This window comes from Phocoena sinus, chromosome 3, assembly GCF_008692025.1.
Source record: "Phocoena sinus isolate mPhoSin1 chromosome 3, mPhoSin1.pri, whole genome shotgun sequence".
Classification (NCBI taxonomy): domain Eukaryota; kingdom Metazoa; phylum Chordata; class Mammalia; order Artiodactyla; family Phocoenidae; genus Phocoena; species Phocoena sinus.
Window position 1 is genome coordinate 72,833,196 of NC_045765.1, and position 144,179 is coordinate 72,977,374.

The 144,179-nt window shown below is 36.8% G+C and overlaps 3 pseudogenes; 2 read left to right on the forward strand and 1 right to left on the reverse strand.

The window, feature by feature from the left end:
- Positions 1-44,217: 44,217 nt before the first annotated feature.
- Positions 44,218-45,087, reverse strand: LOC116751563 (annotated as a pseudogene).
- Positions 45,088-72,602: 27,515 nt separating this feature from the next.
- LOC116751049 lies at positions 72,603-74,781 on the forward strand (annotated as a pseudogene).
- Positions 74,782-82,035: 7,254 nt separating this feature from the next.
- Positions 82,036-82,294, forward strand: LOC116750441 (annotated as a pseudogene).
- Positions 82,295-144,179: the final 61,885 nt, after the last annotated feature.

Consider the following 144,179-nt stretch of genomic DNA (forward strand, 5'->3'; position numbering starts at 1 on the left):
GGGCTATTTAAATATCTGTAGAAAAGCATTATCTGTAAAAGTAAAAATGATAAGCAGCTCCATTTTAAAGAGAGAAGACTACCAATCATGCTTAGCGATTCTTACCTATTTTGAATCATGTGAGGAGCCTGGTGCTTTGTGTATCAGTTATATGATGAGGGATAATATACCTATTCACTATATAATTCACAACAGTGGGTGCCCATTCTCATTAAACTCTCTCATACTCATTAAACTCTGTGCTGGAATCCCTAAGACATTCTAGGCTCCCTTGAATAACTGTGCAGCTACAAAAATCAAACCTAGTTTGCCACAGATCTCTACCCAAACCTATATTTAAACTGTAACTCTGGGTAGTTGAGAGAATTGGACTTCCACAGGCTGTGCCCAGGACAGTTAACCCTCATAGACTTCCTTCCTCCTGCTCCATCCCTATCCGGAGATAGAGCTGCCTACAAGCGTTCTGGGTCTTCCACACTCTAATAGCGATGTTTAAGTGGAATAATTGGTCCACTCCAGTTCTTTAAGGAGATATATAGGCTTCTGTCCCAGCTATAAAGAATTTTGGGGAGATATACCCAAGTTCACAGACATAGAACTGTAGGGTACCAATGATTCAACAGTGTCTTGCAACATACCTTTACTTCCCTAAGCTTACAAAACTAAAGAACTCACAGATTGGGGTAGTTCAAGATGGTGGCATAGGAAGAGCCTGAACCTACCTCCTCCTATGGACACATCAAATATACAGCTACATATGGATCAATTCCCTCTCAAAAGAACTTGAGAACTAGATGAACAACATGTTCCACAACAAAGGATTAAAAAATCACATCGAGAGCAGTAGGAGGGACAAAAAACACTCTCACCCAAAACCCTCAGCCCCAGCATGGTGTCACACACTACGGAGGTATCTCACCAAATGAGTGCTTTTCCCAGAGGAAAGAGGGGTTGGAGACCCACATTAGGAACCCTGGCCCCTGGGATCTACACTGGAGAGACAAGCTCTCAAAATGTTGAGTTTAGAAAACCAAAGTACTGCTGTCCAAAAGTTCCAAAGTGCTATAGGAAACTGAGACTCCTTCAAGGGCTTACATGTGGTCTCATTCACACCAAGACTCAAAGAATCATAGCAATATGAAAAGTGCCAAGACTATGTAGGAAAGAGAGGCATTTGCAAATCTAAAATCATTGGCTGGAGGGGAGAGAGCCACTGGAAATTCTCCCCTCTGTTCCGCATAGACTAAGGGATTGGCAGATACCACTGTCACATTCCCCCCTAACCTGCTAGCATAGGAGGGTGAGCTCAGACATGGGGATGAGTAATTTCAACACTATCTTGCCATCTTGCTGAAGCCAGAAAGCACTGGTAGTTGCAGCACTCCTCCATTCCCTGGCTGGGGCAGGTGGACACAAATGGTCATGGCATTCTCCTGTTCCCTAGCTAATGTCTGCAAGTATGAGCAGTTACAACAGCACCCTACCCACTGACTGGAGCTGGGAAACATTAGTGCTCATGGCATTATTCCTCTCCCAGACTAAAGCAGAGTTGACATTCCCCTGTCCCCTGACTAAGGCCGGTGATTGCAAGCAATCTCAGCATTCTCCAGCTCCTGGCCTCAAGCTGATGCACATGCACAGACAAGGCACTCTCTTGCTGCATTTCTGAAGCCCACAGGCACAAGTCATATTCCTTTTGTTTTTCTGAAGCAAGAGAGCAAGCCCTTCCCCCTAAAGTCTCCAGGTGCCTAGCTAAAGCCAGCAGCCATTCTTAATCCACACAAAGGATATCCCTTGATCATCTGGCACTGGCGTCCAAGGATGTTGGTGTTCCTGAGTTCCACGGGATTTTAGAAGTCAGAAAGAGTTCTTCACAGGCCACCTCCGCCAGCACACTGCACAGACAGCAGACTGAAACACAACCCCAATCTTCCTGGGATAAAGACTTATTTACTTGATCTGGAATTTCATCGGGAGAGGCAGACTTCAGATTTCTCACACATCTAGAGGCTAAAGAGGCACTCCGGGGAACATAAGCAGGGAGACAACATCCTTGAGCACTGCCTTGGCCTCACTACATCTTGACAAAACTCCTCAAAAAGGAGATTATATACTTACCAAAAGCCCCAGTTTTGGTAAATGTCACCCAGGACACCTCCAGATTTCCTGGTCTGGAGGCCAGAGGAGAATAATACTTTAGACCCACAGGGCTTGGTATAGCTGCATACATCAAAAGCTGCTGTCTGAAGATCTGGCTTCCAGTGAGCCTGAAACTATGGGCTAAATGAGATTCCTTCCTTGGAACACTGACAGGTCTTGGCACACTCTCAACCACAGAGGCATATCAAGAACATATCAAGTGATACAGATAGGCACACAGATTTGAGAGACAACCAAGAGGTAGGTCAGGTTAAACAAGAAGGATTATCACCTATACAAGGCCACTCCTTAAAGACTGAGAGAGGTAGCAGTTTTGCCTAATACATAGAAACAAACACAGAGAGACAAGCAAAATTAGGAAATAGAAAAAAATATGTTCCAAACACAAGAATAAAACAAAACATCAGAAAAAGTCCTTAATGATATTGAAATAAGTCATCTACCTAGTAAAAAATTCAAAGTAATGGTCATAAACATGCTCAATGAACTCGGGAGAAGAATGGAGAATTTCAACAGAGAGTTAGAACACACAAGAAAGAACCAATCAGAGCTGAATAATACAAAACTAAAATGAAAAATTCACTAGAGGGAATTAATAATAGATTAGATGGTATAGGGTAGTGGGAATCACCCAATTAGAACAGGAAAAAAGAGAATTTAAAAATGAGGATAGTTTAAAGGACCTTTGGGACATCAAGCATACTAACATTTACATTATAGAAGTCCAGAAAGAAAAGAAAGAGAGAAAGTGGCAGAAACTTATTTGAAGAAATAATGACTGAACACCTTCCAGACCTGGGGAAGGAAACAGACATTCAGGTCCAGGAAGCACAGGGAACCCCAAACAAGGTGAATTCAAGGAGATCCATACCAAGTCACACTTAAAATGCCAAGAGAAAAATAAAGAGAATTTTAAAGGCAGCAAGAGAAAAACAATTACTTACATATAAGGGACCCCACCCATAAGATTATTAGTGGATTTTTCAGGAGAAATTTTCAGGCCAGAAGGGAGTGGCATGATACATTCAAAGTGCTGAAAAGGAAAAAAATCTTACAACCAAGAATATCATTCAGAAATAAAGGAGAAAGAGATTTTCTGAGTCAAGCAAAAATTAAAGGAGTTCTTCACCACTAAACCAGCCTTACAAGAAATGTGAAAGGAACTTCTTTAAGTGGAAAAGAAAAAGTCATAACTAGAATTAAGAAAATACATGAAAGAAAAATGTCTCATTGGTATCAGCAAATATATAATAAAAGTAGTAAATCAAACACTTATAAAGTTAATATAAAGATTAAACAACAAAAGCAGTAAAATTCACTTCAACTACAATAAGTAGTTAAGGGACACATGAAATATAAACATGTAAAATATGACAAACAAACTGTGGGGGGATGGGTTAAAATGCAGTATTTTTAGAATGTGTTCAAACTTAAGTAACTATCAACTTAAAATTGACTGATTTATACAAATACTTTTATAAATAAATATTGTGGTAACCTCAAACTAAAACCCTATAATAGATACATAAAATAAAGAAATCCAAACATAACACACAAAAAAGTCATAAAAACACAAGGGAAGAGAACAAGACAAGAAGAACAGAGAAAAACTACAATAACCTGAAACAATGAACAAAATGTCATTAAGTACATACCTATTAATAATTACTCTAAATGTAAATTGACTACATGCTCCAGTCAAAGGACACACAGTAGCTGAATAAATAAAAAAAACAAGACCTATTTATATGCTGACTACTAGAGACTCATTTCGGTTCTAAAGACACAAACAGGTTGAAAAGTGAAAGAATGGAGAAAAATTTCCATTCAAATGGAAATAAAAAGCTATATTAGCAATACTTAAATAAAACAGACTTTAAAACAAAGACTGCAATAAAAGACAAAGAAGGTCTTTATATAATCATAAAGGTGTCAATTCCCAAAGAGAATAACATTTGTAAATATGTATGCACCAAACATAGGAGCAAATACATATATAAAGCAAATATTAACAGATATCAAGGGAGAAACTGACAGTAAAACAATATTAGAAGACTTTAATACCCCATTTATATCAATGGACAGATCATCCAGACAGAAAATCAGTAAGAAAACATTGGCCTTAAATGTCACATTACATCAGATGTACTTAATAGATATATACAAAACACTTCATCCCCAAACTGCAGAGTATACATTCTTGAATCAAGAGCATGTGGAATATTCTTCCGTATAGGTCACATGTTATGCCATAAAACATGTTTCAATACATTTAATAAGATTGAAATCACTTCCAAGCATGACACTATGAAACGATAAATTAAGAGAAAAATTGTGAAAAATAAAAAACAGATGTAGTCTGAAAAACATGCTACTAAAGAATCAATGGGTCAATGAAGAAATCAAAAAGGAAATCAAAGAAATATACCTTGACATAATGAAAGTGGAAACACAACTTTCTAAAATCTATTAAACACAGCAAAAGCAATTCAAAGATGGAAGTTCATAGTGACACAGGCCTACCTCAAAAAGCAAGAAAAATATCAGATATACCTTTCAAATTTACACCTCAATGAACTAAAAAAAGAAGAACAAACAGTATTCAAAGTAGTAGAAGGAAAAATAAAAATCAGAGAAGAAATGGGTATAATAGAGACAAAAAAATAGAAAAATCAATGAAACTAAGAGATAAAACTTTAGCCAGACTCATCAAGAAAAAAAGACAGCACCCAGATATAATGCATCAGAATAAAGAAAGGAAAGAAAGAAATCATAAAGATCACATAAGAAATAAATGAAAAAGAAATAAAGGAAACATTAGCAAAGATCATTAAAACTAGAAGCTGATTCTCTGCAAATTTAAACCAAATTGATAAACCATTAGTCAGACTCAACAGAAAAAAAAGGGAGAAGATTCAAATCAATACAATTACAAATGAAAAAGGAGAAGTAAAAACTAACACCTCAGAAATACAGAGGATCATGAGAGACTACCCAAGCAACTATATGTCAATAAAATGGACAACCTGGAAGAAATGGACAAATTGTTAGAAAAGTACAAGCTTCAAAGACCAAACCAGGAAGAAACAGAAAATATGAACAGACCAATCACAAACACTGAAGTTGAAACTGTGATTTAAATTCTTCCAACAAACAAAAGTCCAGGGCCAGATGGCTTCACAGGTGAATTCTACCAAACACTTAGAGAAGAGCTAACACCCATCCTTCTCAAGCTCTTCCAAAATATAGCAGGGGGAGGAACACTCCCAAACTCATTCTACGAGGCCACCATCACCCGGATACCAAAACCAGATAAAGATGTCACAAAGAAAGAAAACTACAGGCCAATATCTCTGATGAACACAGATGCAAAAATCCTCAACAAAATAGTAGCAAACAGAATACAACAGCACACTAAAAGGATCGTACACAGTGATCAAGTGGGATTTATCCCAGGAATGCAAGGATTCTTCAATATAAGCAAATCAATCAATGTGATACACCATATTGACAAATTAAAGGATAAAAACCATATGATAATCTCAATAGATGCAGAAGAAGCTTTCAACAAAATTTAACACCCATTTATGATAAAAACTCTCCAGAAAGTGGGAATAGAGGGAACCTACCTCAACATAATTAAGGTCATATATGACAAACCCACAGCCAACATCATTCTCAATGGTGAAAAACTGAAAGCATTTTCTCTAAAATCAGGATGAAAACAAGGGTGCTCATTCTAATCACTAATATTCAACATAGTTTTGGAAGTTTTAGCCACAGCAATCAGAGAAGAAAAAGAAATAGAAGGAATCCAAATAGGAAAAGAAGAAGTAAAACTGTCACTGTTTGCAGATGACATGATACTATACATAGAAAAGCCTAAAGATGCCACCAGAAAACTATTAGAGCTCATCAATGAATCTGGTAAAGTAGCAGAATACAAAATTAATGCACAGATATCTCTTGCATTCCTATATACTAACAACAAAATATTAGAAACAGAAATGTCAGAAACACTCCCATTTACCATTGCAACAAAAAAATAAAATTCCTAGGAATAAACCTACCTAAGGAGGCAAAAGATCTGTATGCAGAAAACCGTAAGACACTGATCAAAGAAATCAAGGACAATACAAACAGATGGAGAGATATACCACATTCTTGGATTGGAAGAATCAATACTGTGAAAATGACTATACTACCCAAAGCAAACTACAGATTCAATGCAATCCCTATCAAATTACCAATGGCATTTTTCACAGAACTAGAACATAAAATGTTACAATTTGTATGGAAACACAAAAGATACTGATAAGCCAAAGCCATCTTGCAAAAGAAAAATAGAGCTGGAGGAATCAGGCTCCCTGATTTCAGACTATATTACAAAGTTACAGTAATCAAGACAGTATGGTACTGGCGCAAAAAGAGAAACATACATCAAAGGAACAGGATAGAAAGCCCAGAGATAAACTCATGCACATATGGTCACCTTATCTTTGACAAAGGAGGCAAGAATACACAATGGAGAAAAGACTGTCCCTTCAGTAAGTGGTGCTGGGAAAATTGGACAGCTACATGTAAAAGAATGAAATTAGAACACTCCCTAACACCATACACAAAAATAAACTCGAAATGGATTAAAGACCTAAATATAAGGCCAGACACTATCAAACGCTTAGAGGAAAACATAGGCAGAACACTCTATGACATAAATCACAGCAAGATCCTTTTGACCCACCTCCTAGAGTAATGGAAATATAAACAAAAATAAACAAATGGGACGTAATGAAACTCAAAAGCTTTTGCACAGCAATGGAAACTGTAAACACAACAAAAAAGGTAATCTTCAGAATAGGAAAAAAAAATATTTGCAAACAAATCAACTGACAGAGGATTAATCTCCAAAACATACAAGCAGCTCATGCAGCTCAGTATCAAAAAACAAACAAATAAACAAACAACACAATCAAAAAATGGGCAGAAGACCTAAATAGACATTTCTTCAAAGAAGACATATGGATGGCCAACAAACACATGAAAAGATGCTCCACATCACTAATTATCAGAGAACTACAAATCAAAACCACAATGTGGTATCACCTCAAACTGGTCAGAATGACCATCATCAAAAAATCTAGAAACAATAAATGCTGGAGAGGGTGTGGAGGAAAGGGAACCCTCCTGTACTGTAGGTAGGAATGTAAATTGATACAGCCACTATGGAGAACAGTATGGAGGTTCCTTAGAAAACTACAAATAGAACTATCATGACCAACAATCTCACTACTGGGCATATACCCTGAGAAAACCATAATTCAAAAAGAGACATATACCCCAATGTTCACTGCAGCACTACTTCCTACAGCCAGGACACGGAAGCAACTTAAATGTCCATCAATAGATGAATGGATAAAGAAGATGTGGCACATATATACAATGGAATATTAATCAGCCATAAAAAGAAACAAAATTGAGTTATTTGTAGTGGGGTGGATGGACCTAGAGACTGTCATACAGAGTGAAGTAAGTCAGAAAGAGAAAAAAAAATACCATATGCTAATGCATATATTTGGAATCTAAAACAAACCTAGTGGCAGGGCAGGAATAAAGATGCAGAGGTAGAGAATGGACCTGAGGGCACAGGGGGACAGGGGAAGCTGGGACCAAATTAGAGAGTAGCATTGACATATATACACTACCAAACATAAAATAGATAGCTAGTGGGAAGCTGCTGCATAGCACAGGGAGATCAGTTCAGTACACTGTGATGACCTAGATGGGTGGGATAGGGAGGGTAGGAGGGAGGCTCCAGAGGGAGTGGACATGGGGGTATATGTATACATTCAGCTGATTCACTTCATTGTACAGCAGAGACTAGCACAACACTGTAAAGCAATTACACTCCAATAAAGATGTAAAAAATAAATAAAATAAAATCTATTAAACACAGCAAAAGCAATTCAAAAATGGAATTTCATAGTGACACAGGCCTACCTCAAAAAGCAAGAAAAATCTCAGATATACATTTCAAATTTACCTCAATGAACTAAAAAAGGAAAACAAACATTACTCAAAGTTAGCGGAAGGAAGGAAAAATAAATATCAGAGAAGAAATAAGTGAAATAGAGACAAAAATGTAGAAAGATCAATGAAACTAAGAGATAAATCTTTAGCCAGACTCATCAAGAAAAAAATAAAGCACCCAGATAAAATGCATCAGAATAAAAGAGAAGTTACAACTGATATCACAGAAATACAAAGGATTATAAGAGACTACTATGTACGGTTATACAGCAACAGATTAGAAATCCTAGAAGAAATGGATAAATTCCTAGAAACCTATAACCTACACAGACTGAATCATGAAGGAATAGAAAACCTGAACAGACTGATTACTAGTGAGGTGACTGAATCAGTAATCAAATACCTCCCAACAAATAAAAGGCCAAGACCAGACAAATTTATTGCTATATTCTACCAAACGTTTAAAGAAGAAGTAATACCAATCTTTCTCAAACTCTTTCATAAAATAGAAGAGGAGGAAACACTTCCAAACTCACCTTATGAGGTCAGCTTTACCCTGATATCAAAACAGTCAAAGACACCACGAGAAAAGAAAATTACAAGCCAATATCCCTCATGAACATAGATGTAAAAATCCTTAGCAAACTGAATACAACAATACATTAAAAGAATCATAAATCTTGATTGGGAATTTTTCCTGTGATGCAAGGATAGTTCAATATCCACAAATCAATGTGATACATCACACTAACAAAACAAAGGCTAAAAATAATATGATAATCTCAATACATGCAGAAAAAGCATTTGGCAAAATTCAACTTCCATTTAGAATAAGATGTCTCAACAAAGTGGGTATAAAAGGAACATACCTCAACATAATAAAGGCCATATATGATAAGCCCACAGCTAATGTCATACTCTATGATGAGAAGTTAGAAGCTTTTCATCTCCCCACTCGTACTCAACATAATACTGGAAGTACTAGCTAGACCAATTAGGCAAGAAAAAGGAAAAAAAAAAGCATCAAAATTGGAATGAAAGACATAAAACTGTCATTATTTGCATATGAAATGATATTATACATAGAAAACCCTAAAGACTTCATCAAAAAACTGTTAGGGGCTTCCCTGGTGGCGCAGTGGTTGAGAGTCCGCCTGCCGGTGCAGGGGATGTGGGTTCGTGCCCTGGTCCGGGAAGATCCCACATGCCGCGGAGCGGCTGGGTCCGTGAGCCATGGCCACTGAGTCTGTGCGTCCGGAGCCTGTGCTCCGCAACGGGAGAGGCCACAACAGTGAGAGGCCCGCATACCGCGGGGAAAAAAAAAAAAAAAAAAAAGTAAGTAGGAAGGGAAGAAAATCTTTTGGCAGTTTCTCTATTAAGGTAATGAGCCATGCTCCACAGAGTATAAGGGCATTGCGATTTCTACCCTCTTTAAACTGATCCTCTGAAGGGACGATTTCTACTGTTGTCATTAAAAGTTTCCACATCTGCTGTTTTCAAAACACTGCTGGACTGGGTTTACTAAAGAATAAGCAAAGGGGTAAGGTTTCCATTCTCTTCTTTCAATCTTGCTTTGGATCCTACTGAAATACACTCCCTATCTGTCTATGGAATCCTAAATGAGCCCACCTCTTTCTGGTTAGGTTAATAAAAGTAGTGTAACTCTATTTAAAACTTCTAATCTCATATCCGAGGAAAAGCTCAATAACATTTATGCTCCCGTTTATAAATATTTACTTTTCTACTAAGTTAAAAACAAGGAGGATTATAAAGGGTAAAAGTCTTTTTACTTGGTTGCAAACCACTGCTTTCAAAAGGTTATTGCCTCTTAGGCCATGCCCTCCGTTCAGCCAGTGTTCAAACACTCTTTTGAATGATATGTGGTTGGCTTCTCTGGAATGTACTTTGAGAGCTGAGACCCACAAAATTTCCTGTCGTAGGTTATCTGGATCTAGTTCAAACTCTTCCATTCATAGCCGTTCACATATAGCCCTCACTGATGGAGCTGTTTGTTCAGTGAGTGGGCCACTTCAGTTAGATACTTGCAATATAACTCATCTGAGCTATTTTTAATGATTTCTGCTGCCGAGGGAAACCTCTCACATCCCGGACTCAAATACCAGCAGTGGAACCTGCATCACAGCTACCTCCTGTGCCATATCTCTCCATTCTCCTTCCTTGGTTCTACTCGAGCTGGACCAGTTCTAAGTAGATTTTCAAAGGAGTTGCATCCTAATTTCCCCTTCTTTTAGATGCTCCCCAAATGTTTTTAACTAGTTTTCCTAATGTTCTATTTTTCCCACTTGGCTTCAAGGAGAAGAAAGAACCACTTTCCCTTCTCCTGAGTGGAGGAAAATCTCTCAGCAATAATCCTATCCCGTCCCCAAGACTCAAGAATGTTCCCTCAGCTTCTTTTCCCTGCAAGTCAAGCCCCTGTCTCCTCTACACCGATAGAAGTGCTAGGGTAGTGCTTCCCTCCAGGAGTGCCTTTCTGCTGCTCCTTAAGAACTTACACAGAAGTCTTTAAACCTAGTTTCTGACTGCTTTGACTCCATTAGAGTGAAGGAAGACTTATTTTCAGATGTGGGTCTGGCAGCCAATTCTAGGCATGTAGAAGAGCTCCTAAAAGCCTGTTACTTACATCTAAGAAGAACGTGTCTTCCCTCACCCCTTGATTAACCTCTCCAGTGATAAGAGTAGCTGTGTCTCCCCTCACCATGCTGGCAAAGCAGGATAGAACAATTCCTAGCTACTCTGATTTTAAATTAGCATATGCATCAATGCACACAATGCATACACTATTTTATTCCACTTAATTAAAACTCCATTAACTGTATTTCAAGATTATTAAAAATCTTGTGCTTTAATGCCCCTGGAAGAAAGAGCTACAAGGATCATTATGACGCAGAACACCAAGCTTGGGTCTAGAGATCACACAGAGAATCCTGGCAATAAGCCTCTGCCTGTGAAGTTGGCCATTCTGTTGTTTTTATTTTTCAAAACTGCAGGTGACAAAGATCTGTTTGAAACTGATTAGACTAACTCCTCATCCCTATTAAAACCTAAGAAAGAATCTAGTTTTAGGTGCCACTATTTGTCTAAGATGGCTCAAACAGAGCCATTCGATGCTTATTTTGTGGCACTTTGTAATAAAACAATCTTAGTCGTAGGAACAAATTGAAATGATTCTTAGCAAAATATCAAGGGTTTATTTTTCCTTCAATCAGTAGAATAAAAGCCAAAAAATGAAAGTATTTTCATTTTTAAGTAATACTAAATTGTGTTGTATAAAAAAATAACAAAAATATAGGAATTACAAAGATGAGTTATCTTGAGAGGAGACTGATTGCATTCACACTAGTGGAAAGAGAGGACTACACCCCTCTCACTCCTGGGAACCCAAGCCACCCCTCTCCACGTCTTCCCTGCAAACTGACACACATTGTTTTAGTTGTGTATTTCATAAGGATGCTACAATTAAGGGCATCAATTCTAGCACAGTCATGTAACTGTATTGACTCACATAATGGTGTATAGATAGGTTCTGGGCATCTCTGATAAAGCCTAGAGCTGGAAGAAGAGGGAGCTTCCTACAAATCCTGCACCTGCACATTCAGCCATGCACACACTCCAACAGAAAATGTGCGCACACGTTCACCAGCACACCTGTGCGTGGGAGTGCGTCCTGTCCCTCCCATAGTCTTTGTAAATGCCGAGGTGGCTTTTTTCTCCCAAACCTGTCCACCCTTGTCTTATGGGTATAACAGGGCACATGCACAGCCAGTTAAGGAGAAGAATTACATTTTAGAAGCTTTGCCTGATCCTTACAGATCCAATGCATATGCTGTAACAGTGGATTTAAAAAGGGTTTCCTTTGGAAAAATATTTATTTAGATTTTCTGCCCAGTTTTAGATTGGGGAGGTTATAAATTAGGAGCTCAGGATTAACATACACACACTACTACTTATAAAATAGATCACCAACAAGGACCTACTGTATAGTACAGGGAACTCTGCTCAATATTCTGTAATAACCTATATGGGAAATGAATCTGAAAAAGGATGAATATAGGTATACATATATGTATAACTGAATCACTATGCTGTATACCTGAAACTAACAGCATTGTAAATCAACTATACTGCAATAAAATTTTTTAAAAAATAATGAAAAGGGTTTTCATATATGGGACCTTTCACATAAATATACACTAAAATTTACCAGGTACCTGAGTTCATGATTCCTCAGCCTCGTAAGTGAGCTGTAGTGTGTGACTGTTCAGACTTTGCAATAGCATGCAAACTTTTTTTTTTTTTCTGTGATGGGAAGTTCCTTTCTGTAATTGTCACAGATATAACTTACACAGAGCCTTAACAAAGTCTATGCTTAAGGAACCTTGAGTCTGCAGGATAGGAGAAAGGAAATTGTCCTCAGTTTCCTTCAAGAAATAGGAATACCTTGAGTTTTCTGAGGAAGGAGATTTTTCATACCAAAGATGAGGATGAGAAATATATAAGGGGGAACCAGGGAAAATAGGTCACAGGAGACTGAAATAAAACTGTGAGGTTGTGAGAGCAGGAATATTTCACGCCTTCCAAGGGCCTAAACTCTCCATGCTCCTTCACCACTCCTGACCTCTTTTTGAAGCACATGGGAGTGAGTGAGTTAGGCTGCAACTGGTAATTGTACTCCTTGGTTTAGCTTTGAGATGCTGATATGACTGTTCAATTAAAAATAACAACGAAACACACTTCAAATATCTTTCTGGGTTAGCAGTGTGTGTTCTCTTAAGGGAGGCTGAGCAAGAGATAACATCTGTCTCTAGTCACCTAGCTAGGGCCCATTCCCACAGTGTCTGTCCCCCTCATGTGTACTCCCAGCTGAACAAACCAGAGCAGCAGATGGTTCCCCAAGCAGGAGAGACCACAGGCCAGTGGTCTCTGTCTTCCTCTCAGAGCTCACCCAGACACCCAGCTCTGGGAAAGACAGGACTGGTCCCAACACATCGATCCTTCACAAAATTAACAAATAGATCATTGAGGAAAGATTTGGAAAAAATTATGTATTCTTTATAAAGCCACTAAACGTAGTAGATAAACCAACCAGGATATGCCATTCAGCATGTAACAAGTCTGATAAAGAAGAGCAACCCTTCTCTCTGCTTCTTCCATCTTTCTATCTGCTGGTTCTTTTTCCAGCATGTGCAAGGTGCATGGCTCCCCAGTTCTGGGATTCCTGGGTATGTTTCTCTACTTGGCTCTCATTTTCTTGTCCTCCTGGCTCTTCCATGTTTCTTGAAATAATCATCCATACTCCCCATCTCTTCTTCCTTTAGTCTCTCTCTCTTCAATCCCTTCCCTTTTCTCTACTCACTCTTCTGGCTTAGGCCATCACAGACCTCCATATTATCAAATCCAATAAACTAGGGGGGGAGGGGGACTTTATTTTTGTAATTGGTCCACTATCAAAATTCACCAAGGCCTGAGTTTCCCAGACTTTTTTTCACCTTTATGAATATATGATGCCAGTAACCTTTGTGTTTGCTGTGTTCACAGTGGGACCCCAGAATTAAGTCCTTGGCCTGTGCTCTTTGCTCTGTGGTTTCATCCAGGCTAAGGGTTTCCACTATACCACCCACGTGATGAATCTAAGCTCTAACGTGCACATTCTGTCATTGTCAGATTCACCCATCTGGGATGTCCTAAAGGATCATATATCAACCTGTCCATGTTCTTATTTGTCATCTTTCATCCAAAATCTTCCTTTCTTTTATGTTATTGTACAGTCTCTGGTTTAGTCCTTAATCCCCAATATTGTCCATAAATATTTTAATGAATGAATTCATAACGTTTAAGAAGAATCAGTAATGGCTCATAAAAATTAATCATATGAACTAAAGTAATTTACGTGCTCACCCAAAACAATCAAGTTAACTGAGTGTATAGACATAACTCTTAAAGATTCAAAACATAAAATCACTAACACGTCTCCTTCTATGAAGCATTTTGTGGCTCCTCTACCACCCTGCCTCCAACAATCTGTAGAAAGCCAGAGAAAAAATGATGATCTGTGTGTCCTACCATAATACTTCACAAATAAAAATTGTAGAACTGATCACATTATAACCAGGTTATTTAGGTGTACGTCTTACTATAATTTGAGTTTCCTAAAGGCTAACATATCTAATTTTGTCTTATCTGTGACTGACATAGCTGGCACTTGATATTTTTGGACAAATAATAAAGTCCAGTAGACTTATCTTCAGTGTAGGATGTTCTTCTCACTTTAATTTGTATGTAAGATTCTATTTGATGATGAACTATTTGGTTTTAAATCTTTTAATTAATATTTACTAAGCCACCCACTGTGCTTAAAATACAAAGATAGGTAAATAGTAACAGTACCAGTTTAAAGACAACTCCTTTGTTGATGGACTGTAGGCTACTAAATATTGAAATAAATGTAGTACAACTCAATTTGAGACACAAGGATACAAATCTCAACTACTTCAGGAGCTTTTTCAATTGCCCACCTCAGACTCTGATGGACAATTCCAGGCAGTTTCTCTTTTACAACCCTCCAAGAGTCATTGCCAAAGGGTGACACTGTTACCAATTGGAGGGTGCTCTCTCAGGTGAATTAGAGTCAAAACACATCAAAACAGAACAAAAAAGAGAATCTCCATAATGTACTATTTTCATCTGCTATATATATATATATATATATGTTATTTTATAGGAATATTCCAAGAATGCATGGTCACCCAAAATAAGTTTTAAACTTACTATAATTATCAGAGCATTTTTACTTAATAAGACTATTTCTATAGATCATATCTTAATCCCTAAATCAGTTTTGTGAATTTTGACCATGATAATGGCAACTGTTTATGAAATGGATCATATTACCCTTAGTCTACCGTAATCATTTCATGATCAAATGGCACACCTTAAGAACCCTGCCTACATGATTTCTATTTTATGTTATCTAAAGAAAACCAAGTTAATTATATGGCAACTTAAAAACTTAGTTAGCAATCTGTGATTCCTACAGCTAAAATACCAAACTGACAATTTATTTAGTGAGGGAGTTCAAATGATTTCATACTCTGAAAAGTTTTATTTATTTAAAATTTCTGTTTCATTTGTTGTGGTCAATAACCTGAAAATTGTTTCTGAATGATCGAATAATTTCATAATCTTAAATATAATATTTTATAAAGTGATAAAAATACACTCTAGGAGCTTAAAGAAAGCCAATATTTTGATTAGTAAATAAAGCTAAAATTTTATTATTACAAAAATATAGCTGTCAGATTATTAAAAATATAACTTCAGAATCTATCAGCCAAGAGGGTGATTATTTACTGATAGAAATTTAGTTTTCAATATTTGCTGCCTGGAATAGACATAGGTCAAACTCCCCTGGATTTAAAAAGCAAAAGCAAGCCTTCCACAGAAACAGCAACTCAAGAGCAATGTGAAAGGTACAAACATGGTTTTATAAGAACTCTCTTGGCATCCAGAAAGAACTTCTCTTGGATATTCACATAGCTCTACAACATTGTGTAGCTGAGTCACTCGCTGACTTTTAGTGTGAGTTGCTCTACAAAATAAAAACATAAAAAGTCATTATTTGCAATACCTCAAATCCAAAATATGTCACATATATTCAGATTATTAATCTCAATTCCATTTGTGAAAAGAAGAGGAAAAATTATTTTCATGGCTGAAAAATGTTTAAGCATACTTGATTACTTAAATAAACCTTATGGAGGTCAAACTTACTGAACAAATTTACTCAATGTTGTATGGAAATATGGGCACATAACAATCTTCTGAGCATTAAAGTCAGAAGCTATGGGTCCTGATTTCAGTAGTATGAAATGTAAATGTACATGGTAAATGTGGTACAAGCTGACTTTATTTTAGCTTTCCATGTAAACATTAAGCAGCTCATGACTACACCATAACACAGTATGCATAAACAGTATATTTCATGGCACGGGCTGCCAGATTTTCATTTCCTACTGTCTAGACAGCCAGTCTAAACACTGTATTCTGATGTCTACATGGAGTATAATTCTCCAAAGACTTCTTAAAGCTCCTGGTAGAAACTATACTAGACACTCCCATTTTATTGCTTTTCTACGGTACACTTTGTATTCAGAAAAACAAATTACAGGATTCCTTAGGAGTAGGGGGGAAAAAAAAGATTCAATCATTCTTTAACTTATAAAATCAATAAGGCCTTAACAACCAATCACCCACTCTCAGTCCACAATCCTCCTAATGGCTTTTAAACTGTGTTCAGCAGTCATGCTGAGCAGTTTTTAGAAGAGAAAATATTGCATTGTCATGAAATACACAGTGTATAAAATGTTTCCTGAGAGAAAAACCCCTGGAATTAAAATGAATGTTCTCTATAGATTATTATAATCTTCAATGTACTGACAAGCCTAAAATAATGTTTTGTAAAAATAGAATAAAATAACCTTGTCTTCAGTTTTAACTCCACATGGAACAGTCAGTTATAATCAATTTTAAACCAAAACTAGAAGAAATGGTTTACATCTGAGGTTGACCAAAGTACCACCAGAGACAGTCAGCCAAATTCATGCAGGGCTCCCAAGGAAGTGCTTAATATCAGAATATAACTTAATAATCAGGCACAGAAACCAACCTGGGATCAAAAGTCACAGAAAGACAATGGGTCAGAAAGAATTAGAATCAGGCCATAGACACTGTCCAAAAACATTCAGAAGAGAATAACAAGACACTGAAACAATGTGAGCAATAGTTTGACATCAGGAGAACTTCTAAAGTTGTATTAGAGTAGATTACATGGAAATTATTAGTTTGTGTTGGCCTTCCTGCAAAATTATGATCTTTTTACATGCAGCAATTTTTTTTTCCCCTAAACCCTTATTATAAACCAGAGTTCTTGAAACTTAACAACATCCTCAGAAAAAAGATATTGAATGAAAGGAGGCACGAATGAGAGGGAGAAGCACCAAAACGGTGCCTGATGATACCTGGTTCAGCTCACTTGTAAACGTCTAGAGTTTACAACTAAACCTTAGCCTGCACCCTAGAAAGAGAGGTAGGTTTGTAGTAGTGTAGAGCAGAAATGAAACAGAAAATCATCAACTTAGAGCACACAGATCCTGATGTAGGTTTTGACAAGTAGAATTAGAAGGACAAAGAACATGTTGCTGGGATTATGGTACATAGTGTAATCCAGCTCTTTACAATGTTGCACAGGCTAAGCCCCTATGCACACTCCCGAGTGGAAGCTGCAGCAGTCTGTCATTGTTTGTGTGATTTCATCCTGCATTCTCTCTGTCAAATACAAGCATGATATTATGCATTTTAAATGTTTAAAATATTTTAATAGTATAGTAATTAAAAATTCACTTGGCTTTAAGAATTCAGCATCATGTATTGCCCCAGGCCCAGAGAACCAAACTTTTTAAAATCTTAGAATTTTTTATATCAGAGGATCAGTGATGAAAATTTGTGTATTATTTATAAAAAGCAATAAGCTGTTAAAAAGTGTCCCTGTGTAACTTTATTTAAACAGACTTCACTGCAATATAAGTTACATAAGTAAAATGCATCAGTTTTAAGTATACAACTAAATGGATTTGGTCAAAGGTATAAATCTATGTAATCAAGAAATACTGTCTAGTATTCAGTGTATATATTTTGTTAAACTCATCCCAAAGTATTTTATATTTGGGGATGCTATTATAAATGCAATTGTTTTCTTAATTTCATTTTTAGATTTTCCATTGTCAGTGTATAGAAATAAAATTATTTCAATCATTTATGTATTAAGACCTGTTTTGTTGCCCAGAATATAGCCTATCGTGTTAAATATGTTCCATGAGTGCTTGAAAAGAATATATGTCCTGCTGTTGATGAATGAAATGCTAAACATTTATCAATCAAGTCATGTTAACTGACAGTGTTGCTCAGGTATTCTTTTATCACTAATTGTTGCATTGCTTTTCTATCAATTTCTAAAACAGGAATGGTGAATCTCCAATAGTAATTGTTCATTTGTCCTTTTCTCCTTTCACTTCATGTATTCTCAAACAACTATTACTAGGTATCTATTTATCTATGATTTTTATGAATGATTAAACTCACTCTTTTATCATTATGAAATATCTCTATCTCTGGTAATATCCCTTCCCATGAAATCTACTTTGTCTTACATTAATACAGCAATTCCAGTTTTCTTAAGATTAGTGTTCACATGGTTTATCTTTCTCCATCCTTTTAATTCATCTGTGTTTTTATATTTAAATGAATTTTTGTTGAAAGTACATAGTTACGTCTAGACTTTTACCAACTTTTATGCTTTGCTGCCTTTTAATTACAGTTTGTATCATTTACATTTACAATATTACTTAATATGGCTGGTTTAAATCTACCACCTTGCTGTTGGTTTACTGTATATCATATTTGTTCTTTGTTCCTTTTTCCCCCTCTTTTCTGCTCTTTTTGGATTACTTGAGTGTTGTTTAGCATTATATTTAATGTCCACTTTTGGCTTATTAGCTAAACTTCTTCCTTTAATGTTTTTAGTAGTTTCTCTAGGATTTATAATAGACATTTTTCCACTTCTCATGGTTGGAGGGAAAGAATATGTTTACTATCTGGACTATGGTGATGGTTTCATGGTATATATGTTTATGTCTAAAAAATTATCAAACTGTATACCTTAAAATGTTTCATCTATTTCATGTCAATTACACCTCACTAAATCTGTCTGAAGAACAGAAGAGAAAGAACATTAGGGTAATTAGCACTTGTAGTCTAATAGGGTTATAAGCCCATTGCATGGTAAGAAGTGTTGTACTAGACAAAATCCTGCCTTGTGTAATAATACCTATATTACTAAGTAATATTCCTGAGTTTCTCTTCTGTCTGGGAGATTGGAACATATATTTAAGATCCAAGCTAAATATCAGAAACATCACAAGTAACTTCTGAGCCATTAGTGCCTCTAGCTATCATAACTATAGGGGAAACTGGGGGGAAAAATGACCATAATTTCACAATCTAAAGGAACCAAAAAATTAAACATTCATCTGTGAGTAGTCCATTCCCAAATGTGCTTTCTTATCTACATTAGATTCATCAGCTCCATTCTTCTGTTATTTTGCCTCAATTATGCTTCAGAACATAAGTTGGCAATTTTTTTTTCTGTGAAGGGCACAGAGTAAATATTTTAGAATTTACAGATCACATACATTCTATTTCATATTTTTATTTATTTTTTTTAATAAGGCTTGAAAAATGTGAAAACAATTCTTACCTCGGCTGAATAGAAACAAGCCACAGTCTGCAAATCCCTGCTTTAGAATAAACTGTTTATTTACGTTCTTTGGGAACTCATCAATTGCTATGGACATTAAGTACTGCAAAGGCAGACATACAATATTGGGTACAGTAATATACACTCAGCATGTTTCCTTCTTACATCTCACCCAAATACATGAGGTAAATATTCAAAATCCTTAGCATCTCTTCAGTTGGCAGAGAGTGAAAATTGACACGTTAACATTTTAGAGGCTTACTTGAATTCTAGGCTCCGCTTTTAAGTATTTGTAAGTTAATGGAAACCTTGAGAAACCTTGAACTAAGCTAAAAAAAAGTCAGCCATTGTATATGTACATATACATGTGCATTGTACATATACATGTACATTGTACATATTTGTAAGCTAAATGGAAACATTAGATTTGCATAGTTTTCTTGTAAATTAAAATCCATTACTTTGTCAATATAAATGAGGTACAGTAAGCCCTCTTTTTTTTCGGAAGCTACATGAGTTTTTAAAATTTACATTAAGAGTGTATTTGTAAAGGCTAACAAATATATGTAAAACATTTACTCCTATAGTGCACAAGTAGTTTTAAAACTGTCTCACCCAACCTCATCTTATTTGGGTAAATGTGTCAGCGTTATTATTCATACATTCAGCAGATGTTTATTGACCATCTAACTTGTCTACTTAGAAGAGACTGGAAAACAAGATAGGCATGGTTCTTACCATGATGGAGTCTTTTTTTTTTTTTGTAAGACTGAGGTGATTAAAAAGATATAAATAACCAAAATAATTACAGACTATGAAAAGTGAAGGAAATAAACATGACAACCTTGCATAGATAGAGGAACCTCCAATATGAAAACAAAGAGGTAAAGCTGGAAGAAAAGGCAAACTTTGAAGACATAACCCTAACCCCAAGACTGAGAAAAGCCAGTGAAACGACATCAAATGGAAATATTTTAGTGTGTTTAAGGAATCATTAAGAGGTCAATTGTCTGACATAGGTGACCAGGAACAAGGGCATGAAATAAGGCTGTGGTAATTGGGAATAAGTCTCACATTGCTACTTGGAGACAAGACTAGAGGAGGAAATAGTGGAAGGACTAGTAAATTGGAAGGACTAGTAAAGACCCAATATGCCCCCTTCCCCTTAGGGGAGTTATTCCTCAGATGAGAGACAACAGTGGTTTAGAATATGTTAGTGGCAGAGGGATGAAAAGGAGTGAATGGACATATAGACATGGAGCAAAGGAAAGATTGATACCCTAGTCCATTTGCATATCTGTAGCAATGATCCAACAGAGAGAGAGAGAAACTAATGAGGCAAAAAAAAGAAGAAATAAAGATTCAAAGTGCTTTAGAATTTAAATTACACTATCTTATTCAGCATATGATTTTAGAATAATGAAAATGAGGGGAAAATTGTTTAAACTCATGAAAAATTTAGAAGTGGTGTTTAAAACTTAAACCATAAACTCAGCCTATTCATCAAATATAAGTATTTGCCATGTGCCAGGCCATATGCCAGATACTGAGAATACAAATATAGAGATACATGATCTTGACATCTCTGAGCTTATATTTCTGACATTACTTAGTTATCTTCAGTGAAACTATTTACTATTTTTCCTGTATGTTTTCTATTGTATATTAACCAAGTGAAGAAATAAGATGCTTTACAACCGTGCAAAGACGCTTCCTCTTCTTCCTCTTTCTCTTTCTTTCCTTTCCTTTCCTGAATTATTCACTTGTCCAACTGTTAAGGCATATCTGTAGTTGGGGTGGGGTTGCTGTGTTGGTCCAGCACAAGATGTTGGAATTAGAGCAGGATGACAAAGACATCTACCTAAGAGTGAGGGTGGAGCTGGGCAGCTTGACATGGGAAGTCAGGGCTGGAGGAGGCAGAGGAGGGTACCCATGCACTGGGGCAGTCCAGTGCAGAGAGTCAGATCTCAAGCAGGATGAAGACAGAGTCCACACTTGAGAGTAGCTGCATACAGGGTTTTGAAGCCCAAGTGTAGAAGGTGAAGTGACAGAGGTAACCACACAGGGAATAGCCCTGTGTGTGGAATCAGAGCCCAAGCAGAATATGGACGGCATCCATTCCAGGGTCAGCCTAGTTGGGGGTGTCTAAAAAGGGTAAGGAAGGATTCCACATTTGGGGGCAGCCAGATGTAGAGATTCAGAGCCCAAATGGGGCAAGGCAGTCTGGTATGAGGTTTCAGAGCCTGAGAGGAGTAGTGAAAGCATCTTCATAAGGCAATACAGCCTAATGCAGTGAGGGCCAAAGCCATGGGAAACTGGCCAAAGCCATGGGAAACTAGCCAAAGCCTAGTTCAAATAGGGTTCAAAGGGGATGAAATGACCATGGAGATGGGAGACTCATTATATACATGGGAACTGACTGACTAAAGGGTAATGGGAGCCAAGATTCTCACTCTTAGAGAAGAAATGGAAAGAGAAAAAAACTAGAACAAACACTGAGGTGTTGAATTAGAAGTAGAAACACCACTGTGAACTCATGCCATACAATCTTTATAGATAGACATGGAATACATATAAAAGTACATATAATTTGCCCCAAGCAAACTGTAGCACAAGAAAGGGAGTGCTTACAAAGTGCATGCACCCATACCCACACATCCACACACCCACACCCACACATATACACACACTAGCTTTGTCTACTGAAAGAACCTGAAAGTAGGAACACCGTACACATCTAGCATACCAATTGTGGCTTTTGAATGTATTCTCCTCTAAAAGGAACTAGGGTTCCTTGGAGACATGGCTAATTCCACTGCTGGACCAGGGAAAGTATGAAATGAACTTGGAAATCCACTGCTGTGCCAGAAAGCAAACAAGCGCTTCAAGAAAGACACAGTCATGCCAGAAGGACACAGAGCCAATTTCAAGGGGTTTCCACCAGCCAGTTCAACAACCACAAGACTATCACTTAAAAAATTAAGCATGGGATTATACACCACTTAACATGTCATAAATCTATACAGATATAAACACAAATGTATAAACTTAAAGTGTGAAAAGGAAAGAGATATTTACATAGTTTCAAAGTACCTCCCCACAAAACTCATACTGTTGTAAAAGGAGGAAAGAGACCCTTTATAACAGAGAAACCAGGCAAATATCCCCTTAATCAATAATCAAGTGTTATTATTTTAAGTAATAGGGCAAATCAAAATTATGCACCATCTGGTAGGTTGAAATAATAAGAGCAAAGCATCACCCCTTGTGATATTCCTCCCATCAGTACATAATCTGAATCCAGTCATAAGGAAACATCACAAAAACAAAAATTGAAGGACATTCTAAAAAAGAACAAATAAACTGGCCTGTAATCTTCAAAAGGGTCGAAGTCACCAAAGCCAGAGAAATGGTAAGAAACTATTCCAGATTGAAGGAAACTAAAGAAACATTACAACTAAATGCACTACGTGATTCTAAACTGGATCTTTTTTTTTTGCCATGTGTTTTTATTGAAATAACTGATGAAATTTGAATGGGATTTGTGGGTTGGGTGGAAATAATGAATCAATGTAGACTTCCCCGATTTTGGTGGTAATAGTGTGGTTTTATAGGAGTATGCTGGGATGGCAGAGCATCAGAACAGTAGTTACTTTCAAATGGTTCAGGAAGCAAATATCCTTGTACAACACTTACAACTTTTCTGTAAGTTTGAGCATATTTCAAAATTAAAAAAAAAATAGTACCAAACGCAGTGCTGGGGTTTTGATTTCAAATCATGATCCCAACACTGTACCTATACTATTTAAATTTTTTTAAGTAAAAACTGAAACAGCCTATTTTGATTTATTCATTTATTCATTTATCTTTATTTTACCTATTAATGCAGTAATTTAACACCTACTCTGTGTGGCACAGTGTGGGATGGACGTTCAGACATTTTATATACATTTTTCATTTAGTAATTATAATATCCCTGCAAGTTATGAACTATTATTATAATTTGTACATGGAAATAATACTCAGAGAGTTAATTTGACTAATGCCACATACAATATAGGACAGCCTGAGTTTAAGTCCAAGCCTTATATATGCCACTCAACAGTTAACACTTGACTCAGTTAAAGACATTTAAAGACAAATCATTTATCCTTTTGATTAAATAGCCAATTAACTAATAATTGTGGTGCTATATAAACAGACCTTAAAACCATAGAAACGTTAATCTTCTTTACTCAGTATTACTGCTTCAGCAGTAACTCCCAGCAAAGAAATGTGACCAGGAAAAAACATGGAAGAAGCTGAAATGCTTATTATTATGTGAAAGTGTACAATCTGAAAAGTCTACATAGTTTATGATACCAACTGGATGACACTGTGGAAAATGCAACAATATGGAGACAGTAAAAATGATCAGTGGTTGCCAAGGGTTAGTGGGGAGGGAAGAATGAATAGATGGGGAAAAGAGGATTTTTAGAGTGGTGAAACTACTCTGTACGATACTGTCATCAGAGATACATGTTATTATTCATTTGTCCAAACTCATAAGATGTACAACACCAAGAGTGAACTGTAATGTAAATGATGGCCTTTGGGTGATAACAATTTGTCAAATGTGGGTTCATCGATTACACTAAAATGTACCACTCTGGTGAGAGATGTTGATATTGGGGGAGGCTACACATGGGGGTGGGCAGAGGGTATATGAGAAATCTCTGTACCTTCCATTCACTTTTACTGTGATCCTAAAACTTCTCTAAAATTAAGTCTCTTAAAAAAACTGTGGGGCTTCCCTGGTGGCGCAGTGGTTGGGAGTCCGCTTGCCGATGCGGGGGACACGGGTTCGTGTCCCGGTCCGGGAAGATCCCACATGCCGCAGAGCGGCTGGGCCCGTGAGCCATGGCCGCTGAGCTTGCGCGTCCGGAGCCTGTGCTCCGCAATGGGAGAGGCCACAGCAGTGAGAGGCCCTCGTACCGCAAAAAAAAAAAAAAAAAAAAACCTGTGATCAGAAACCCAACACAGAACTTCTGTAAGGTCACCCAAACACTGTTAAATCCTGATACTTTGGCCTCATATCTGCTGCTAGCTGCTAAGTCCCCAAAATTCTGAAAACACTACCAATATGAACCAGGCAAAGACACCGACAAAGATAAAGAGAAGATTCCCAACCAACTTCCCAGGAAAATTAGGAAAGGATCAGGGTGATACTGTGAGCTGAAGGAGATTCAGCTACAACAAATAAATGTCCTTAACGACTTTTTGCCTCTCCTCGGAGAAAGAAGTCATTGTGATACCAACTTTTTTCAGGAGATAAAACGGATTGATTGCCACTGAAAACACCAAGAATATAAGAATGACTACAATTCCCAGGCAGTATATGCAGCAATATGACTGAACTAGGGCTCACAGACAGAAGGAATAGATGGAGGGCCTGGGGATGAGGGTGAAGTGCTATGTGGGGCTGTGAACAGATCGCTCCCTTGTTACCCACTGACATTCAGTAAGCTGGCAAGAGAGTTCACGGTGCTATCGTTGTTTAAATTCTTGGGGAAGCTGAAAAGAGACAAAGAATGGTACCAGAGACAAGGGCTACGGCCAGTGACTGTAAGTTTCTGGCTCCAGTTCAGTAATTCAACAAAAGGCAAATCCATCTTGTTTCTTGCAGACAATATCAGAGGGTAAGAGAAAACTCTGCCACTGCAGGTATGCCTACACACACATACAGCCTAAATGTTAGCTGGGGCATTTCAGGCCCTCAAAATCAAGGTAAGATTATTGTGAAACCCTGTGCAGAAAAATTTAAGCCTCATCAAATTTCTGCTAAGCTGTAAGAATAACCCCTATCCCCAATTTCTATGGTTATACACGTGTTTCTCTTTCACATTATGGTTTTTCATTCACCTTAAATATGAGTGTCCTCAAAAAGGATAAATTTTAGTAAACTTTACTAGCAAAGATAAAACATGGAGAAAGTGGCCTTACAGCCACCTGCCCTCTAAACATATAGACCCCCTCTCTCATCTCTCTCTTCCCTACACCCTTCTCCCACTCAGGATTCAAAACAAAAATTCTTATCACCTGGAGCATAGATTCATGCCCTTCCCCATAAATGCAGGTATTATCTGACACTCAGGCTCACAACGACTCAAATTCTGTCTCAGTGAGCTTACCAAGAAATCACTCTCAAATAAATAGTGTGCACCGTAGGGGGAATTATTGTAAGTAGAATGTTCTCCATCTTATTACCTATAATACATATAGATATAAAGTCACATGTACTTCGTGCAAGTCTGAAAATCTTTACATGTATGACAACTAACAGGAACTTTTTTGGAAAACCAATTGATCTCACAAAGGGCTGAGCAGAGTCAAGAAAGAAGTTTAACTCATGATTTCTGTCTCCAGTGAGCTTACTGACATGTTAGAGTGACAAAAGTGGCCTCAAGTTTGGTGGGCTGCTCTTCACACTGTATCTGTTCATTTTGGAAGCTAAATTTACTCAGCCTTTTATTTCCAGAAATACTGTAGACTAAATAATCCAAGAACGTTCTCTTTGGACAACACCAATCAATATTGGTGTTGACACCAATATTGGTGTCACCAATATTGGTTGTCAACACCAATATTGACAACACATTATCAATATTGTTAATGCCTGGCTGAGTGCATGGGATATTAAAGGAAAACGTATAATAGCTATGATGTTCAAACACTCTATGTGACATTCAAGTGTTTATAAAATATGGTTCCAATTTGTCTTAGTGACGACCACTAAATAGAATTAGTGTCATGTTAGAGGGTGACCACCATTACCTTGGAATCATGCTTTCGTTAGATTTTTCTAGAATAACACTACTGGCCTCTCTCTGCCCTGTTTCTAGACTCTGCTCCCGATTGGTAAGTTTGGAGAAGGAACTGAGTAAACCCTGAATGCAACTAAGAGCCCCTCTGTTTCTCCACGCTCCTCAGTCGGCTTGGTGCAAATAGCCTGTCCCAGAAAAGACCTGAAATTATCCAGTCATGCAATGGTTTGAACATGTTTATGAGAGAAGTAAAGCATTAGGTGTCCATCTAATGCTTTTAGTGCCCATCTAAAATTATATTCTCCAGTTGGCTTCATATGTATAAAGTGGATAATGTTACACCTCTCTCCCTGTCTTTTTTATTGATGTGTTCGAAACTCTGAGAATCAGAGTAGAATATGAAGACAAGCTTATTGCTCTCTCCAAAATACCAGCATGATATAATGTAGATTCACGAAAAGAAAAAAAAAAATTTACTGTGACTGTCATCACTGAGCTGATGTCTGGTTTTAAGTATCCCAGAATTTTCGAAGTCTACAGGCTCAGTAAAATATATTTTATTTACAAACCAGGCCTAGCTTCATACGCTCTCTAATCACAAACTACTCCTCTAGTGGATATTTGCCATGTTTAGTCATCCAGGGTACTTAGAAGATCCATTTTGTGTTTAGAGAATTTCCTAAATTCTAAGTTTTCGGGTTAGTAGGCTCCTCTTTGGTGAACCAATACCATCAGCCTCTAAGCCTGGTTCTTTAACTCTCCTGAAATGCTGTAACCTTTGCACTATCCTTTAATTGAATCCTTTACTACTTGAACTACAGTAGATTCTGTTAAACACAGCAAGAACCAGAATAAATTCTAACTTTTTCTAGGTAGAGTGGGCCAGAACTACCCTATCCCTGCCAGCTATAGCAGTCTTCATTAACCTGTGGCTTTGCCCCTTATAATATCATTAAATTCAAGAGAGAAGCTTTTAACTAAAGCTCAATATATGTTAGATGTTATTTTTACTTTTCAAGTCTTAGAAGAATTTCCCATCTTCAAAAAGTTCTGCTAAATACATCGAACTCTCAAGTTTGTTTCTTATTTGAACTCTGAAAACACAAACTGCCTATACGATGCAATTGCCCTTGCTGAATATAAATTGCTTTTCCAAGGGAACAGAGGGAGCTGATCTTTACTGAGTATGCACTATGGGTTATAAACTGAGATAAATGCTTTATATACATTATGCCATTTGATTTTCCCATTTTAACTCCAAAAATGAGTTTTCTATTTTTATTTTATAGATGAAGCAAGGCTCACAGAAATTATTTAATTTTTCACACAGCCAGGACTCACACACAAGTCTGTGGAATTTCAGCTATTTTCATTCCTATACCGCACAATACAGATCTCATTTTTTAGATCCATCTTATAAAATATTGAGTACTATGTCAGATGCAATATGTTATATTTCAGGCAAAGCCTCAGGGCAAGATAGTTCCCATGGAAACATGGGACAGCAGAAAAAGAAAAACTCTGAAGCTTGAATGAGCTCACACATTGGAATAGGATAGTCCTGGTTGGTAGGTCCTTAGCAGCTGGCTCCTAGGTGTACCGCCTGACACATAACAGCCTCATTCACAGAGCAGAAAATGGTTTGCATTATTCTAATGATGGCCACTAGAGCAATTTTTTCATTGGCTAGCAGCAAGAAACCAGAATTATAGCCAGCCATAAATAAGCCATAAATGGACCATGAGGTCACTTCTTCTTATTCATTAAACTATTATTAGGTACTGAGGATAGAGAATAATTGATGTTTGGGATTCTGACCATCAGTAGCAGAGATCAGCCAATGAGTCTTAAAATCACAGCAGAATAAAATTTCTAAAATAAGGGGAGATGTGGAGAATCAGAGTGGAAAACAAGTTGTAACATAGAGGTAGGAATTTAGGTACAATATAGGCAAGAATTAGGGATGATGGAACAAGTACTTGCTTGTAGCTACTACTGAATGGTAAGATTCAGTAGTCACCATCAACATCAGGCTCTACAGCTAGATATACACCTTATGGGAATTTCAGTAATGACCCCTTTACTTAGTTCCATGGTCTTAGATTTTAACAGAATTCCAGAGTCTCAGATTCAAGAAGAGGACATATGGTTCTCTGTAGTGTGTTTCATAACTTTCCACTAAACTCACTATAAAAACATAGTACTGAATAACTTACTGTTCAATTCTGCTTCCAACTCTTAATGTACCTCCTAAGGCCAAGATTGTTCTTAAACAATATATCATAATATTATCTTATCAAACTACTGAATTTGGTCTTTTTTCTTGGTGGGGGAGAGTGAATATTTTATTTTAAACCTTTTGAATATAGGTTTCATATTTGGAAGTGGTCAGTTATCAGCATAACGATTGGTTATCATTGGATAGAAGAGTAATCTTTTTGAAGACAACCTTTGTGCTTTTTAAAATAAACTTGGACCTACTATATTGATGTTGTGTGTGAAATTTGAGAAGACTGTAGAGCTCCTTATGGGTAATATGTATGCTGCTAATGGATTTTCACATACTTTTAGATTTTCTAAGTAGCTATTAAATTTCCACACAGATAGAGGTGTCAAAATCTGGGAATCAAATTGAATGCTCAATCATCATCACATCAAATAGTTAAGATTTCTCTTAATTTATTCTTATCATCCCACCCTCAATATGCAGACACCCCTTATGTAGACAATGCCCAATCACTGATTTTATATTGGTCCCTTTTTTCTCTCTACTCCTTTCTGTAGTGTATAGTGATTTCTCCAAAAATTACCAACACAGATCCCACGTCTAAGACACATGCGTCTTTCCTCGGTACACACAATACTCTAATTTTACGTTGTACTGAATTATAAAAGTGATAATAATAGTGAGAAATTCAATAACATGCAAAGAGAAATTATTTAGACCAGGGATCAGCAAACTTTGTTTATAGAGGTTCAGAAAAATAAACATATTAGGCTTTGCAAGCCATACGGTCACTGTCACAACTACTCAACTTTGTTGCTGTAGCTCAAAAGCAGCCACATACAATAAAGAAACAAGTGTGGCCATGTTCCAATAAAAAGTTGTCAAGCACATTTAGTCTGTGGGCCATAGTTTGCTGATCTCTGATTTAGACACCATCTACAAGAACATTGCAGTTTATTTAACTGTAAAAACTAAAATTACAGGTTGTTTTGACTAGGGATGAAAGAATGAAATCAAAAGTGCCAATTATTCCACATTTAAAGACTACTAAACATAATCGAGCCAGACACAATCCCTGAGGGTCTAACAAGGGTCAATAAAATCTGCACTACTACAATTATCCACATCTTCCTCTCTCATGGCTCCCTGCCACCACTTTACACTCCACTCCCTGACAAACTTAAGAGGAGGGGAAATAAAAAAAAAAATGGAGATATAACATAAATGTAAAAGCTTTCTCCTTTATGGGAAATATGTCAGTGGTGAGAAAGAAAAAGTGTCCCTCTGGATAAAGTAAGGAAGCATTTCCCATCTCCTCAAGTCAAGTTTCATGGTAGGAAGGTCTAGCTTAACCCCTCACAAAGATTTGAGGTACTAAGAAGAAAGGAAAATGATCACTTCACCCCTGGCTGGGTAACTCATGTGCTGTAGAATCCTGAGTTCTAACCTGTACCACAGTTAGAGGGAGGTTGATCGTAAGGAGGTAGTTCTTAAGAGCACTTGACATATAACCATTGCAATTTGAGGCAGGATATAAACATTGAGCTCAGTATCCATTTCTAGTCTATAAATTTATAGCACCTGAAACTTCTTGGCAATGCCTGGGTTAAAAAAAATGAATAAAAGTATGAAAAAGTACAATCTTCCTCCCCATCTCAATCTTAGTTATTGGAAGCCTTCCCTCAAAACCTGCAGAAAAGGAACTTGGAACTTTTGTAAAAGGATCACAAACATCAGAAGAGGTGGCAAGCACTAGAAAACACCCAAGTCTATTGAGTAGACAATTTACGCAAGAATAAGCTGGAGACACGTACCTCCAGTGAGACTGAAGGAGAATCAACCAATTCTCTCTGAAAAGTTCCTCAGTAATCAAAGGGAATTGGATGAAATGGAACACTATTTCCAAAGAAACTTGCAAACTTCCCACACAAAAACAATCACGGGGGGGCTTCCCTGGTGGTCCAGTGGTTAAGAATCCACCTGCCAATGCAGCAGACCAGGGTTCAATCCCTGGTCAGGGAACTAAGATCTCACATGTCACGGGGCAACTAAGCCCACGCACTGCAACTACTGGGTCCACGCACCACAACTACTGAGCCCACGCGCCACAACTACTTGAGCCCACGTGCTCTGGAGCCTACGTGCCACAACTAGAGGAGCCCGTATGCTACAAAGTGAAGCCCAGCACAGCCAAAATAAAAAACACACACAAAAAAAACAAACAATCACATTGGTGGAGGTAGAATCCACCGCACAAGATGAACTCTGACAAATTGACACCTCCCCGTGATCAATACAAATTTTCTTATATTAAGAACAATATTCTCTCATGTCTGTGTGACTCCAAATCTGGTAATAGCTGAAAGATATGAGAGATGTGTTTATCATAGGTGTCCATGCTTTCCCCCTTTACTCCAAGCAGAGATACAACTCAAGCCTATGATCAGGAGGAAAAGGAAGATAAATTTAAATTCAGTTCAAGACTAAACTCTCATAATGACTTAGACTTTTATTACTTAAAGAAGAAATGAAAATTCTTCTGTTAAGGGATATGAAAGGACATACTTTTTATGTCATGCTTGGAAACAAAACAATTAATATTTCATATTTATTCCTAATAGACCAACTCAGTATAAAATTCACAGAATCACGGTCATTTCATTCAGAATATTCAAAACAATTATAAGATGATCTACAGAATACTTGTTTCATAACAAGAAAAAATTCAGCTATAGTTAAGCTTAATATATATAATAGACATATATATTTTACCTAGACCACCAACACATAACATGGATCCCAATTATGTACATTGCTTTAGTGTGTTCCTTCAAGAAAGGAAGAAAATTGTGAATGTATTTCTGTTCCACCTATTTATCATGATTTCTAGAATATCCAGGATAAATTCCCCTGAAAATATTTCATTTACATAAGTCACCTAAAACTCAAGTAAGAGTCAAGGAGCAGTCTTTGAGATCTGGACATGCTTGAAGTAGCATTGCGTTCTCAAACTATAAAAGTAGCTTAGGGCTTCCCTGGTAGCGCAGTGGTTGAGAGTCCGCCTGCCGATGCAGGGGACACGGGTTCGTGCCCCGGTCCGGGAAGATCCCACATGCCGCGGAGCGGCTGGGCCTGTGCCTCCGGAGCCTGTGCTCCGCAACGGGAGAGGCCGCAACAGTGAGAGGCCCGTGTACCGCAAAAAAAAAAAAAAAAAAGTAGCTTATTCTGTGACTATATAACTAAGGCAATAATACCATCATCATGTACCAAGGTGATGAGTATACCATAGCCATTGGTTATTCACTATTTGGTAGTTCACAATGAAGTTTCAATTACTATGGGATCAGTTACTCAATATGAGGGCAGTAAAGAAACCAGACCTTTTAAGTACCATGTGAGTATTAAGTACCTTGTCTCATAAAATCCTTTAACCAAACAGTTCTGCTTTTAAGAGCAATGTTAATTCCAAACACTGCAATTTATTGCCCTTAGAACATGACATAAAAGTTATATATGGTACCCAGCAAGGAAATGAAAGATTTTTATAACACAATTTAATTCTTTCTATTAGTCAAGGGAACCATTTTAACATAAAGTATCATCCTGAAGGCATCTAGGAAAAAACAATCCTATGTTAAAAACTGAGAGGTACATAAACACAAAAATACAACCTTATTTTTCAACATACCTCAATATTGTATGACTCTATGACAAGTATGGGTATTCTAGAGATTTGAGCAAAGATATAAGACTGAGTTCTAAGGTAAGAGAAAAGGACAATAATATATTGAGTAATCTGATAGATGAATGTCTTCTGAATACTTAGCATAGATATATAGAACACAAAGCAAGAAACAAAAAAGCAAACAACTTTAGCTACAAATGTAGATGCCATGTGATACAAAAACATAGTGATGATAATATATGGCCATTAGCATGAAGCTTTCAATAAATGCGATGGGTTAAACTTCTGTTTATTTCTGTTCCCTTCTATATTTAAAGGATCTAAAGTTACGTAGACAAAACAACAAGAAAGAAGTTGACAAAATGACAGCAGGTTAAAGATATCAAAAAATGATAGCAGAGTAAAGTTTTAGAAAACAGGAAGCAGAATAGCTAGAGATAGCTGGCAAACTCATATACATAAAAACATCTTAAGATTTTTTCCCCAATTCCACCCAACACAGGACTACTTATCATCCATCCTGGCAGACACTTAGAAAGTCAACCTCTGAAAGTTAGATCTAGGAATTTTCTGGACTTGGGGATACTGGGCACAACTGAGTATGAGGCAGCTATACTAAAATATGATAATTCATTGTAAATCTAGATTGTAAAGAGGAAGTGTTCCAATTCCCTATGCAACTCCTAAAACAGATTTATCTCCCAGGCTGGAAAATGAAAGATTTCCAAAATATCTGAGTGACCCATAATAGAATTAAAAAATTAAAAGTAGTGTGATTATGTTAGGACCTGGCATGAGAAATTGTACCTCGCCCACTGTGACCCTCCCTATACTGTTGATGGCAATACTGACTATGTGATTTGATTTGTTCAGTAAGAAGTAACCAGAGGTAGCACTTCCCAAAGAAGTAGTTAAAGCCATTTCTTGATTGAGCATATTTCTTTTTCCTTTGTTGTGAGATCTGGCAGACTAGGTACCACAGTAAAGACAACATTGAGCACAGCCACCCAAGAGCAGCTTTGGACAAGTGACAGGAGTGAAAAAATAAGGATATGACTTGCAAAAACAAAAATTAAAATAAAAACAAACCAAAAAAAAAATCCAAAAACACAGAGCCACACCAACTCACAGTACAATGATATTTCAGAATCCAATGAAAAAATGTAAGGTATAAAAATTTCCAGAGAGTAAAAAAGGGAAAGAGGTGACTGCTAAATATTATGCTAATAATCAGTTTTGTGAAAGGCATCTGATTATTCAACTAACTGGAACATTGAAAGCTAGAAGACAGGGAATCCATGCTTTGAAAATCTTGGTGGGAAATTATTTCCAAACTTGATGTCTATACCCAGTCAAATTATCCATAAAATGTGATAGAGAGATACATTTTCAGATAGTATCTCAGAAAAACTCCATTCTTCGGCTATTGAATAAAGCTTGTGCTGTTCCAGTCTCAGAATTGGTTTTTGTCACTGGCTCCTCTGAACCATGGAAAGCTTCTAGAAGATGCATTCCACCAAAATAATATAATAAACCAAGAAAGAAAGACATGGTATTGTATAATAAAGAATTTGACCTTTATCTCTGGTTCCTGAAAGGGAGACTAAATCCTTGGAATTTCTCAAGTCATAGGAATGTCTTTGTTAATCATGAACCCTTAGATCACACCTCAGTTTATGTTAATGAGATGAGTGCTGGGGGCTGGTCAATAAAAAGGCCAACCATGTAATCAGAGGGTTTGGGTTTTGAGACAGCCCAAACTCCCAGGAGGGAAAGAGTACTGGAAAGTGAATTCAATCATGTGGCCAGTGATTCAATCAATTATGCCTACATAATGAAACCAAAAAAACCACTGTACACCAATGCTCACTGGAATTTCCTGGTTGGTGAACACCTTGATGTGCTTGGAGGGTGATGCACACTGATTCCATGGGGAGAAGGCATGAAAGCTCTGGGTTTGGGACTCTCCCAGACCTCGCCCATTTTATCCTCTATAACTAAAATTTAATAGTAAAAAAAACAAACAACAAAAAAAAGCACTTTCCTGAGTTCTCTGAGTCATTCTAGCAAATCATTGAAGCTACTGAATTTGTAGACGGTTGGTCAAAGTTGCGAGTGGCCTGGGGACCCCCAAAGTGCAACTGTTGTCTGAAGTGAGGACAACTGGGAACCACGTCCTTTAACTTTGGGGGTCTGTGTTAACTTTGAGTGATTATCAGAATTGTATTATAGTACAACATGTGGTGTCATAATGGCACCACGGCTGTTGCCCCAGAATCATACCCCTGCCCCTCCCTTGAGTGGAAACCAATTACTCTTATCTAAGATTCAGGAGGAAGCTGCAAAGAGAATAAAATAAAAATTGGTTAAAACCAACAAGGCCCAAGATGGCAGAAGATTTGACTTCCAGTAATCTTTGAGCCTCATTAGATGCTCACTGTAATACACTGCCCTGCCAGATGACACACCCACCAGTACCACAACAGCTGACAATTGCCACGACAACAATTGGGAAATCCCATACAAGGACTAAAAAGGAAAGTTGCATCAGTTCTACGTTCAAACCACGTCCCTGTTCTCAGATAACTCATGAATATTCCTCCCACTCTTTCCAATTCCCTCCCTTTTACTTTGACCCTCCTATATATTTGGTGTCTCCACCCGAATTGTGTTGAGAAGTTGATTTGTGAACTCACTTCCCACTTCTCCATTCTTCAGCCATTGAATAAAGCTTGTGCCGTTCCAGTCTCAGCATCAGTTTTTGTCACTGGCTGCATGAATCTGATTGGAAAGAGAGGCTCCCTGGCCGAGACAAAGGGTCTTGGCCCAGGCTAGAACCTCAGTGCAGGTCTAGTCAACCAATTTGGTAACAAGAATACAAAGAATTCAGAAAATACAAGAGACAACATAAGAATTCCAAGGTTGCTTATATGAGGAAACTCCAGGGTTGGCAGCTTGAAAAAGGTTTAAAGAGAAACCATCGCAGAGCATAGGATGAAGGAGGGCTCCAAGAAAAACCAAACTGATAGATGACCTGATGGTTTGGATTATATATAGAGGATATTCTTGATTCCTTGATAAATTTTGATTGAATTGGTGAAAGTTACATTAGAAAAAAATTAGCAAATAATAAAGGGCAATTATTTACTCCAGGTAAATCCTAAAATTATAGAGAATAAAAATCTTATTGTGTGTCTCAGCTCTAAATGATAAAGGCATTAAATTTAATCATCTCCCAATCTGTTTTAGAAATATGGGGAGTAAAGCTTTGAAATGAGAGAAATAAGTGCCCATCTTCCACCTCTTTATTAGTAAATCAATACGTATTGTCCAAAATTAAAAATTCTATAGTATAAAGCACATTATTTTGAAATATGAAGGTAAAAACCATAAATACTAAGTAAAAGAGCTGAAAACACCACCTCTGGGAAATGAGTCCCAGAACTGTGCTAGAGTGATTTAGAGCCTAGATCTCTGTAAAGATCCAAAATTCACTGTGATTCAGAATTCAAAACTTAGAAATTTTCCATTTAGAGAAGCAACAAGGTACAAAAATAATAAATATTATGTTACACATCCAAAGGAGTTTTGGGCAGCATCCTATAACCATATATATTCAAACTTCTGAAATAAAACATTTGAATGTTCACAGTTCATGGATTACAAAAAAAAAAAAAAGGTTATAAATAGCTTCCTGATTCTTTAAGCAAGGTTTAGGTATGGAATTAGTTTTTAAACATCTTGCATTTTTCTAAGTTTTTTGAAAATCGGAATTGTAGAGAGGAATTTCTTACCTGTTTGGCTGAAACTTTTATTTTTAAAATCATGTATCAATACATCCTATCATTTGCTAACAATTCAGATCTTGAAAAACAAATAGGCAAAGAGTAAATAATGATACAATTAGAAAAAATGAAAATGGTGTGGCTACTCATTTTCAGATAAACATGCAGGCTTATAAAATAGGGTTGGTGAAGAAATAAAAGGAAAGGCAAAGAAAAGGCTTGAGTTTTGTGTCCTTGATGCTAAAGGAGCCAGACAAAGCGTCAGCGCATTTAGTGAGTATAAAGGATAGACAGATTAAAAAATTTGAGTGTGTAAAGGTACATTTTTAGAATAATATAATAAGTTCTATTTATCTTCAAAGAAAATATTACAATAAGTTAATTGCATTATATATATTAAACTTATAAAAGATTCCAATGATCAATATGTACAGACCACTTGAACTTGACAGTGGTTGAGAGGAACCTGGCTTCAAAGAATATTTCTTTAATGATTTTAGTGTTCCTACATTAGGATAGCATAGTGTACAGGAACGGGTTAACCTAGCAGGCCAGAGTTGCTCAAACCCTGCACACTCTCAAGAAAGGCTTTCTTTTCCCCCCAGGACTGGCCCTTAACTGGCTCATAACTGCTGAACTTTGGAAGATTTTGCCTGAGAACAGTGTTTTTGTATGCTTGTAGCTTCGGGCTATTCTGTACAAATTTGACCAAAGTGTTTTATGGTAAACACCTATTTTTCTTTGAGGTTCTGGAGTCTGAGTAGCAGACCAGCTGCATATATAAGTCACAGGCAATGAATGGCTGCCTACCTGCCTGACCACTAATAAGAAAAAGCTGGGTACCAAGGCTCAGGTGAGCTTCCCTGGTTGGCAACACTTCCCACATGTTGCCATACATCATTGATGGGATATACAACACCGATGGGATGATTAAGTGATCCTGTGAGACTTCACTTGGAGGATACCTAGAAGTTTATACCTGGTTTCTCCCAGACCTTCCCCCATGTGCTTTTTCCCTTTGCTGATTTTCATCTGTATCCTTTCACTGTCATAAACTGTAACTATGAATACAAGAGCTTCCGAATCCCTTGCGTTCATCAAGTGAATCATTTAGTCTGAGGGTGGTCTTGGGGGTCCCCAACACTTGGGGTGTTAGATTATCCTAAATAACAAAAATTTGGCCATGCTTAAGTGTGTGTTTGATTCCAGAAAACTAGGTTAATATGACCTCTTTTTTTTGTTAAAGTTGCCAGCTACTGTTTCTCTTACTATAAATCTCTTTTAACTTTAGATATATTTTGCTGTTGCCTTACATACTAATAGCCTACTTGGAGTCTAAAGCGCTGTCAGTAGAGTAGGAGTCATCCATGAGCTTTACCTCTAAGCAGATCCATTACCTCACCAATCTTCCAGATAAAATTGATTCCCGAGTTTTGCTATGATTCCTGATAAGTAATATGTACCATACAGGAAAAACTATTAAGCCTTCCAGCTGGGTTCGAGCAGAATCTCATTTTTGCTACAAGGTGAAATTAGTAGCAACCAGTACCAAGAACAAATACACATTTCTTTTATCCAACTCACAGTGCTGTTTAGAAGACTGACGAAAATGAAGTATATGAGAAGGGCTTTGTAAACTCAATAATGTTGTTAGTTATTATCATTACTATGTGTCTATGGATTAAAGCAGTTGCCAACTTGTTCAACTGATTTCTTTCACTCACATTTGACTCCCTCTTTAGCGCCATAATGAAGAAAGGATCATCTGAGATTTGTGTCTGGATGACGTCCCAGTGACAAGGAAAAGGATTTTCAGAGTAATATCCTGCTTAACAAGGTAGCACGGGTTTCCACCTTGTGCTAACAAGGTCTGCAACGAGGTTTCCCAGAGTCAGGGTCAATAAATTCCTCCTAAGCTGTGTGTTATCCGATGGTTGGAATGGCCCATGTTCTCAAAGGAATTTCTAATTTGAAGAGTAGTTAGAAAAAGATTCTGACTAATGAGCCTATGTTTTCAAGGTTGAGCCCAGAGTGTGGGGAGACTAAATTTTTATGTGTAAACAAAGCTGCATCTGTGTGATCATTAATTGAAACCCTTCTCTAATACATAACAGATGGTTTATATTTTTTGTCTTTGAGCAGTTGTTTCTCCCAAGCATGCCCTGGCCCTTGCTGTGTTGTCTGGTCCTTCAACATCTTGTTACAGTAACAAGAAGCAAGCCTGCAGGGAGAGCATCCAGTCTTTCCTTCCTGCTGAGCTTTCAAAACCAGCTTCTATGAAAATGTATGTTACATGTAGAAAAAGATTATCGTAAACTGAAAATCATGCCTTGAAAATAATATTCTAAGTGAAATCAGTTTTATTTTCCTAGATAAAAATAATAAATTGTAATTTGGAAAGGAAAACAATTCTAAGTTCTCTACAAAGCACCTACCTACTCCTTTCTTTTTTTTTTTTTTTTTTTTTTTTGCTTTACGCGGGCCTCTCACTGTTGTGGCCTCTCCCGTTGCGGAGCACAGGCTCTGGACGCGCAGGCTCAGCGGCCATGGCTCACGGGCCCAGCCGCTCCGCGGCATGTGTGATCTTCCCGGACCGGGGCGTGAACCCGTGTCCCCTGCATCGGCAGGCGGACTCTCAACCACTGTGCCACCAGGGAAGCCCCTCCTTTCTTTCTTTACCTTGTATCTCACATATAGAAGCCTCTTAGCATTAAGGGGAGTAGAGTTCAGCCCACCTTCCTCAGCAGGACATAGAAAGGTATCTCTTATAAAGACAGATAAGAAAGTGCTGGCATGAGTAAAATGGAGCAACATAGCATTTGTCTGATCTTCCTCCTCTTCCCCGTATATCTTCTCCTTTCCTCTTCCTCTCCTCTATTTGCATCCCGCAGGACTTAATTTAAAAAATGAAAGGTATTATTGTGGGAGACACAGAGACTATTACCAATGCAAATTCAGTGAAGAAATATGATCACGGATTGTTTACATGACCTAGGACTATCCTATTAACATGAAGAGTAGCCTAAGAAAAGCAAAACAAAATCAACTTTTTCAACATGATTATACAAAGGTGAAAATCGAACGCTAAAAGCAATGTTACTGATTTTATTTTCCTCTGCCAATACTCTGTCATAAATTTAAAATCTTATTTTACTTCCAGAACAAATTCCATGTGTCAATTTGCACCCTATTTCTTCATTCAACAGTAGTGTTTTGTGTTGTGTCTACTACATGCCAGACACTCTTCTATGCACTTCTATGCACAGCATTTAACAAAACAGACAACACTCTGTCATGGTAGAATCTGTGTTCTAAGGGAAAGATTAGACAACACACAAAAGGAATAAACAGCTTAGATAGTTTACTTGAAAGTAACAAGTACTTTGCAAAGAAAGAAAGCAGGTTGATGTACTGGAGACAAGAAGTGAAAGAGCAACAGGACCTGCGTCGAAGAAGTAAGGAAGCTCAGCTCACGGTGGGCTTTGCCAAGGAATCCTTATGACTCTGGCTTTTACTGTGAATCAAAGGAGACATCCATTGGGCTATTAAACAGGTGAGTAACGTTATCTCAACTAAGAATTTTTATAAGATCACTGTGACATGAAATTACAAGAATGAAAATTATTTATAACCACAAGTCGTTTTTCCTTTTAGAAGCCTCAGGATCTAAATTCTTTATGGTGTTAAGTTGAATGTCACGGAATGGATCAGCAGACTGGATTCACAAAAACTGGAGGCAAAAGTTTTGGTCCAAAACTAAAGAAGGCTGAGGCAAACAAGTCATTTAGAAAAGTGTCCCTGCAGTACCAAGAAATTGCTTGAGGAAATAAAACACCAGTGGAATCATTTCATCTCTGCTTTCTTCCTAAAAGAGTCTCCTGTATATTTTATTCCTCTCACCTCACACATCCCCCTGGTGGCTGTTGTTCATCCAGGCTTCATAGTCTGAACACATCTGTTATCAAGAACATTCTGTGGGGGGCTTCCCTGGTGGCGCAGTGGTTGAAAGTCCGCCTGCTGATGCAGCGGACGCAGGTTCGTGCCCCAATCCAGGAGGATCCCACATGCTGCGGAGCGGCTGGGCCCGTGAGCCATGGCCGCTGAGCCTGCGTGTCCAGAGCCTGTGCTCCGCAACGGGAGAGGCCACAACAGTGAAAGGCCCGCATACCGCAAAAAAAAAAAAAAAGAACATTCTGTGGTCATGCCACCTTAGAAACACATTATCCCCTCTTCTCTGCTTCAGAACAACTTAATTCATATATTGCAGTTTTCTTTGATGCAGCCATTTTTCTAAAATGCTGTTTTAGAGACTTCTTTTGCTTCTATTCCACAAGTGTTTTGAAGTACTTATTGTGCCTTAACCTCTTCATAGATACTCTTTAAAATAGGGGATCTTAAGAAGGCACAATCTCAATTGCTAATATCTAGGATAAAGACATGCAGCATGCTTTTCTACCCTTCCTAAAAATGTTATACAAAATAAAACTATTTTATTAATCAATTAAAAAAGCTTTTATGTACTGCTTAATAAATCTACATGCAATCACTGTCCCAGAGTTTTAGACTTAAAAATGATGCACTCCTAGCTTTTTAAAAGCTCACAGTCCAGTGAAGTACAAAGACAATAAACAGACAAATGTGGATCAGAGAGATACAGTGAGAGATGGGAACACATAGGATTAGTACAAGTTCCACGAGACATCAGACAGCTTAAAGAGTCTTTGGATTAAATTGTGTCCCTCTCCAAAATTTATAGATTCAGTTCTAACCTCAAATGTGACTGTAGTTGGAGATAAGGCTTTTAAGGATGTAATTAAGGTTAAATGAGGTCATAAAGGTGGAACACAAATATGATAGGAGTGGTGTCCTTATAAAAATATGAAGACACCAGGCACGTGTGCACAGAGAAAAGACCATGTGAGGACACAGAGAGAATGCATGTCTGCAAGCCAAGGAAAGAAGCCTTAGCAGAAACCTAATGTGCCAGCACCTTGACCTCAGACCTCCAGCCTCCCGAACTGTGAGAAAATAAGTTTTTCTTCTTTAAGATACAGTTTGTGGTATTTTGTTATGACAGCCGGAGCTGACTAAGACAAGGAGATCACAGACAGCCAGGACTTCAGTAAATAAAACTAGAGCATAGGATGTGGGGAGACATTTGCAGAATGAGGACTGGCTAGGCTTAACTCTGGTAAGATTGGCAGTTGTCAAATCATGAAGATAGTCTCTAAGTTTGGGCTGAAGCCTTAGAGAGAAGTCAAACCAAAACAAGTTTAGGAAAAGAGTACTAGTTAGTTGCAACTGGTTATGGATTGCATGCTTGTGTCTCTCCAAAATTCATATGTTGAAACTCTAACTCTCAGTGGCCTATTAGGAGGTGGGGGACTTTAGGAGGTAATTAGGTTTAGATGAGGTCATGAGGGTGAAACCCCATGATGGGATTAGTGTCCTCTAAGAAGAGGAAAAAGAGACTAGAACTTGCTCTCCCAGCCCTGGGAGGAGACAACTAGAAGGCAGCTGTATGCTAGGCAGGAAGGGGGCCCTCACCCAGCACCAGATCTGCTGGCATTTCCATCTTGAATTTCCAGCTTCCAGAACTGTGAGAAATAAAAGTGTCTTTTAAGGCCTCTCAATGTGTGGTATTTTTGTTATAGCAGCCCCAAAATGCTATTGTTATGTGACTGAGACACAACTATTTATAAACATAATGTAAAAAAAAAAAAGTAGGCTTATTTTAGATAATTCAGTTCTATAACCTGTGCCCAAATAGACAAGATAATCAATTCCAGTGGCGTTTAACACTATATAATAAATGTAGACTTTCATTTATGAAGCAGGAAAGATACTTCAACTCTTTGAACTTCAATTTCTTCATCTACACTAGTTATCACAAAAGTGTCATTCTTTATTATCTCCATAACAACTAAGCAAATAAATGTATCTGTATACAATGAACAGTATGATTAATATTTTGAAGAACCTGCATAAAGATACAGAAATAAACAACACTCAGACAAGACAGAAACATTAGAGTCATCTGGCTCAACTCTCTCATTTTACAGACAAAAATGAAGTTGATGTAAAATAAAAGGTTAAAGGACCTGCTTAAATGTTGTGAGGCAGCACAGTGATTAGAACTTAAGGGGGCTTATGCTTCCCGTGTATGTGATCTGCTTATGGACTCCATAAATGAAAACACATTGCAACAATTCTTATAATTCTTACTGCTAAATACTAAATTATTGCATTTTAGAGACAATATTTTAGAAACTGTGTAATCTGACTCTATGTCACAGATGTGAGAATTGAGACCTATAATATTTAACTGATGGGAGTAATCTCCTTATAAGTATAGAGCTAGAACTGAGGTATATTGCCTAACAGCCCTGTTGGCTAATACAATGCCTGGCACCCAAACTAGTGGTATAGTAAGGACACGGTGGTTAGAATAGACAATTGTAGGATGAGTTGTGTGTAGAAAAATTAAGAAAAATTAACTACAATTTGGTCTGTTTTTAATTATCACCACGTACCATTAATCCTAAACAATTTCAGTGATTAAAATATATTACCCTGAAAGAAATCTTATTTGTCAACATCCTAAATAATGTTGAAAATAACATTTAGTTTTTTATAATGTCTATTTAAGCTTCAAAATTGCACATATTTATTATTTATCCTTTAATAGGCATCATGTTCTACATAGAAGGAATTTTGGAGAATTCCCAGTTATACACCTACAGAAGGAGTTTCTGATGCACATGGAATCATTTTATGTAGCAAAAGCACTTGAGACTATGTTCAGCTATTAAGATGGTAAAAATGCATCTTGGTTAACAACTCACCTATAAAGATAATTTGAGTATATTCCTTCCTGCTTTTATTTGGCTTTCATTATGTAGCATATATATTATACATAATATATATACATAATAAGTGAGGCTGGGAAAGGAAATTCAACAAAAAGTTCATCAAGCATTTTGGGGGATAGAATATTTTACTATAAAATATTGAAAAAAATACTTGAAAGCATTCATAAAAAATGGTACCTAGTTTTTTCTTCTCTGTGTTTACCACAATGGCTTAGTATAGAAACCACAAGGGCTTATCTAAGCTGAGCATGGTGAAAGAAATGCCATGACTAGCAACTTGTCTTCTCCCTTGCATTCTCCATACTCCATCAAAGGATAACCTGACATAACACACACACAACAGCCCCACCACATGCCTGCTGTGTATGAATGTTTGTGTGTGTATATATATGTATATATATATGCATATATATATGACAGTTTTTCATACCACTTGAAAAATATTTCCAGTTTGACTTCAGGATCAATAACTTACTTTAAAACTTGTTTTAAAATTAACCCACTTATTAAAAATCCCTAAGTTTGAATCTAAACAGCCCAGCAGTCTTATGTTAATACAGATTCACCCAAATTTTAACTATCTGTGTCAATGGACATCCCAAAGTCTATTCACAATGGATTATACAGACTGGCTCTTTATAGTAGGAGTTTTTAATTTAGACTTTTGTAAAAGTCCATAAATGCTCTAACACTGTATATAAAATGTTATGTATGTGCAAATCTTTCTGAGAGGCAATCCATAGCTTTCACCAAATTCTCAGAGGCTGGCAATCTAGATGAGTTGAGAAGTCAAAACTACATAAGAACCATTTACTCCTAGATTCAGAGTAAGGAAAGTTTCATTCATTAAATCTAGGTGTTAGACACATAGGACTTGAAGTATTTCTCTAGTTGTCTGTTCAAAGTAGTTCATAAGCAAGTTTCTACAGAATGAATTTCTTAAAGACAAAGGCAATACATCAAATTTTCTTTAAATCAAAACCTATCAGTGTTTCAGGGTAAGAGCTTTTTTTGTTTGTTTTACTGTATTAAAATAGAGTTTATTTCATATGTGTATTTTTCCCTCCACACCATTTCCATTTGTCTGACCACCACTAATACTATGTCCTATCATAACATTCCATACATACTTAAAACCAAGCAAAGGGTGGAGTTCCATCTTTAAAAACTAAACAGGTATTTTGGACAATGCATTCTTGGCAATGGAACCTGGATAACATTTATCAGACACGGTAGGGAAAGTTCTCACTCCATATTATAAGAAGGACAGCCAGATATCAACTGTTACAGAAATGAAATAAGACAGAAAATTTTAACAAACTGTTTAAACTATTTTCTTAAAGAGACTTCCTCCACTGCCAGAGATCTTGAACAGCCTCCTGGTCAGTCATCCAGAAACAATTCTTCACATAATTGATGAATTTGGCTTCCACTTTGGGAAGGGAACCACCTTTTTCTATACTTGCTTGCATTTTTGATTTAATGTCTTCTACAGAGCTCGGTCCTTTTGGTGTTTTAGGAGTTTTTTCCTGTTTTTTTGAAGGATTCTTGACCTTTCGATCTTCGTGTTGATGGTTTGGAGTCTTTTCCATTCTGGTTTGGTTTTTGCGCATTTTTGGCTGGAGTATCTCGTATAGATTTCTTTACTGTAGCTTTTTCTTCAGCTTCCTTATCATCAACGTCATCATCATCATCATCTTCGTCATCATCTTCATCTTAATCAGCAGCAAGTTTTACTTTTTTCTGTGGAAACTTTCTACCACTTCCAGGGGCAGAACGCTTTCCAGATATACTTAGGAGTTTCACATCCTCCTCCTCTTCATCTTCTGATTCTGCATCTTCCTCCATAGCTACTAAGTGCTGTCCACTAATATTCACAGGCCCTGAACCATACTTCAACTGTAAGACCAAAGGTGACGTTATGTCAAAGCCCCCAAGGGAAAAAAATTGGCTGCACATTTTCAAAGTTGCTAGTGTCACTTTAATTGGACTGCTTTCATAATTCACCACCTCTGCTTCGACAACATGCAATTCATCCTTTGCGCCAGCCCCTAAACTGACCGTTCTTAAAGATAACTGGTGCTCACTTTCATCATTATCCACCTTAAAGTGAGAATCTTTGTTGGCCTTTAGTTCACAACTGAAAAGATAGTTCTGGGGCCTCAGGGGGCTCATGTCCATGTCCATCGAATCCTCCATGGGTTGGTGGCATGCACTTAGGTGGAAGAGAAGGTGGACGGAGATAAAAGACTACCATTCCAGGGAACAGTTGCGGCAGGACGGAATCACACCAGGGTGAGGAGCTGTTTATTACGTAGAGTTAATTAGACAGGCAGACAGATGCAAGTGCAAAAGATTTGTACTAAATTAAGTCCTGATCTGTATGTTAACCTCTTAAGAAAACAAAAGACAAGTGAAAAAGCTTTGACTATTTTATCACTGCAAGAGCTGTCATTAACCCCTGAGACACTGAGTGTGGCTTTTGAGATCATTGTGAAGACTCCATTTCAACCCAGGGTAGAATTTGTGTTCTACAGGCAGTGCTGACTGAGAGTCAGTTCAAACTCTTCAAATTAAAGATATGTTTTTTTCATAATTAATAAAAATTAGAACCATTCTTCCTCTTGTTTGAGTAAATATGCTACTGTTATTTACTTAGTACCTGGACAATTTCATTTGGTTTCTCTGAATGACTGGAAGTCAAAATAAAAGAAAGAAGGAAAGAAGGAAGACTATCACATGATGTTTTGATTAAGGGAAACAAAATTAAATACCCTACACAATACAATCACCCTTACTGTTCTATATTTAATCTAATCAGCATAAGTCAATTTACCAATGACTAGGTTCATACCAATTAGAGAAATATAAAAAGGTTTCCCAAATGTCAAAATCACTTAAGTTATTATAAATCTCAAATCCACAACTTAAGGACCTTCCAATTCAATAGAGAGAGGAGTTAACAGCATCCTACACAGGAAAATCTCTGGTTTAAACAAGGGAAATAATGCAAAAGTGAATAAGGCATCATCTCTTCCCCTTAAAAGATTATGTTCTAGTGAGAAAAAGCAACAGGCAAGATAAAAGTTTGGGTTTTTTTTCAACATGGACAAAATGCAAATAATACAATATTCAATCTATCACTCAGATTTAACAGAGGTTAACTTCTTTCCATATGTAAATTTTTAAGAAATAAGATGTTAGATATTTTTAAGTCTCCCCCTCCACCCTCTGCTTCCTAAAACTCAATGCTTTCCCACCAAATCATCATCCTGAAGTTGTGTATATCCTTCTATAAATACCTATAGCAATATATAGTATTGCTTTCTGCAGATTTAAATGTACAATGAAAAGCATAGCTCTATTTATTTTCTAGAGAAAGCATTCTAGCCTTCTGTTGCAGCCATTATCATTTACCTGTTATCAAAATTTCAGTATTTGTTAAAATTTTCTATTTTAGAAAATGAGTTCTTTATTGTCTGAATAATTGATATGGATAAAAGTTAATCCACATAGAGAAAAATGATTAAATAGTGAAAAAGATCGATTAGGATATTACCTTTACAAATCAAACTAAAATTATAAAAATTATAAATTTTAGGTTGTGATTATGATTCTTTAGAGTAATTATGTTGTGATTATGTTTTAGAGTAATTATGGTTCAAATGTTTCCAGGATGTATTTTTCTGACAAATTTTATGATAAGGTAAATCTACACTCATCATTTTGCATTTGAATTTATCCTCTTTATGATTTTGTTATTGACTTTTTATCAAATTTTCAATGTCTTCCTTAATCTATTGATACGCAAATCATTCTCTGTTGAAACTCAGTTATATCAATACCCATGCAGATATTCTTTTTCAATTGTTAATTGCCCCATCTCTGCTATAATTTTATCAGTTTTGTTTGTAATTTACACTTAGTACCACTTTCATTAATTTTCTAAAATTTTTCAATTTACAATTAGTTCCCATTGTTTTTTCTGTTCTACACAAAGTATTACTACGCCGAATTATGAGGAAATGAATCAATGCAGGTTATGACAGAATATATGATTGAAATTACTTACTTTATAATCAAATTCATCATTAAATAATTTCACAAAATTTTAAGTTATCAAATACCAAGACAGCCAAATGCTCCCCTCAGCTTGACTAAATTTTAGACAAATTTCTTCCTGACCATAGGTCCCCTGACCTTCCTTTTATTAGAGCATTTACTTTTAAAAGCTTCCATAGCAAATATTTACTCTACCACCTCTGTAATGTATACACCTCCTTCAAAAGTCTCTAGCCAGCTTTAAGACTGGGAAAAGTCTTTTGCAAGTACCTAGAAACCATCTCTTTAAAATGTAATCATCCAGGAAGATAACACCTCTATCTAACAGTCTTTGGGGGGAGGGTAGGAGCCTAATCTCAAGGGACACCTTGCTCCAGTTTGTAAAACTCCTGCTACCATGAAGATACCAGAAAGTACAGCTTACCTATGGTCAAGGCCAATTAGCAAACTCAGGTGGCCTGTATTCTCCACACCCCACTCCAGCTCTTAAAAAGTCTCCAGCCCTCAATGGAGTTAAGTTCAAACTCTCCCCTACTGTAACAGTTTTGAACAAAGCCTTCCTTACCTGTTTAACTTGTGTGGTCCAATTTTTCTCTGACAGTGTTTTTTCTATTTCATTCTCTTAATTGCTAGAACTCATATACATAATGAATACTCAACTAACTACAAATTTCTCTATTTCAGTATTAGGCAATTTGGGAGGGTCCCACTGTTTTATTTTTTTGTTTTTCTTTTTTACAAGGCAGTCAAGAAACTTTGAAATGAGCAAGGCCTCTTTATTAACATATTTACTGCTTAACTTTAGTGGATATGGTGCATTTTGATCATTCAAATTGCAATGTTGGATTTTTTAGAGCAAGGGCCCTGCTTTACATTTTTGTTCTCCATAATGCCTAACACAATACTGACTGTGTAAAATGTATCTCAAAAATGTGGTGATGTTATATGATTATGGCCATTTGATTCCTAAATTTCTATCTCTGAAAAATAGCTAAAATGTAATCACAAGTTATATTAAATTCAGTGTATTTACTTGTGTTTCAGACAACACAGCGGCACAAGAAGTGAAAAAACCTAAATGGCCAATTGCAGAGAACTTAAATGCCCAATTGTAGAGAACTGTTCAGTAAATCATAATAACAAATATATATTCAGTGGGATAACCTGCAATATGTATGTCAATATATTTGATTGGAGAAATGGTAATTACAGACCTGGGGTAGGAAATACACAAGATGAGAATGTGTTATCTTATTACAACTGAAAAAAGAAGCCACCAATGAATTTAGGTCTTATTCAAATGGCACAGAGCCAAGATAAAGGGGCCAAAGATGGAACAACTTGAGTACACAAATAATACGTTAATTAATGCAAATGATCCAACACACTAGTATTAAAACAAACTTATTAGCTCATAGTGATTTTTCTAAAAATGATAAGGAAAGACAAAAATCCAAAACTCCAACTAATTTTACAAAGAGTAAACAGCACCAACTCCTTATTCTGAAAATTGACATGTAAAAGGAAATAATTAAACATTTATCCTGACTTTCTTGCACAAATTATTTCAGTGTAACCAAATCAACTTAGTTTATAAAAGAAAATGATTATTGGGCTTCCCTGGTGGGACAGTGGTTGAGAGTCCGCTTGCCAATGCAAGGGACACGGGTTCATGCCCCGGTCCGGGAAGATCCCACATGCTGCGGAGCGGCTGGGCCCACGAGCCATGGCCGCTGAGCCTGCGCGTCCGAAGCCTGTGCTCCGCAACGGGAGAGGCCACAGCAGTGAGAGGCCCGCGTACCGCAAAAAAAAAAAAGAAAATGATTCTCTACAGATAAATTCCAACCAATAAATGTGCAATGATCAAAGTTTTAAAATCATAATTTTATAACCATTAATGAAATAATTGATCCAGGCAATGTTTATCAATAGATTATACTAGTACATCATACCAATAGATGTTAGCTGGGATCAAGACACCAACCACCTGAACCCAATGATGAATCTTAGTTATAACAAGCAGGCATTGCACGTTGGATGACTACACACAATATGAAGTTTAAAACACCACCACTGAAGTATTTTGCCACAGAGAAAAATGTCTAACCTAAATGTAGTTAAGACTCTAGCTGAATTATATTACAATAAATACAAAGGATAGGAAAAGTTAACTTACACCACAAAGAATCAAACAAACAAACCCAGAATGTAAATGTTCTGCAAGACAACTATATTAATTTTCTATGGCTGGTGTAACAAGCTATAAAAAATAAAATAAAATAAAATAAATAAAAATTAGTGGCTTAAAACAGCACAAAATTCTTACCTTACAGTTCCGTAGAAGTCCCACACAGGTCCCACCAGGATAAAATCTAAGTATGGTCAGAGCTGAATTTCTCTTTGGAGGCTCGGTGGAGAATCCATTTCTTTGTCTCTTTCAGCTCACAGAAGTCATCCACATTCCTTGGTTTGTGATCCCCTGCCTCTATCTTCAAAGCAAGCAATATTCCATCTCTCTCGCCACCACATTTCCCTCTGAAACCCCTCTCCCGTCTTTCTTCCATCTTAAGTACCCTTGTGATTACATTGGTCACACCTGGATGACCTAGGTAACTCTTCCCACCTCAATGTACTTAACTTAATCACATCAGCAAATACCCTTTTTCCCTGTGAGGTAACATTCACAGGTTCTGGGGATTAGGGTGTGATCATCTCTGGGGGCCATTATTCTGTCTACCTCAACAACTGACTCATTTGCTTTATCGGATCAATGGCATTAAAATAACATGACAGTGGAAATTGTTCTAAGTATATTTAAGAGACATAATAAAATATTATGTATGGTCCTTTTAAATACTAATTCAAATTTTAAAAGATAATTTTGGTAGGTGTGTTGGTTGCATTGTGCTAATATGAGAAAATGTCCCTATATTTTAGAAATATATACTTTATATATAATACAGATACCGAAGTATATAGGAGATTATACAATGTCTAGATTGGCTTCAAAAATACCTCAACAACAAGCCCCTCCACCCCAAAAAAGTGAGAGGTTGATACCCTGATCTCCATAAGGTAAAGGTAAGGTAAATTCCTCAGTATCATACTGTGAGCAAATAATAAATTGAGGTTTAAATCCATATCTGTCAGGTTTTGAATCCAATTGTTCTTTGAAATGCCGTGCTAACACTACTCCTTTTTCCCCAGGCTTAGCACAAACAGGCTTATGTATAGATCGAACAGAAAGAGTTCAAGTCACTTGTTCCAGCTGTTTGTTGATCTGGAAAACTGGGTCGCTTCACTTTGAACCCCACTTGTGCTACGGCTCTCATAAGCTTTAACAAAATTGCCATCCACTTGAGAAATAACTATTATTTAAATGAGATTGCCAAACTTGCTCCTTTTTATTCTAGAGCAACTGCACTCCTGGGATTATTCACAATTCCCTCAGCCCTGCTTAATCTCTGCGGCTGCATTCTATACAGCTGTAGATGCTAAGAGAAATGGACAGCAAAAGCCCTCTGCGCCCTACAAGGCATCACACCTGGTTCCCTAAAGGTCTTTTTGGATGCAGAGCATCTAGGTCAATTTCATTTGTCATCATGTTGCTCAAAAGAAAAAATGGCGTCCAGTCCATTTTACATAATCATAAGAGAAAGGATGGACACTGCATGAAAAAGAAATGTTAATTACAGAAAGAAAGCAGATTGCTTCTACTTATTTCAATGAAGCTGACCATCCTGCCTTACAAAAGCAGCTCCTATCCCCAGATTTCCATGACATGGCCCCTCCACATATCAATACCTTTTAAAAATTGAGTCTATCAACATAAAGCAATCATCAAGCCCTATCCATTAAAAGCTAAAATTTAATAGGTGGATGAAAAAAATTAATAGCAGTGGTGTACTCTGATTTAAAGATCTATTACAGAATTTATTTGAAGTGTTCTTGATCTCTTAAAATATAATAAATTCATGCCATTTGAAATCCAAATTTTCAATGAGCCTGATGTCTTTCACACTGATTGTACAACAGGAGACCATTTCCATAGCAATGAACACATTTAGCACACTCACAAATTTCTAACCTATTAGTCTCTAAGCTCTCTTTTTTCTTTTCTTGGCATCACAACATTTCCTGAATCCACCCACCTCCTTTGCAACCCTCCTACCAGAATTCCAGTCTCATCATTTCTCACTAGGGCTATCAAATTAGATCCCTGACCTGTCCACCTGCTTCCAGTCTTACCCTCCTTCAAATCACCTTCCACAGTAAAACCAGAGTGGTTTTCCAAAAAGCAAAACTGCCCATAAACTTTTCATTAACCAACAGATATGATCTCAGTGATTTAGCATGACATCTACGGTCCTTTATGATGTTAGCTTTGCCAACTTTTCAATTTCACCTACTACTCCTCAGCTTGTACTCTGCATTGCAATTATCCAAAACCCCTTCTATTTTCCTGAGAAAACTAGGTTGTCTAAAGTCTCATAAATTACTCCTTTCTGCCCACTTTTGCAGCTTTCTCCCTACCCATAGACACAAAAACTGATCTGTTTCCACTTAGCAATGCCCCTTGGGATTCTCTCTAGACACCACTACATTCTGTTTGTTCTCCCAAATCCACCACTGTTAATGAGACTGAAATAGGTCTTTGATTCTCATCCTACTTTGCTTCTCTATTCTACCTTCTTTCTTCAAATGAGACCCTGCCTTATTCACAGATTCTGTCAAAGTTAAAGTGTGATCTAGTTAAAAGAGAGAAACATTCCCCAAAGAAAACTGTTATTGCCTGTCCCAAGAATTCTCATCCCTTTCCACCATCATTGTAAGCTACAGGAACTCCTACAACACATTAAGTCTCGACCCAGATATCATCTCCTCTGGAGCAAAACCCTTGATTCTCTGCCTCCAAAGCACTGTTTTTATACTTTTATAATTTAGGTATGTGTTTTCCTGTCTGTCCTTGCTAGACTGTGAACACCTAGAGGTCGAAGGCCCTCTTTTATACTTGCAGAGAGTGGAACATAAGTGGTGCTTTCCAAGTATTTCTGGAATTAACTTGAAAAAAATTATGACCATCTTTTGCTCACCATTCTCATTCTCCTCTTCACCTCAAGTCCTGTGTTAGTAGTACCTTTGGTTCCAACATGAAGAACTATATTTAAATGAAAAGATATATTGAAGAAATCTCTCTGGACTGAGAGGAAGTCAGAGATTGGACAGTATTTGTTTTATAAATGACAATAAAGAGATGATTTCAGTAACTTCTATCATCATAAAAAAAATTACATTAGCATAAACGAAGTTTCCCCCTCTATGTCTCATATATGACAGAAGCTGTCCAAAATGTGGGTATTACCAATATGGAAATGTAAGAAGCATTACATTGAACTACACACAGTTAACTCAATCCTATAAATGCATAGCCCTGAACTGACGCATTACAGTATTTGCACAAGAGGTTTTTGTTGTTGTGTTGTTGTTGCATGTTCAAACCTTGCCTCCTTAAAATGTATATTCTGGTAATGTGAGAAACAAATATTTACACAATCAGTTAGCAATTTTTAAATTGCTAGACTCCAGCTGAAGAATGTTTTTCATCTGTGGCATCTGTAAATTAGAGCCTGATTCTTTACCAAAACGAAAACACTTGGGAAAGAAACATGTAAGAGCACACACCACGAAAGCTGAAAGTTTCTCCCATTGCAGAGCACAGGCTCCGGACATGCAGGCCCAGCGGCCATGGCTCACGGGCCCAGCCGCTCCGCGGCATGAGGGATCTTCCCGGACCGGGGCACAAACTGGACTCTCAACCACTGCGCCACCACGGAAGCCCAGCTGAAAGTTTTAAAGGGCTACTAATAACATCTTCACCACTTTGTTTCTAGTCATTCTATATCCCAAACAAAGCAACAGAAAAGTTATCAACATTCTGTCAAATAAAGCAGCGGTCCAACCTTTTTGGCACTCGGGACCAGTTTCATGGAAGACAATTTTTCCATGGACAGGTGATGGGGGGATGGTTCAGGCGGTGATGTGAGCGATGGGGAGCGGCAGATGAAGCTTCACTCGCCTGCCACTCACCCCTCCTCCTGTGTGGCCAGGATCCTAACAGGCCGGTCCACAGCCCTAGGGTTGGGGACCCCTGAAATAAAGGGCTTAACTTTGAATTCAAACATTGGTTTGAAATTTAGTATAATTAACAAGACTTTTAAATTCCCAAAAGCCAAGCCAATAGCCTAACTTGTTAAAGTTTCCTTAGATTAAATGATCTCTCCTTTTCTTTCAGACCTCTCACTGTTGTGGCCTCTCCCGTTGCAGAGCACAGGCTCCCGACGGGCAGGCTCAGCGGCCATGGCTCACGGGCCCAGCCACTCCTGCAGCATGTGGGATCTTCCCGGACCTGGGCACTAACCTGTGTCCCCTGCATCGGCAGGTGGACTCTCAACCACTGTGCCACCAGGGAAGCCCTGATCTCTCCCTTTTATTCACTGATATGCTTTTTCCACTCTAAGTAAAATTGTTATCTACCTCTGGAACTCTTGGGAAACACGTGCTGTATACTCTCAAATTGACAATAATGGGTTTTGATCTTCTGATGAAACAGGCCAAGTGAAAGTGCGCTCTGGAAGCCAAATGCTCCCATATGTGAGGATCACCTATACTGGGGTTATAGAGGTAGATTAGACCCAGACAGATGGAAGCATCTCTTTTCACACTCCTGACATTTTTCTGCTCTGGCAGTTTTACTCATGCTGTTATTTCTACCAATTCCATTTCTGTGATTTCTGGGTTCTTAAGTCTCATCCATTCTACAAAATGCATCGTACATGTCACTTTCATGGGTATGCCACTCCCAGAAATGTTTCACACCTTTCACAGGACTGGAATCTAAATTTAGTAGATATGATCAAAGTATTCATGGTCAAAATTATACTTAAAATACCTCAGGAGGGCACCACTTTAGAGAATAAGATCATCTTTCATAAGTCTTCTCCCATGGGAACTCTTGAGCTGAGCATGAGTGTAGGGGTTTCTAGAACCCCTGCCCAATACAGGAGTCACTAGTCACATGTGATTACTGAGCACTTAAAATGAGGTGAGTGGTACAGGTTGAAATGATAATGTCTTGCATACATTTGATTCAATGAAATAAATTATTAAACTTAATTGTACCACTTCCAGTTTCCAGCCTGGCATGGAAGGAGCTCAGAAGTCACAAATCTGTCCCAACAAGTAAAAATCTGTTCAACTAAAATATCAGCAACTCTTCTTAGATTTGTCAGATAAGTGAGTTCACAGAACAAACCACTGCCTTCCAAATTGGAGAGACAAACAGGCAAATATAGAGAATCACACCTATTTGAACGGAAACCCCTGAGCAGTAACCTTTGCAGGAATCAGCACCGGATAGGAAAACCTAAACTGTAATTGATGAAATGTTGAAGCTCACTGTGGATAAACCTGAGTTAAAAGCTTCAGGGGCAACAGTCATGGGGAGGCCCTCACACTTTGAGTTTGACCTTCCAGAGTTGACCAGGCTCTCACAGTGAATATCTGAGAAAAATTTTCTCATGCTTCCAGCAAGGAGAGGGGGAAAAGGAACCATTTTAAAATACTCCAGAGCATTCTGTTCTTATAAGCGCTGTCCTTAGGAGAGATTATTCTACCAGAACCTAACCTACTAGGGTTTTATTAGAACCTAACCTACCTGGAAGGAAGGAAATAGCCAATTCCAGAACGCTCTAGCTTTCCACATATGGGTAAAAGGAAATATCCAACTCCTTGCTCCTTTTAGTCATCCTGTCCCACCTAAAGTAGTGTGTGTGTGTGTTGGGGGTGGGGGAGGGTGGTATAGAGAAGTACTGATGAAGTTCACAGTCCAGAAGCACAGGCTTATCAAAAACGTAAGACCTAATCAGAATGTTTTCCCTACACCCACATCTTACCACTAAATACCAAAGGCCAATTACCCTTTTACTCAGTACATTATGTCCACCTTTCCACAAAAGTTACAAGGCACATTAAGAGGCAAAAACAGTTTAAAAAGACTGAACAAACATGAGAACCAGAGTCAAATATGGCAAGACTGTTTTAATTATCAAACCAGAAATTTTTAAAAATATATTATTAATATGCTAAGGGTTTTAATGGAAAAAGTAGTTAATGTGCAAGATAAATGATGTAATAAGAGAGATGGGAATTCTAAGAAAGAACAAAAATGAAATGCTGGAGAGCAAAAAACAGAGTGGAGCCATGAAGGATACTTTTGATGGCTAAAGAGAGAATCTCTGAGTTTCTGGATGAAACATTAGAAACTTCCAAAACTGAAAAACATTAATTATCATTTTTTTTAAAAGTATAAATTCATGGTTTAGAATGGCTATTATCAAAATAACAAATGCTGGGAAGGATGTGGAGAAAAGAGAACCCTTGTGTACTGTTGGTAGGAATGTAAAACCTGCATCGGTAAAACCAGTGTAGTTCTGAGGATCTAACGTATAGCATGGTGACTACAGTTAAAAATATTTTATAATATACTTGAAATTTGCCAAGAGAGATCTTAAAATTTCTCCCCTATCACACAAAACAGGATAATTATGAGAAGTGATGAAGGTGTTAACTAGCCCTATTTTGGTTACTATTTCACAATATATACTTGTATCAAATCATCATGTTGTAAATCTTAAACTTAACAAGATAATGTATGTCAATACAAGATAATGTATGTCAATTATATCTCAGTAAAGCTGGGTAAAATGTTACATTTAATATTTAAAAAATAAAAAGGTATTCCAAGATTCAGAACATGGACAACACTAAAACCGGGCAAGAATGTGGAGGAACAAACCTCTCAATACTGTTGGTGGGAATGCAAAATTGTACAATCTCTTTGGAAGACAGTGTGTTAGTTTCTTACAAAACTAAACATACTTTTATCATAAGATTTTTGTGTGTCACTGGATTTTTTTAAATACATATATTATTTATATTTTAACAGCCCATATTAAGATTGTATTATTCCACAAAAAAACAATAATTTTTGTGTAATAATTGGAGGAAAAAAATTTTGCCACTGTGTTCTGGAAGTCCTTTGTAAAAGCTAGTAACCTGTTTGAAAGCAGAACAGTTATAAGTGTAAACATATATACATTTGATATGTTAGTGGGTTGATTAATATTCTTATTAAAATAATATTTGTTCATTTAATATTTCAGTGTATAAATTAATTGAATTGAACTGTATCTGATAACAGTGAAGTAACTTGTTAGAAACATACTTATAATCAAAAACAAGTAGAAAACAGCTACCAAGGGAACTAGGACTTGAGGGGGCTAAAATTCTGGAGAAAACAAAATCTCACTGAAGTGAGCTTGGCATAGAAGTAAACTATACTTTTCCGACAAGGCATGTGCCAATTCTTAAGTTACATACAGCAGAGAAGCTAAGAAACCAAGAGGAAAGCATCTACTAGAAGGATTAGAACATGAGATAAGCTTCTGGCAGCCTTATGGGGTTGGAGAACCAAAAGTTGAGTTCAGGGCTACTAATCAACCAGGAATTCTGGGGCAATAATTTCTGAGAGAAAGAAAGTACACTAAGATAAACAAACAGAGCCTATTGTGTTGCTAAGGCATTCACTGATTTATAAGCAGCTTTGTGGTCAAGAGGCTAAGAAGGTAAGGAGAATGCTGGCTAAGAACGGAACTTTGGGAAGTTTCATGCAGCAGGGTTAACACAAATTAGAAATTAGAGCCTGTCAAGGGAGAGTGACCTCGGCATACACCCAAAACTTCCACATAGGACTCTGGAAATGTTACAGCTTAGGCATAAGAAGAGACCTGAACACAGATCTACCCTAACAAAAGGCTTGACCCTAACTGCACAAGTTCAATCGCAAGCTGAACTAAAGTAACTTACCTCTACTCTAGCTACATGTCAGAAAGCAACTGGAACTCCATTCTGATAAGAAATAACATTGTCAAGTGTTTCTAACAATCTCTGCAAAGTTTCATAAACAATGTCTGGCATTCAGTCATAGATTACCAGCTATATAAAGTAAAAAACCAAATGAATGAAAACCAAGGGGAAAAAGTAAGATCCAAAGGTGATCCAGGCATTAGATCTTCTTACACATGGATTTTAAAATAATGGTGATTGGGCTTCCCTGGTGGTGCAGTGGTTGAGAGTCTGCCTGCCGATGCAGGAGACACAAGTTGGTGCCCCGGTCCAGGAAGATCCCACATGCTGCAGAGTGGCTGGGCCCGTGAGCCATGGCCACTGAGCCTGCGCGTCCAGAGCCTGTGCTCCGCAACAGGAGAGGCCACAACAGTGAGAGGCCCGCGTACCGCAAAAAACAAATAAAATAAAATAATAGTGATTAATATATTTTTAAAAGATGAAAAGACTGAAATTTAACCCAAAAACTGTCTATTTTTAAACAGAACTACATAGAAATTAAAAAACTAAAAATATTATACCTAAAGATAACATACTGAAAAATGTGTTAATAGAAGATTAAACACCATAGAAGAGAGGTGACAGAGAAGACGAGTAAATAAAAAATATTCAGATTGATGCATGGAGAGTAGTAAAGGATAGAAAATATATGACATAGCTGAGAGACATGGGGTAATAAAAATGTCTAACTTGAGACCCAGTAGGAGAGGAGTGGTGGGGTGGAGAAAGAAGAAATATTCGGAGATACAGGTTACAAATTTTTTTAAGTGATAAAATATGTAAATCACAGATATGAAACTCTCTAGAAACAAAGCAGGATAAATATAAAGAAAACAACACCTAGGCACAGCACAGCAAAACTTTTCAAATCCAAATGCCATGAGAGAATCTTAAAAATGCCAGAAAAAAACTTACATCCTACTGTCAAAGGAATAACAAATAAGACTGACAGTTCTTTTTTTCAACAGAAACAATGGAAGCCAGAGACAATTAAATGACATTTTTAAAGTGCTAAAAGAAAATAATTGTCAGCTTAGGATTCTGTATCTAGCAAAATTAGATGAAGTAAAGATGTTTTCAGGTAAAAAAATATATATATTAGAATTTGTCACTAACAGATTAACACTAAAAGAAATACTTAAAGGAGACTTTTATGCAGAAGGAAAATATTCCAGCTAAAAACAAACAAAAAAATTGCAGGAAGTAATGAACAGTATATAAAGCACATCCTTGTCTAAAATGATGGTCATAATGATAATGATAATGGTAATGCTGATGATATTGATTTGGGGAATTTAAGGTGTAAAATTATAATAATTCATGTCAACAGTAACACAAAAGGATAGTGTGCTAAAAGGAGACAAAATGGCACATTGTACAGGAAGTGGTAAAAGTACTAATTCGTCTTAGATTCTATTAAGCCAAGAATTCAAACTGTAATCTCCTGGGTAATCATTAAAGATGTGCTTATTTTACAAAAAAAAAGCTAATAAAGGGCAAAAATGGAATGATTAAAAACAACAACTCAAAGGTAAGAAAGAAAAAAAAAAAAAAACAAGAGCACAGAACATTAAGGAATGCAGGGGGAAATTTTTAGATGGTAGATGTATACCCAAATATAAGAGTACTTTTTTCATTTAAGGGCTAAGGTTTCCAATTATTTGGCAGTCCCTGCTAAAGCTGAACATAAGGATATTCTACAAACTAGTAATTATTCTCATAGTCATAGTCACACATAGCCCACAGAAATGTATATATGTACCCTTGTCAAAAGACACAAAAATGAAGCTTTATAACAGCATTATTTGCAATAGCTGAAAACTGGAAACAATCCAAATAGTCATCAACAATGAAATAGATAAACTGTATAAAAATCTTAAATGAATTACTATGCTATGCAGATAAAATGAACAAGCCACTGCTAGAGGAATCACATAGCTGAATCTCATAAATAAAATGCTAACTAAAAAAAAGACATAAAAGAGTATATAATGTATAATTATACTTACTTCAAAAAAAGAGTTGAAACTAATATAAGGTGTTTAAAATCAGAATAATGGTTAATTTGTGGAGGAAGGAATGGTATTAATGGGGAAAGTTACCAGGAATTTTTTGGTGTGCTGGTAATGCTCGTTCTTGATCTGGGTGGTGGTCATGTGGGGATCCCTTTATGAAAATCTGTTGATCCCTTTATGAAAATACATATGATTTATGTTCTTTTCTGAATGATGTTATACTTGAATATATGAATTCATCTTTCAATGTAAATAGGTAATTAGAGGCTCTCAATGTAAAGCCAATTTCAATATGTGGAATTTTAGAAGTTAAAATGAATTTAAAACTTTTAGCCAATATGTGAACCTCCTTATTCCTAAAATATTATTTTCTTACTTGTCATCAAAACAATAAAAAAATTAGTCAGGTCTAGTTTTCTAACATGGATGTTTTCCACCAAAATAAATGTGTAAATAACTTTCTTTTCATCTATTCTTTTAGCAAATATTCATTATGCTTTCTGTGGGAAACTTTAGGAGCTTCACAGAATACAAAAATGTAGATAGCATAAAGACACTCCAGTTTATATGAAATGGACATGAGAGAAAAATGTGCTCCCAGGTTTTCTGTTCCAGTCTAGTTTAATATCTTATCAAACATCTCCTCCAAGGATGATACATCATGTCAGTCTAGGAACTTATATTCAAAGGGGTCAGCAAATTTTATGTTAGCTGTTCTTGAGTTATAAAATCACTTTTGGAGGTGTAAAAAAAGTATAAAATTCAAAATTTATTTTCTATGTTTTAAATGAATTTACTGAACCAAATCTATTATGTCTTCCTGCTAATAACATTTGAGAAGAAGAAATAAAACAAATTCATATGGTGAAGAGCTCACATGTCAGGAGAACAATCCAGAACATTCTTCATGAACTGCTTGGCCAGATTTCATCTCAGACTTCAGGGGCTGGTTCACATTTGAGTTCAATTCTAACACCTGGATGACTATTTAATGGCAGCCTGCAGGGTCTCCTGAGAGGTTGGAAGAAGTGAGGCTGCACTTCTATTGCACCGTCTTTCACAGCAGATGTTAAATCCAAAATGTCCTAGGGAAACATTAAGGTCACTTGTTCCACAGTTGGTAAAGAGAAAAGGTGTACGTTCCATCTCTTTCCAAAGCTCAAGTTCAACTTTTAACCCTTGCTAAGTATTAAAGTACAGCTATATCTGCTTTCAAATCCCTCCAATCATATAATGTGCCTCTTTATAGAGTGAGGAAAGCACTATGGGTTTGTAGAAGAGAAAATGTGCTGGCTTGAAACCTAAAATCTCTTTGGAATTGATTTGAAATGCTTACCAAATGATTCCTGAAGTGAACTCAAATCTGGAAATGGGTATTTATGAAAATTTGAGGATTCATTTAGAAAAGAGGATCTGTTACATTTAGAAAAGCATATGCTCTCACATCCTACACTGTACTCTGCAAAAGTTATTACATTTCATACCTTGAAGTTACTATCTTATTTTCAATAAGTCAATTGAACAACATTGCTTGAAGGTCCATTCTGTGCTGCCTCCTGGCTGTTGTATCATTTAAGAAGCTCACAAAATTTGTGGAAGTTATAAAACAATAAAGGCATTAAAGCATCTTAATACCAGTACAATCGATATAGAACCAAATGCTAGACAATAATCACCAAGGGAACCTTGGTTAAGGTAAATTCTTGGCAAGATAAAGAGAACACCAAAAGATCAAAAAATAAAAATGTATCTGTAGTATTTGGGAGATAGTGATATAAAAGGCTGTTGGGAGTGAAAGTTATATGTTTGGGAACTAAGTTGTAAAGTATAATGAAAGCATTAAGGTACAAGGGATGGCAAACCTTGAATGCCGGAATAAGCATCATGGACTCACTCTGCACTCATTCCTTTGGACAAGGCTGGCAGCAAAGTATTACACAGACTACCAAGAGATGAAAGAAGCTGAAAATGGATGAGCCAGCTGGAGTTGTTGACTTGATTCAGGCATGCAGTCTAGAATACTATTAATAAGAATGAAGAATAGAGACCTGTGGAAACTTTAAGACAAACTGTACAGCAACTGAAAGGAAAGACAGGGATCACAGCCAAATTTACTAAAAATGCATAATTGCCCTTCATTTCTGTTCAATAATATGAATATAATTCATAATATCACAAAGGGTAATTTTTAATTCTAATGATTAATTCAAAGCATTTAACTGAGAAGACTTAGCTGTTCATGTAATTCTGCCTCTATGACTGGACATTCTAAATTACACAGATCAGTAGGAAATCTCAACAGCGATAAGAAAGCAGAGAGAAACTAAATGTCTTAACTTCAGTTCTTTCACAGAGATAAATGATTTTTAAAGGCACCCATTGAAATTTTAGAATGTTCTGATAAACAATAAAAAATAACAAATAATATTTATGCTGTACTTACCATGTGTCTATCACATGGTAAGCATTTGCATAAATCGTTTCATCTATTCTTCAAAAAATCCATTTGGGATAAAATCTGTAATTATCTCCATATTATAGGATACACAATTGACACTAAGAGAGGAAACTACCATAGTCATAGAGTTGCTAAGTGGCAAAACCTGAAGAGACAGAAATGGGTCTGCCTATTGACAAACTCTGCCCTTAACTATAGACATGGTCCTGAAACAATCTTTTGTTGCACTCCTTGCTTGGTAGACTTCAAAGACCACATGACAGGATTTAAGATACCTGAGTATTAAACTCTTGTCTTTACTACTGTTTCTGTGACTTTGGGCAAGTCAATTCATCTTGATGGCTCACAATCTCCCCGTATATAAAATGAAGAGATTGGGGGAACTCAGATTCCTTTAAGCAATAAAATTATATGATTAAATGATATTTACCATATAATTAAGTTTTCAGAACTGCAAAGATTTATAAATTGTTCTTATTCTAATTTTGGTATTCAGATCAATAATGATTCCTTGTTTCCATTTAGTCAGAGAGTTAAGGATACTTGCTGCTTGATGGCAACCTCAATTTTAATTACTCAGCTTTGTAGTTGTAGAAAAGTACTTATTTGTTTTTGAAGCATATTATTTTGCCCTGCTCATTTTGTCTGTTGTATTTTTATTCTGGATGGCATTATGTAGAAGAGCTTAGCATCTTTACTTCAGCATTAATACTCAATCATGAGTTATCAGTGAAGCTTCTGATATTACAACAGTAAACCCATTTAGTGCATATATACATTTAGAAAGAACACATTTAGCCTGGATTACACTTGCACTCTACAATTAAGATTCAATTCCTTCCAGAAAATTATAACTATGAGAAAAGTGCATGGTGAGGTTGGAAAAAGAGTTTAAATTATGGTTTTTAGTTTTAAAATCACAGATATGCATACATACACACATATATAAAAGATATTTTTGCTACTCCACTTCTGGTAGTAATCTGAGTCACAACTTGCACTTGTTTGAGTTTGGCAGTAACTGTTTTCTTAAAATGTTAAGCATAAGCTCTCTGGATATATTCCAAAAGCTAATAGCAAATATACTTAGATAAATTACTAAGATTTAAGCAAATCTCATGGGATTCTGTTAGTTATAATAAAAGTAAGAACTAATATATTTTACATGTACTGATTTTTCTTTTAAGAAGAAAACAAATGTAACAACATAAAAACATACATCTGGTTCAGGTTTTTCCAAAATATCAGGAATAACAATATTTGATTCTTTCCAAAATATGAGTATCCAACTGGTCTCATTATGATACCCTACAACACTTGTATATCTTCTTCTATTACCTATAAGTTGATAGAAAGAATTTTTTTTAACCTCCTTTGAAACATGGGAAGCAAAGTGACATCAAGTTGAACATACATTTCACTGGCACTAATTCAACTCTGTGTGTTTCAAAAAGTTACTAGCAAGCTAAAAATATCTATTTCAATAGTTGGAACAACTCATCTCTCTTTACCTAAGCTTAGGCATGAGAGGGGGGACCCAAATTTTCTGTTTTTCCTGAGTCTTCATCCCACTGTGTGTCTCAGTAGGAGCACCTCACTGGGTTTAATGTATTGTGCATGTATAAAGGTATATATTGTACAACATGTGTTCAAAGAGTAGCCTAATGACTTCAACATAGTGTCAACCAAAAGAAACAAAGAAACAAACACAGTAATCTGATCCCCAGGTGAAGAAATAACTAGCTTTGTTGGAGTCACTAAAACTCTTTGTATCTCCAATGTAGTGCTCTCCCAAGGAGGTTTCAGTGGTAAGCTTGCTAATATGCCATTTTTTGGTTTTGTCTACTGGACTTTAGAATAAAATTTGTACTAATGTGTAACTCACCTAGATTGTGTTCTTCAATTAGGCATGCATTTCAATTGCCACTTTATATAGCAATCTGAGCACACATTGCTGTTGATTTTTTCCCCCATTCTTTGCTACAATCCCATACAACTAAAATAATCTTTCTGATAAATTCCGAAGATAATATGTATAGATCTGAAGACATGAATTCTCCAGGGTACAGGTGCCAGATTATCTAGTCCATTTGGTTGGAGGAATATGAAATGTGGATTAGATCCTGAGGTGAAGACCACAGACTCTGTGGTTGCCTGTGAATTCCCAGCCTGTTCATGCCAGAAGACATCTTATGTGTACAGAAAATTAAAGAACTAGTCTCTCTCCTGCATTCAGTCCTTTGGAAGGCTTTGGGGAGACCCACTGGGTGTCAGGAGCTCTGATGGGCAAAATTTCCACCAGATCAAGTAGTTGAGAAAGAGTGGACTCTCCTCTTGCTTTTACCCAGAGACCCGGACAACAAAAATCTCCATGTCTCTCCACCACATTCACAACCAACCCACCCCTAGCCTTTGCTTCTATGTAACTGAAAATTAACCAAATGGACATTAAGACTCTTCCAAGTAACTCATGACTGAAGATGAAATCAAAACAAACTGCAGATTACTTAAAATTAACACAAATAAACCTATTTCATATCAAAACATAAGAACACTTTGCCCTATGTATTTATTAAGAACTTTGTTCTATGTATTTATTAAGAACTTTGGAACTCAGCAACTGGAGCCAATGGGTACCTCTAAAGACAAACATCCAGAAGAGAGGTCAAAGGTGAAGATTTTCATAGTCCTGAATCTGGAACATTTTAACCCCTCTTGGACTCCAAAGGAATTCTAAAACAAAGTTTGCTCTCTCTAGAGATGCTGACCAAAAGAGCTTTGAACATGGGGATACCAGGCAAAGCTGATGGAGAAGGTGGAGTGCACTATGGAAGAAGATTAGGTCTCTGCCTATCGAATGGTAGTCACCAAACAAGACAAGAAAAATAAATTACATACAATATGTTATATATTATAATACATATGTGAATTTTACATTTTATATTTTTTACTAATATGGTTAGAGCATCAACATGCTAAATAATATTTCAATACAGTCATCTTTGGCATTGTGCTGACTCTTAGTCATACAAAATTAGACTTTACATATAGTGTTCATTTTGTCAGTATAAAGGTATTTTTGTTGAGAGAAAATATAACTTTTTAATTTAGCAATTTATTAGCTAGATCTGTAATTTTTAAATATTTAGATTTTGAAATGTGGGCCTCTGTTTGTATTTTTGTAGCAGGCCTTGCAAATATGAGTGGCAGGCTTGTTTTTCTTATGTTATTTTTCAATCAAAATGTATTCAGAGAAAAGAAAAATACATGTGCTTTACACATGTATTTAAACTGAAGTAAGAACATTACCAGAACACAACTCAGGATGTAAAGCCAGTAACAGATATAATAATGAAAAGAGTAGAAATCAGTACTTCATCTTTATTTTTATTTAAATATCTATTTTTAGAGTTTGTTCATATTGATGAGCTTTATCCTCTAGTTATGAATGCAGGAGGAATATTTTTAACTTAAACATGTATTTCTTCAAAAGAGAATTTATATGAATGAAACTTAATATTGGCAAATGGGCTTTATTCAATATAGATTTCTAAAATGAGATAGTAATGTTATGTATTACTCATAAAAACAATTTTACATCTACAAATAGTGTTTAAAGAAGCTGTTGTTATAATTGCACAGTAATTTTACTGTAATTGTGATATTGGTAACTTTTTAGGAAGCTGCAGGCACACTATAAAACTGTGTAATGCCCTCTGTGAAAATGTGTGTGGTAGATCCCCTTGATGTATAATTAAATGTGTCCATAAAAATAAAATCATAAAAACCTTCCTCTCCTTTAAAATCAGAACAGGCCCATATGTCAGAAGTACAATGCTTTTCTAAGCCACGTGTGGAAATAACATCTGCCCCACAAATTGTTTAACATTTCTTAAGACATCAGAAATTGCCTATGGTAAGGAGTTCAGTACACCAGCACCCATATCCACAGAGAATATTTCAAAAGGTGTAGTGACCAAGCAAATATTATATATGTTCAACAATTCTACTCCTAGAAACTTCAACTAAACTCATAATTTAGGGATGAGACAAATTCAAATCAATTTGTGTATAATTCAACTATTAATGGATATATTAAAAAAAAGACTTTGGTTTCATCATCACTCACTTGAGAAGAAAGAATGTGGCTCAGAATTAAGTGACATGATGAATATCAAATGTTAGTTCAGGAATTTGCCTAATCACAGATTCCTTTGTGGAACACAAATATTACCTTAGGATTTTGCCCATAATTGGATGGTAATTTTTTAATAGCTACTTCATTAAAAATACTCTTTTCTTTAAAATGTTTTAGTCAAACTGGAAGCTGCATTGTTCAACTAACTGTAGTATCTCTGTAATAGCATAAGGTCGAGAGAATACAGCACGCCTGGTGCACCTAAACAGTAACTTTCTGTTTCTGTATTTATAGAGAGAAAGTCTCTTCAGTAGCTCCTTGCTGAAAAACAATTTGGAAGATAAATAATGGTTACTTGTTTTGGGAGAGATGGCTTTCCAGCAATATATTTATATGACATTCTAGAAAATGAATGTGACCAATTTATAATTATATACATGTAGCAATTGGAAAGAACTATGAGTAAAGCCACATACAGGGACATATCTCATATTGAAATAGTGAAAAGCAACATGAGGTCCAATGTGAACACATCATACTTCTGGAGAAGCTGATTTAATTTGAATTAACTCTTAATATCTAAAAAGTGTTTGTTCTCTTCCCAACCAGTTTCCTAGAGGCCGCAAAATGATGAGTGCTATGCTCATGTAAATGTGCACACAGTTAATTCTGTCTTCACTAAGTTCATTCTTATATTCCTGTAAATTGCTGGTAGTGTCTTTATTCTTGGTATATTTTAGTTAAGGGAATAACATAGAGTTTTATGTGTGCCATTGTTGCAGGTTATAGCACTGTATGTTTAAAAAAAAAGAAAAAGACAGTGAATATACTTGGATACTTGGATATAAGTGAACAAATATTTAAACACAGAATGAAAACATCCTTGATTTGAATCTATTTTTTAATGTAACACAAATAAAATGGACAAATATCACATACAAATGATAGCTCAGGCCACACTCATGATTCTGCCTGAGAATAGCCTGTGCCTCTGGCACGAAAGATGCAACTACACAGTGAAAGGGCTCATGGCTGTTAGATTAATTACTCTTGCCACAGATAACCTGCGAGACCCAGGAAGAGAGTGAAGCCAGGACAGGACACCACAGTCAATCCTGTGAGCCTTTCTGTGAGAGGAAAATATTGGCAAGAATTATAGAAATTGTTCAAAATAACTGGGGTTGATAGAAAAAGAAAACCAAGTGAGCTGAGACAATGTAGTATGGTTGAAAGGAAGTATTTGTATGGGGTGAGGAGCATGTATGTGTGTGTTTGGGTCTGTGTCTCTGTTTATGGGCATGGTATGTGAGTCTGTCAGATGTGTATTTTCTGTGAATTTTCTACCTTACTGTTAAATACACATTGGGAATTTGTGGCCATTATGCTTTTGGTAATACCAAATTAGTCTTAATGTTTAAGCACATATTTTTGAAGTCATTCATTATGACTACATGCTACCTGGAAATGAATTTCTTTCAAAAGTATTTATAAAGAAAACAGTCAACAAAATCACACATGCTTTCTTCACACATCTGGAACAAATTTTTTCCTTTCAATTTGTTCCATTTCAATTAAAAAAAAAAACTAAACTAAAAGTACTGCGTTCAGGATTTTCTTTTTTAGGGTTCGCATTTTCTTAGAATGGACATGAATATTCTTCAATTAAAGTTCATGCAATTAAAGTATGTGCAAAAAAAAAGACCTGAATCAATGCATTTCCAAAGTGAAACTAAAGGAAGAAAAAGAAATGGAATTTTGTGTTCTTATGCAATTTGGAAGGCAGGAACTGGATCAGAGTAGCCTAACAGAGAAAGAGATCAGAAAGGCATTCTGGGAAGAAATGGAGACAGACCATGTTGCTGGGCACTGTGTAGAAACTGAGCTAACATAAGGAAGTGCCTGGGGACAGCAGAGGCAAAAAGGAATACAGAGAAAGTAAAATGTCTCATACAATTTTTAAGTCGATATATAAATTTCTCCCCCATTTCCTCTGTGAAACAAGTAACACTTACACACCACTCTGATGCTTTTAGAGTGAACTCACTGGGGGAAACTTAAACTGGTCCTAAATTTGAAATATGAGTTTGTAGAGGATGAAAGGCAGAAAAAGGACAAGCAAATAGCAAATATTTAGAATACATATGTTCTACAATGTCCTTTCCAGGTTTATTGTGGTATAATTGACTTAACATATTATGTAAGTTTAAGGTATACAATGACATGATTCATACATGCATATATATATATATATATCTCAAAATGTTACCACAATAAGGTTAGTTAGCACACCCTTCAACTCACAAGACTTCCATTTTGTGATTTCAATTGTTATGGTGGGAACATTTAAGTTTGACTCTCGTAGCAACTTTCAAAGATGTTACCAGAAAACTACTAGAGCTCATCAATAAATTTGGTAAAGTTGCAGCATACAAAATTAATAAAGAAATCTCTTGCATTCCCATACACTAACAACAAAAGATCAGAAAGAGTAATTAAGGAAACAATCCCAGTAACCACTGTATCAAAAAGAATAAAATACCTAGGAATAAACCTACCTAAGGAGACAAAAGACCTGTACTCAAAAAACTATAAAATACTGATGAAGGAAATCAAAGATGACACAAACAGATGGAGAGAAATACCATGTTATTGGATTAGAAGAATCAATATTGTCAAAATGACTATACTACCAAAAGTAATCTACAGATTCAATGTAATCCCTATCAAATTACCAATGATATTTTTCATAGAACTAGAACAAATAACTTAAAAATTTGTATGGAAACACAAAAGAACCTGAATAGCCAAAGCAATCTTGAGAAAGAAAAATGGAGCTGGAGGAGTCAGGCACCCTGGCTTCAGACTATACTATAAAGCTACAATCATCAAAACAGTATGGTACTGGCACAAAAAGAGATATATAAATCAATGGACCAGGATAGAAAGCCCAGAAATAAAACCATGCACTTATGGTCAATTAATCTATGAAAAAAGAGGCAAGAATGTACAATGGAGAAAAGATAGTCTCTTCAATAAGTGGTGCTGGGAAAACTGTCCAGCTATATGTAAAAGAATGAAATTAGAACACTCCCTGACACCATACACAAAAATAAACTCAAAATGCATTAAAGACCTAAATGAAACACCAGATACTATAAAACTCCTAGAGGAAAACACAGGCAGAACACTCTTTGACATAAATCACAGCAATACTTTTTTGGATCCCTCTCCTAGAGTAATAGAAACAAAACCAAAAATAAACAAATGGGACCAAATTAAACTTAAAAGCTTTTCCACAACAAAGAAAACCATAAACAAAATAAAAGACAACCCACAGAATGGGAGAAAATATTTGCAAATGATGCTATTGACAAGGGATTAAATTTCAAAATATACAAACAGTTCATACAGCTTAATAAAATTTTTTTAAAAATCAAAAAATTGGCAGAAGACTTAAATAGACAAAGAAGACATACAGATGGCCAACAGGCACATGAAAGGATGCTTAATGTCACTAATTATTAGAGAAATGCAAACTTCTTTATTCATTTTATCTATAGATGTACACCTTAGGTTGTTCCCATCTCTTGGCTATTGTAAATAATGCTGCTATGAATATGGGAGGAAAGATATCTTTTGAGTTAGAGTTTTTATTTTCTTCATATATATTCTCAGAAGTGGAATTGCTGGATAATATGACAATTATATTTTTAATTTTTTGAGGATCATCCATATTGTTTTGCAGTGGCTATACCAATCTATAATCCCACCAAACCCTTTTCTCCTCATCCATACCAGCACTTGTTATCTCTTTTATTTTTTATGATGGCTGTTCTAACAAGTGTGAGGTGATGTCCTATTGTGCTTTTAATATGCATTTCCTTACTTACTAGTAATGTTAAGCATTTTTCCATGTGCCTGCTGGCCTTCCTTATATCTTCTTTGGAGAAATGTCTATTCAGGTTCTTTGCCCATTTTTTAATTGTTTGGTTTATTTGCTACTGATTTGTATGAGTTCTTTATATATTTGGGGTATTATTCTCTAATCAGATATATGGTTTACATATAATTTTTTCCCATTCCATAGGTTGTCTTTTCACTTTGTTGATGATTTGCTGTGCAGAAGCTTTCTAGTTTGAAAACTTCTAGGGAAGTTTTCAACTATAATCTCTTCAAATATTTTCTCAGTCACTTTCTTTTACTCTTCTTCTCCTGGGACCCCTATAATTCGAATGTTGGTGTGTTTAATGTTGTCCCAGAAGTCTCTGAGACTGTCCTCAGTTCTTTTCATTCTTTTTTCTTTATCCTTCTCTGCAGTAGTTATTTCCACTATTTTATCTTCTAGGTCATTTATCCGTTCTTCTGCCTCAGTTATTCTGCTATTGATCCCATCTAGAGTATTTTTAATTTCATTTATTGTGTTGTTCATCATTGCTTGTTTCATCTTTAGTTCTTCTATGTCCTTGTTAAATGTTTCTTGCATTTTGTCTATTCTATTTCCAAGATTTTGGATCATCTTTACTATCATTATTCTGAATTCTTTTTCAGGTAGACTGCCTATTTCCTCTTCATTTGTTAGGTCTGGTGGGTTTTTATCTTGCTCCTTCATCTGCTATGTGTTTTTCTTTATTCTTATTTTGCTTATCTTACTGTGTTTGGGGTCTCCTTTTTGCAGGTTGAAGGTTCGTAGTTCCTGTTTTTTTTTGGTGTCTGTCCCCAGTGGCTAAACTTGGTTCAGTGGGTTGTGTAGGCTTCCTGGTGGAGGGGACTAGTGCCTGTCTTCTGGTGGATGAAGCTGGATCTTGTCTTTCTGGTGGGCAGGTCCACGTCTGGTGGTGTGTTTTGGGGTGTCTGTGGCCTTATTATGATTTTAGGCAGCCTCTCTGCTAATGGGTGGGGTTGTGGTCCTGTCTTGCTAGTTGTCTGGCATAGTGTGTCCAGCACTGTAGCTTGCTGGTCATTGAGTGAAGCTGGGTGTTGGTGTTGAGATGGAGATATCTGGGAGATTTTTGCCATTTGATATTACACAGAGCTGGGAGGTCTCTTGTGGACCAGTGTCCTGAAGTTGGCTCTCCCACATCAGAGGCACAGCACTGACTCCTGGCTGCAGCACCAAGAGCCTTTCATCCACACAGCTCAGAATAAAAGAGAGAAAAAGAAGAAAGAAAGAAAAGAAAGAAAGAAAGAAAGAAAGAAAGAAAGAAAGAAAGAAAGAAAGAAGATAAAATAAAGTTATTAAAATAAAAAATAATTATTAAGAAAAAAATGTTTTTTAAGTTAAAAAATAAAACAAATAAAATGGACAGACAGGACCCTAGGATAAATGGTGAAAGCAAAGCTATATATACAAAATCTCACACATCAAGTTGATTGTGGAGATTTAATCCACTGCTCCTGAGGCTGCTGGGAGAGATTTCCCTTCTCTTCTTTGTTTGCACAGCTCCAGGGCCTCAGCTTTGGATTTGGCCCTGCTTCTGCGTGTAGGTCGCCTGAGGGTGCCTGTTCTTCGCTCAGACAGGACGGGGTTAAAGGAGCAGCTGATTCGGGGGCTCTGGCTCACTCAGGCCGGGGGCAGGGAGGGGTGCAGATGTGGGGCGAGCCTGCAGCAGCAGAGGCCAGCATGACGTTACACCAGCCTGAGGCGCACCGTGCGTTCTTCTGGGGAAGTTGTCCCTGGATCCCGGGACCCTGGCAGTGGTGGGCTGCACAGGCTCCTCGGAAGGGAGGTGTATAGAGTGACCTGTGCCCACACACAGGCTTCTTGGTGGTGGCAGCAGCAGCCTTAGCATCCCATGCCCATCTTTGGGGTCCACGCTGTTAGCCACTGCTCGCGCCCGTCTCTCAAGCTCCTTTAAGCAGTGCTCTTAATCCCCTCTCCTTGCGCACCAGGAAACAAAGAGGGAAGAAAAAGTCTCTTGCTTCTTGGCAGATCCAGACTTTTCCCCGGACTCCCTGCCGGCTAGCCGTGGTGCACTAACCCCCTAAAGGCTGTGTTCATGCCACCAGTCCTCTCCCTGCAGTCCAACCAAAGCCCAAGCCTCAGCTCTCAGCCCCTGCCCGCCCCGGCAGGTGAGCAGACAAGCCTCTTGGGCTGGTGAGTGCCGGTCAGCACCGATCCTCTGTGTGGGAATCTCCCCGCTTTGCCCTCTGCACCTCTGTTGCTGTGTTCTCCTCCGCGGCTCCGAAGCTTTCCTCCTCCATCACCCGCAGTCTCCGCCCACGAAGGGGCTTCCTAGTGTGTGGAAACCTTTCCTCCTTCACAGCTGCCTCCCACTGGTGCAGGTCCTGTCCCTATCCTTTTGTCTCTGTTTATTCTTTTTTCTTTTGCCCTACCCAGGTACATGGGGAGTTTCTTGCCTTTTGGGAGGTCTGAGGTCTTCTGCCAGTGTTCAGTAGGTGTTCTGTAGGAGTTGTTCCACGTGTAGATGTATTTCTGATGTATCTGTGGGGAGGAAGGTGATCTCCGCGTCTTACTCTTCCGCCATCTTCCCCTTCTCGGCTACTGATTTTTGTATGTTATTTTGTATCCTGAAAATCTACTGAATTCATTGATTAGATCTAACAGTTTTTTTGTTGAGTCTTCAGGATTTTTTATCTATAAAATCATGCCGTCTGCAAATAGAGACTATTCTATTTCTTTCTTTCCAATTCTGATACTTTTTTTATTTTTTTCTTGCCTGATTGCTTTAGCTAGGACTTCCAATATTATGTTGAATAAGAGTGGTGAGAGTGGTTTCCCTACCTTAGTGGAAAAATTTTCAACCTTTCACCACTGAGTATGACGTTAACTGTGGGCCTGTTATAGACAGCTTTTATTGTGTTAAGATATGTCCTTTCTATGCCTAACTTGTTAAGAGTTTTTATCGCAACTAGATGTTGAATTTTATCAAATGCTTTCCCTGTATCTATTAAGATGATCATATAATTTTTGTATCAAGTTCAATATCAGGTCAGAGGAGATTGGACATAGACATAGAATGAGATCATTTGTAGTATTTACTCCACATAGAAATATCAGCTGGAGAATGGATAAATAACTTGTGGTGTAGTCATATGCTACAATAATATACAGTACTATATGAATAAATCATGCCTTAACATCAAAGTGGATGAATCTCAGGAACAGAATGGTGAGAGAAAAAAAGCAAGTTAGAAGATACAATATGGGCAGTGTGCAGCTGCGCTGGCTTGAGGGAGTCTGTGGTGGTTGAGCTGGAGACGCATCCCCCTGCCTGGAGCTGCGATAAGCACCCCAGCCGTGCCCCAGGACCTGCAGCTGCCCCCGAGTCAGAGGGCCCAGTCTGCTGTTCAGAGAGCAAAGAAGACAAAAACTCAAGGAGTATCTGTTAAAAACTTTTTTCATACAAACAGGAAAATCAGATATTGTCCAGTGGTAGAGACCAGAGAGTGAAGACATCTGAAGGCCAGATCGAAGAAGAGACAAAAGTTCTGAAACTTAAGGCAAAAATGGTTGATAAAGAGAATGTCGGTAGACTTACAGGGATCAAGAATAATATAACAATGGAAAAAAACTGTATTCCTTTAAAAGCTTCTAATGAATTAACCAATTCAACTATAGCAATTGATACACCTAATTTTGAGGATAATAATCGAACTCTGCCATTGTTACCAATTAAAGATGACCCCCAAGGTCAACATATGATGTTAAGCCAAGCATGTCACCTTAAAAACAACAGTAAAAAGAAACAAATGACTACAGAAAACCAAAGCAAGGTGCTAACATGCCCAAATGCCCAAGAAACCTGTGCTTGGATCTTATCATAGCCAAACTGTTCAGTCTAAGATTAATTCCTTTAGAAAACCTCTACAAGTCAAAGATGAGAATTCTGCAACAATGAAGAAACTTTCAGCTACTGTCTCTAAAGCCACAAAGTCTCAGCCTGTACATGCCAGCAGTGTACCAGTGAAAAGTGATAGAGCCTCACATATGACGACTGCCACTAAATTTGTGAGCACTACATCTCAGAGCAGTCAACTTGTACAACCTTCTATTAGCAGTCACCACAGTAATAACCAGGATGCCATGAAACAAGGCATCAGTCTGCCAGTGTTATAGTTTGGAAAGGGCCTCGAGAGAAAGAATTATTACAGTTAAATACACTTTCGTCTATTATCAAAACCAGTTCTTCTCAGGACATAAAAAGAAATAAGACACTATCAAGAAGCATGACATCTGAAATGGTAGCCAGACCTGCTTTGTCTTCTAATACTAAACTGATAGAAAAGTCAAAAAGCATTGACCACCACAGACATACCATGGTGAAAGCAGCTATTGATAGTAGATGGACTCAGCCCAGAGAAACTGCAGAGGAGAGAAAGGCTCGTCTGAGTGAGTGGAAAGCTGGCAAAGGAAGAGTGATGAAAAGGCCTCCGAGCTCAGTGGTTACCCAGCCTGAGCCCGAAGCACAAAATGAAAAACTAGTTGGGTCCTTCTGGACTACCATGGCAGAAGAAGATGAACAACGATTGTTTACTGAAAAGGTAAACAAGACATTTTCTGAATGCCTACACCTGATTAATGAGGGATGTCCAAAAGAAGAAGTATTGGTTACACTGAATGACCTGATTAAAAATATTCCAGATGCCAAAAAACATGTTAACTATTGGATATGCCTTGTGCATATTGAACCACTTACAAGTCTATTGAAAATATTTTCGCAATCTATGAGAAAGCCATTCTGGCAGGAGATCAGCCTACTGAAGATATGCGACATGCCATTGTTGACATTCTGACAATGAAGAGTCAGGAAAAAGTTAAATTTGGAGAAAATATTTAGGAGGCTTGTGCAACCAAGGAACAAATCCAAGAAAACACCATTGATAATATAAGTGTTAATCTGGGGTCAGAAAAACCAGAAATAGAAAATAAGCATCCTAGGAATGTGGTATTTCAAGGTTGTGAAAAAGAGCAAGATGACAAAACAAAAGATCCAACCAGTGATATTAAAACCCCCAATACAGAAACTAGGGCAGGTTGCTTAATTAAATATAATGTGTCTACTTCTCCATACTTGCAAAATGTGAAAAAGAAGATGAAGTTTAACGAAACCAATTCTGCATTTAAAGAGCTAAAGTTTCTCACACCAGTTAGACGTTCGCAACGTCTTCAAGAGAAGACTTCTAAATTGCCAGATATGTTAAAAGACCATTATTCTTGTGTGTCTTCACTGGAACAGTTAACAGAGTTGGGAAGTGAAACTGACGCTTTTGTGTGCCGCATGTACTCAGAGAAGTGAAGCTCTGATAGGAGTGGGGTTGTATTATTCCGAGGGCGTTTGGTTGGTTGGTTGGTTGTGTCTTTGCATGTTCCTTAGGTCAGGAGTTGCCGAGTACCTAAGTATTCACAGCAGTCAGCACTCTTACTAATGTCCACTCTAAAGCAGGTGTTGCCTTCTGTGAGTCGGAAAGCTAATCCTACCTTGTCAATCTCAACAGACTGACTTTTTCTCTAACACAGGTAAATTTTGTGAAGACAGAGTTAGCTTGTTTTGTCACCCAATTCTAGTAGTCCAGACTGCTGTGGGCTCCCGTGTCCGTGGGACTCTGCCCCTGGTTCTTCATTGTCACTCTCCAGCAAAGCCAGTGAGTCTGCCTCTGTGGTCTCTTGGCCTCTTTTTTATTATAGCCGAGGTCCCCGAGAGGGATAGTTAACTAAATACTCCATTTCTAAGAGAAGATACTTTGTTGGAAGAAAGAAAATGTGCCAAACCTAGTGGGCATTCAGAACTTTAAATCTGAGTTCCTTTCTTTAGGTCCTTTTCTAACTTGACTATCTAAAATGTTAAAAAACTTAACTTCCATTGCTTCGCTTGATATAGTTTATAGACTAATAGAAGGGAGTTAGAGAAGGAATATATAATATTTCATAAATGTCATCCTAGTTTAGGTAGTATTTCTAAAATAACTAATACTTAAACTTGATCTCTTCCTTGTAATATAAAAACTTCATCATGTTTCCTAAAACATGATAGTCATACACAGTAAGTAGGTCTCTGCTCCCCACAATAAATACCACCAGTAAAATTGTTTTGTTAAGTCTCTGAACTAATACTTAAATGGCATACATCCTTTACCAACTCTACAGTTTCAAGTAAGGATTTAGTCATTGTAAAAGATTAGATAGTTTTAAAACTGAATAATATGAATGTGGTTGAAAATCACATACTTATTTATGTTCACTAATTCCATTTGTATAATAGTGCCAATCTTCTATTTATTGTCTTATGTTCTAGAGAGTAGGGTTTTTATTCCTTTTAAACTGTGTACCTAATACGTATACAATAAATGAAAACATCTATATAATAAAAAAAAGAAGATACAACATGATTCCATTTTTGTGAACTTCAAAACCGTGCAAAACCAAAGAATATTCTGTTTAGATGTACAACCCTATGTGGTAAATGTTTCAAAAAGTATTAGTTAATACACTTAGTGATTTTTTTTCACTGTGAGTAGAGGAGAAGGATGGGATCTGGAATGAACCCTCAGAAACCTCAACGTTTTGGATTATTTTCTGTGTTTCTTTTTCCTTAAGGTAGATAGTGAATAAAAGGGTGTTTGTATTTTTATTCTTTATACTGAACCATATGTTATAAATACTATTTTGTATTTCAACTTTCATACTAGCAATTTTGAAAAAAGAAAAAGAAAAAATTAAGGATAATCATAACTAGAAAATAATATGTAGATTTTTAAAAAATCATTGGAGAAGGGAGGAAGGTCAAAGGAAGAACTCAATCCAAATTCAAGAAAAGGAAAGCTAAAGGATGAATAGATAAATAAGATCTCAGCAAGTAGAAAAGGAAAATATACAAAGTTCCCTTTGGAGAAGGGAACAGCTGCCAGGGAATGGCAAGGAAACTGGTGGCTTTACTGTGAAACTGAGAAAGCCAAAGATGCGAGACAAGCCTGAAAATAGAGATAGTAACCTGAAAGGACTTCAGTGCTCAGTGGATAAGTATGTGAGGTTTGTTTTTGCTTTCTTTTGTTTTATGTATAAGAAACATTGGAAGTCTGTTAAGATTTTTAAAATAGTATATCCTCAATATATTATGTTTGAAAGCCAATTGGTTGTCCTGTGGAAGAAGAATTGGAAAGAGAAGTTCAGAAATAGGAAGAACTGTGAAGGACTCAAAAGCATTGTGACCTGACTTACTTTTCACATTTAATGCAAGCACTGTTTTCTAGCATTTATGCTTAGACCTTCTGCAGAAAATGCACTTCTGCAATGTGACTTGCTCAATACCCTGGGCTCTAAGGCTTGAGGCATTTCCTCTGCATTTGAAATTCTTGCAGTCTAAATGTTTACTGTAGTAAACATTGTTGGTTTCTTTCCTCAGAAAATACAGAGGAAAAACGCTAAGATGGAGAAACAAACAAACAAAAAAATCAGGTAAGAAAACGAAGAAGAGTGAGTGATAGATAGCCCAGTAGGGAGGGCAAGAACAGGAGGGGACTGGGAACTACAAAACATAGCTCAGAGAGGCTGGCTGGCCTTAAGTAAAGCACTTAACCTCTGCTCCCTTCAGTTTCTTCACCTGTAAAAAGAGAAGTTCAGCTAGATGACCCAAAGTCCCTCCAGGAAAATAAATGGATGATTTATTCTGTAATAGCATGATTCTATTATATCATATGATTCTACTGAAAAGGTACAAATTCATTCTTGAAAAGCTTTCCTTGTGTTTAAGATATTAAAGCAAGTATTAAAATAATGCTAAAAATATATTATATGATTGTATGTTTGAATTTCAACTTTAGCTTCATAGTTTTATATTTTTCAGGGGTTTAATTTGGATCTAGGAACAAAATGAAACATTAATAACTGCCACAGCCTCCTGGCAAGTTATTATTTTGTGATAGAGAGCAAGAGGAGGAATGCAATGATCTGCTCAGCACTGCTCATCATCACATGTTGTTTTTGAGACCAGAATTCAATGATATTTTTTTTCCCTTTGCTGCATTAAAATGATGACATTTTTCTTAAAACATAAAGGGCTTTTAATTCTGTAAAGATTGGCCTATTTAAGGTGCCAACTATTTCAAAAAGAACAGTCATTTTAAAAAGCAGCAGAGCAGACGAAAGACCTGTATGCAGAAAATTATAAGACACTGATGAAAGAAATTAAAGATGATACAAATAGATGGAGAGATATACCATGTTCTTGGATGGGAAGAATCAACATTGTGAAAATGACTCTACTACCCAAAGCAATCTACAGATTCAATGCAATCCCTATCAAACTACCACTGGCATTTTTCACAGAACTAGAACAAAAAATTTTGCAATTTGTATGGAAACACAAAAGACCCCGAATAGCCAAAGCAATCTTGAGAACGAAAAAAGGAGCTGGAGGAATCAGGCTCCCTGACTTCAGACTATACTACAAAGCAACAGTAATCAAGACAGTATGGTACTGGCACAAAAACAGAAAGATAGATCAGTGGAACAGGATAGAAAGCCCAGAGATAAACCCACGCACATATGGACACCTTATCTTTGATAAAGGAGGCAGGAATGTACAGTGGAGAAAGGACAGCCTCTTCAATAAATGGTGCTGGGAAAACTGGACAGGTACATGTAAAAGTATGAGATTAGATCACTCCCTAACACCATACACAAAAATAAGCTCAAAATGGATTAAAGACCTAAATGTAAGGCCAGAAACTATCAAACGCTTAGAGGAAAACATAGGAAGAACACTCTATGACATAAATCACAGCAAGATCCTTTCTGACCCACCTCCTAGAGTAATGGAAATAAAAACAAAAATAAACAAATGGGACCTAATGAAACTTCAAAGCTTTTGCACAGCAAAGGAAACCATAATCAAGACCAAAAGACAACCCTCAGAATGGGAGAAAACATTTGCAAATGAAGCAACTGACAAAGGATTAATCTCCAAAATTTACAAGCAGCTCATGCAGCTGAATAACAAAAAAACAAACAACCCAATCCAAAAATGGGCAGAAGACCTAAACAGACATTTCTCCAAAGAAGATATACAGAATGCCAACAAACACATGAAAGAATGCTCAACATCATTAATCATTAGAGAAATGCAAATCAAAACTACAATGAGATATCATCTCACACCAGTCAGAATGGCCATCATCAAAAAATCTATAAACAATAAATGCTGGAGAGGGTGTGGAGAAAAGGGGACACTCTTGCACTGCTGGTGGGAATGTGAATTGGTTCAGCCACTATGGAGAACAGTATGGAGGTTCCTTAAAAAACTACAAATAGAATTACCATATGACCCAGCAATCCCACTACTGGGCATATACCCTGAGAAAACCAAAATTCAAAAAGAGTCATGTACCAAAATGTTCATTGCAGCTCTATTTACAATAGCCCGGAGATGGAAACAACCTAAGCGCCCATCATCGGATGAATGGATAAAGAAGATGTGGCACATATACACAGTGGAATATTACTCAGCCTTAAAAAGAAATGAAATTGAGCTATTTGTAATGAGATGGATAGACCTAGAGTCTGTCATACAGAGTGAAGTAAGTCAGAAAGAAAAAGACAAATACTGTAGGCTAACACATATATATGGAATTTAAGGGAAAAAAATGTCATGAAGAACCTAGGGGTAAGACAGGAATAAAGACACAGACCTACTGGAGAACGGACTTGAGGATATGGGGAGGGGGAAGGGTGAGTTTTGACAGGGCGAGAGAGAGTCATGGACATATACACACTAACAAACGTAGTAAGGTAGATAGCTAGGGGGAAGCAGCGGCAAGGCACAGGGATATTAGCTCGGGGCTTTGTGACAGCCTGGAGGGGTGGGATGGGGAGAGTGGGAGGGAGGGAAATTCAAGAGGGAAGACATATGGGAACATATGTATATGTATAGCTGATTCACTTTGTTATAAAGCAGAAACTAACACACCATTGTAAAGCAATTATACCCCAATAAAGATGTTTAAAAAAATAAAATAAAATAAAAATAAAAAGCAGCAGAGCAACTGGAAGATTTTATGAATAAAAAAATACAAACGAATCAAAATGAATACCGTTAATAAAATGGTAATGGAAAGAATTACTATTATAGTCATCACAATTATAAAGGCTTGTGGAGTAAGAAAGCTATACTTGGGAAGTATCTATTAAATTAATTTATTTTTATCTTTTCTTTTCAACTCAAAAGCAGAAAAATATTTGTCAATTGGCCTAGTGTGTTTTTGTTTTTATATTTTATGTGTCCTTACTGTAGTAAAGTCTTCTTTTGTACTGTGTCTTGTTAATAAAATCAAAACTTAAAATTGCTTTTAATTGAAATTTTAATTGCTTATAATTGCAAAAAAACCTTAAAATTACAAAATAAAATTTAATTGCTAATAAAGTAAAAATGGCAAGTGTGATTTAAAATAGCTAATATTTGAGGTAGCTTATCTGTGTCAGACATTTAGGTACATTATTCTCTCCTTGAACAAACTCTAGCTAGGCTCCTCTGACCCCTTTCTCAACTAGACCTCAACCTTGATCTATAAAGACTTGAATACCAGCATAGTTTCTAACAGCTGAAGGCCACATCCTTAGGATGATCCCGGTTCCACTAATAGTTCATGCCTGCCAAAACTCAAAGCTGCCAACAGAATTTAGTTTGTTCCAGCCAATACCTGAAGATAGGGCCCCTGTCTCCCAGTCTCCATGGGAGGATAGGAGCCTAACTTCTATAAACTCTAGTTAGCAAAACCATATCGGTTACATATAGACCAACCCCCGCTTCCTGCTTTTTGTAATTTTACACTTCCTGGCTCTACTGAACTCTGCCCACCTCCCTCCTTATTCCCTCATTCTCCCTTTAGAATGCTGGGTCACCTCTGTACAAATCAAAGTTGAGTTCAATTCACACTAGTCTCTTTTCCGTATTTCCCTACTGCTGATTAAAATCTGTCCTTACCACTTTAGTATCTAACATTTTTTATTTTTGACCCTAATAAATTCTTAGGGTCAAAAATAAACAAATTAGAAGAAATTAGGCCAGAAAAGTAACTTACCTGGCAAGACAACATAATTAGTAAGTGATAACACCGTAATTTTAATCCAGCCCTGTTTGATAATCACTGTTAATTACCTTGCTTCTCATTTGGACAAATATAGTCAACTTTTCTTAAAAATTGAGAATAAATCTTATATTGAAGGTTAATCAACCATATAATACTTAAAGTATGAGATATAGGCTTTTGAAAGTCCATTGCCATTAGAATTCACAATTGAGAAGGCTACCTTCTGTTAAAAATTGCATTAGAATAATTAATTCATAAAGGAAACTATAAAAGCCTAAAAATACATCTATGTAAGATAAAAAAGACAATATGTTAAATAAAAAGAATATTGACATGTTTTATTTCTGGATTTATTAATGGAATTGATAATTATAGGAAATGTTTCTTTATAAAAGTTCAGCTAGATGTTTACAAATTCCTTCAGCAGAAGCTACAAACAGAAAGAATATAGGCTTGAGAATCAGAGAGACTGAAGTTCTAATCATAGTCCTGCATTTACTGATTATGTAACTTGAGCAAATTACTTAATTCTCTGAGCCTCAGTTTCTTCAGCTACATAATAAAGACAACATTGTGGTAGACAGAATTCTAAGATGGTCTCCAAGATTTCTGGTTCATTCTGTACATGCCCTATATGGTTTTGTGGTTGAATGTGCGTGAGACCTATAAACACGATGCATTCCCATAGTTAGGTTCCATTATATGGTAAAATGATCATATTTTGGGCTTCCCTGGTGGCACAGTGGTTGAGAGTCCGCCTGCCAATGCAGGGGACACGGGTTCATGACCCGGTCCAGGAAGATCCCACATGCCGCAGAGTGGCTGGGCCCATGAGCCATGGCCACTGGGCCTGCGTTTCCGGAGCCTGTGCTCTGCAACGGGAAAGGCCACAAGAGTGAGAGGCCTGCACACTGACAAAAAAAAAAAAAAAATCACATTTTACAGATGTAATTAAGTGCCCTAATCAGCTGATTTTTATTTAATCAAAGGGGATATTATCCTAAGTAAGCAGGCAAGCTCTTAAAAGAGGGTATAGATGTCAGAGAGATGTACTTCTGTTGGCTTTGAAAAAGTAAATTGCTATGTTGTGCAAGGATAATAAGTAGGTGACCTCTTGGAGTTGACTGCAACTTCCAGCTGTCAGCCAGGAAGAAAATGAGAACCTTACCCCTACAACCACAAGGAAATGAATTCTGCCAATATCTGACTCATCTTGTAAGAGGACCTCTAGCTTCTAAAGAGATCACATCAGCGGCTGACAACTTGACTTTAGCCCGGTGATACTATAAACACAAGACCCATCTAACTCATACCCATTGCCCTTTGCATTGCTGAATCACTCCTCTGGTATAAATGCAATTCCAGATTATAAAGCATGAATTTTTTTAAAATGTCTCAGCTAGTAAGGGTGGAAGCAGTGTGGCAGAGGTCCGAGCTGGGTTGCACTCCCCCCACCCCAGGCTACCACGATGGAACTCAGTGTTGAGTACCTCCCGGAGAAGCTGCAGTGGGACCTGGAGGTGGAGCACATGGAAGTGGAGGACACAACTCCCACGTTGCATGTCCAGCTTCCGAGTCCTCGTGGTGTCAGCCAAGTTCAAGGGGAAGCCACTGCTTCAGAGATACTGGCTTGTGAACACTTCCCTAGCAGAAGAGCTCCTGCACATCCATGCCTTTGAGCAGAAAACCCTGACCCCACAGCAGTGGGCCCGTGAGCAGCAGAAATAAGGGACCCAGACCAGCACACCTATTAAATTATGAATCAGGCTCCCCAAAATATAAATAAAGTAAAATAAAATAAAATGCTTCAGCTATTTCTCTTATAACAGAGGCAAGAAGGAAATAATAAGGTACCACTTGACTCACTATCACTTCCTTTATTATTTTCAAGACTACTTGGGGAAAAATAAACCTTCACAATTGCTCTAAATTCCTCATTTTCTCTTTTTTCTCTACTCCAAATTTTCAAATCCAGTTCCTAAATATGGAATAAAGCCTCCTATACAGTAGTCTTTTTTCTAAAACTGTAGTCACTGGGTGGGTCATCTTTGTTGTAAGGCAGCTATTTCAGTTAGAGTCTCTCAGTTACAAGTTAAAGGATATTTGACTAAGGTGGTTTAAGCAAGAATCATATTTCTTTATTCCGTATAAAAAAAAGAAGTCCACAATAAACTTTGGTTTAGTGGTTGAACAAGTGGAACCTAGATTCTTTCCAGCTTCTATTTTACCATTATCAGGTGTTAGTGATGGGTTTTCTGAGCAAAGCATAGCTGGTGTAGTACCAACTATCATATTCTTAACAGCACACCAAGCAGGAAGGAAGTAGATGATGCCATATAGGGCCTTTACCTTATACCATCCTTTCTTTTATTCATAAGATAAACCTTAATAAAAAGCACTCCAGTGAGACTCCTTTTTAGCTACCATAGGCTTCCATGACTGTTCGCAAAGGATCATGGAATTGCTATGGTTGGCACAGATCAATACAGCTCATTCCCTGGTGATGGACACATCACCATCCAAACACACTAAGTCTCTTAACACAAAAAGCCAGAGAAATGGCTAACAGATAGCCTAGCAATGATGACTACCTTACTAGGGATCTTTTCTCAATATTGTGCAAGATGCTGCTGCTTTTGGTGACCATTTGTCTTACACTAGGGCTTGGGGAAAATTCCATAAGTCCTACAGTAAGGATTAAGAAATGACTTAACTGGGAAAAGGGGAAATGTACAAAGCTATAGAGCTTATAAGAGAAGGTAATCATCCTCCATATTCCAATTATTCCACAAAGAACAGTGCTGGGGCCTGGGAGATTTGCTGGAACAAAGAGTGTGTTTCCATTTCAGTGAAGGGACCCCAATCCTCCAGTAATTTTCATTCTCGCTTATCAGTTAAAGGATACACAAACTGCACGGACACCAAGATTTTAGTGCTTGGTTTTTATAGGAGCTTTATGGGAATGATAGCTGACTAACACCTGAAAACAATGGGTTCTATAAGAAGTTGCAATCTTCTTGCAAAGAAATGAAGGTCACTATTACCATGGAAACTTTTGGATACAGCCCTTCCACTAGAAAGCGTTGAGTGGACTTGTTCCAGCTGGCTTATTTCCCCAGCAATCCAGAATGAAAACATAATCATTTTCAGAGAAGTCTTCCCCATGGTCTCATCAAGTAAAAATGTTCCATCTTGCGAATTAGCCTGTCCACATGCTGAATAGGAAAAGAGTGATATTATTTGTCATTCCTTCATTCTAATCTATTCCTTGTTTGACTTTGGCATCCAAATTGAAGTTTATCATTCTCCTTGGAGGCATGTCAAATTGCTCTATTTTAAAATTTTGTTCTGGCATTGCATAATAAGCTCTGTGAAGATAGAAAAGTTGAATTTTTTTAATCACCATTGACCTCTCTAAGAACAGGAGAAGTGAGAACCACCCAATACAATCCTAATTTCTACTTGGGTCCATTCAGATACAACCTACCATTTTTCCACTAAGGTTAAAGCAATAAAAAGAGATTTATCGTGTCTGCTTATCCCTTATTCACAGATTTCCAAGTATCTGGGAGCCCTACAAAGACAGTTTTAGCTCCTCCCTCAATGGGCCCTCCTTCAATTTATCAACTGGCAGAAATCATTAATTTGATCCAACTCAAAGTTTCACTTGTTGGTGACTACTGATACAGGGGGTGATTTTCTCAAGTCACAATTAGTGCTGGTAGTTTCAAACATTGGCGACAGTGCTGTATCTGGATCACCGCTAAGCTCCTCAAGCATTGTAAGTACTGTGAGTATGGATGGTGATCCCAGCTCCTGAGATGCCAATGGCCACATTGTAGCTATACATGCAAGGTTCAGGTACTGATTTCTACACAAAAGCCAGTGACTCCACTTGCTACTGAACTTCCCCACACAAATTCTACAAATTCACTGATGCCTTAAACTCTAAGTCTCTTTAGTTCTTGCTCTTCTTTTTTCCTACAATTCTACTGCCTTATGATTTTGTCATGTTGGGCAGGAAGCTAATGTGAGAGAAATTACTATAATTGTAATACTTTCTCTATATCACTGACCTGTCTGCTTCAGTTAGCTGGCCTTATAATTAATTCTTTATTAGAAGTCTCCTCATTCTCCCACATAAATTGATAAATACCTGCCCTAAACCATTAGTTTTCCAGACATGCCTGAATGCTGGGATGAATACAGCATAGGCTCAAGCTAGTGACCTCCCCCCAACTTCCTCCAACTCCCAACATTGGAATCTTAAATATTTATGCCTTTCCAATATTTGCTATTTTCCATCTGTTTCCCTACGTAGGTTGTCAGTAAATTTCCTGAAGAGTAAATAAGCCCATGTGACTATTTCTAACAACATCAATCAAAGAATAAATTTACTACTCTCCCATATGTATTTCTGCATTGCTCAAAGGTTTTTGAAGTGTACACTGTATTTCTATACTTTTAAAAAATATAAAAAATAAACAAAAGCTCAAAGACAGAATAGTTAGAAATAGGGAGGAAATGTGTCTTCAGAAGGTAGGCAGATTGATGACAGATGCTGAGTGAAAAGAGGCTGAACTTTGGAACTGAATATGGCAATCCCTATGGATCTGAGCAGAAGTCTGCAGTGATCGACGGAAATGAGCCTGCACCTTCCCGCACATCTCCTTTCCCCCACCCATAATCTCTTCACACTCTTTTCAGATCAAAATCCCTATATTCTGCATCTAGAAAGGATTAATTATTTCATTCTTTTCTGTTTAAACAAAAGGCCTGCATCTGTGTGAACCCTGAGAGCATATTCACGACGAAGAAAATATAGTGTTCCAACCTCCTATGAGATTGTCCTTTAATATCTCCTTCTGGAACAATATGTTCAGGGAGCAGCAAGATTAACATATAAAAAAACACAGAATGGCAAGATGACCTGAGTTTTCTGCCCTTCTGTGAAATCCTATTTGCCTTAGGCAACTTTTAAAACATTAAGAAAGTAAATGAGGAAAGAGTAAACGTAAATTGGAGGAAAAATCACAACATGCTAGAGCTAAAACCAATCTTAGCAGTTGAAGTAGATGGCATTAATGTCCTCAGTTCTTTACCCTGCCCTTATCCACATCCTTCACATACGACCTGGCAGTACATTCTCCCAGGAAAGAGACAGAAGATACTTCCCTACCCCTTGCTTTCGGGTTTGCCACATGATCTGCTTGGGTTAATGGAATGTTAAAAGAAAATAGTTTGTGCTATTGTGCCTGCTCTCTTTCACATCTGTCAGAGCAGGAGAGTAAGCCTGGGCTAGCTGAGGAGAAGGATTAGAGACCTACAGGGCTGAGCCAGCCAGGGATGTACCCAGCCTAGAACAGGAGACCCTCAGGTGACCTACAGATCTGTGAACCAGGTAAATGCCTATTGCTGTGGGATACTGAGACTATGTGGTTGATTGTGCCATATATTAGTTGACACCATACCCAACAACTTCAACTCCTTCAATTTATAGAGGAGAAAACCAGACCCCAAAAGTGGAAGCAGATGGATAGTAGTGGAAACAGGGCTGGAAATTAGGCCCTGAAACAACCTTGAAGATCTGAATATTTACTCAAGGTTCAGATATGAACTTGCCACATGGACACTGGAAAGCCAATTAGTTTCTCTGAATCTCAGTGCTTTGTTGGAAAATGAAGGTGACATGTATCCTAAATAAAAACTGGAAATTGTCTGGTCTAAATAAGGTATTTGATGTGAAGACACTTTGTGAAAAAGAGAGAAAGAAGCTCAAGTGCTTAGTGCTTAATGAATGCCAAGTGCGTGATGTAACCTTTGCTTATATGATGTCATTTTACCTCACTTTATCTTTTAAATACCTACCTATTGAGACTTCCCTGGTGGTGCAGTGGTTAAGAATCTGCCTGCCAATGCAGGGGACACAGGTTTGATCCCTGGTCCAGGAAGATCCCACATGCCATGGAGCAACTAATCCTGTGTGCCTAGACTACTGAGCCTGTGCTCTAGAGACGGCGAGCCACAACTACTGAACCTGCATGCCACAACTACTGAAGCCTGCGCACCTAGAGCCCATGCTCCGCAACGAGAAGCCACCGTAACAAGAAGCCCACACACCGCAACGAAGAGTAGCCCCTGCTTGCCGCAACTAGCGAAAGCCCATGCACAGCAATGAAGACCCAACACAGCCAAAAATAAATAAATAAATTAATTAATTAAAAAAAAAAAAACCCTACCTATTAATAAGGTAGGTGTGCACTTACTTGTTGAAAAACAGGTGACTACTGTGTGCTTACAGAGCCAGGTCCTATATACATTCAATGAATAAACAAATTCAGGCGGAAGGAACTTAACTTACCAAAATAGCCTCAAAGAACTTGGCATGTTTTTATTAGTCAGTAGGGACTCTGCTGATTGTAGCTCAGGAAAACTGTTAACTACTGAAAAATAACTTTCTGCTACTGGTCACCCAGAAACATGTTACAAAGTTATTCAAATTAGAGTATCTGCTTTTAGAGCTTTGATATGAAAATTTTATTAGAAACATTTTGTTTTTACTAACCAAATGTCATGATATATTTGACATGCCACCTGCCATTAACAGTCACCCTGGTCTCTAATTACAACAACATTCCATCTGCTCTGGAAGATGACTACCAAGGCCTTGTCACTGGCAACTGGTCCTTGGTGGTCTAGTGGCTAGGATTCAGTGCTCTCACTTTTGCGGCCTGACTTCAACCTCTGGCCAGGAACCGAAATCCTGCTTCAAGCCGCTGCAGGCCAAGATGACCTGAGACCATACCCATTTGCATTTGCATTTTGTAAACTCTATGAAGTATGTGCTTATCCCCTGCCTGTATTTCAAACAACACGTAACAGTCACTGTGCCAGATTTAAATCATAATTTACATTCACCAATACAAAAGTGCTCCTGAAAAACAAATCATATTTTTCAGCATAACTGAGGTATAATTGAGAGATGAAACTGTAAGATATTTCAAGTGTATAATGGGATGATTTGATAAAAAAAAATTTCTTTTAAATGGAACCCATTTATGGGTAGGAAAGTATTTATTATGTTTAATCTCCACCCAAATCAACTTCCATTTTATTTGAGGTTAAGGAACATAAAAAGTAAAGCATGGGCTTTTATATCTTCTAAGTGGGTTTCTACTTAAAGATAATAAAAGATAACATCTACACCAAAACACCTTGTTCAGTCGGTATTTATGTCAATATGTATATGGTGGCACAATATTTTGAAATATCAGCAGAAGTTTCCATCTTTTAAGCTTTTTCTTTCATTTGTAAGACTGTGGCCTTTTCACCATTCATGCACACATTGTGAAACATTCATTGCTCAATGAAAATAATTTTACAGCAAAAAAAGCTACTTGGGATTCTAAAGGCAAAAACCTGAGTCTGAATGGATTTGAAAACAGAGAGTTAGAGATAGATTTCCTACCATGACACCATGACAGCCAAAGATTCTCCTGATTTGATGGTGGCAGGCAGGAGACAGGAAGGGCAATAAAGAGCCCAAATGGAGAGGAAATAGGGAATAAGTAGAACTTAGAGTTCCCTAAGAAAGGTGAGTCCTGGTCTCTGGCCACAGTAAGCTGAATAATTGAAATCCAGATTGTCTGAGGATGGTTATAGATGCACCTAGAGATCATTAAATCTATTTCTAGTTACCATTAAAGGCAGGTGGGAAGGCAGCAAAGTATTCTAAGGAGCCTCTATTCCCGAGGCCAGCATGATATTGAGATCTACTTAGGTGAAACCTGAAGAAAGAAGCACACTAAGGCTTGGCTGTTAGCCTGCACAGCTCCAGAAATAGTTCTCAGCCACAGAGACCACAGCAAATAAAAAAGGAGAGGACACGGGGTAGAAAGTGAAAGGTTTTCAGTTCTAAGGATCTTGGAAATTGGTCTGCAATCCACAGAGACCCACCTTGGTGTGGGGGTGGGTGGAGGGATAATTTAATGAGAAAGGAAGAAGCAGGCATTAATCATCAAATAGTAAAAGAGATATTTGCATTTTAAAGTGATACGTAGGGCAGCAAGCACAGAACTGAAATAGGTGAAAGCACTATAGGCTGGTCTGTGTTATGCCTCCTTTGAGGGTGACTTGGAGACTCAAAAGTGCCTGACAATCAGGAATGTGATGGTTACTTATGCTAATTCTTGGCCAGAGCTCAGAGTTCACTGCCCCAGAGAAGCTGCTGAATAAATACAGTTCCTTGTCTCTCATAAAGCACAGCTGTGTGAGATAACCTGCAGAACCTGATAAAAGTTTAGGGAACTAAAAGGGAACAACTTTCTATTTTTCAATCTGCCCTTTGATAATACTGTTTTTATATTTAAAAAAGAATCCACTGACTAAGCACATTTTAAATGATGCCAATAAGCAGAGAGCAGACAGCAGAAGCAAGAAGAACTACAATCCCGCAGGATGTGGAATGAAAACCACATTCACAGAAAGACAAAATAAAAGGGCAGAGGATTATGTACCAGATGAAGGAACAAGATAAAACCCCAGAAAAACCACTAAATTAAGTGGAGATAGGCAACCTTCCAGAAAAAGAATTCAGAATAATGATAGTGAAGATGATCCAGGACCTTGGAAAAACAATGGAGGTAAAGATCGAGAAGATGCTAGAAATGATTAATAAAGACCTAGAAGAATTAAAGAACAAACAAACAGACATGAACAATACAAAAAATGAGATGAAAAATACACTTGAAGGAATCAAAAGCAGAAAAAATGAGGCAGAAGAACAGATGAGTGACCTGGAAGACAGAATGGTGGAATTCACTGCCATGCAACACAATAAAGATAAAAGAATGAAAAGAAATGAAGACAGCCTAAGAGACCTCTGGGACAACATTAAATACACCAACATTTGCATTATAGGGGTCCCAGAAGGAGAAGAGAGAAAGGGCCAAGAAAATATTTGAAGAGATTATAGTCAAAAACTTCCCTAACGTGGGAAAGGAAATAGCCACCCAAGGCCAGGAAGCAAAGAGAGTCCAAGGCAGGATAAACCCAAGGAGAAATGTGCTGAGACACAGAGTAATCAAACTGACAAAAATTAAAGATAAAGAAAAATTATGAAAAGCAGCAAGGGAAAACTGACAAATAACATACAAGGGAACTCCCATAAGGTTAACAGCTAATTTCTCAGCAGAAACTCCACATCCAGAAATGAATGGCATGTTATATTTAAAGTGATGAAAGGGAAGAAACTACAACCAAGATTACTCTACCCAGAAAGTATCTCAGTCTGATTTGACAGAGAAATCAAAAGCTTTACAGACAAACAAAAGCTAGAACTCAGCACCACCAAACCAGCTCTAAAACGAGTGCTAAAGGAACTTTTCTAAGTGGGAAATACAAAAAAAGGACCTACAGGAACAATCCCCAAACAATTAAGAAAATGGCAATAGGAATATACATATCAATAATTACCTTAAATGTGAATGGATTAAATGTTCCAACCAAAATACACAGGCTCGCAGAATGGATACAAAAACAAGACCCATATATATGCTGTCTACAAGAGACCCACTTCAGACCAAGGGACACATACAGACTGAAAGTGAGGGGATAGAAAAAGATATTCCATGAAAATGGAAATCTCAAGAAAGAGCTGGAGTAGCAATTCTCATATCAGATAAAATAGACTTTAATATAAAGAATGTTACAAGAGATGAGGAAGGACAATACATAATGATCCAGGGATCAATCCAAGAAGAAGATATAAAAATTATAAATGTTTATGAACCCAACATAGGAGCACCCGAATACATAAGGCAAATGCTAACAACCATGAAAAGGGAAATCAACAGTAACACAATAACAGTAGGTGACTTTAACACCCCATTTACACAAATGGACAGATCTTCCAGACAAAAGAATTAAGGAAACACAACCTTTAAATGATACAATAGACCAGATAGATTTAATTGATATTTATAGGACATTCTATCTGAAAACAGCAGATTACACTTTCTTCTCAAGTGCACACGGAACATTCTCCAGGATAGATCACATCTTGGGTCACAAATCAAGCCTCAGTAAATTTAAGAAAACTGAAATCATATCAAGCATCTTTCTTGACAACAACACTATGAGATTAGATATAAATTAAAGGGAAAAAAATGTAAAAAACACAAACACATGGAGGCTAAACGATATGTTACTAAATAACCAAGAGATCACTGAAGAAATCAAAGAGGAAATAAAAAAATAGAGATAAATGACAATGAAAATACAATGATCCAAAACCTATGGGATACAGCAAAAGCAGTTCTAAGAGAGAAGTTTATAGCAATACAATCCTATCTCAAGAAACAAGAAAAATCTCAAATAAACAATCTAACCTTATAGCTAAAGGAACTAGAGAAAGAAGAACAAACAAAGCACAAAGTTAGTAGAAGGAAGGAAATCATAAAGATTAGAGCAGAAATAAATGAAATAGAAACAAAGAAAACAATAACACAGATCAATAAAACTAAAAGCTGGTTCTTTGAGAAGATAAACAAAATTGATAAACCTTTAGCCAGACTCATCAAGAAAAAAAGGGATATTACTCAAATCAATAAAATTAGAAATGAAAAAGGAGAAGTTACAACAGAGACCACAAAAATACAAAGCATCATAAGAGATTACTACAAGCAACTCTGGATAACCTGGAAGAAATGGACAAATACTTAGAAAGGTATAACCATCCAAAACTGAACCAGAAAGAAATAGAAAATATGAACAGAACAATCACAAGTAATGAAATTCAAACTGTGATTAAAAATCTTCCAACAAACAAAAGTCCAGAACAAGATGGCTTCACAGGTGAATTCTATCAAACATTTGGAGAAGAGCTAACACCCATCCTTCTCAAAGTCTTCCAAAAATTTCAGAGGAAGGAACAATCCCAAACTCACTCTATGAGGCCACCATCACCCTGATACCAAAACCAGACAAAGATATTCCAAAAATGAAAATTATAGACCAACATCACAGATGAATATAGATGCAAAAATCCTCAACAATATACTAGCAAACAGAATCCAACAACACATTAAAAGGATCATACAGCAGGTTCAAGTGGGATTTATCCCAGGGATGCAAGGATTCTTCAATATGCACAAATCAATCAAGATACACCACATTAACAAATTGGTGTTAAAATTTGTTAAAATACACCACATTAACAAAAAATAAAAACCATATGATCATTTCAATAGATACAGAGCAAGTTTTGACAAAATTCAACACCCATTTATGAGGAAGACTCTCCAGAAAGTATGCACAGAGGGAACCTACCTCAACATAATAAAGGCCGTATATGACAAACCCACAGCAAACATCATTCTCAGTGTGAAAAACTGAAAGCATTTCCTCTAAGATCAGAAAAAAAAACAAGGTTGTCCACTCTCACCATTATTATTCAACATAGTTTTGGAAGTCCTAGCCACAGCAACCAGAGAAGAAAAAGAAATAAAAGGAATCCAAATTGGAAAAGAGAAGTAAAACTGTCACTGTTTGCAGATGACATGATACTATACATAGAGAATCCTAAAGAGGCCACCAGAAAACTACTAGAGCTAATCAATGAATTTGGTAAAGTTGCAGGATACAAAATTAATGACCAGAAATCTCTGGCATTCCTATACACTAAGAACGAAAGATCAGAAGGAGAAATGAAGAAAAAAATTCCATTCACCACTGCAACAAAAAGAATAAAATACCTAGGAATAAACCTACCTAAGGAGGTAAAAGACCTGTACTCATAAAACTATAAGACACTGATGAAAGAAATCAAAGATGACACAAACAAATGGAGAGATATACCATGTTCTTGGATTAGAAGAATCAATATTGTGAAAATGACTATACTAATCAAAGCAATCTACAGATTCAATGCAATCCCTATCAAATTACCAATGGTGTTTTTTACAGAACTAGAACAAAAAAAATCTTAAAATTTGTATGGAGACACAAATGACTCTGAATAGCCAAAGCAATCTTGAGGGGAAAAATATGGAGCTGGAGGAATCAGACGCCCTGATTTCAGACTATACTACAAAGCTACAGTAATCAAGACAGTATGGTACTGGCACAAAAACAGAAATCCAGATCAATGGAACAGGATAGAAAGCCCAGAGATAAACCCACACACCTATGGTCAACTAATCTATGACAAAGGAGGCAAGGATATACAATGGAGAAAAGACTGTCCCTTCAATAAGTGTTGCTGGGAAAACTGGACAGCTATATGTAAAAGAATGAAATTAGAATACTCCTTAACACCATACAAAAAAATAAACTCAAAATGGATTAAAGACCTAAGCGTAAGGCCAGACACTATAATACTCTTAGAGGAAAACATAGGAAGAACACTCTTTGACATAAATCACAGCAGGGTCTTTTTGACCCACCTCCTAGAGTAATGGAAATAAAAACAAAAATAAACAAATGAGACCTAATGAAAGTTAAAAGCTTTTGCACAGCAAAGAAAACTATAAACAACACGAAAAGACAACCTTCAGAATGGGAGAAAATATTTGCAAATGAATCAACAAAGGATTAATCTCCAAAATAAATAAACAGCTCATGCAACTCAATATTAAAAAAACAAACAACTCAATCAAAAAATGGGCAGAAGGACTAAATAGACATTTCTCCAAAGAAGACACAGAGATGGCCAAGAGGCACATGAAAAGCTGCTCAACATCACTAATTATTAGAGAAATGCAAATCAAAACTACATTGAGATATTATCTCACCACCCCGTTTAGAATGGGCATCATCATAAAATCTACAAACAACAAATGCTGGAGAGGGTGTGGAGGAAAAGGAACCCTCTTGCACTGTTGGTGGGAATGTAAATTGATACAGCCACTATGGAGAACAGTATGGAGGTTCCTTAAAAAACTAAAAATAGAATTACCATATGACCCAGCAATCCCACTATTGGACATATACCCAAAGAAAACCATAATTCAAAAAGACACATGCACCCCAATGTTCGTTGCAGCCCTATTTACAATAGACAACTCACAGAGCCAACCTAAATGCCCATTAACAGATGAATGGATAAAGAAGATGTGGTAAATATATACAATGGAATATTACTCAGCCATAAAAAGAATGAAATTGGGTCATTTGAAGTGATGTGGATGGACCTAGAGACTGTCATACAGAGTGAAGTAAGTCAGAAAGAGTAAAACAAGTAGTTTATATTAATGCATATATGTGGAATGTAGAAAAATGGTACAGACGAACCAGTTTGCAAGGCAGAAATAGAGACACAGATGTAGAGAACAAATATATGGACACCAAGGGGGAAAGTGGAGGGGTGGGGGGCAGTGATGGTGGTAGGATGAATTGGGAGATTGGGATTGACATATATACACTAACATGTATAAAACAGATAACTAATGAGAACTTGCTGTATAAAAATAAAATAAAATAAAATTCAAAACAAAGAAATAAATAGAAAGAGAATATTTTAAAAAATAAAATAAAATAAATGACGCCAATAAAATTTACCTTGGATTCTCTGTAAATATCAGACAAGTTGCCTTTTTTTCTATCATAGAGACAAGATAAGGCAGACTATCTAATAAATGGTCAAAGAATTTGACAGCTCAGAGCCACCTAATGTTTGGAGCATGAAATACATACTTTAAGAGGGGTGTGAATACAGATTGATATTGCCAAAAAATTGGAATTGGGACAGTGTCAAAGAAAAACTGCACTGATGGAGTTAAACAAGCAAGGAAGACTTCATTCAAGACTACTGCTTAGGGGTCAAGACTACTGCAGTCATGGAGAGAAATTGAACTCAACTGTGGAAACAAAAGGCAGGAGAGAACATTAAGGCCACCTTGGTCAGAAGATAGAGCTAGCTTTGGAGAGAATTCGGAAATATGTTCCCCTCCTAGCAGAAGCACAGTCATAGGGAAATGAGAACTCAGGACATGTAGTATCCTATTTTGTTATTGGGAAAAGAAAAAAGGCTTTTCTCTCAATCTCTGCCTGGACTCTTGGCACTAATGTGCTAGTAAAGGATTAACAATTTTTTTTTCCCCTTCAGAAGAAAACAGAGCCTTTTTTTGTAGGGTTTGTTCATTTCCATGCTGTAAATTTTCCCAGTATGACCTACTTCAAGCTATCAATTTAATAATACTGCAACGTGAATTTGGGAAAAAAGGCTCACATCACACTGCTTTTAAGCCATACACACTGACAAAAAATGAGAAGCATCTAGAAATAATAATAATAATATATGCTAAGGATCCAACTCCTCATTAATGAGACTTTAGACAAGTATATAAAGAGAAGAAGTTTAGGGTAGGAATAGCTTAAGAATTATAACACAGACATTAACTCATAACACCTTACAAATTGCATCTGACTTAATTCCCATTACTGAATTATGATGAGAAAACCAAGGGTCTCAGCTTCACATAACTAGTAAATGGCCAAGCTGGGAATGGACCAGAGGACTAACTGCTTCCCAAACCCTCTCTCTCCATGAGCTCAACTCTGAACAACATTCACAAATCCTTTTCTCAAGACCTATATCTTCAAAAATATGTCTCACCTAGAGCCCACAATTCTTACAGGTTGATACACCTTTTAAGCACAAACACACCCCAGGATGTTGAAAATATGAAAATTTGTCTGTGAGGGAAATCCTTAGTCATTAGCATCCCTTGCATATAAACGGGAGATATTCTGACATGATCCAATGGAAGAAGAAAGGAGTAACTTTTTGCTTTGGAAGGACACAGTTACAGAAACTTCAATAGTTTGAAGCCCCATTCTGATAGATGGGAAAGCAAATGTTAAGTCTAAAATGAGAAGAGAGGCAAAAATCAAGGCCCCTGGAAACAATAATCAGCTGACTTATTCATCTTTGTATCACTCCGGGTCAGAATGTGGCTGAACTCAGAGCAGGTGCTGGATACTAGTTTGAAGAAAGGAGAGGGAATTGGAGGGAAAGCCAGATGGAAGGAAAGGTAGAAAGAAAGACAAAAGGGAAAGAGAAAATTCAGGAGGGAGCGAGGGGCACCTGGTGAGTGTACTTTTAAAAATGTGAAGAGTGTCCAAAAATGGAGTAAAAAGGCTGTCACAGCTAGGAAATGTGGCCCGACTTTGACATTCACCTAAGCACTGGCTTCTGCAGGCCCACAACTGACTAAATGTTATTTGTAATCTTCACCTTTTCCACCTTGTCACAACATGGAACTCTCTTGGTCATACCCATTTATAGGACATAGTTATTAAATATTGTGCAGGACAACAATGCTACCCTCACTTTGCCCCAGCTTCGCCCTCCCACCCCATGTCCTCAAGTCCATTCTCTATGTCTACCTCTTTATTCCTGCCCTCCAACTAGGTTCATCAGTACCTTTTTTTTTCTTTTAGATTCCATATATAGGTGTTAGTATATGGTATTTGTTTTTCTCTTTCTGACTTACTTCACTCTGTATGACAGACTCTAGGTCCATCCACCTCACTACAAATAATTCAGTTTCGTTTCTTTTTATGGCTGAGTAATATTCCATTGTATATATGTGCCATATCTTCTTTATCCATTAATCTGTCAATGGACACTTAGGTTGCTTCCATGTGCTGGGTACTGTAAATAGTGCTGCAGTGAACATTGTGGTACGTCTCTTTTTGAATTATGGTTTTCTCAGGGTTTATGCCCAGTAGTGGGTTTGCTGGGTCATATGGTAGTTCTATTTTTAGTTTTTAAAAGAATCTCCATACTGTTTTCCATAGTGGTTGTATCAATTTACATTCCCACCAACAGTGCATGAGGATTCCCATTTCACCACACCCTTTCCAGCATTTATTGTTTCTAGATTTTTTGATAATGGCCATTCTGACCAGTGTGAAGTGATTCCTATACACCAACAACAAAAAATCAGAAAGAGAAATTAAGGAAACACTCCCATTTACCATTGCAATAAAAAGAATAAAATACCTAGGAATAAACCTGCCTAAGAAGGCAAAAGACTTGTACTCAGAAAACTATAAAACACTGATGAAAGAAATCAAAGATGACATAAACAGATGGAGAAATATACCATGTTCTTGGATTGGAAGAATCAATATTGTGAAAATGACTATACTATGCAAAGCAATCTACAGATTCAATGCAATCCCTATGAAACTACCAATGGCATTCTTCACAGAATTAGAATAAAAAAATCTTACAATTTGTATGGAAACACAAAAGACTCTGAATAACCAAAGCAATCTTGAGAAAGAAAAACTGAGTTGGAGGAATCAGGCTCCCTGACTTCAAACTATACCACAAAGCTACAGTAATCAAGACAGTATAGCACTGGCACAAAACAGAAATATAGATCAGTGGTACGGGATAGAATGCCCAGAGATAAACCCACACATATATGGGCACCTAATTTATGACAAAGGAGGCAAGAACATACAATGGAGAAAAGACAGCCTCTTCAATAAGTGGTGATGGGAAAACTGGACAGCTACATGTAAAACAATGAAATTAGAACACTACCTAACACCATACACAAAAATAAACTCCAAATGGATTAAAGACTTAAATGTAAGATGAGACTCTTTCAAGCTTTTAGAGGAAGACATAGGAAAAACACCCTTTGACATAAACCACAGCAAGATCTTTTTTGACCCACCTTCTAGAGTAACAGAAATAAAAACAAAAATAAACAAATGGGACTTAATTAGTCTTAAAAGCTTTTGCACAGCAAAGGAAACCATAAACAAGACAAAAAGACAACCCTCAGAATGGGAGAAAATATTTGCAAATGAAACAACTGACAAAGGATTTATCTCCAAAATATACAAACAGCTCATGGAGCTCAATATCAAAAAACAAACAATCCAGTTAAACGTGGGTGGAAGACCTAAAGAGACATTTCACCAAGGAAGATGCACAGATGGCCAAGAGGCACATGAATAGATGCTCAACATCACTAATTATTAGATAAACACAAATCATGTCATGTCTTTATATCTGTATATTTAACAATTAAAAAAATGAAATCAATAAAATATGTATTTATTTATATTGCATAGGTAATGTACATGTTTTTATTTTCTATGAAAAATAAGGGAGATTGTTTTATTCAAAGCACACAGCAATAAGAAGTGAAATAAAAATGCTAGAAAATGCTCCCTTTTTGTTCAGTTAAGTAAATTAACTTCCTACCTGGAAGATGATGCTCTCATTGGCATCAGTGTCATAGCTTAATGGCAGCTTTTTGGATGCAACCATTGATAAAAAATTTTTTCTGGTCTTTAATAAAGTACTATTCCATGAAGGATATTATAATCTCCCAACATGGTTCTTTTGTAGAGTGGTTCATTTTTTTTCCACTTGCATAATTTTCTTTTGTTATCCAAACAATAATACTCTCTGAAGTACACCTAGATAGCAGTGTAGACTTACGATTGTTAATGGATTTTTAATTGTCAGGTTTTTTTTACTTAGTAATTATCAAGGGTTAAGTATTTCTCCATTAGTAAGTATTCCTTGACCAGAGAAAAACATTTATGTTATGAACACTTTTATTATAAAAGAATGTAATACCTCCCAATTCCCTGTATGACTTAATGTTATTAGTTGATCATTTTTCCAAACCCTCAGTAAACCATGCTCTACTACAATTGAAATCATCAGAATCAGCTGCTCATCAAGTTTGAGAAACTTATTTATAAAAGCAGAGCTATTTTGATTGTATAAGGTGGACACTGTCATTTGTTCTTTAGTTTAAAATCAGTAAAAAGTACTTTTCATGCTCTTTTGCCTTCTTTCTCTCTTTATCTGTTCAGAAGAAAAATGATTATTGTCAGTAGGTGCTAAATACCTCAGGAAAAGTAGAATCCCTTGACAGAATGTGCTTCAGCCAGATAAGGGGAGATGATGGACTAAACTCATTTTACAGGGTGAAGCTACCAAAATAAACCAGAGGAAGACATCTGGGATCTGTTGAATGAGCTGCTGTGAAGATAAGGCCACAGCCCTGTGCCTTAAAGGAATGAGACCTGGTAGCAGCAGGCAGTTGCCAAGAGAATTTAACGAATTTAATCACCTCCTACTTTAGTAACCCTGAATTCACTGAAAGGACACTAAAATAGATTTATTCTATTAAAATTTAATTTAATAAAATTTCTGAGGCTTTTGCTGCTTACAGAGAGAAGCTATGTTTAAACATTCATGCACATCAGAGGTGATGATCAGTATGACACTCATCAATCAGGAAGAACACTAGTGACGGCATTAATTCAGGGTCCTGGAGGTGCCCTGAATTATAGGCACTAATCCTTCAGATACTGAATCATGGAGACTTGGGAGATCCCGGATAGAAAAGGTTAGTGAATATCTACCAAGTTCAGTGTTTATTATCAGTGTCTTCTAAATGAATGTAAGCCCCATACAGCTTTTAATTTTGTGCATATTTATTCCTTCTAATCAATAGTATTCCTATTCTTTTTGACTAATGCCTATTCCTTCCTATCCTCCTAACCCTGATACATTTTTAATCAGGCAATATTTCATCCTGCTATCCAATCACAGTTTTTAGATACTGTGCCCTTACGTCTTCCTCTCACTTCATATTTTGAGAGTAACTCGCACAATGACACAGTTGTCATGGAATATAAAGTGATCCCCCTGTATGTTGCATTTTCATCCCTCATTTCACTTTTTCTCACCATGGAGTTTGCAGATCACCCCCATTCTTCCTCCTGCAAATGCTATCATTAAACTCCCAGGAAATGTTTAATCAACTTACTTCACAAACCAGAAATTGACTGTCATATGCAGAAATACATACAATGGCCACAAAAAATCAATATGAATATTTACACTCCCATCCTCTTCCCACACTCACCTTCATCTTACCTCATGAAACATTTTGCTCAGAATATTTCTCCCCTCATCTGCTTAATTGCAAATAAAATCAATGGGGATAGTATTTTGGGGCAGGGAAGAGAACCAGAATGTGAATACTCATATCATAATTCCTGTTACACACATACATCTTGAATGTGATTATCTAAACTGACTGAGACAGTAATCCCTGAAGGGGTCTTGCATGTCATAGATGTTGAACGTGGGCTTGTGGAAAAAAAAAGAACAGAAAATAGCTCTGTCTAGGAAGAGTTCTCCATTCACTAGATACCTCTGCCCTTCCCAAGTTATTGGTGCTACGTCGCACTGTGTAGTCAGCCACGAGTACAGCCAGCTATCAGAACTGGAAAAGAAACATTAATGAACCAAATTCCTTTAGACTTACAGATGTTTGTTGCAATACATTCTAGCACTATTTTTTCCTCTTTTAACTCAATCTCCTAGGATGACAGAGTCAGTGCAAAGCTGGAAGAAAAAAGAGCATTATTAAATTCATTCAGTAAATGCTTTTCAGTACCTACTATGTGCTGACACTGAATCACTCAAAACCCTTTTGAGAAGTAGGTAAAGAAAGATGTACCAGGCACTGGTCAGCCATTAGAGATGCTAGATAGGTGAAGATGATTATAATACAGTATTGATAGGCACCAAGTTGGGGATAAATGTTTGGGGTATTAGCTATCAGAGCAACACAGGATGACAGCCATGCAAAGATAGGGGATAACTTTGGAAGTTTTTTGGAGGTACTGATGCTGAGCTGAGTAGCAGTGAGCCCCTCAAAGGGAAGAGGGAAAGGGTGCTCCAGGCAGTGGTGGTTTAAACTAGTTATAAAAGTAACAGGCTGTAAAGTTATAAACGGCAAAGGAGGATCGGAGAACTCCCTGGTTTAATAACTATTGGGTCTGGGCAGATGGTTTTTCTTCTAAGCACCTATCTACTCATGGGCAGCCTTAAAGAGAATGAGAAAGGAAAAGAAAAACAAAACAAAAAAGAGCACTTAAGTACTTAATAAATTGCATTTTATCTGCAAAATTTTGGTGATACACTGAGGGAACTCTATTTCTATAAATCTGGAGTGAAAAATATTCGTTAGGTAACGATCTTTGATGCAGAAAAAAGAGTCGAGGGTTAAAGGACTTTCTGCTAGAAATTACTAGTTGTTGCAGGTTGTAATGTCCAGAAGCAGATACCACGTAGAGTATGGGGTACAAGATGTTCATAAAGGACCAAAATGTATGAAAGAAATGGTGAAACAAGATAGAGAAGAGGAAGAAGTCAACTGTGAAGCAAGCACAAGGAAGCCCTGGCCACTCCAGCAGGGAGTCCTCGAGTGAGCAGTGCCTCTTGGAGTTATGCGCATGGGCCAAAATGGCCATGTCTTTATCCCCCTGCCTCACTCAGTTACAACTGGGCTACCCCAGGAAAGGTGTGACCTCAGACAAGGCATCTCTCACCTGCTGAGACAGACAAATTCTCTGCAGTTGGGCAGCAAGACCTTCCTTGAAGGGGGATCTGGGAGGCACATCTCTGGATCTATTACAATAGTGTTCCCTAAAAGTGTGTCCTCCTCCCCTTCTGGGTGAATGCAAGATGGTGCTTCTCAACCTCTTTCAGATGGGCTGGGCACCTCACTCTTCGTGGACAATGGAGACCCTACTTGGGAGTCTTCTGTTTCTCTCCTCCTGCACCAAGGGGACTGCATGTTCCATATGGTGGAGCTGAAGGACAGAGGAGCCTCCCTCCACCTGCATTGAAGAACAACTACGTGGACATGATTCTGAAGAGTTCAACCTTCAGATGTAATGCAATGAGGAATTGTGATAAGCTCTTAAGGAAGATGGTGACATGATTAGATCTGCCTTTAGAAAGATCAGTCTGGCTACAATATGCAAAGTTTTTGAAAATCGATGAGGCTGGAGGCAGACAACTCATTAGCTACTACTTTTTGAGACAAACAGGATGACAAGGGAAAAGGATTTATAGTCAAGGAAAGAAAGTAAAGCTACAGCTAAGGGTTAACTGTACTATTTGATGACAGATTGGATGGAGGTCAGAATACGTAGTCTGGGGTGTGAGGCTGGGCTCTTCTATTGTATTTCCCATAAGAGCGGCTTGATAGGACAATAATAGCAGCTAATATTTGTTAAGTGCATTTGGGCACCAGTCACTCTGCTAATCACTGTGCATGCATTGCCCCCTCTTCTCAGCGGTCACAGTTATCCTTTCTACTCTGCTGACAGAAACCCAGCTTTATTTAGGAACTAGTTTTTTGTGTATCTTTAAGGGGCTTCCCTACCCCCGGGGGTAGATGCTCATCAGTCTATGCCAGCCATTATAATTGCATTTCCCTTATCAGTGATTTGTTACACATGGTCATGTATTGGAAAAACAAGACAAAGAGGAAAGTCTAGTGAGAGGCCTCTGGGATTGTTTTCCTCATAATTAAAAAAGGAGAAATAAAATAGAGACTCAATTGTTCCTGCCTTTGGCACTGCCACGTGAGGCCTCTATGTTAGGAGCTACTTGTATTCTTTTTGTGCCCCAAAGGGGAAAGTCAAGAGACTCCCAGAGAGAGTGACAGGAGCCCTCACATCATGGAGCTGAGCAGGTAACCAACTCTGAAAGAGCCGACCTTGGGACTTCCTGTTATGTGAGGTAGCGGATTATTCTCGCTGTTTAAGCCACTTTTAGTTTACTCAGTGACTTGCACCTAAAGGATCCTCGCTGATACACCTGTTTTAGTGTTATTATCTATGTTTGAAGGAGGTAGGAGAAGGAGTGAGGGGACAGCCCAAGCTCTGCAGATCTACCAGCAAGAGTAGGAGATCCTCTCACGATCTTGATGGTCACCCCCGTGGAAGTACTAGAAGATTAAATGCCAGTATTGGGGAAAATAATTTGCTTTTCTCACTTTCTTTTTCCCTGAGACCTGACCTCAGGCTTTCACAATCTCAAATTTTCTTCTCATTTGTAAGACATCCTTTGTTTCCAGGGATTTTGAAGCCACAGCTTTTTTCTTCACTTCTTGCTCTGGCCCTTAAATATTTCAATGGCTCTATTCACCACATTAGATGAAGAATGTCATTAGCTCCGAATGATTGTTAGTGGCTGTTCAAGAACTGACTATAGAAATTCAACCTTTCCCTAGTGACTGGTGTGCAATTTTGTGACACCTAACAGGGTCCTATCCTCTGTAGATCACACGACTGGGAATGGCTGTTACTGTGGCTACAGATTTTTCAAGAACTGTATTCTTTTGAACAGAAGACCCTGCAACCAAATTCTCAGATTCTGTCTTTTGTTTCCACAGTCTTATTTGTGGCTCAGGTGAAACTATGTTTTCCAACAGGATAAAATTGTTTATATCTTTTCTTCCTTCAATAAATACAACCTCAAATAATATAACCTTTAGAAAACACATTCTTTTCATTTTAACTTTATAGTAGTTATCTAATGAAGGCAAGATATTCCTGAAGGATAGACAAAACAGGGATAATTCTGTGTTCCAAACCAAAAAAGAAATCAGAGAATGTTAACCAAATCTTAACTTGATTGAAATCTTATTTTGCTGAGTTTTATTTTATTTTTTTTAGTTCTAAATTGAGTATTAAAGCATAGAGCACAATGATATCAATACATTCTCTTAGCATAATGTTATGCATCCCAAAATGAAGTACGGTATGAAATATGTATTATATTCCTCCACTTGGGGTTTGCATCCCATGTCTTCTCAAAGACTTTCCTCAAACACTCCCTCTCTTGCATCAACCAATTCTCAGTTCTTGATGGAATATTACCACCAGCATACAAACAAGCACTAATATTGGGTTTTTAAAACAAGTCAAATAAAACCTTCCATGACCTTGACCTGAATCATCTTCCTACCACTGTTCCATTCCTTCTCAGTTCATTGTAAATTTTCTTGACAAATAAAGAGTCATGTCATATATGATCTTCTACATCAGTCCAATCAAGTTTCCATCCCTTCTATCTCAGAGAAAAATCTTGTCAGGGTCACAAAAAAAATTATGCAGTGGTCACCGTTCTTTCCTTAACTAGACCTTTCCATTGCTTTCAACATAGCTGCTCACTTTTCTTCCTAAAACTCTCTTTATCTCTTAATGTCTACAACCCCATGTGCTTGTACCTGAGTGCCTGCATTGTTAGCTGCTTCATCGCAGTCTCCTTTGCTGGTTCCTTTTCTCCTCCTCAACCACTAAATGTCCTGGGCTCTCTAGGTGACATTTTTTTAAGCTTCAGCTTTAAATAGAACTTGTTTGCTATGACTTCCACATCTGTACCTTAAGATCCAAACATGCCCTGCAACTCCAGAATCATATATCTAACACCCTGCTGGATATTTGTCTTCAGGTGTTTTAAAAAGCATCTTAAAATTAACACAGCCAAGATAGAACTCTTGATTCTCATAGAACTCAACTACCAAACTAACTCCTTTCAGATTAACTTTTTTGAATAAATAACTCCATCCAATTTCTTAAGCCAAACTTTCAGGGATTTCCCTTATTTCTCATTGTCCATCAGAATCCCCACTCCCAAATGTACACATATAAATTATCCACATATCATGTAAAATTTGCCTTCAAAACATATCCTAAATCTGTCTTCTTCTTTTCCATTTCTACTATTTAAACCATGATTGCTCAGATTATTCATGGCACTTTAGCTAGTCCCCTGTTTCCATTCTTCTCCCAACACAATAGCTTTTTTGTTTTGTTTCATTTTTACTTATTAAGTTTATTGAAGTGTGATTTACATGCAATAAAATAGCATCTATTTTAAATTTACAATTTGGTGAGTTTGTCAAATGTATACACCCATATGATCATCAACCCTGTCAAGATACAGAATATTTCCATCACACCCCCATCCCAAATTTTCCTTGTATCCATTTGTATTTTACCCACCCTCACCTCTGGCCTAGGCAACAACTGACATCCCATTATCCCATATAGCATGTGTTCTTTTGTGTCCTAGGTAGCTCAGCACATTTTTTGAGATTCGCAAACGTTGTGTCTAGTAGTTTGTTTCATTTTATTGTTTGGATATACCACAATTTGTTTAAGAAAATATCAGAGAAAATCTTTGTGATCTTAGAGGATAAAACTACTAAATAGGCTATAATAAAAAATTAACACCATCACAATGAACAGCCCAAAATTAATGTTAACTTACAGCCCAGGGAGATGTTGCTAGGGAGTATACCAAACAAACCATCCATTCTAAAAATCACATAATCAAGAGGATGTATATGTCTAAGCCTATTCTTCAGTGGGGAAGTAGTAAGGTATAGTAATTAGTTTAAACATAATTAGTAGATAAACAGTGAGTTTTGGGGAAAAGAGATTATGTTTTCTGGGATAATCACACACAGGTGACAAGCTAAAAATGGCATAAAATGCCTTGAAATTCTTACATAAAATTACAAGGTATCTGAGGCATCCACAGTGGAGACAATATTCTCCTCCAGTTAAGGAATGGAAAATTAATTATAGGGCATTTCCAAGTAATGTACTCAATACTGCTGCAGTATTAAGTAGACGGAAAGTCCTGCTTTCAAGCTGAAATTACTTTCTATTATCTTTAATAAGTGATGTGTGTACTTGATAGGCTGGATAACCACTAAGGAGTCATTTACACAATATGCCTCCATTTAATGTGAAATCATATGGAAGGTGTCCCAAACAACTGTTCAGTTTCTTTTTATCAGTTAAGCCTTAATTAATTTTATTTTATGTTCCACTTGTTGAATGTGCTCTTGGAACTTTGTTCCATTGTTGGAGGCTGCTCTTTCCACAATGGCTTTGTGGTTCTTAGAGGAGACGTTGTGAGCAATCTCAGCACAGTAAGATTTGTTGCACATCAGCAGCATTTCAATTTCTTTACATTGTGGACCGGGAACTCCCAGAAGCCACTGGACAGCACGTGCTTTGCTTTCTTATTTCTCCAATAACCAATGCTGGGCATCAAGATCTGGCCCCTGAATCTTCTGCAAGTCCTATTGTCAATGCCCCTGTGTTTCTGCCAGTTCCATATAATTTTGACATATCGGTCTGACTGGTGTTAGATGGACTTCTTGGTCCTCTTTTTGATTATCTTTGCCTTCGTGAGAGGTCTGAGGGTGGCCATGATGCCAAGGAGATGGCTGCCACCTTCGTAGGCAGCACCAAGAAAGAGAGTGTCCCATATTTTTTGTTCTTTGTCCCTGCATTCTTTTTGACTATTTAAATACTTTCATTATTCAGTTTTTCTCTACCATGGTCTTACTAGCTATACCTTTTAAGTTTATACAGTAAGAGCTCTAAGATTTGCAATATGCATCTTATCACAGTCTTTCTTCAAGTAATATTATGCCTCTTCAGTTTTAATGTAAGAAATGTATAACAGTACATTTCTATTATACCCTCCTCTTCTTTATACTTTTATTGTCAAATAATCTACATCTATGTATGTCATAAACCCCACAAATATATTATTTTTTATTTTAAACAATAAAATATATTTTAAAGAAATTTTAAAATGAAAGAATTTATTTTATTTACCCACAGTTACTATTCACAGTATTTTTTATTTATCAGTGAAACTCTGGTTTACTGTTTCTTCAGCCTGAAGAATCTTTGGTTTCTTCAGATATTTGGGTGATGAATTCTCCAAGTTTTTATTTTCCTGAACATATTTTTATTTTAGCTTCATTTCTGAGGGATTTTTCTGGATATAGAATTCTAGGCTGACAGATTTTTCAACTTTTTAAAGATATTGTTCCAATATATTTTGGTTTGCATTGTTTCCGATACAAAGCCAACAACTCTCTTATGTTTATTCCCCTGAATTTAATCTTTTCTCTGACTGCTTTTAAAATTTTCATTGTAACAATGATTTTATAAAATTTGAACTACATGTTTTTGCTTTGCTTTTTTCCTTATTGGAACTTTTTGAGCTTCTAGGGCATGTGGCCTTATAATTTTGAACAAATTTGGAAAATGTTAGTCCATTATGTCTTCGATTTCCCTCTACCTCCTTTCTGGAACTCTAATAACACTATTGTTAAGAGTTCTTAGGGTCATCCTACTGTTCACCAAAGCTAGATATGTATTTGTTTATCTTTTTTCCCTCTGCGCTTCTGTATGGATAAGTTCTATTATGTCTGTAAGCTCACTGCTATTTTTTCTGTGGTGTTTGATCTGCAGAAAAGTTTGTCAATACACATAATGTATTTTGGGTTCTAGACATTCTATTTGGCTCCTTTTAATATATTGTATTTCACTCCTCTCTATGTTCACATTTACATCAACTCTTGAATGATCTGGATATTTCCTACTTCCCAGTGCTGAGGTACCTGAATTAAAGGTCAGGAGTCACTTAGGTAAAGTACTGAGGAATTACTGTTGTAATTTGTCACCATAAAAAATGATCCTTCATCATAGGCCTCTCTTTTAGTCAGTGGGTTCATGGTGTGAGAATTGGATCACATCTGGAATCTAGGGGAAAAAATTGTGACTTTCTTTTTTACTGTCATTTTTAAAAATTTTATTAGAATATAGTTGCTTTACAATATTGTGTTAGTTTATACTGTAGATGCCAGAGTGTTAAATTTTGTTTCACAGGATAATGCTCTCATATTGATAAGCTCACTCATCTCCAGCTTTCTTTTTGGTTCTGTTCCCCTTCATTCAGCATCCTCAACATCCAATCTTGTGCATCTACTCTTGTTGCCTCATGGATATTGGTATGTTTTAGCCAAATCCTGCAGCAATGGCAGCACATAATTTTCCTCATTCCTTAGCAAGGCTAATAGTTCTCCATATGGATGTTCTGGTATTGGTGCTGGTACTATCTTAGATCGGGTTTCCTGAAAATGGAATTTTTAATGGGAAAGTTGATGGACAATGTTCTTAGGAAGTTCACCTGTAAGAATGTGAGAAAGGCAGGATCTGGCAGAATGAGAAGTTGAATCACAAGGTACAGTTGACCCTTGAACAAGAGAGAGAGTTGTTGAACAACCTTCCACACAGTTGAAAGTCTGAGTATAACTTCAGTTGGCCCTCCCTCTATGTGGTTCCTCCTCATATGCGGTTCTGCATCCATGGATTCAACAACCACAGATCATGTAGTACTGTAGTATTTATGACTGAAACGTATTTAAATATAAGTGGAACCATGCGGTTCAAACACACATTGTTCACAGGTCAACGGTAGTTGCAATTGAGCCTTCAGCTGATTTACAGAAATCCTGGAACTTGGTGGGCCCTTTAGAGTTGTCCCAAAAAAGATAAGGATTCCAGGTGTTTGAATCTCTGCATTTATAATCACTGTCCACAAGCTTCCTTTATCCACTGCTTACCCAACCACAGGAAGGAATGTAATTTGAAGAAATCAGCTCCTTGGTACCAAAGAAAAATCCCACTGAATGACTTAGCTTTAACTTTTCCATTAGGAGTTGGTCGGTAGATGCTTTGGTCCTAAAGAGGTGACCTGGGCAGAAAACCCAATATCCACTATAGATACAAAATGTTGAAAGCAGTTCCTCATTCTTTCTCTCTGATTTACACACTTATATTTTCAATTGCTTAGTGCTAACTTACACAGCCACCTTGGTCAAACTTAGCATTGTGCTCCTTCATTCTATTTAGTAAAATCTACCTTTTTTTTTTTTTCTATTTCTTATCTCAGTTTTTAGCATCAATATTTACCTTGTTAAATAAAATGGAACTCTGGAATTCATCCTTAGACCCCCCCCTTTTTTCTGTCTTTAAATTTTTTTCTGATTAAAATGCCCTTTCATCCTTTTCTCTACATAATGAAATTTTATGTATCCTTTAAGATTGAGCTCAAATATCACTTTCTTTGGAGCCACCTTTGTTGCTCTAAGCAAAATTAATTATTCTTTCCTCTAAACCACCAATTTACTTTGTACATTCTATTAGTCCTCTAGGCTGCCACACAAAATACCACAGACTAAGTGACTTAAACAACAGGTATTTCTCCCAGTTCTAGAGTCTAGAAATCCAAGATCAGGATGCTGGCATAGTCAGGTTCTGGTGAAAGCTCTCTTCCTGGCTTGCAGATGGCTACCTACTTGCTATGTCCTCACATGGCAGAAAGAAAGCATCTAAGAAAGTTCTCTGATGTTTGTTTCTTCTTATAAAGGCACTGATCCCATCATGAGAGCCCCACCCTCATTACCTCATCTTATCCTAATTACCTCCCAAAGGTCCCATCTCTAAATGCTATCACACTGGGGTTTCAAGTTTAAACATACAAATTGAGGGGGAGGTAACATACATTTAGTCCATAGCATACATTATTCTATCAGAGGACTTACCACATTGTAATAGTATAATCAGTGTATATGTATAACTTCTCTTAATATCATGAATTTCTAAAAGGAAGGCTCATTTCCTTTTGATTTTCAGTGACTAGCACAAGGACAGCTATCAGGTTATGTTTAAGACTTATTAGCTGAACTTTGAATAAATCTGTGTTATTCATTTGCCACATTTAATATAAAATGACAAATCTGGGTTTCTAATCCTATGTTTTTTATATGCTGGTAGCTTGCCAATATCAAGATTCTGGTAGTGATGAATTAGTCATTCTTAGATGGCAGACCCTATTTTGCACCCACAGAACAATAGAACTTTATAGCACATTCCACAAATGTAATGAATTAGATGTATATTTAGCTCCTTACTATTTTTTACTCTAGTTCCACAAGGATAGAGACTATGTACATTCTATCGATCACTACATATCTTATGCCTAATACAATGCCTTGCATTACGAAGACAGTCAATAAATTTTTAAGAAATTATAGACATGAATACATTGCACTTGCAGATCTGGAAAACACTGCTATGGAAAAAATACAACATTTCAAGTATTCACCAAGGAAGAATTTTAGGCAGATTAGCTTGAGTATTAACTGCTGATAAAAAACCAAAAAAGCAACAAAAACAAAACCATCAGTGATTCACATAGAAGTAGCACTTTAAAAAGATAGAACCAGCCTTCTCTGAGAAAAAGCATGTAGATTTTGAGGGTAAAATCCTGAGCTAAAAGAACAGCCTTTGTGAGGACTAGCTGTAGTTACTGACCAGTTATTAAAACTTCTAAATATTCCAGATATTGAAAGCCCTGAATGCCTTAAGTCAGAGTTTAGTCACATATAAGCACATACCTAGAAAACATTAGATCCCAAGGAAATAAATGTGACCTTGATAAGCATGGTATTTTCTGAAACAAATACCAACTCTGTCCACACTGAAGGAAAGAGGCAAAGCCCTGTGGAGGATTTTTAAGGAAACATATTTGGTGAAAAGGAAACAAGAGTTGCTTACTAACTTACACAGTGAATGATAAAAATGATAAAATGTCAATGGGTAAGAGAGTGGTAAGGATTATTATATATATTAATATGTTACATTAAATATTTTATATTTACATGTATCTTCAAAAATGAGAAAGAAAAATTTTAAATGAATTAATTTCAAAGATGTAGTAAACTTTTTATTGTTAATCATGAAAATCAGCTGAGCTCAGAATTGTCCATTCACCCATCTCTGTTCATCCCTCTGTTGAGTTTCTCCTTCAGTTGACTACTAATGAAGCTATGTAATATTGGTTCCTATGAAGAGCATATTTGATGGAGGAAACTGGGTCTTATAAACTAAAATCAATGTTTGACTTAAATTATGATAGGAACTCAAATCCCCATTAGCCAAAGGACAGTTATAAATACAACAAGCCCATCAGTGCCTCTAAAAATTGATGACTCAATAGGCTGATTTAAATAGGGATGACTCACATCCCAGTAAATCATCATTACTGTGAGTAAACCAGGTTGTAACCTTTCAGTGATCTTAGAAGAAACTGCTTTTTGATCATAAACAAAAGTAATAGAATTTGATACAAATGTAATGAAATGAGAAAGAGGGAAGTATCCTTCATGTTAATGGCAGTTGACACTACCATGGATCTTATTTTGAAGTAATTTGTATCTACTTTAATGGGATTTTCTCCCACAAGAAACATTTTCCAAACCCTGAAATTTACTTTGTTCATTCCCTGTGATGTGTGGCAGGATTTATTTTCTAGAATAATGGCTTTAAGCCCATTGAGCTTTCTTCAGTTTTGGACTTATAACCTGTTTTTATGTCTTTCTTAGTTATGATTAAATGGAATAGCACATATAAATCTTCACAAGTAATCATTAATTTCTTGTAGGCATTTTTCCTATGCAGTCTCAAGGTAATTTTCAGACATGTAATTTTAAGTGTAACAGCAACTTGCCTTTAAAAAACACTAAGCAGGGCTTCCCTGGTGGTGCAGTGGTTGAGAGTCCGCCCGCCGACGCAGGAGACATGGGTTCGTGCCCTGGTCCGGGAAGATCCCACATGCCATGGAGCGGCTGGGCCCGTGAGCCATGGCCGCTGAGCCTGCGCGTCCGGAGCCTGTGCTCCACAACGGTAGAGGCCACAACAGTGAGAGGCCCGCATACCGCAAAAAAAAAAAAAACACTAAGCAAAATTTGTCCTTTGCTCTATCTCCAAACGTCTGGATTATAGTTTGTTTTTGTTTTTTTCTTGAAATTTCTTTTTACATTAGAAGTTCATATCAAGTAACAATAAATGTTTTAGTATTAAAGGAAGGAGTTGGAAAAAGGCTTTTTAAAAAAACTTATTTTTAATAATGACTATACATGGCTCAGTATAGGCTGAGATATGAAGGGGAGTCTCCCCTTTACTACCTTCAAACACAGAAATTTTCAATAAAATAAAATCCTGAATAAATATCCTCAGTAGGAAAAAATAATTATTTTATCACTGAATTGCCTTCTACTTAAGTTTTAATTACAGGCTCTGTGTGTCAGCTTAAAAATAGTTTACATTTTTGGCAGAAATGCATCCATATGAATATGTAATTTGAGCTCAAGTTTTTGTGTTTAATAAAAATATAGAAATATTATTATCATGTCATGTATTAATAAATAGTAACACTGTAAAGAAGATATCTGTTTAAGCTCATAAATTCTAAAAATGGCTCATTTTTTTGACCCATCCTAGAATCGGTCATTATTTTGTAAATCTTGAATAATAAACATATTAGAATTAGTGCTTTTTTTTTTTTGCCATGACACATATGGTATCTCTGATTTAACCTTAAGTATATTTGTAGGATAAATACAGTACTTGATAATTTAAATATGTTATTTTAAGATGCAATTGGAAATGGTACATAGAGCGTTTGATCAGAATGAAATAAACACAATTAAAATTTGTATAACCTTAGTAAAACCAATCAAGAAAAAGGAAAGATAAAATTATCAAAATTCACAATGCCAGAGGAATAGTTTTATATTCTTTGGACTTAAAGTAAGAGACTGTTAGGATCAACTTTACACAATCAACCTGACAAAAAAGATAAAAGGGAAAAATTCTGTGTAAAAGCTACTTACCAAAATTGACGTAAGAAGATATAGAAAGTTTTAACATCATTGTAAACACTACAGAAATTGAATTAATTAAATAAATCTTTCTGCAAACCTCATAGCATTCCACTGGTGAATTCTATCATACTTATAAAAAATAAATAAATACTACAATTTTATACAAAAACATGTTTAAGGATTGTAGATGAGGAAACATTTCCCAACTTAATTTATGTGGCCATCTTAACCCTAATACAAAAATTTGATAAATACATTATAAGATTACATAGATTGAAAAAAATCCTTAGATGTAAATTGAATCCAACATTTAAAAAGAAAATATGTCATTATCAAGCTGGGTTTATTCCTGGAATTCAAACTTAGTTTAACATTTTAAAATCAACCAACGTAAGATAAGATATTAATAGAATAAATATTATATATGTATCTCAATAGTCACAAAAAAACCCATTCAACTCACACTCATAATGAAAAAGATGAATAAAAGATAATCTACTCACTCTGCAAAAAGTCATTTAAAAATGTAGCTAAGACCACATACAATGGTGAAGTATTGAACTTTCCCTCCTAAAGATCAGTAACATGGCATGCATGTCACATATACTGTGGGTTCTAGGCAGTGAGATAAGGTGATAAAAAATAAATAAAAGGAATGAAGATCAGAAAGGAAGAAAAAAAACTGTCTCTATATTTGTAAATGACATGATTGCCTGTGCAGATAATTCTAATTTCCAAAGCAATTACCTCAATTAATAAGTTAGAAAGGTTTCCAGGTACAAAGTCAATATACAAAAAATCAATTATATTTCTATATAATTGCAGAAAACAAATGAAAAAATAATTTTATGAGTTATATTAACAATAGTGTCAAATAATATAACATAGGTAATTTTCTTTCAAAAAAAAAGGCAGGAACTTTGCAGTGAAAACATTGCTAAGACAAATTAAGACAAAAAGAAATGGAGAGATATATCTTTTTTATGTATTAGAAGGCTCAGTATAGTTAAAAACACAATATATGCCAAAATGCAATACAAATCCAATCAATATTCTAGCTGTTTTGTAAAACTTGACAAGCTAATTCTAAAATTTAAATGAAAATATGAAGGCCTTACAATGGCCTAAATAATTTTGGGAAAAAAAAAAAAAAGCAAAGTTAGAGAACTTAACAGCCTGAATTTAAAGCTTAGTATAGCACTATAATAATCAAGACAATGAGGCATTGGCCTAAAGACAGGCAAATAGATCAATGGAACAGAAAAGAGACCAGAAATGGACATATACTTGAAATGCCAATTGAATCAAGGTAATTCAGTGGTGAGTGAAAGTAAAATCTTTAAAACAAATGATGCTGAAACAACTAGATATCAATATTTGGGGAGAGGGGACAAAGATCTTGACTCAACTCCGATTGATCAAATTCAAAAACACAAATTTAAGTGTACTACAGTCCTAAACATAAAAGCTAAAACTGTAATGCTCTAGATGAAATGATGGGGAAATATATTTATGACATGAGAATAGGTAAGTAAATATATCTTTTTTATTTTTTTACATCTTTATTGGAGTATAATTGCTTTACAATGGTGTGTTAGTTTCTGCTTTATAACTAAGTGACTCAGTTATACATATACATATGTTCCCATATCTCTTCCCTCTTGCGTCTACTTCCCTCCCACCCTCCCTATCCCACCCCTCTAGGTGGTCACAAAGCACCGAGCTGATCCCCCTGTGCTATGCGGCTGCTTCCCACTAGCTATATATTTTACGTTTGGTAGTGTATATATGTCCATCTTTGACAGGACACAGAAAGAGAATAATTCTAAAAGAAAGAAAATAGACTAACAATCAACATTTTTAAAAATCTGTTAATCAAAGGACACTATAGAGACAGAAAAAGTAACCACAGACTAGGAAAAAATATGGCAAGGATATATCTGACAAAATACTTGTATCCATAATACATAAAATAATGCTACAACTTGGTAATTAAAACAATCCAATAAAAAGGAGGAAAACTACTTGAATAGACACTTCACAAGGGAAGGTATATGAATACCAAATAATCCTATGAAAGCATGTTCAATGTTTTTAGTCATCATGGAAATTCAGATTAAAACTGTAAAAAAAAAAACAAAAACAAAAACCACTACACACCCACTAAAATGGTAGCGTTAAATTTATTAAAAATTAAAAAGACCAACAACTCAAGTGTTGTCAAAAATAAGGGAGTATCTGAACTCTCATACATTTCTAGTAAAAGTAAAATAATACAAAAATTTTGAAAAACTGCAGTTTCTTTAAAAGTTAAATATATACCTACTTCATGACCCAGAAATTCCAATCCTAGGTGTTTATCAAAGAGAAATGAAAATGTATGTTTACAAAAAAAACTTGTATAAAATATGCATAGAAATGCCCATAGCCAAAATCTAGAAACAACAGAAATGACCATCAACAGAAAAATACATAAACAAACTGATTATGGTAGAGTTGTATTATGGAATACTACCCAGCAACAAAAGGGAACAAATTACTTATACATAAAACAACATGGTTGGATCTCACAGACATTCTGAGGAAAAGATGTTGAATACAGAAGAGTACGTACTTGATGCTTCTATTTATATAAACTTCTAGAAGAGTCAAAACTAATCTATAGTGAAAAAAGTCAGAAAAGTGGCCATTCCTAGGTGAGTGGATATTGAATGTTAGGGACACATGAAAATTTCTGAAGTTCTGGAAATGTTATATATCTTGACAAGGTTGTACATTTATCAAAGTCATCAAATTAAACACTTATGATTTGTGCATTTGCTACAATTGATGAACCTTCAATGACACAACACAATCACCCAAAGTTCATTAGAGTTAACTCTTGTATATTCTATGGGTTTGGACAAATGTATAATGACATGCATCCATCATTATAGTATCATACAGAGTATTTTTTTTTGTGTGGTACGCGGGCCCCTCACTGTTGTGGCCTCTCCCGTTGCGGAGCACAGGCTCCGGACGCGCAGGCTCAGCGGCCATGGCTCACGGGCCCAGATGCTCCGCGGCATGTGGGATCCTCTCGGACCGGGGCACGAACCTGCGCCCCCTGCATCGGCAGGCGGACTCTAAACCACTGCGCCACCAGGGAAGCCCCATACAGAGTATTTTTACTGCCCTAAAAATTCCCTGTGCTCCACCTATTCACCTCTACCCCGCAACCACTAACAACCACAAATCTTTTTACTAGATCTATAGTTGTGCCTTTTTCTTTTCTTTTTTTAATACAAGAAATAATAGAAAAGTTTTATATTTATGGGAATTTTCCAACAAATAAGAAAAACAAAATAATGATATAGGGCAGAGAGGAGACAGCTCCTGGAGTGATATCATTAAGTAGATAAGGCAAGATGTAGTCTAGCTCATAAGTAAAGGAATTACCTTTGGACATAAATAAGCACTTATGGATCATCCATGATAACAGATGGGAAGGCAGACTATGCAGGTGTAGATAACTGTAGATGGGTAAGTGGGTAAGGCAAGGGGTGGGAGTCTGTGGAAGTTTTCTCCTGATAGCTTCAGTTTGCACAGTGAAGTAGGAATCAAAGTCATCCAATGAGAATGATGATTTAGAGGAGACATTTTAATGATCTGAAGAGAAGACTATATAACATGAGTGTAACAGTGAAGTAAAGTAAGATTTCCAGAAAGTACTAAACACTCATTTGCTCTTCTTGTTCATGAATTTATAGTGGGACGAAGGTGTGTAGTTGCATGTTCTTTCCAGTCCTATCCAATTTCATGGAGATATATATAGATATATTTTAAGAGTTAGATTTAACCATAGCTGTAGTTGAGCTCAGCTACCTAATGAAGCAAGAAGAGAGGGACAAGGGACTTGAGGGTTTATCAGAAGAAATGCTTAAAATGATTGATTAATTTAAGCAATGTAAGTTGGGGAAAGATATTAAGAGTGTGAATTACTATAATCTCAACTGATTAGAGTGTAATGAATGGGTTGTTCGAGTGGGGCATGGGATACTAAAAGAAGAGCCAGAGAAAGAGAAGTGATATTCAAAGTGAAATGCAGGAAATAAGGATAATGAAAATTTTAGTTTGGGGTAATAATGAAGTCTAGAATAGGACTAGGGAATAACTGAGGAAAGACAGAAGTCAAGAGGAGACGTGCTCAGGAAATTGAGGGGGCAAGGTACTGGAAGTTTCATCTGTGTGAATATTAACATTGCAACAAATTGACAGGAGAGGTGTTGAAGATCATGGCAAAGAGCTGAGAGCTAAAGTCTCTGAAAAATGAAAGTAGAATGATCAGGCAGAGGTAAATGACAGAAACAATGAGAGGTAGTGGGTAACCAATCATCAATCTGTTATCATGAGATTCAAATCTGGATGGTGGGGATGATTAGAGAGAAACAAAAGAGAATGGTCTGAAAAGGTCTTGAAAATAACCCTGAAGAGTATAGATAAAGCCAGCCCTACCTTAAACCCCAGTGATAAAGCTGAGGTGAAAAAGCAGCCATTGATGGAAACCTGCAAAGGAAGTATTGTCTTTGAAAGAAAGACTAGGTTTTTTTTAAGTGCTAGAAAGTGAAAGCATGTTCAGAGAAGATAACAGATTGTGAGTTCCAGTGGAAGGATTTTGGAAATTAAGGAAGAGTTTGAGAAAGAGATAGAATAGCAGGTAGAAAGGGTGATTAGAGTGAGTGAGGTGACCCTGACTGGGAAGCCTGAGTTCTTGGTGGCAACTATAAAGGGGAATAGAGGGTTTAATAAAATTACTTGTTTTGGATTTAAGCCAAATGGATACAGCAAGGCTGTGAGAATGGTGGGGGGTAAGAAGGTGTGGGCATCTGGTTCATTATCTTGACCTCTGCTGATTGAGGAAAGAGATCTGGGAACTCAGGGCTAACTCAGTGTGAAGACATTTTTATACTTGGAATGATGGCCATAGCAGGCCTGGAGACATAGGCCTTGACCATTACATGGGTTTACTCTTGACTTCTATTAACAAAGGGGCATTTTGCACCAAGTTTAATTCAACTTAGATTTTTCTATCATTTGTAAAGAAAAGTTACACAGTTTTAGCTAATATATATTAAGCATTTTGTAGATGCCAGGCAATTTAAGTGTGTAAGTATATACATGTTTTAACTCAATTAATTCAAACAATATTATGAAGTTAATGTGATTTTCATCCCTCTTTTACAGATGACAAAACTGACAGAGAAGGTTAAACATCTTGCCTAAGATCACAAAACTGGTAAGTGTTTAAAGCCAGGATTTCATCCCAGAGAATCTGGCTCTATAGACCTTGTATTTACCTAAATGCCAATAAATGAGACAAGAGTGTTTGTGTGTGTATGTATGTGTGGTCTGTATTAATAAGAGTTTCATTTTCATATGTTAAACGCTCACCTAAAATAAATTAAAAACAAACAAAAAACCCCAAAGTTTTAGAAGTAAAAAAAAAAAAAAAGGAAAGAAATGCTCACCTAGAGAAGTTCCAAAACTGTGCACAGAATGAGAAAATTATGCTGCTCTGTTTTAATTCTTAGCCTTTAACTGGACACCTGGACTTATCACCTTTTACATTTGGGGATGAAAATGATGTGTTTAATGAATTCAATTATTTCCTCTTTGCAGATTTTAACAATTGAACTATCGAAAACATTCATTTCCACCTGTTAATTACAGCTATTAGAATAGAAACACTTTCCACCTCAGAAATAGAAATTTAAGGAGTATTTTTGACAACAATGCTCCCAAGACCATTCCTTGTATTTGGTTAGAGCTCAGTCAGCAAAGATACACACATGGGCTGTGAAAGCAGCACAGAAGTGGAAGCATCACTAGAAAAAAACTGAGAATAACTCCTCAAGGAACAAGGTGATAGAAAGGTCAGTTATTTGGAAAGCCATTAGACAAGAGCCTGTTTTTATTTTTTTGCCCAAAACTCTGCATTTGGGATTCAAGGGTGATGTGTTTGATCAATCATTATTTTAAGATGCAGCCAGATGGATGCTCAAATTGTATGCTTTGGCTCTAAGTAGGTGGCCGGTAGATTTTCAGGATTGGTAGATTTCTTACATGCCTTAATGTTCAATTTGACAACTAGCTAGCGGTCATTAAACCAGCCGAATCATTGTTTTGGATTAATATTTTCTATAAATTAAATATTATTTTGCAAATTTAGTTAATTATAAAACAAATCCCCAATTTAGAAAATTTAGAATGTGTTAACTTATGGAGTTTTTTGAGGGGGCACATATGTACATTATTCTATTTTATCAAATTTTATTTTTCCTTTCTATGGCTTATTATTAACTATGAAAAGAAACTGTTCATAAATGTCTGCAATTTGTTCTCCTGCTTCTGGATGGGAGAAACAACACTGAAGAAAAAAAAAAAAGAAAGAAATCAATACAAGACTGAAGTCAATAAATGGAGACTTAGTGCAGTACCTACCACAGGGAACATTTCTCCTTTTTTCAAAAATCTATTTAATAAAGTTTAATTATACCAATTTCTTTTTACTTTGTCCACATGGAAACTAACTACTTAATAGTCTTTCTCGTAAGGATTATTCACACATTTGAAAATTATTTTTCAATTTGTCCTTAACCTGTTCCTTCTCCAACTTAAAGCATGTGCAATTCTTTTTGTATTGGTTTTATTATCTAACCCTTTAATCATCTCTGTATGTCTTGCTACATAATTAACAAGATCTGCAACATTCTTCAGAGTGAGATTTCAACATATGAAGAATCCACATTTCAAAAAACTAAACACAAGGTGGAAAATACATTAACTACTTCCATTATCTATCATCCTGCCAATGGTCCCAGGACTGTCTCCCAATTCTTAAAATACAATCAATACCAGATGAACTTCCCATATGAATATAGTATTCTTGGTACTCAAGACTAAGAATATTTCCTTGCTGTTTACCAGTAGTGATGATAAATTTCTACCAAACAAACTTATTTCCTTGCAGTCTCTTTTGAGATCAATACTAAGCGTTGCTGGGAGAGCTGAAAGGAACTCTGGGACCACGGACACTTGCATTTTAAAGTGTCTTTTTTTCTGTCTCAGTAACCTCATGGCTTTCTGCTATTCCTATCCTAGATAATGCCCTATGCGGTACCCAGAACAGCAGCCTTACTCAACACTTCCAAGCTCTTCAGGGCTAGGAAAGCTGGAGGACGATCTGACCATGCCTCAACGAGCTGAGCACTGCCCTAGCCAGCCTGACTCCTAGACATTTTGCAAAGAAATAAAGGGGACCAACTAGGACAGAAAGATAGGCTCAGGAAAGGCAATCCCATTTATGGGGCCTGGAGGAAGAATGAGCACCAAAGCAACATGGTTGAGTTGTTCAAGGTTGTTCCAACAAAGAATCTTGATTGATCATCCATTGTCAGTCCACCCCGGTGAAAGGATCCTTACAATCCACTCCATTAACATACTGTTCCCAAACTGATCAGACAACCTTTCACTTGGAACCCTAAACTCTGGACCTGACACACCACCTTTGCTTTTTATTTTACCAATTACCCTCTCTCTGGCCTTCCCACTGTGTAGATAAGTACCACAAACATTAGCCTTGCAAAGAGGATTTTATTCCCTGGGTAACATCACCCCAACTACCAATTACTGGGTGCTCCTTACTGTGCCTTCATACTTTGCCTTTTATAATTAATCATGTTTAGTTGCTTCTTTTAAGTTAAAAAGTATAATCTTTGCTCCATTTTTAACAGCAATATGGGCAACCTGGATGCCTTTTTACTCTTCCAATGTTGGTACAATATGAATCATAATAGAGTAACTCATAAATATCACTTAAAATTGAACTGGTTGGGCTTCCCTGGTGGCTCAGTGGTTGAGAGTCTGCCTGCTGATGCAGGAGACACGGGTTCGTGCCCCGGTCCGGGAGGATCCCACGTGCCACGAAGCGGCTGGGCCCGTAAGCCATGGCTGCTGAGCCTGCACTCCACAATGGGAGAGGCCACAATGGTGAGAGGCCCGCGTACCACAAAAAAAAAAAAAAAAAAAAATTGAATTCGTTGGGGTTTGGGGAGGCTGAGGAATTTGAAAGTGATAATTTACTAGATCATAGTCTCAGACCAGCATCATTATTCCATAGCCAGATTGAATATAGGCCATCGTGATCACCACGTGTAGTCTACCCTTGTGGTCTTGTCAATGAGAAGCTGTCTAGCGTCTCCCTAACACATAAGTGAGCATAAAGGATACAAGCAGATTGCTTTTAGATTGACCACTTTGCTTTCTGCTAAAATGAGTAGAGTCATTTTCATGTCATTTGCAGTTTGACCGCTTAACATATATATTTGTGTCATTTTAAATTTCTCTTTGCTTTCTTCTATTTTACAAGCCCGATATTTACATATTCCTTTGTTGTTTCCTCCTCATCCTCTTGATACTGGAGCATGCACAACTCCATCTTTGAACTTCTCTATTTATACTCCTTCCCTAAATGATCTCATCTAGTCCCATGGATTTACTCATAATCTACATTACGATGTGATGAGTCACAAATGTATATCCCTATCCTATATCTTACTTGGAATTCTAGCTACCCCTCTTGACATGTCCATATAGACATCTATTATGCATCTTAGACTTACTGTATTCCCAAACCAAATCCTCATTCCCCCTCTCAAACCTGCTTTTCCTTCCACTTCAGTCTTACTCATCTGAATAAATAGCAATTTCATTATTCTACTTGCTCAGAATCCAAAGAACCAAAATACTTGGAGTTAATTTTGACATCTCTATTTCTCTCATAACCCATAATCTAGCAATCTATAAGCAAATGCGGATGGCTAAACTTTCAAAATATATCCCAACACTGAATACCTCTCACCACCTTCACTATGATCCACCTTGGTCCAGGACAATGTATTCTCTCTTCAGGATTATTCCAGTATTCTACTAAACTGTCTCAAACCCTGTCCTAAGTCTCATCTACATATAAGAGTAATACTTTTTAAAGATAAATCATCTTGCTCCTTAGGTCTTGCCACTTCTCAGATATAATCCGTTTAATAACTTCTCATCTTACTCATAGTAAAACCCAAAGTCCTAAAATCATTACAAGATTCCACAAAATCTGACACCACCCTTCCTACATTCTACCTCATCTCCACTGCTCTTCCCTCACTCACTCTATGCTAAGCTAAATGTCTTTTCCTCTGACACTCTAAGCATGTTCTTGACCCAGGGCCCTCACTCATATTCTTTTCTTTCCTGAAACCCTCTTCTCACAGATCACACAAGGTTGGCTCCCAAAGTTCCTTTGGGTCTACGTTCAAATATCAACTTATCAAAAAAGCCTTGCCCAACTGCTCTAAATAAAATAGCACTTTTACAACCCTGACTTTCCTAACCTCCATCACTTCCTATTCCCCTTTACACCGCTGTATTTTTCCCCAAATTTTTAATTAACATCAGATATACTCTATATTTGATGTTAAATTTGTGTTTACTTGTCATCTGCCTACTCCCATTAGAATGCAAGAACTGTTTTTTTCTATGTATTCTTGTACCCCAGTTCTTAGAATAGTAATTTAGCCTAGAAACACTGATTAAATATTTGTTGAATCCATTAATTAATTTTATAAGAATGCTAGCATGGCTTCTTGGAATGCTAACAGATTTGTTTCTTGTAAAATTAATATACTTCTAAAGTAATCAAACATACTGTATTCTCTCAAATGATTTCTGCCCCATCTAATTAATAGAATTGTATGAACATTTGGTTATTGTATTTTTGTCACTCCCAGTAAACATCGTAATTTAAGCCATGAATATAAACAGAACATAGATATTCAAATACTTTGTTTTTTCCTCAAATAAAACACAGGAATTAAAAACAAAAGTAAGGTTAATGTTCTGGTTAATCACCTTACCATAAGAGGTCATAAATTCATTAATAAAAATGTATTTAGCTGAGTGCTAATGTAATTGGAGGAAAACACACAAACGAAACAGAACATTAGCAACAAAATCATCACTCCCAGTTCCACAACTTCTGAGGAGTTATTCTGAGCAAATAGAAGATAATATCTTTTTTTTTTTTTTTGCGGTACGCGGGCCTCTCACTGTTGTGGCCTCTCCCGTTGCAGAGCACAGGCTCCAGACACGCAGGCTCAGCGGCTATGGCTCACGGGCCTAGCAGCTCCGTGGCATGTGGGATCTTCCCGGACCAGGGCACGAACCCGTGTCCCCTGCATCGGCAGGCAGACTCTCAACCACTGCGCCACCAGGGAAGCCCAGAAGATAATATTTTTACTGCAATCCTACCAGGTGCCTAAAAATCTCTTTGGGTTAACAAGCACTTTCTTAACTTCTAAGTTTTAGTAGGAAGCTTAGTATAGATGGGTCTTTATTGAAGAAAATATCTCAAAAAGAGGTCTTAAAGGTCAACCACTCTATGTCATAAAGTGACAGTAATTGGGGGTTGAAGGCAGCTAGAAGGGGAGAATAAAGGTCCTAAAGCAGGGTTGGCTGAGGAGATGGTAGTTATTTGGCTAAGGAAGGCAGAAGAGGTGTGGGATATAATCAAAGAGAAATCTCCCCTTGTGCGTTACCATATGTGAAATTTTAGGTTAGTACTATCTAATGTACAAATTAAAATGAGTGCTGACACTTGAACTAGACCATAATCCTCTACTATCCCTCCTTAGTTTTAGTAAAACATTCTAGACTTGGAAAAGTCTTGTGTTGCTTCTGCTTTGGCAAGAAGAGAATAGGTGCAGTGTTCAGCCAGAGGAGAAATGCTGTGAAGAAGAACATCAGGTACAGGGGACAAGATGCAGAATTAACATATCAGTGGAAGTGGGCAAGGGGAGCACCTAGGAATGGGGAGAAACACACAATCCACAGAGACTCTGAGAAGAAGCTGGTTTATCCCACAGCGTGTAGGAGGCAAGAGTGAGGTTATTTAGGGTGACAAAACAGAAGTTTGGCTTATACAGAAGACAGGCTCACACATCTAGTCCTCCAGTTATTCCAAGGTTCGGTCTTGGAAAAATAAGAAACAACAAACAGACTGCATCAGCTTACTAACCACGAAACTCCTTTTACTGAAATGCACAGTACTTCCTTGTTAAGTGCCTGGCTTTTATTTAATTTCTTGACACTCTGTCTTCCTCTTTCTACAAATTATGCAGCTCTCCTTTTCAGTTTCGCCTGAACTTCCAGAAAGTGCCAAGTTAAATATTAGGCTGAAGCAATGAAAATGTGAGACATAACAGCCACTCAATATTTGTTGAATGAGTAAAGGAGAATAGTTAATAGCAAGACATTAAACTGGATCTATCCTAAATTCGAGGATTATGGTTTTGCAGGAAAAAGTACTGATGGCCTGCAAGTTTTGGATTATATGAAGACTCAGGGAAGTCATTTCCCTCAAGTTGGGATAATTGCCCCCAGAAGAGACTGAGAGTGAATACCTTAGGGCATCTTCCGGTAATTAAATATCTAGGTTATCTCAGCCAGTATCTCCAGCAGGTAATGCTGACAGATCTTTCCTGCTGTGAAAGATTTAAATATAAAAGAGTTTCCTCACAAAAAAGGAGGCTGCTTTTCAAAGCTTTGTTGAAGGCAACACTTTTTCTGCTTCTTTCTTTTGCTTTTTGCTTAGCTCAAGTTATTCTAATTTTCTCAGTAAAACTGCATTATTTTACTCAAGAAAGCATTTGAGTGTCCAGTTTATATCACACATGCTAGAGAAAATAGATGTGCAAAGGAAAATCTATTGGCAAAGGCCATTTCTACTTCAGCATGCCTCTTGGTCTCCTCTCAAATGGCCTGCTTTGATGGAGGAGTTGAGGAGTTTAGAAAGGAAACTTTCTTTCTCTTTTCTCTTTTTGGTGGGGAAAGGGTAGTGAGGGTGGATTTCTATCTGACAAAATTAGATGGTTTTAATTATTCAGCCATCTGTTGTTCATGATAATTTTAATACCTACCTAGGTAGTCATTATTTGGGAGATCATTAATATAGAACGTTAACAATTTAAATGTACAAATAAAATCTTCTGGCATTTGAAGTTCAAATACATTATATATTTTCATTTAAAAGAAGTGTTAGGCTACCTAAGTGGATATGTTAGTTTTGTAAAAGACAAATAAAAAACAAACAAAAACCTCAATTAAATAGAGAGGCCTCAGATTTGGGAGACCAGAAGTGGAACCTCTCATGCCCGAAAAGGATAGCAGAGCCCAACAGGGAGAAGAAAGTCTCCTCTTCTTTCCTGGCAGGAACTTAACCAATAAAAAGCCATAGACTCAGGAATCAGGCTCCCTGACTTCAGACTATACTACAAAGCTACAATAATCAAGATAGTATGGTACTGACACAAAAACAGAAATATAGATCAATGGAACAGGATAGAAAGCCCAGAAATAAACCCACGCACATATGGTCACCTTATCTTTGATAAAGGAGGCAAGAATATTCAGTGAAGAAAAGACAGCCTCTTCAATAAATGGTGCTGGGAAAACTGGACAGGTACATTTAAAAGTATGAAATTAGAACACTCCCTAACACCACACACAAAAATAAACCCAAAATGGATTAAAGGCCTAAATGTAAGGCCAGACACTATCCAACTCTTAGAGGAAAACGTAGGCAGAACACTCTATGACATAAATCACAGCAAGATCCTTTTTGACCCACCTCCTAGAGAAATGGAAATAAAAACAAAAATAAGCAAATGGGACCTAATGAAACTTCAAAGCTTTTGCACAGCAAAGGAAACCATAAACAAGACCAAAAGACAACCCTCAGAATGGGAGAAAATATTTGCAACTGACAAAAGATTAATCTCCAAAATTTACAAGTAGCTCATGCAGCTCAATAATATAAAAACAGGGCTTCCCTGGTGGCGCAGTGGTTGGGAGTCCGCCTGCCGATGCAGGGGACACGGGTTCGTGCCCCGGTCTGGGAAGATCCCACATGCCGTGGAGCGGCTGGGCCCGTGAGCCATGGCCGCTGAGCCTGCGCGTCCGGAGCCTGTCCTCCGCAACGGGAGAGGCCACAACAGTGAGAGGCCCGCGTAACGCAAAAAAAAAAAAAAAAAAAAAAAAAAAAAAAAAAACAACCCAATCCAAAAATGGGCAGAAGACCTAAAGAGACATTTCTCCAAAGAAGATATACAGTTTGCCAACAAACACATGAAAGAATGCTCAACATCATTAATCATTAGAGAAATGCAAATCAAAACTACAATGAGATATCATCTCACACCGGTCAGAATGACCATCATAAAAATATCTAGAAATAATAAATGCTGGAGAGGGTGTGGAGAAAAGGGAACACTCTTGCACTGCTGGTGGGAATGTGAATTGGTACAGCCACTCTGGAGAACAGTATGGAGGTTCCTTAAAAAACTAAAAATAGAACTACCATATGACCCAGCAATCCCACTACTTGGCATATACCCTGAGAAAACCATAATTCAAAAAGAGTCATGTACCAAAATGCTCACTACAGCTCTATTTACAATAGCCTGGAGATGGAAACAACCTAAGTGTCCATCATTGGATGAATGGATAAAGAAGATGTGGCACACATATACAATGGACTATTACTCAGCCATAAAAAGAAACGAAATTGAGCTATTTGTAATGAGGTGGATGGACCTAGAGTCTGTCATACAGAGTGAAGTAAGTCAGAAAGAGAAAGACAAATACTGTATGCTAACACATATATATGGAATTTAAGAAAAAAAAATGTCATGAAGAACCTAAGGCTAAGACAGGAATACAGACACAGACCTACTAGAGAATGGACTTGAGGATATGGGGAGGGGGAAGGGTAAGCTGTGACAAAGCGAGAGAGTGGCATGGACATATATACACTACCAAACATAAAATAGATAGCTAGTGGGAAGCAGCCGCATAGCACAGGGAGATCAGCTCAGTGCTTTGTGACCACCTAGAGGGGTGGGATAGGGAGGGTGGGAGGGAGGGAGACACAAGAGGGAAGAGATATGGGAACATATGTCTATGTATAACTGATTCACTTTGTTATAAAGCAGAAACTAACACACCATTGTAAAGCAATTATACTCCAATAAAGATGTAAAAAAGAAAAAGAAGATGTGGCACATATATACAATGGAATATTACTGAGCCATAAAAAGAAACAAAATTGAGTTATATGTAGTGAGGTGGATGGACCTGGAGTCTGTCATACAGAGTGAAGTAAGTCAGAAGGAGAAAAATAAATACCATATGCTAACACATATATATGAATCTAAGAAAAAAAATGTCATGAAGAGCCTAGGGGTAGGATGGGAATAAAGACACAGACCTACTAGAGCATGGACTTGAGGATATGGGGAGGGGGAAGGGTAAGCTGTGACGAAGTGAGAGAGTGGCATGGACATATATACACTACCAAACATAGGGTGGATAGTTAGTGGGAAGCAGCCGCATGGCACAAGGAGATCAGCTAGGTGGTTTGTAACCACCTAGAGGGGTGGGATAGGGAGGGTGGGAGGGAGGGAGACGCAAGAGGGAAGAGATATGGGAACACATGTATATGTATAACTGATTCACTTTGTTGTAAAGCAGAAAGTAACGCACCACTGTAAAGCAGTTGTACTCCAATAAAGATGTTAAAAAATAATAATTAAAAAATAAAATAAAATAATGGTAATTAAAAAATAAAATAATAGTAACTATGGAAAAAAAAGCCATGGACTCTTTGTTTACTACAGCCCTCCCAACTTCCCCTTCCTCTCCAAGAAAGTATTCTTCTTCCCGTGCCATGGAGGGACCTGTACATGTCTCACCAAGGTTGCAGACCCCTAACTGCAATTCTCTGCTGAATGCAAATAAACCTATCTTTGCTGGAGGAATAACTGGCAGTCTATTTGTTTCAGGTCAATTGTTTGTTCTTCATTAATTATTATGTATATTCTCCTGTTGAAAATGATGATTTCTAAGGGAGGCAATTTTGTGACTAAAACAGTGATCATGAGTTGTCATGCAGAAGAACACGCCTCCCATTTTATACTATAACCAAACCACTGTTTTATCTCAAAAGCATGATTTCATTCCAGAAAATTTTAATTGCATCTTGAAAAGGAAGACTCAACATTAACTGAAACCACACAGCAAGTACCAGTTAACAAACACAGTAGTTTTCAATGTTTTGTAAGCATAATTAAGTATCACGTTTTGCTTATTGAAATATATTTATGTTCTATCATCATGTTTCCTAAACTAATGCTGACATCTGTACTTTTGGAAAATAATAATTACTACACGAATGGCACATTTCCAGTGAAATATCCTATTACCTCCCAAATAATTGAGTAGAATTTCCTGATATGAAAAAGAGCCTTTCGGGCTTCCCTGGTGGCGCAGTGGTTGGGAGTCCGCCTGCCGATGCAGGGGACACGGGTTCGTGCCCTGGTCCGGGAGGATCCCACATGCTGCGGAGTGGCTGGGCCCGTGAGCCATGGCCGCTGAGCCTGCGTGTCCGGAGCCTGTGCTCCGCAACGGGAGAGGCCACAACAGTGAGAGGCCCACGTACGGCAAAAAAAAAAAAAAAAAAAAAAAAGAGCCTTTCCACATACCACTACTACTAATATCAAATAATAATAAAATTTTAAAACCTGTAGCATTTCTAAATGCTGTAACATTGACTGTGTGTCTTCATAAAGAAAAAATGAATCTCAATTTCCACTTTAGAGTGTGCACATGTGCACAGGAAATCACCAACAACAGGTGCTGCATACAGAATTGATTATCAGAGCAAAAAATAAGTAACCTAAACATGCAAACACAAAGAAGTGAATAGTTAAATTGTATAGGGAATTACCAGGAGATACAAGTAGCAATGTGTAAAGATCTTCAAGGTTTATTCTTGAATAGAACAAATTCAGGTTGTAGAACATTATATAAATTATTATGTCATTCATAGAAATCACACACATATCAATATGCATATCAACACAATATCTTTCTATTGGTATAGGTATCATGCCAAAGGTTACAGTGGTTTCCTCTGGAGATGGGGTGGGACGGGCAAATGGGGAGTTTTTCTTATACATATTATTTTTATTTTTATGATAGTGAATTAAACATATATTTTAAAATAAAGTGAAAACTGTGTACTTCCTCATTTCATGCCTGAGTTCCTTTCCCTCAGTTTCTAAGTATTCAAAATTAAAGTGTTAAGAGTGTTTCTTTAAGGCAAATCAAACCCACAATAAGCTACTACCTCACACCAGTCAGAAAGGCTATCATCAAAAAGTCTACAAAAAACAAATGCTGGAGGGGGTGTGGAGAAAAGGGAACCCTCCTACACTGCTGCTGGAAATGTAAGTTGGTACAGCCACTATGGAAAACAGTATGGAGGTTCCTCAGAAAACTAAAAATACAATTACCATATGATCCAGCAATACCAATTCTGCACATATACCCGGACAAAACTATAATTCAAAAAGATACATGCACCCCAATGTTCATAGCAGCACTATTCACAATAGCCAAGACACGGAAACAACCTAAATGTCCATTGACAGAAGAATGGATAAAGGAGATGTGGTACATATATACAATGGAATACTACTCAGCCATAAAAAAACACAAAATAATGCCATTTGCAGCAACATGGATGCAACTGGAGATTATCATACTGAGTGAAGTCAGTCAGAAAGAGAAAGACAAATACCATATGATACCACTTATATGTGGAATGTAAAATATGGCACAAATGAACCTCTCTACAAAAACAGAAACAGACTCACAAACATAGAAAGCAGGCTTGTGTTTGCCAAGGGAGAGGGGGGAGGGGAGAAGGAGAGGGATGGACTAGGAATTTGGGGTTGGTAGATGCAAACTACTACATTTAGAATGGATAAACAACGAGGGCCTATTGTATAGCACAGGGAACTATATTCAATCTCTTCGGATAAACCATAACAGAAAAGAATATTAAAAAAGAATATGTGTGTATAACTTAGTCACTGTGCTGTACAGCAGAGATTGGCACAGCATGGTAAATCAAGTCGACTTCAGTTTAAAAATAGAGTGTTTCTTTAGATTATGGTAAAATATTGCATACTTCCTTCTTGATAATCTTGCAAAGGAATTGTTAACGCACTAAATATTATTCACTTTTGTAGTCTCATCTTCATGTTTCATTAAAAAATTACTCTATATTTTATTGTCATTCAATACAGAAACAAAAAATTATTCAGAAAAATATATCAGGTTAGCAAATTGCTGATTCAATCTGTACATTAGGTAATAAAGAATAAACACTTTTGAAATATTTAAATACTTCCCTAGAAAAACTGAAGGGAGCTTCCAGAACATATGTCTCCATGCTGTGCTTGGTTAAATTCATGGATTAGTTTTATTTTATGATTAAAAAGACTGAAGTAACTTGAAAAGTGTGGACTACCCTTTCTCTGATAGATGACACTGCATGCCACAATATGCTCTATTTTTCACCTCTAAATTTTAAATAATACCAAACACATTTAGCTGTTACTGTACGTATTTGAATTGGCACAGGGCCAAAGAATGTCTCTGACTGGTTAGGCAAGTGCATACATCTGTGGGGACCTGCATTTTCTATGGGAACCCATAAATCTACTTGCTTACGTATTTCCTTTTTAATTTTATGGTGTATTTGTTTCCTCTATCAAAGCCTCTGAAATGCCTGGATTTTGTCACCACAACCAGTGAACAAACATCTTTTTAGCTATGATCAAACCAAAAAAAAAAAGAAAAAAAGTAAGAAATGTTTTCTTAGAATGAACATAAAATGAGCTCCCAAACTTAGGTACCTATTAAGTAAAAAGATGTTGGACAATTCCAATACTCCTTTTTCCCCCAAAACAACTGATAAAACACTCCATTAAGGCATGCACAAATAAGTTACTGAAATATTGTATTTACCAACACATTAGAATATCACAGCGATGAAGTGTGGAAGCCCAAGGGTCAAAATGTCCTGTGAAAATCTCTTATATCATCTATACATGCACAGTGCCTTCTGTACCAGAATCACAGTCAGTGTGATGAGATGTTCACAACAGGAGACACATAGAGGTTTTCCATGTCATTACTAATGTTGGGTATATGTTCATGGAAAGGGATAGACATGAGTATAGTAGAATCCATAAAAATTAAATGTTGACAGGATATGACTCCACTGTGTTATTTTGCTCCCAAAGATATGAGTTGAAAATCTTATTCCCTAACGTTTGCACATAATTTAGTGTCTAAAATCTCCAACAATAAACTCATGGCACGATGAATCGGTGCTACATTTTTCAAGTCTTGTGGCAGAATTAGATAGTTTTGTACAATATCATTCATTCTCCCTAGCCTCTGTAGTGTCAGAATACCAAGTTTATTTAAGGAGGCAATGTACCCAGCCCAGGGACTATATTCCTTAGTCCTCCTTATGCTGGTGTGGCCAGTTTGAACAACAAATATACTAAAATATCGTGTGAACATGTTTTAGCAAGTTTCCTTAAAAAGGAGGAAGTGAGCTGTTTCTTAATCATGCGGCCTGGAATATGCATGTAATGCCTGGAGTTCTGGTAACTGTTTTGCAGCACAAGGACAAAGGTCATATTCTAAGGATGTCAGAGCAGAGAATTTAAAAAAGCCTGGATCCCTTTTGATTTTAGAGAGTTGTCATGTCTGACACATATAGGCAAACCTAGTTTTATAGAAATTGGTGTCAACATATTTCTAAATGTCTGTTGTTAGTCTACCTGTAGTTGCTCAAGTCTTTATGAATTCACAGGTGTCTAGTTAAGCATTTTTTTATACCTTCATTGAGAAGTATACCTTATATAAACAAAAAATGTTCCCAGTGTCATTCTTAATTTTTTATTTGTAATTCTGCTCTCTTTGATATTCATCTTGAACCCCTTTTTCTTATGGTTTGCATTCAATCATATATACTTTAACCCATTGTTTTATTATGTAACTGTCTGCATTATTTTGTTTGGAAGTAGAAGTAAAACCTTTGTGTGGCAGGGAAGGAGTGGGATCAGCCTTGGTCTTTTCAGAAATTACACCCACATTTGTTATATCAGATAGACTTGCTATTACCTCTGTTATTTCTGTATACTTACTACTTTTACCTTTCATGGATGCTTGTTCTCTGCTTTACTAGGTAAGATCTGGCTTCCATCTCACCAGTTTTCTATGCGTTATGCTTTTTACTCTCATTGCTCCAAGCTAATTAGGTTTGTTTTCAGGTGGTCTGACATCCTATTTTCTTTCCTTTTTGCACTGCTTTTCACATGATTTTGCCCCGTTTATCAACTAGTTACCTTTCAGATCTCAGCCAAAGTTTACTTCCCTCACTGAGTTAGATCCACCGGATATAGGGTCTGGGCATACCATACAACTTTCTTCATAGAATTTAGTACAGTTGTATTTTTTGTTAACTGGTGAAATTACATGTTTAATGTATTTCTCTCCAACTAGATTATAAAGTCCATCAGACTAGGATCTGTAACCTGTTTCTTCCTACTGCCCAAGACAGTTCATGTTCCAGAGTGGGCACTCAGTAAATAAAGAGAATTATCTTACCCATGTCAATAAACCTGATAATTTTGTGAATTGGGGCCAGCAAGGAGAGAGGTGAATGTAAATAACACACCTATACTCTAAAATCAAATGTAAGAAAGCAGAGATTAACTTCACTGGCATTCTAAAAATATGTATAATAGTACTTCTCAATGGGAACTGAATATTGTTTAATAGATTTTGCAAAAGTAATACTGAATTATGAAGATAGCAAAGCTATCCTCTTAAAGAGGATGAAAGAAGATCCAGTGATGGACAAGTGAAATTACTTGAAAAGTAAATGTAATTAAAGTAGAAGAGAATGAATAAACTAAATCCAAGGAAAATTTTAGAATTTTTTTCTGGTCTGTGCCCCACCTTCCCTACCCTCACTCCAACTCCCTTTATAAATTACTATGAGTTACCCTGCTGAATAGCAGGCCTGATAATGTCACATCTTTGCAAAATCTTTTAGACACTCTCCACAGACTACACTAGATATAGTACTGCTTATTGCTAAGAATACTCATAAAATGAAGAACTATAATTTTTTATCATTTCTTCTTGATGGATTTTGTTGTTAGATGTTTGGAGAACAGTTGACTTTCCTATTTATGAACTTAAATAATTCACAGCTTGAAGCAATCAGCATGGGTTTTAAAAGAATTTGAATGAGTCCAGGTATCCATACTTCAATGCCTCACATCCCACCGGAACCGGCAATTTGATTCCTAGCTGAGTTATTTTCATGTACAATGTCTTAATTTTAATGGGTTCAAACCATGCGTAACAAACGAATTTTCTTCATCATGTTACAGGATACTCTAAGTACTACCAAGAGAGATTGCAGAGAGTAAATCAATTTAAGTATGAAGAACAATGTAATGGGAATTTGGTTTCAAATCATAGTTTGGGAATAAACCTAAAGACCTATTTTAATTTGTTGAACATAATTTGTTTGTGGGGTTTCCAGTATAAGATGGTGACTTAGGAGGATCTTGGACTCATCTCTTTCCACAAACACACCGAATCTGTAGCTACATATTGAAAAATTTCCTCTGAAGAAAACCTAAAAACCGAGCAACTCATTTTTACCAGGCTAATGAGAGGAAGCCCACAGTGAAGCGTGTGGGAGAGTATGGAACACAGTGTTCACCATAAACCCCACATGCAGTGCAGAGACCCACAGTCTGGAGGCAACTCAACCATGAGCTCCCTGAGGAGCAAAGGGTTTGAACCCCACATTGAGCACCTCAACTTTTAAGACTTGTGCCTGAGAAACGAGGCCCCAAAACATCTAGCTTTGAAAACTATGACCGCGAGACCCACAAACTGAGGAACGCTCTTAAAGGGCTCTCTGACTCACCTACCCCAGGGCGCCAAACGCAGAGGCAGCCGATCCAGAAGCTCGGAGACTTTTAAGTGAATGAGGCTTAAAGCATCGGCCTAGGGGGCAGGCATCTAAATTCACATCCCGGCTTGCTGGCAGGTGCCATCTTTGTTTTTTTCCCCCAGCAGGAGCCACTTATATGCTCCGCCCCTGGCTCCTTTTAACCGGCAGACTCCATCTTTTTTTTTTCCTCCCCAATTCTAAGCCTTTTTTCCCTTTCTTTTCTGCCTGTGGGCGCCGTCTATACACTGCCCCTCTGCCTCCCTCCAGAGCACCAGTATCTCTCTGAGGAGAGGTTTTACACGTCTAGTGCCCTCGGTTTGGGGGGCTGCTGCTCAGGGAACGCCCCTTAATTGCCTGGCTCTGGAGGCTGGGGGACTTGTGATCCTGGGCCCTATGGGATTGTAACAATCAGAGAGTCATTTCTTGTCAGACCTCGCCCGCAGGGCACTGCACAAAGACCAGACTGAAACACACCCCCAGTCTTTCTGAGAAAGGGGCCTACTTACTTGTCCTGGAGCTTTGGCTTGAGGCGCAGGCTTCTGGTCCGGCACACAGTTTAGGGGTCTAGGAAGGGCCTGGGGGTAGGTGGGTGGGTATAGAGGCTGGTACTTGCAGTCTTTTCTCTTTCCTTCCCCCTCACTCCATCTCACTGGTGTGTCCCAGAAAGGAGTTTATTGTCTCCTTGTCTGACAACCCAATTTTTGCGGCTGCTGCCAGGGAACACTTCTACATTGCCTGGCTCTGGTGGCCAGTAGGGCTTGTGCTTATGGGTCCCACAGGACTTGAACCAAGGGAGAACAAGTCCTTAAAGGGCTACTCCCCCCCCTCCAACCCCGGCACAGCAAGAGGAAACAGACCCAGGAGATCAGTCTTTCTATGAAAGAAACCTGTTAACTGATTATCATAGCTGCAGCCTGAGGGTCTCTAATTAAAACACTCATCTAAAGGCTGAGTGCATCTTTTCCAAAGACCTCAGAGGGCTGGCACTATCTTCCTGCTCTCCCCTGGCCACACTCCAGAGCATCACAAACATAACTATAGTTAATAATACTCTATTGCATATTTGAAAGTTGCTAGGAGAAGGGGTATTGAAAGTTCTCATCACAAGAAAAAAAATGTGTAACTGTGTTTGCTGACAAATGTTACCTGGACTTACCGTGGTAATTATTTTGCAATATATACAAATATCAAGTCATTACATTTGTACACCTGAAATTAACATAATGGTGTCAATTATACTCCAGTTAAGAAAAGCATAATTAGTTGGAGCTGGGCACTACTTACTGGTGGTAGCAATGACCATAAATACAGGCTCCAGCTGATGATTCTCAAGTAAGGGTGAGAACTTTGTGGGCACTCAATAAGCCCTTGTTGAGTGAGAATTCTGTTTTTGCTCCAGTAGGATTGCCTAGTCTTTTTTATATACACTGATGGAAGTTCTCAGCAGATCTCTGGGTGAGACTGAGAACTCATTAGGTATGATTAATGGCCTAAAAAAAAAAAATCTAATTTTTATCTTTTAGAGCAGATTTCCAAGAAGGAAACTTAGAGGAAATTCTTATTGATATAATACTCAAATTTTCTGTTTTGAATGTCCCCAAAATATTAAAACTAACTGCAGATACTTAGCATAACTAGAATATTAAAATAACTCTTGACAAGAAGGTTCCAATGAAAAATATATCACTTCTTCTTCAGAGTTTAAGGAATAGAAAGCACAATTTTATACCACAAAAATATTTGAAATTCAGTCTTCCATTAGTTCTGAATTAGTATGATAAAAGCTTGCCAATGACCAAAGAAAATGTCTTCCAGATAATGAAAACCAAATCAAATAAGCAACTACAAATAATACAAACAACACATTTATTTAGAAAAATAAACTGAAAATGCTGTTTGTCTAGTACATTTTCCCATGAAGCATAGATAAATGGCTATAAAAATCTCTTATGTCAAATACAAATTACAAATGATTTTGTTAATTAAGAGAACAAATAGATGTTCAACGCAGATGTTTAGTGTACAGTTCACTGTATTTGACTTCTTGGCTGTTAATGATATAAAATGATCCTCACTAAAAAAACCTTTTGATCCCTTTTTCATTCATTTGACCACACTAATTTTTTTTCATTATTATTTTGTAGTTGTTCTTTAATCTGAGACAAGTCCATTTTTTATTAGATAATTGATTTTTTATAGAAGAAAGAGAAATCAATGTCTGGAGAATTCTTAAATGTTTCCTTTTTGGACTCCTGCAAGAAACTTTGTTGTGGTCTCAAAACTCATGGGACCATCTGTGCAAATAACAGCACACATCATTACCCTGAATGGAAGTGACAGTGCAAATAGTAGAAGTTCATTGAGAAGTAATCAGCAAGAACTGACCCCTCCTCTCTCAACCAATATGGGGTGAAGGATTGAATGCAGAAAATTTTCAAGCAATTGACAATACTCTTATTCCGTTATGGCTTTGAATGTGTACAGAAGATGGCAAACGTCCTCTTTGCAAACAGCAACATTCTGTTCTAATACTGTTCATTGCTGCAGTGTTCCTTCATTTGTTCAGTTTTGTTTGTTCATTTTGTTTTTGTCTACATATTTTGAAATGCTGAGTAATTCTGGCTATAGATACCTATTTCTATACTTCCACCTTCGCAAATGATAAATTATAATTTACTGGCTGAATTACTGAATATAAATATTTTGGTGTTCACATCTGGGACTAATTTCAATGGTAAAATAAGATGGATTTTGTTTGTTTGCTTTTTGGTTTTTTGTAGGTTTGCTTCTTTAGTCCTTTTCATCTTTTTTTTTTTTTTTTTTAATCTTCTTGGTAATATCTGAGTAAAGAGATTTAAGGCTGTGGCTTTTTTTGCCCCCAGGGCTCTGCTCATGGCTGTCAGACTAGAGGCAGATGGTTTTATGTAGACCATATCAGTGATCATTTGTGCTCCAAGTTGAGCGGTTTGCTGCTCCAAGATGGACAGGTTTCTGGTTACTTCAAAATTAGATCTGGCCTCAAGAAGTCATAATGATGAATCTGAAGTGACAAAAATGAACTGACATGCCTGCAAATAAAGGTATTCCTTCCAACCTGAAGGAGCTGTTAGAAAAAAGAAAACAAAAGACAAAAGATCAGTTTAAACAGCAAGTATAGTTTAACAAAAACACATAAAAACTAAGAATGAAGAAACCATTTGTTAATAGTATGCATAATTTAAAATTCTGTGAATTATCAACAATTTTACTTTAAATGTATAAACATATTTTGAACATATATTCCATTTAAATTTTATATATAAAAAAACTTTGATAACTTAGTCTTCAAAATTTAGTAGTAGCATGCTTATATTTCAAATGAAAGATCTTCTCTTATCTCTGACAGTTTTTAAAACTTCAGATAAATTTGTCCATTTATAAATATGCCAAGTTTTCAAAATATTTCATAAATTTTGACTATAAACTTTTAATTATTTATCACCCTCGAAAAAGTTATCAAGAAATCATAATTATTAAGGTAGAACCTTCATTTTAAAAACAAAGGAAAAGTATTTTCAAAACATTTTGCCTAATGTAATGTTTCATTGCAATTCATATAGTCTAAATGTATTATCAAATTGCCAAAAAGACACCATTTTCCATGATGCAGCAAAACTGCCCGAGAATTAGTCTTCTTTTACTTTATGCTTATCTGCAATACTTTCAAATTAGCACCTTAAAATAACTTATATCCACATTTGTAATTAATGAATAAATTTTTCTGAAAACAATAGGAAATGAAACCTAGCCATAATTTTCACTCTGCCCACCTGACATCAAACATGCTTAGCACAAGTCGGCTCTACCCACCACCAGTCCCTCCCATCAGAAACTTACACAAGCCTCTTAAGATAGCCTCATCCACCAGAGGGCAGACAGCAGAAGCAAGAAGAACTACAATCCTGTAGTTCCTGCAGCCTGTGGAACAAAAACCACATTCACAGAAAGATAGACAAGATGAAAAGGCAGAGGGCTATGTACCAGATGAAGAAACAAGATAAAACCACAGAAAAACAACTAAATGAAGTGGAGATAAGTGACCTTTCAGAAAAAGAATTCAGAATAATGACGGTAAAGATGATCCAGGACCTCGGAAAAACAATGGAGGCAAAGACTGAGAAGATGCAAGAAATGTTTAACAAAAACCTAGAATTAAAGAACAAACAAACAGAGATGAACAATACAATAACTGAAATGAAAACTACTAGAAGGAATCAATAGCAGAATAACTGAGGCAGAAGGACGGATGGATAAGTGACCTGGAAGACAGAATGGTAGAATTCACTGCTGTGGAACAGACTAAAGAAAAGAGAATGAGAAAAAATGAAGACAGCCTAAGAGACCTCTGGGACAACATTAAATGCAACAACATTCACATTATAGGGATCCCAGAAGGAGAAGAGAGAGAGAAAGGACCAGAGAAAATATTTTAGGAGATTATACTTGAAAACTTCCCTAACATGGGAAAGGAAATAGCCACCCAAGTCCAGGAAGCACAGAGATTCCCATACAGGATAAACACAAGGAGAAACACACCCAGACATATAGTAATCAAATTGACAAAAATTAAAGACAAAGAAAAATTATTGAAAGCAACAAGGGAAAAATGACAAATAACATACAAGGGAACTCCCATAATGATAACAGCTGATTTCTCAGCAGAAACTCTACAAGCCAGAAAGGAGTGGCATGATATACTTAAAGAGATGAAAGGGAAGAACCTACAACCAAGATTACTCTACCCTGCAAGGATTTCATTCAGATTTGACAGAGAAATCAAAAGCTTTACAGACAAGCAAAAGCTAAGAGAATTCAGCACCACCAAACCAGCTCTACAACAAATGCTAAAGGAACTTCTCTAAGTGGAAAACACAAGAGAAGAAAAGGACTTACAAAAACAAACCCAAAACAATTAAGAAAATGGTCATAGGAACACACATATCGATAATTACCTTAAACGTGAATGGATTAAATGCTCCAACCAAAATACACAGGCTTGCTGAATGGATATAAGAACAAGACCCATATATATGCTGTCTACAAGAGACCCACTTCAGACCTACGGACAGATACAGACTGAAAGTGAAGGGATGGAAAAAGATATTCTATGCCAATGGAAATCAAAAGAAAGCTGGAGTAGCAATACGCAGATTAGATAAAATAGACTATTAAAAAAAGAAAGTTACAAGAGACAAGGAAGGACACTACATAATGATCAAGGGATCAGTCCAAAAAGAAGATAAAACAATTATAAATATATATGCACCCAACATAGGAGCACCTCAATACATAAGGCAACTGCTAACAGTTATAAAAGAGGAAATCAATAGTAACACAATAATAGTGGGGGACATTAACACCTCACTTACACCAATGGACAGATCATCCAAAATGAAAATAAATAAGGAAACACAAGCTTTAAATGACACAATAGACCAGATAGATTTAATTGATATTTATAGGACATTCCATCCAAAAAGAGCAGATTACACTTTCTTCACAAGTGAGCATGGAACATTCTCCAGGATAGATCACATCTTGGGTCAGAAATCAAGTCTCAGTAAATTTAAGAAAACTGAAATCATATCAAGCAACTTTTCTGACCATAAAGCTATGAGATTAGAAATGAATTACAGGGAAAAAAATGTAAAGAGCACAAACACATGGATGCTAAACAATACATTACTAAATAACCAAGAGATAACTGAAGAAATCAAAGAGGAAATCCGAAAAAACCTACAGACAGATGACAATGAAAACATGATGATCCAAAACCTATGGGATGCAGCAAAAGCAGTTAAAAGAGGGAGGTTTAGAGCAATACAATCCTACCTTAAGAAACAAGAAACATCTCAAATAAACAACCTAACCTTACACCTAAAGCAATTAGAGAAAGAAGAACAAAAAAACCCCAAAGTTAGCAGAAGGAAAGAAATCATAAAGATCAGGTCAGAAATAAATGAAAAAGATATGAAATAAATGATAGCAAAGATGAATTAAACTAAAAGCTGGTTCTTTGAGAAGATAAATAAAATTGACAAACCATTAGCCAGACATATCAGGAAAAATAGGGAGAAGTCTCAAATCAATAGGATTAGAAATGAAAAAGGAGAAGTAACAAATGACACTGCAGAAATACAAAGGATCATGAGAGATTACTAGGAGCAACTATATGCCAGTAAAATGGACAACCTGGAAAATACAGATAAATTCTTAGAAATGCACAACCTTCCAAGACTGAACCAGGAAGAAATTTTAAAAATGAACAGACCAATCACAAGCACTGAAATTGAAACTGTGATTAAAAATCTTCCAAGAAACAAAAGCCCAGGACCAGATGTCTTCACAGGCAAATTCTATCAAATATTTAGAGAAGAGTTAACACCCATCCTTCTCAAACTCTTCCATAATATAGCAGAGAGAGGAACACTCCCAAACTCATTCTATGAGGCCACCATCACCCTGATACCAAAGCCAGACAAAGATGTCACAAAGAAAGAAAACTACAGGCCAATATCACTGATGAACATAGATGCAAAATTCTTCAACAAAATACTAGCAAACAGAATCCAACAGCACATTAAAAGGATCGTACATTTTGATCAAGTGGGGTTTATCCCAGGAAAGCAAGGATTCTTCAACATATGCAAAATCAATCAAGGTGATACACCATATTAACAAATTGAAGGAAAAAAAACATATGATTATCTCAATCGATGCAGAGAAATATTTTGACAAAATTGAACACCCATTTATGATAAAAACCCTCCAGAAAGTAGGCATAGAGGGAACTTTCCTCAACATAATAGAGGCCACATATGACAAGGCCAGAGCCAACATCGTCCTCAATGGTGAAAAACTGAAAACATTTCCACTAAGATCAGGAACAAGATAAGTTTGCCCACTCTCACCACTATTATTCAACATAGTTTTGGAAGTTTTAGCCACAGCAATCAGAGAAGAAAAAGAAATAAAATGAATCCAAATCGGAAAAGAAGTATAACTTACTGTTTGACATGATAGTATACATAGAGAATCCTAAAGATGTTACCAGAAAACTACTAGAGCTAATCAATGAATTTGGTAAAGTAGCAGGATACAAAATTAATGCACAGAAACCTCTTGCATTCATATACACTTATGATGAAAAATATGAAAGTGAAATTAATAAAACACTCCCATTTACCATTGCAACAAAAAGAATAAAATATCTAGGAATAAACCTACCTAAGGAGACAAAAGAACTGTATGCAGAAAATTATAAGACACTGATGAAAGAAATTAAAGATGATACAAATAGATGGAGAGATATACCATGTTCTTGGATTGGAAGAATCAACATTGTGAAAATGACTCTACTACCCATAGCAATCTACAGATTCAATGAAATCCCTATCAACTTACCACTGGCATTTTTCACAGGACTAGAACAAAAAATTTCATAATTTGTGTGAAAACAGAAAAGACTGCAAATAGCCAAAGCAATTTTGAGAACAAGAAATGGAGCTGGAGGAATCAGGCTCCCTGACTTCAGACTATATTACAAAGCTACAGTAATCAAGACAGTATGGTTCTGGCATAAAAACAGAAATATAGATCAATGAAACAGGATAGAAAGCCCAGAAATAAACCCACACACATATGGTCACCTTATCTTTGATAAAGGAGGCAAGAATATACAGTGGAGAAAAGAAAGCCTCTTCAGTAAGTGGTGCTGGGAAAACTGGACAGCTACATGTAAAAGAATAAAATTAGAACACTCCCTAACACCATACACAAAAATAAACTCAAAATGGATTAAAGACCTAAATGTAAAGCCAGACACCACCCAACTCTTAGAGGAAAACATAGGCAGAACACTCTATGACATAAATCACAGCAAGATCCTTTTTGACCCACCTCCTAGATAAATGGAAATAAAAACAAAAATAAACAAATGGGACCTAATGAAACGTAAAAGCTTTTGCACAGCAAATGAAACCATAAACAAGACAAAATCACAACCCTCAGAATGGGAGAAAACATTTGCAAATGAAGCAACTGACAAAGGATTAATCCAAAATTTACAAGCAGCTCATGCAGCTCAATATCAAAAAAACCAAACAACACAATCCAAAACTGGGCAGAAGACCTAAAGAGACACTTTTCCAAAGAAGATATACCAATTGCCAACAAACACATGAAAGAATGCTCAGCATCATTAATCATTAGAGAAATACAAATCAAAACTACAATGAGATATCATCTCACACCAGTCAGAATGGCCATTATAAAAAATCTACAAACAATAAATGCTGGAGATGGTGTGGAGAAAAGGGAACACTCTTGCCCCGTTGGTGGGAATATAAATTGATACAGCCACTATGGAGAACAGTATGGAGGTTCCTTAAAAAACTACAAATAGAAGTACCATATGACCCAGCAATCCCACTACTTGGCATATACCCTGAGAAAACCGTAATTCAAAAAGAGTCATGTACCACAGTGTTCTTTGCAGCACTATTTACAATAGCCAGGACATGGAAGCAACCTAAGTGTCCATCAACAGATGAATGGATAAAGAAGATGTGGCACATACATACAATGTAATATTACTCAGCCATAAAAACAAACGAAACTGAGTTATTTGTAGTGAGGTGGATGGACCTAGAGTGTGTCATACAGAGTGAAGTATGTCAGAAAGAGAAAAACAAATACCGTATGCTAACACATATATATGGAATCTAAAAAAAGAAAATGGTCATGAAGAACCTAGGGGCCAGACGGGAATAAAGATGCAGACCTACTAGAGAATGGACTTGAGGATATGGGGAGGGGGAAGGGTAAGCTGTTACAAAGTAAGGGAGTGGCATGGACATATATACACTACCAAATGTAAAATAGATAGCTAGTGTGAAGCAGCTGCATAGCACAGGGAGATCTGCTTGGTGCTTTGTGACCATCTAGAGGGGTGGGATAGGGAGGGTAAGAGGGAGACACAAGAGGGAAGAGATATGGGGACATATGTATATGTATAACTGATTCACTTTGTTATAAAGCAGAAACTAACACAACTTTGTAAAGCCATTATACCCCAATAAAGACGTTAAAAAATTGAAAAAAAAATTTAGTAGAACCATAAAGAAAAAAAATGATACAAATGAACTTATTTACAAAGCAGAAACAGATTTACAGATATCAAAAACAAACTTGTTACAAAAGGGGAAACGTGGAGGGGAGGGATAAATCAGGAACTTGAGATTAACATACACACACTACTGTATATAAGATAGATAACTAACAATGACCTACTGTATAGCACAGAGAACTCTACTCAATATTCTGTGATAACCTATATGAGAAAAGAATCTGAAAAAGAATGAATATATGTATATGTATAAGTGAATCACTTTGCTGTACACCTGAAACTAACACAATATTTTAAATCAACCATACTCCAGTAAATTTTTTAAAAAATGGAATAGACGTTAGTATGTATCTCCTAGAATTGATGAAGAAAATAAATGAGAACATAGTTAAAAATGATTTTACAATGTTTACATATTTCCTTTTTACAAAGAGTCATTGAACCAACACATTTTTGGAATAGATAATTCCACAGGAGGACTGCCATCATTATGTGCCCCATCTCCCACTGGCGGAGGACGCCACAGTAGTGGATTCATCAGGAAATAAAACCAGAGTCAAAATAAGTGCCTTGCTCTCTTCCATTATTAACAATATCAGCATTGGCCATTTCGGTAACCAAAGGGTTATACTTTCTAATATGTAATTACTTTAGGACAATAAATTTCATGGTAAAAAATACAGAAGTGTAAACAAATGCTAAAAGAACCAATTTAGAAAAAGTCAGCAGGATACAGTCTTTTTCTATGAACATAGAAAAGCACACTAAATGAGGATATTCACTTCATAATCTGAGGAAGTAGGGGGGGGATTCAACTATGAAACGTGGATGTTTACTTACCCTGGCTCCCCTTAATCTTCACTAATGGTGTTCAGAAGATAGTTTTGTTTTTGTGTTTTTGTTTTATTTTGTTTCTGAAAAATCTCTGCTTTCATAATGTTTTCATTAGCCTAGGCTAAACAGCAATTTTACTCATGCTAATGATTTTGAATTGTTTTCTCTAAAGCCAAAAGTGTTTTAAAACCCCCTTCTTCATAAATCCCTTTTCTCCTGCCCCTCCTTTGAATTTCCTTTTTTATTCACTGACATGCTGCTTGGGGAAACAGTTGCAGCCAGATTGGAGAGCACTGTGAAATGAATGGCTGTGATATTTATCCCTCCTTTTGGCAAAACTCCTTTTTGTAACTGCATTAAAGCCTGCCGAATCTAATGTTAACACGTGCACATTTTACTGAGTTCCACTGGAAATGAGGCATGCTGGAAAAATGGCATGATTTTTTCATGGTGGAACGAAAGTATCTTCAATCAAAACAAAATTAAAATGCTAACATTGCTCCCTCCTCCTTGCTTAAACATTCTGTCAAATCACATTCATTTTAGGTTTTTAATTTATTACATGAAACAAGTGATGCCAATACCTCCCCCTCTAATATCCACTGATGTTTTTCAACAATTAAATTGTCTAGACAAGTAATAAAATGCTGCTCTTATCTTTATGGAATGACATTTCTTTCTTCTGGCTTTTAAATAAATGATAGGATGCCTTCTGTGAAACAGCAAGTGGGAGTTTACGGGTTGCATTTTTATTAACCTAATATAATCAGTTAACTGGTCTTCTTTCCCCAAGCAAAGGTAGGGTTAGAAGTCAAGGACAGGGAGGTTAGACATTACAAATCTGCTGAATAAAGCAATTTTATAGTCCTTTCAAGTCTGAAAAGGAAATCAGCAGTCTCTTGAGTTATTAACATCTCTGAAGTTACTAGACTATGAAAAACCTCTAGTTGCCCATGCCCACGGATTATCTCTAGTTTTCATTTCCTTTTTTAAAACATGGTACTCAAAAGGAATTAGAAAGCAAAATAAAATATATTCTACTTAAATGTTATTTTTCTTCTTCCAAAATGCTTTGCTTTTTAGGCACACATGACTGAATAATATAAGCTCAAGGATGGGAAAAACGTCTTGCATCAATTACAATAAAATGCTATTTCTGGAAAGTCTTTGTAAAATGCAGCATATGGATGGTCTCCTAAAATTGTTCTGTTTAACTTGAAAGGAGTAAGA